Source organism: Pleuronectes platessa, chromosome 1 (genome assembly GCF_947347685.1).
Source record: "Pleuronectes platessa chromosome 1, fPlePla1.1, whole genome shotgun sequence".
Classification (NCBI taxonomy): domain Eukaryota; kingdom Metazoa; phylum Chordata; class Actinopteri; order Pleuronectiformes; family Pleuronectidae; genus Pleuronectes; species Pleuronectes platessa.
This window is the reverse complement of record NC_070626.1, coordinates 15,510,007-15,611,246: the sequence shown is the minus strand read 5'-3', so window position 1 is coordinate 15,611,246 and position 101,240 is coordinate 15,510,007. Positions and strand designations below refer to the sequence as shown.

The 101,240-nt window shown below is 40.6% G+C and overlaps 11 protein-coding genes across 14 annotated transcripts; 7 read left to right on the top strand and 4 right to left on the bottom strand.

The window, feature by feature from the left end:
* Positions 1-3,745: 3,745 nt before the first annotated feature.
* acta1b (actin alpha 1, skeletal muscle b) lies at positions 3,746-7,658 on the top strand. The gene is made up of 7 exons (XM_053428588.1): positions 3,746-3,804; positions 4,531-4,667; positions 5,232-5,556; positions 5,898-6,059; positions 6,543-6,734; positions 6,844-7,025; positions 7,156-7,658. Exons 2-7 carry the CDS (start codon positions 4,539-4,541, stop codon positions 7,297-7,299), a joined length of 1,134 nt encoding a protein of 377 aa, XP_053284563.1. The 5' UTR covers positions 3,746-3,804; positions 4,531-4,538; the 3' UTR covers positions 7,300-7,658.
* A 1,786-nt stretch (positions 7,659-9,444) lies between these two features.
* Positions 9,445-15,983, top strand: ccsapb (centriole, cilia and spindle-associated protein b). Of its 2 annotated transcripts, XM_053428574.1 has the most exons (6): positions 9,445-9,555; positions 10,173-10,202; positions 11,186-11,533; positions 11,616-11,732; positions 13,222-13,436; positions 13,536-15,983. In XM_053428574.1, the coding sequence occupies exons 3-6, from the start codon at positions 11,203-11,205 to the stop codon at positions 13,710-13,712; spliced, it is 840 nt and encodes a 279-aa protein (XP_053284549.1). In that variant the 5' UTR covers positions 9,445-9,555; positions 10,173-10,202; positions 11,186-11,202; the 3' UTR covers positions 13,713-15,983. The 2 variants fall into 2 exon arrangements, with proteins under 2 accessions (XP_053284549.1, XP_053284543.1); XM_053428568.1 differs by lacking the exon at positions 10,173-10,202 and having other exon boundaries at positions 9,458-9,555.
* A 250-nt stretch (positions 15,984-16,233) lies between these two features.
* rab4a (RAB4a, member RAS oncogene family) lies at positions 16,234-23,835 on the bottom strand. Of its 2 annotated transcripts, XR_008339500.1 has the most exons (9): positions 23,695-23,835; positions 22,558-22,638; positions 21,910-22,024; positions 20,891-20,953; positions 20,610-20,764; positions 20,226-20,321; positions 19,609-19,754; positions 18,590-18,802; positions 16,234-18,130 (listed from the first exon to the last, which is right to left on the bottom strand). XR_008339500.1 is itself a non-coding variant. In XM_053428550.1 (8 exons), the coding sequence occupies exons 1-7, from the start codon at positions 23,708-23,710 to the stop codon at positions 19,639-19,641; spliced, it is 642 nt and encodes a 213-aa protein (XP_053284525.1). In that variant the 5' UTR covers positions 23,711-23,835; the 3' UTR covers positions 16,234-18,802; positions 19,609-19,638. The 2 variants fall into 2 exon arrangements, 1 of the variants encoding a protein (XP_053284525.1); XM_053428550.1 differs by having other exon boundaries at positions 16,234-18,802.
* Positions 23,836-24,114: 279 nt separating this feature from the next.
* Positions 24,115-34,600, top strand: phf10 (PHD finger protein 10). Its single transcript, XM_053421544.1, has 12 exons — positions 24,115-24,260; positions 25,079-25,188; positions 25,424-25,554; positions 25,811-25,894; positions 26,440-26,564; positions 26,697-26,846; positions 26,968-27,077; positions 27,228-27,372; positions 27,961-28,104; positions 32,116-32,224; positions 32,651-32,839; positions 33,486-34,600. The coding sequence occupies exons 1-12, from the start codon at positions 24,189-24,191 to the stop codon at positions 33,581-33,583; spliced, it is 1,467 nt and encodes a 488-aa protein (XP_053277519.1). The 5' UTR covers positions 24,115-24,188; the 3' UTR covers positions 33,584-34,600.
* A 799-nt stretch (positions 34,601-35,399) lies between these two features.
* On the top strand, positions 35,400-37,740 carry psmb1 (proteasome 20S subunit beta 1). Its single transcript, XM_053414556.1, has 6 exons — positions 35,400-35,601; positions 35,953-36,060; positions 36,318-36,399; positions 36,606-36,735; positions 36,976-37,082; positions 37,227-37,740. The coding sequence occupies exons 1-6, from the start codon at positions 35,501-35,503 to the stop codon at positions 37,410-37,412; spliced, it is 714 nt and encodes a 237-aa protein (XP_053270531.1). The 5' UTR covers positions 35,400-35,500; the 3' UTR covers positions 37,413-37,740.
* Positions 37,741-39,538: 1,798 nt separating this feature from the next.
* psmc3 (proteasome 26S subunit, ATPase 3) lies at positions 39,539-41,369 on the bottom strand. Its single transcript, XM_053418473.1, has 2 exons — positions 40,369-41,369; positions 39,539-39,962 (listed from the first exon to the last, which is right to left on the bottom strand). Exons 1-2 carry the CDS (start codon positions 41,311-41,313, stop codon positions 39,624-39,626), a joined length of 1,284 nt encoding a protein of 427 aa, XP_053274448.1. The 5' UTR covers positions 41,314-41,369; the 3' UTR covers positions 39,539-39,623.
* tbp (TATA box binding protein) lies at positions 41,365-48,281 on the top strand. The gene is made up of 9 exons (XM_053418503.1): positions 41,365-41,542; positions 41,969-42,177; positions 44,406-44,568; positions 44,767-44,944; positions 45,154-45,241; positions 45,455-45,546; positions 45,764-45,931; positions 46,049-46,143; positions 46,811-48,281. Exons 2-9 carry the CDS (start codon positions 42,127-42,129, stop codon positions 46,888-46,890), a joined length of 915 nt encoding a protein of 304 aa, XP_053274478.1. The 5' UTR covers positions 41,365-41,542; positions 41,969-42,126; the 3' UTR covers positions 46,891-48,281.
* Positions 48,282-48,527: 246 nt separating this feature from the next.
* Positions 48,528-53,571, bottom strand: pdcd2 (programmed cell death 2). 2 transcript variants are annotated; one of them, XM_053418492.1, is made up of 8 exons: positions 53,226-53,571; positions 52,695-52,803; positions 52,130-52,186; positions 51,510-51,698; positions 50,707-50,871; positions 50,507-50,607; positions 50,279-50,392; positions 48,528-49,601 (listed from the first exon to the last, which is right to left on the bottom strand). In XM_053418492.1, exons 1-8 carry the CDS (start codon positions 53,424-53,426, stop codon positions 49,422-49,424), a joined length of 1,116 nt encoding a protein of 371 aa, XP_053274467.1. In that variant the 5' UTR covers positions 53,427-53,571; the 3' UTR covers positions 48,528-49,421. The 2 variants fall into 2 exon arrangements, with proteins under 2 accessions (XP_053274467.1, XP_053274459.1); XM_053418484.1 differs by having other exon boundaries at positions 50,707-50,874; positions 53,226-53,569.
* Positions 53,572-61,631: 8,060 nt separating this feature from the next.
* Positions 61,632-69,862, top strand: rhoua (ras homolog family member Ua). The gene is made up of 4 exons (XM_053424423.1): positions 61,632-62,232; positions 62,690-62,748; positions 63,511-63,699; positions 64,198-69,862. The coding sequence occupies exons 1-4, from the start codon at positions 61,968-61,970 to the stop codon at positions 64,480-64,482; spliced, it is 798 nt and encodes a 265-aa protein (XP_053280398.1). The 5' UTR covers positions 61,632-61,967; the 3' UTR covers positions 64,483-69,862.
* A 13,205-nt stretch (positions 69,863-83,067) lies between these two features.
* Positions 83,068-91,699, bottom strand: ppm1g (protein phosphatase, Mg2+/Mn2+ dependent, 1G). The gene is made up of 14 exons (XM_053424409.1): positions 91,507-91,699; positions 91,069-91,205; positions 89,694-89,763; positions 89,367-89,452; positions 88,666-88,795; positions 88,289-88,400; positions 87,730-87,908; positions 87,316-87,515; positions 87,110-87,232; positions 86,715-86,817; positions 86,124-86,255; positions 85,824-85,953; positions 85,317-85,416; positions 83,068-84,979 (listed from the first exon to the last, which is right to left on the bottom strand). Exons 2-14 carry the CDS (start codon positions 91,177-91,179, stop codon positions 84,791-84,793), a joined length of 1,665 nt encoding a protein of 554 aa, XP_053280384.1. The 5' UTR covers positions 91,180-91,205; positions 91,507-91,699; the 3' UTR covers positions 83,068-84,790.
* A 947-nt stretch (positions 91,700-92,646) lies between these two features.
* Positions 92,647-95,144, top strand: mis12 (MIS12 kinetochore complex component). The gene is made up of 2 exons (XM_053421869.1): positions 92,647-93,057; positions 94,065-95,144. The coding sequence occupies exons 1-2, from the start codon at positions 92,659-92,661 to the stop codon at positions 94,332-94,334; spliced, it is 669 nt and encodes a 222-aa protein (XP_053277844.1). The 5' UTR covers positions 92,647-92,658; the 3' UTR covers positions 94,335-95,144.
* Positions 95,145-101,240: the final 6,096 nt, after the last annotated feature.

Sequence of the window (101,240 nt, the reverse complement as noted above, 5' to 3'; positions counted from 1 at the left end):
CAGTCATTCATACCTAAATAAAACCTGGTTGTAATGGTGTTTATTTAGCCGGCAGCATGTTGTGTTGACTTTGCAGTGAACTTTTCTCCTGCACGGTGTCCAATCAGCTGCCACCGGATCCAGTACATGAGTGTGATCTACTGATTTATATCATATATAATGTAAATATAAATGTGGGGCAGGTTAAGAGATTCATCCAGTAAACATCAACAAGGTTTTTAAATCCGATTTTTTTAATCTTCATATGAAATCAAACAGAACACGCACACGATGCAAAGCTGTGCCGTAAAACCCCTCTGACATAAAACCTTCAAATATTTGATGAACTCTGGCCCATTTCTGTCATGTTTATGAATCTCTTTTCACTTATACAGTTGGATCTGTATGATGATCCAACTTCTCTTGCTCCTTCAGTTCCAGTCACATTCTTCCTCTAAGCTCAGCAGAGGCAGCAGTTGTGCTCCTGTCCTGCAGAGGACGACTGGTCCCAGCTGACCAGGTGCTGTCCAGCCCTGCATGGTGTTTCTAATTCCAGCTCCATGTGCTTCAGCTCCCCTCACTTTTCACTGTACCCTGGGCTATTTGGGGAACTGGAGGAAAAGTTCTCACCCTCTTTGGCCTCACAATATTCTTTGTTCATTTATCACTTGAAGACGTTACATGGAGCCTTATTTGTTCGTGTAATAGGAGCAAAAAATATTATTGCATAACATTACATATCTTTTTGCTGAAGCTTTTATCCAAAACAACTTCCACTATGTGAATTGAACCATGAGGGTACAAACACTTTAATCTTTGCAAATTCATGTTGGAGTTTGGATTGGCTCAACATGCCACATTACCATGGTTTGCTAAAAAACATGCAGAGCAACATGAGGAGAACATCTTAAACTCCTGAAATAAGACACATCCAACTTTAAGACTGATTCTGAGTGATCAGGGACCATGCTCCCAGCTCTGGCTGTCTGCCCTATGTAAACACTATCCACCTCCAGTGTTTACTACCCATTAAACCAAGGGACTTCTACGGCAAATTAAGACAAAATGCATTTGTGCTTTTCTGAGAAATTTGGTTTGTGTTCACACAGGATGGAATGTGTTCATCTTCAATCTGAGTGAGAGACAGCGGTGCACGCTGAGGATGGAACTAGAATTTGTCAGCACATCAGTTACAAAGATAAGGGAAAACAGGAATCGATTAAACAGCTGATATTCAATCGATTTGCTGAGTTTTACCTGTGCAACAACCTCCACATGATCCTCAGTCATTCTTCACTGCAACAGCACAGATAACAAACTCAGCTCAACTCAATCCTGATTGTTCTCTCTTCCAGATGCAGAACATTGACTGTCTGTGTTGCCACCACACTTTAAAAGGTTGAACACTGACCTAGAGCTAGATTATTGGTTACAGCTATGATGAATGTCCGAGCTTGTGCCATTCTTACACTTTCCCTGACACTCTCACCCTCTGTGCTGCATGAGTCCTGGACGTTCTCTCTGATAGTGCTGGCTGAAAAATTATCTATCTGAAAAGCTGCTATGCCCTGACCCAAAAAACTCCCTTCGTCTCCACCTGTCCACCTCTTCTTCTTTTCAAATCTACTGGCTGAAAGGATCTCTCTGCCTCCACCAAAACATCTATGAATCAAGAACTACCCTCTTCTATCCAGAGTCTTCAGCTGCCTTAGACACACTAAACTCATGTTGTCGACCACCTGCCGCACACGCCCTTCACCCCCCCCCCCACCAGCCTCTCCGGGAGAAGTCTCACTACTCTCCTCCCCCTCGGTCCCTCTGACCTCTCCTCACCTCCTTGCTCGTTTACCCTCCCTCTCTCGGTCCCAGCCAACGGCCAGCCCCTTTACATTTTAGGCGTTTCACACAGCCCTCGGATCCAGAATGGTTCACAACAAGTGCATAAAAGTAGCTCAACCTTGCTCTGCCGCCCCTCCCACTGACACACACACACCATTCTCAATCTGTATTTACTCTCGTCCCCCAAGTCTTCGAAGATATCCCTCCCTCCCTCTCTCTTCTTATCCCATATTTTTATGGACGTATCAATAAATGAACCCTATAGGAATTAACACCACCACCGTTAAAAGAAATTTGTGTACACTGAATTTCAGGTGCAGGGAGTCTATTGAAAACCTGCAGGACTTGCATTAATGCAACTTAGCATTTCTCCTCAATTATAGTAATGTAACCTGATTTAGGACGAGTTCCAAATATGGCTTTCCATGTATTTAACATGGACAGATAACATGCCATAATCATTCATGTGCAATCCACAGTGATACATTCTGTTGCTGCTATAAGGAGAATCCAGGTCATGACACGCCATACTGTTCATGTTAACATGTGCCTGGTCCTTTGTGAGCACGGCTTTAGTTCAGGACATGCAAGGACAATTTGGCACCGTTTGATTGATTTTTCATTAAGCTTGAGAATTCCTAACTTCTGTGCTTCTGCTCATTTAACTTCCCAAACATTTACCTGCTTTTCTTTACCTCTTCACACTTATCTGTCTGTTTCTCCACACTTCCGTCTATTCCTCCGCTTTTCCTCTCTTTTATCTAACTTTATTAGAAACCTACTCTTCCCCTCTCCTGCTGGTGTCAACACACAGCAAACATAGTGCATGGACACATGTACATTCACTGGGTTCCTTCCTCCATTTGTCCAGCCACATGCACAGCAGCTCCCCTCCACCGTTAGAGTTATTATTAATCCAACTGCTCCTGTGACAGAGCAGAGGAGGCGGGTAAGGTTTCAGCTGTTGGCTGTTTCTGCGATTCTCTCCTTATTCATTCAATCGGCTTCTGACAGAGCTGTGTGAACACATGAGGTCTGCACAGCGGCAGATTTTTAATTACTACTCTGTATGTGCAAAGAAAAGAAGAAGAATACAGAACTATTGTGTGTGCAAGTGCAGAGATACACTTCAGTGCATACACACTATTAATCTTTACGATTTATTATGATATGTCATTCATTTATGATGACAAATGCACACATGATATAGATGCAAAACCCCTTGTTTTAATCATGAATTCATATTGTGTTCATCTTTTAATCGGGTTATAACATTTAATGCAATCAACCATAGAGAACAACTTGATTTATTTTACTGAAATTAAGTATCAACACAGAGAATGTGACTGCTCAGCTTTAGTGGACTGATGTTAAGTAATATTGCACTGATCTCCATTGTGAGGATTGAACTCTTAATTGGCATTTAATGGCTGCAGCTCAGCTCCTGTGTGCCCTGTCAGTCCTGGCTCTCGCTGGGTCCTAAATCTGTTCAGATGAGAGCAGCAATTTCCCATTTTAAGGCTCGATGGAGCCGAGTAGCAGCAAATCTGTAACCCTGCTTGGGAGCAACTGTCTCCCCTAGAAACCCCAAGTGGCTCCCGCGCTCCTTTTACGGCCCTCGAGGTGGGACCGCGAGGATCGATGGGAGGTCAAAGCGACAGTTCCATATATGGCGCGCGCCCTCTCCTCGTCGGGCGCGCGCAGCGTCACTCCTCATGCCCCCTCTACCGATGCCCGATGGACGAGGGCACCCGTCCTCCCACCCTGAGGCGCGCCTCCATGCTGCTCCCCCGCCCACCCACTCCTCACCCTCGGCCTGTCAGCATCCTAATATGGCAGAGGGTCGGGATGGGGGCCAGTCCTGAGGTTTGTGAATGGTGGAGCTCGGGTATAAAAGGTGGACGAGCTGCTACAGAAGACCGTAGCTGGTTCAGCAGTAGCACTGGTTGGGTCTTTCACTCCGAAGCCGCAGACACACTCCCTAAGGTAAGACCCTGAGACCGGCCTCTTCTGAAGCCACTCATCCACACTGGGATAGCAGACTTTAGGCCTTTACCTGAGCACCACTACAGCATCTACTGGAGCAGGAGTCAGACAGGACCTGACCAAGGGCAGCTCCACTGGAAGAGAGGCTAAGAGAGGGCTGAGGACTGGGAGAGGAGGCCGAGAGGAGAAGCTTTTATCTAAAGTTCTAGAAACTTAAAAAAGATAAAGTAATAAATAGATAAAGCAGATAGAGTAGATCAATCTGATTCACCAGCTTCACAGGTGTTAACATTAAATCTGAAAAGATGCTGATGCTGCAATGCGCAATCAGACCAATTGAAAAACTGAAAGATGATGCTTGTAGATTTATTTGAATTAGAATTTGATTAATTGAATAACGAAAATGTAAATAACAAGAATGTATTTCAGTCATGAGTTATCTAAAGGAAACCCGCTTAGTTCCATATTTAAATGTGAGTGTGTAGATGTATACAGGTTTTCTAGGAACGGCTTTGTGTCGGTGCGTAATGGAGGCATTTTGCGCAAAGCACAGACCTGATCATGAACATGCTCCAGTAGATGATACAGTTGTTTTTTCGTTTTTTAGTCTGTTTTAAAAAACAATCCAGTGTGCGTTTACAAGAAACCAAGATTTAATTTGGAAGTCATTTTTGTCACATACAGTATCTCCATGTTAATCTTTCTTCTCCATATCCTCTCCAACAGAAGCCATCATGTGTGACGACGAAGAAACTACCGCCCTTGTGTGCGACAACGGCTCCGGCCTTGTCAAGGCTGGGTTCGCCGGAGACGATGCCCCCAGGGCAGTGTTCCCCTCCATCGTCGGCCGCCCCCGTCACCAGGTAAACAGCGAGGAAATGTCTCATAGGGACAGAGTGTGAGGACAGACTCATTGGAAATACTAAATATGTTATACAAAAATATATTCAAAATGAATCTACATAAAACATAAACCTATAGATAAATAAAATTTGATTTTGTCTCATTTTAAAATAATAAATGAAATATTAATTGGGGCAGTTGTTCTATATTCAGGCAGATTCATCCTATGTGATTAAAGTATTGAACTGGGATGTCATCGCTGTAGGCTGTGTAAAGTTGTGGTGCTATTATTAGTCTACAGGTGACAACAGTGGTGGAATAATAAATCTTCAGCCATGTAATTCTGGCTCCTGCTGCTATGTGGCCTTTGCTACTCAGAGACTAAATTAGTCACAGACGATTTGTCAGTCACACAATTGTTCTCTGTCTGTCTCTATGACGCGTGCTGTAACTTGGCACATTTACAGAATGTTCACCACGCATCTCCAAACCCTTTAATCTGTCCAGACGAGATAATATTTCTATATGGAGTATTTGACGTCCAGGACTGACCTTTCCACCACCTCGCTCTCTCTCCCCTTCAGGGTGTCATGGTCGGTATGGGTCAGAAGGACTCCTACGTCGGCGACGAGGCCCAGAGCAAGAGGGGTATCCTGACTCTGAAGTACCCCATTGAGCACGGTATCATCACCAACTGGGACGACATGGAGAAGATCTGGCATCACACCTTCTACAACGAGTTGAGAGTGGCACCCGAGGAGCACCCCACCCTGCTCACAGAAGCCCCCCTGAACCCCAAGGCCAACAGAGAGAAGATGACCCAGATCATGTTTGAGACCTTCAACGTCCCCGCCATGTATGTGGCCATCCAGGCTGTGCTGTCCCTGTACGCTTCCGGCCGTACCACCGGTAAGATTAACAACGACAAACAGCTGCCACTCAGACATAACACATCGAATCAGTCTCCTTTATACCAGGATGCCATATAATTGACTTATACAATTACACAACACATAACTCCACTATTTATGGGGTATTTTTCCCCACTGATTCTATTTTACGCACGACTTTTACGCACAGCACATCGGCCTTTCTGAGTCTACTTATGCCAGTTTATGGCACTTATCGATACATACATCTGAGTGTACAAGTAAATTATCATTCATACACCAGCTATAGCCCCAGACTTATTTAGAAAACATCGTGTCGCCTGTCGATCTTAATCGAACTCCCTCCTTGCCTCTCTTCAGGTATTGTGCTGGATGCTGGTGATGGTGTGACCCACAACGTCCCAGTCTATGAGGGTTACGCCCTGCCCCACGCCATCATGCGTCTGGACCTGGCTGGTCGCGACCTGACCGATTACCTGATGAAGATCCTGACTGAGCGTGGCTACTCTTTCGTGACCACCGGTAAGGAATTCCGCCTAAACTCCAAAAACAATACACCCGAAAAGGAAGAAACGAAACATTTTCTCTTTCCAGACTATCACTTTTAGCAGCACGATTTATTTCCCCCCGAAATAGCATCTGCATATTTATTATAAATTATTATTTTACCAGCAGCTTTGTTATAATAGCTAAACTAAAACTGGCATTAACATGAACTATTGATAGATGTACGCACCACGTTACGGCGGCCGTGCAAAGAGATACAGGGACATTATTTTAGAATGGACCCAATTTATGTGGCCTGTGTGCGCACTGGGCCCGACAAATTGTGATTATCAAAATAATATGTAGTTGTAAACGAGTTATTTTTTCCACTTCAGACATTTCTGTTACTTAGAGTTACTGTTCGGCACAGTGAATCGTATAATCATAACGCACACGTTATTTGTGGCGCTCGGCTCCTCGACACTCTGAGTAATGGTTCATCCACTTGCCCCCCTACAGCTGAGCGTGAGATCGTGCGCGACATCAAGGAGAAGCTTTGCTATGTGGCTCTGGACTTCGAGAACGAGATGGCCACCGCTGCCTCCTCCTCCTCCCTGGAGAAGAGCTACGAGCTTCCCGACGGTCAGGTCATCACCATCGGAAACGAGAGGTTCCGTTGTCCCGAGACCCTGTTCCAGCCTTCCTTTATCGGTACTTAAGACAAACATTTTAATCCTCTCAATCTGTCAAAGAATATGAAAATACAGCTCGATGCCAACACCTGCCGCTCTCTGACAACTTGTCCCTCTCACCTGACTAGGAATGGAGTCTGCTGGTATCCATGAGACCGCCTACAACAGCATCATGAAGTGCGACATTGACATCCGTAAGGATCTGTACGCCAACAATGTGCTCTCCGGTGGTACCACCATGTACCCTGGTATTGCTGACCGTATGCAGAAGGAGATCACTGCTCTGGCCCCCAGCACCATGAAGATCAAGGTACTTGAACCAAACTATGAGAACAAAAACTAGTTTGTACGCAAGCTGTAATGTTTTACGCAAATTGACAATGTCGCACATGAAGATGCAATCACTAATTCTCTCTCTCCTCCTCCTTCTCCTCCTTCAGATCATTGCTCCCCCAGAGAGGAAATACTCCGTCTGGATCGGTGGCTCCATCCTGGCTTCCCTGTCCACCTTCCAGCAGATGTGGATCTCCAAGCAGGAGTACGACGAGGCAGGTCCCAGCATCGTCCACAGGAAGTGCTTCTAAATCCTACATCTCCTTCTCCAGCTTCTCCGCTTTCTTCACCACTATCTCCACCAGCTATCAGGGGATCAAACCGGGTGGACGATCACCCTTTGCGACACAGCAACACTCTGCTGTCAATGGACTGGCAGTCTGCGCTGTTGACATTCATATGCATGTTTTATCACTATAAAATGTGCATATTTTGTAACTGTATGTTGTCTGTGTTGCACGGAGAAAGGCTGTGAAAAACCAACCGCTGAACCATGCAACCACCCGAAAAAACAACTTTAATAAAAAAATAACAACATGTCGCCCAACACATGTGAATGTAAGTGTATATACATATTGATATTTATTAAAGTCCATCATTTGGTATTTTAGACCTTGGCCCCAGTTTTTCTATCAGAAGGAAGATAATGAAAAACAAAAGGTTTGGGGAAATTTACAATTACTGGTATCTGTATGATAACTGGTATTTAAATAGTGACATTTAAAATTGAATATAGATGCAAATACAATCAAATATTTAAATGGTATATTCATCACAAGAACAAAACGGGAAATATTTTTTTCACTGAAATAATCAATTAATTAATCTAAGCCAAGACTTAACTGACTCAGCAACAAGCTCACCTACTGTATGGCACACACCACTGCAACATGAACCAATGAGCTGGGGTCCACAGAGGTGTTGGCAGGGCACCCTGGATAGAGCGCCCACAACGGGTGACAGATAGTGGTAGTGGTGGGGGTCTCTCACTGTCCCACCAGCCCCTGCTGTCAGCTGGGGGGAGGGCTACCAGGTGACAGACTTGTTGGAAAGCGACGCCTCCAAGCTCCGACAGTCGGGAGTTTGACTTGCCAGGAATGTGCCGAGGCAGCAGCAGCATGCAGCTCCTCTTTAGACCCGCAGGATCAGTAGCAGGGACACATGACACCCGGCTCTGAATCCTGTTGAGCTTCCTGACCTGCAGCCCCGTCCTCCCCCCAGACCATCTTTAGACATAATCCAGACCTTGTACAGGAGGGTCATCTCCGCATACAGCCCCTGCCTTATATGCAGAGAAACTCACCTATCAGGGTGTAGGTTAAAAGCACAAAGGGGTGTGTGTCTGCAGGCGAGTCTACATTATCCCACATCACCTCAGTGATCTATTGAGTGGCCTATGATTCACCACCACAGGGTGCAGGTACATGCAGCCTACAAGAGGAACATTTCGGAGACACAAGTGGTCAATGACAGCATCAGAGCGTAATGCAGGCCTCTCCCGGAGGCTCCAAACTGTTTCAGGGAAAGCTCATATGGAAGAGAATACATATGACACCTGTTTCACCAAATAAGCTACCAGAAGACATCACATATAACAAGTACAGATAGTTAAGAGATACACTAGTTTCTGGGAGATGCGCTATTTCCCCTTATACAGAAACTAGGACAGAAACGTTTACTAAAACCAAGGAGGTTATTTTTTCATCTGCATTTGTTTGTTAGTTAGCAGGATTGCTTGGGGGGGGGGGGGGGGGGGGACTGGATGAGGAATTGATCGCTGAAGAACCCATGACATTTTGGTGTGGCTCTTGATCAGGAGGTCAGATACTGGATCTTTTATTTCACTTTCTTTAACCTTTCAACATTTTCACTGATTTCCCAAGGAATTATTCTTGGACTTGATGGGGGGGTTCAAAAATCAGGCCATTACGGGAAGTGAGTGTGTGCAGTTGTCTGGCAGTTTAATTTAATTTAAGGGGACTGTTGGGCCTTGGTGGAGGTGTCTGCTTTACTGAGGAAATATATGTCAAACAGGAGTATTAGGCTTTCTCGGCTCAATTCCTCCGTGGGATTCAAATTGCATTATCATGGAGCCATCAAGGAATTGACCAAAACCTAAGCAAGTAAATTAAGAGAGAAGAAAGGGGCAACGTTCTCCCAGTTTCTTGTGAGAGGAGGCCCACTGTCCCTGAAGCATGAGCAATAAATGCAACCATTGTGTGTATTGATCCTGAGCGGGAATCAGTCTAAACACAATTAACTAATCTGTTTTATTAAGCCCCTTCTCCCTCTAATGGAAATCGCTATCAGCCCTGACTGCATTTCTGACGTCCCGGCCCCGGGCCACCTGTTGCAGGCAGAGTGTGTGTGTGGCTTTTTAAAAACGTCTTGGGTGGGCGGGGCTTCGTACTGTGCGTGGATGTGTATGTGTGTGTGTGTTGTGATTCCAGCAGCACCGTGGACGGCCATCTGTTCCGCTGCTCTCCCGTGAAACCCGACTCTCCTGTGTGAGTATATTTACCGGACACTAAATTAGCCTCATGCAGCAGCAGCAGCAGCAGCAGCAGCTCTGAATGTCCGAGGAGCTGTTTGTCCACAGACGATCTATCGTCAACGCGATCTAACGTCTGTACCGAGCTGCGTTTGAGAGACACGGCCGCAAACAGGCGATGTCAGTCCTCCATGTTACCTGATGGTTAACATCTATATCTACTGATAACATGACGAGTGATGTGCAACCACAGATGGATGATTCAACACTGTGGTTGTGTCAAACTGTAATTAGCACGTATGATATCATACAAAATGGCGATTTAATCCCAACTCGTTTTTAAATCGCGGGGGGTGAACCAGCTTGTTGAAGTTAATGCGTGAATATTATGAAAGCTGCAGTGTTTTCAGACACTGACATTTAATTTGTAGGTTTCTACAGTCGCAGATCGCAGCAGCCTATCACAGCGGGAGATGGTTGCTGCGTCATCACGTTCAGGATGTTGTCGCTGCCAGCGCAGTAACGCTCGATGAACTTCACAGCCAGAGGACATTTTACAATAAAACCCGTTTTAATGTCACTGATGAAGAGATCGTGTTTATCCAAACTAAGTGTCTCATCTTTTATCCACAGCCCACAGAGGAGACGCTTCCCCGGAAGAAGGTAGGCGGGTTCTGATATAGCTGCGCTGTCATTGGTTCAAACTGCTTCCACGTTATTGTTTAAATGGTTTAAATGTGTGCGTGTGCGGCTCAGCGGTGAAGTACGTTACTTCTTTAGAAACGTTCACAACTTTCACAGTGAAAATATAAAAAATTGTATGTTCACACAGTTTACAATTAACAAATTACACACATTATGCTGAGTACAAACCAGTACACAAGAGAGCTGATAATAACAAGGAACATTTAAATAGACTCATAAATGTAAACAAATTACTACAATTATCAACGCAAAAAAATAAATACATACAAACTGTACCTGTTACGTGAGGTACAAACCAGTACAAAATACAATTCAAACTGGATATACAAATATGTACCTTGTATATATTATATACCCAGTTATGAATGTAAATGAATAAATACAATCATGAATGTATACAAATAAATATATACAAACTGTCCACATTATGTCAGGTACAAACCATTACACAACACAAGAGAGTTGGATTTACAAGATACACAACCCAAAAGAACAAGGGGGACTATAAATAGAAATGAAATAAAGCAATACATAGAAATTGTACTCATTATGTTAGCAATAAAACTGTACACAACACAATATAAGACAGCTGACAATAACAAGGGAAATTACAAATGTAAAAAAAAACTAAACATTACAACTGTGTGGCCTGTGAAATACTGTAAATGTGTCTAAATTTACAATTCCTACATAAGAAATTAGACACCGGTTCATGTGATCTGCTATAACATATTATCACCAGGAAGTGGGTTGTGACACTGCTGAAGGTGGATAACAGTAAAGTATTGTTTAAAAAATATATACGTCTTAGTCCTGCTGTTTATTCTCATTCACTGATCCAAACACCACATCTCCTACCCTCTCGTTACATAGCACATGTTACATAACTTATATTATATAGGCCTGTTATGCATGTTTTTTAAAGCTTTATTGGTTCACAGATCACAGAGTTTAGAAGATGGTGACCAAGAGGATACGCTCGGAGTACATGAAGAAATTCAAAGACCCCAAATGGGAGACCTACACCAAGTGTTATGAGGAGATGCTGAAGTACAGGCTGACACGCCGGCTGCTGGAGCAAACACACAACCCCTGGTTCTGGAGCGGCTCAGACAGTGATTCAGACTCAGCTGGAAGAAGTCCTCCCCCTCCTCCCATTAAAAACCAGGTACAGGATGAAACCGAGCTGGAGGAGTGTCAAGGGGCGAGGACGGACAAACAGCCGGAGCTGCACGACAGCCCTGCAGGGCCTGTACCCAGACTTCACATTCACGAGCAGGAAAATGGAGGTAGCTCTGAGTTTTAAATATGACTGTATAAACATATTGCTGTGTTTGTATGTTACTCTTCAATATGCGTCTCTCTCTTCAGGCTCCCAGCTTGATGGTGTCAAACAGAGGAGAGTACCAGAGGAGGAGAGGGAGGAGCAGAGAGCCAGCAGCAGAGGCAGTAAACACTTAGCAGTTTCCCACAGAGTGCGAGACCAAGGTAATTCTGAGGATATCATATATGTCTGTTGGCCGAGAAATGTAATGGTATATCAAAATAAAGACGCAATATATAATATACTACAATATCATTTTTATATATAATTATTACCTCCACAATGGAGTGATGTTTTCATCTGCAAATGTTTGTTAGTTAGCAGGATTATGCAAAGACTACCAGACAGGACACTAGGAAACTTGATGAAAGGATGCAGTATGGGTTACAGAGGAACCAATTAAGTTTTGGTGTGAATCCAGAAATGATTTGTCTCTTTCTTTAAAGACCGTGTGAAGCAAAATCAGTCATTTATCTCTTAACATACTGTACGTGTCAGTAAGTGATTATTGAAACATGTGAAAGGAACTGCAGTCCCTGGTTCTGTTTGTCGGAGCTGAGTAGCAGCAGCAGAGAGGCGCTGATTTTCTTATGATTTTGAACCTTATTTTTATATACTTGCCAATTTTTTAGAAATCAAATTTGCTTCGGTTGTTGATAACACATTACTCTGTGGTGTGACAAACTCAGAAAATATATTTTCCGTTGCTTTAACATTGCATTTTTCAACATTCATTTCTCAGAGACTTGTGTGTTAATTTAGTTCGGATCCAAATGAAAAATCTGGATCTAGTGGAGTTAATGCGGATTCATTAAGTGTTGTTGGTTTTTTCCCCCTGTTGTATGGAAACTAATAGGGGTTGAGACCTGTAACTTCCACCAATGTGTGGCTGGGAAACATAATGTGACATTGGCTCCCCCTTTTGGAGAAAGAATGCAAAAGGATAATTATCTTCCTTCAGTCAGTATAAACAGTATCTTACTTTATGTATATGTAAACTAATGTAAAGCTTCTTTCAAACGTCCAGTATATGTAGTCCAAAAATAAAGGAACCATATTTTACCTACCAAAACATGCACAGGTACACATGAAAGCAGCAGGAACTAGTTTGTTACTTGGAATTAAATAATCAAGACAACATTCATGAGCTATGTCTCAAACATACGTTGAACTAAACTGCGGTCCCATTATTTAGTATAACTAAATGTAGAGTCTCAGGTTTTGACCATTAGACATCATTCTGTGGGTAACATGCATACAAAAATATCTTTACGCCAAATATGTCATTAGTATTATGAGTTTAGTACCACACTATACACAAACTGTGTGTAAATTTAGACCTGGGAAGGAGAGAGAACCATTTCTCTGTGACCGATATTAAGGCAGATATGACCAATCAAATTCAAAGTCCTCCCAGAGAGTTCCAACTTGTCTAGCTCATATTGTCTTTAATAAGGATCTGAGACACATTTTATTTATATCCCTCACAGTGAAAAACAAAAGTGCGATGATTTAACACTTCAACACCAGATACTCTTGCCTATTTCAATTTATATTTGTATAAACTTCTAGTTCCACAGATTTCTGCTTTGCACACATTTTTGTTTCTTCTGTTTTGGCACATCTGAACATGTAAGTCTTTTCTTTTTAAAGACGCTGGACAGCACCGATCGCAGCAGAGTAAACCTCCCAAATTCTCAAAACAAACGTGGGTCTCCCATCGCGTCAGACCTGCACCTTCACGGCAGCCAAAGGAGGAGAGTAAGGGCAGCAGACACTCTTTCGCTCTGTACGCCTCTGGAGAGAAGCATGCAGACATCGGGGCCATGAAGACGCACAACGTCGGCCCTACAGCTTCGACAACTGAGGTAACGTTCTGTCCTGTTGTACTCAATAACTGTGTGTGACAATGTATGATGTGACTGAACACCACCGAAACTGAAATGTGTATCTTATTTCGCTGGTAGATCCACGAGTCGGCTCTACGCGCTAAGACCAGGCGGGAGGTGGAGCGTCAGATCCAGACCCACAGAGCGGAGCGCCGGAAAGCCAAGTCTGTTGAGCTGGACAAGCCCAGGAAGGTGGTTCAACCTGAGTTCAACCCCTGGATCACTGAGTACATGCGCTGCTTCTCTGCTCGCTAACAATAGGACAGACACACACACACACACACACTCACTGCAGACATGTGTAAGTCAGGACGAATCTAGACAAAAAAGAAAGTGAAGCAATTATTGCCTATCATCGCTGAGGGCTGAGTACACGCTATTGTAGAATAGAGCATTTAATCGTACAAAGGCTTCTGAATGTGCATCACTCTCACATTCATCATGTAAACAGAAAGAACTGGAACATTGAATTTCACAGTGTGGCTTTTTGGACCATGAGTGTCTATTGATCCATCTGTGAATCAATTTAATATCTACATCTAGAAACATCTTACAGGTGAGTTCAGGCTCTTGAAAGATATCATTTGAAAGATGATGTTTAGTTAAGAATGTGTCAACAGGTAATTCGATGAGACAGAACATACATGCAAGTAGATATTTACAGCCATACTTCAATGCAGTCCCTTTAAACGAATACTTTAAACATGGATGTCATGTCTGTTGTGGTCTCGCACAGAGGTAGTGAAGGCACAATGTGTGTATAGATTCAGAGATTAGCTTTCTTTAAAGTCAGATCAAATGGGAACATCGGGGTTGTATGATACGGGACATATTGTGTACGCATATTAACAAAGTCAAACACACTAAAACAAGTTGGCATTCCAAAATATTTTGCGGCACACATTAAGATGGTTTAATCAATCATCGTGTGTGCTGATCAGTAGGTTGGTTGACATGCTGAGATATGTCTGTTTTAAAGTTTTAATAGTCTTCAGATCACTTAATGCTGAAGACTTATAGATTTATCTGTTTGTGTAACAGTTAATTGGTCTTTTCCCACTTGATAGATTGTACACCTCTCAGATACTGCACTGTGTGATAAATACTTTTAAAATAGTGTGCTGACAACACGTGTGTCCTTCTCTTGTGTTGTTGTGTGTGTAATCTCACAACCTGGTGCTAACACGGTCTGAAGAGCTGTGACTTTTAAAGCCACTGGGACGGCTGTGAACAGTGTGTGTGGTGTTGGGGATACTGGTCTTTCTTACAGCTTATTTAGGTTCTTTTCAATACAAAATAATGAACTAAATTATTTAAAGATAAATGATCTAACTCTAATTATTAGTGAAAATGATTCAGAGCCAGAGTTGAATCAATACAAAGTTGGATGTAAAGCCAAAGTCTAAATGACCTCATATCAGAACTGCTATTATAAATATAATAGTAATAACATGGGCACGTTACTAATGCTAACTAAAGCATGACCAAACCAAACAGCACTTTGACACTTAGTCACCTTTCTTAAATTACATTTGTACATTTTCTGAACGAGCTTCAGGTTTTCATGTAATGTCTTTTAACTCTCTGCAAATGTTTATGTGAAAGTGATGAAGATAAATGTTATTTGTATGTAAACGAGGGACTGAACAGCATTTTAACCCTTCGTGTAACAGATCAGATCTTTTCATGAATATTGAGACAATGAGAAAATCAGATCCGACAAACCGGGATCAAATCTGCTCTGTGCCAAATATAAACAATTTCTTTACAATTTACAACTCTAGTTATTTATGTTCTGATCTGACTGTTGCACAGAGGAAAAGGAAAGGAGAGAACTTGAGGCCTGTGCTTCACATTAAGAAATTTATTATTTTTCTGTTTTGTTGTTGCAGCTCTGAGTTCAGTATTACACGACCTTTTTTGCTTTGTAATCATTTAATTTCTTTGTTTTGTTGTAATATAGATGAGACGTGACTTTTCGTGCAATATTCTTCCATTTTAAAGAACTGCGAGCCAGTGTGGTTTTCAGAGGTGCACATTGACAATCTGAGGGAAATAGGTTAGTAAATAACTAGTTTACTTCATTGGTTTGTTAATTAGACCAAACTTTGTAGATGAGATCCTGTTTATACTGTAGAGGGATTTTAATACTTACCTTATTTTCCAGGGTTTACTTGGTTATCCACAAAGCATGACTATTCCTTTCAAGCAGGACATTGTCGTACATTCATAAATAGGTCATACCAAATGATTGTCCTACTGCAGAAAGTCGAATCAGAGGTCATGAAGAAGAATCGATTGAATAGATGATATAAGACACCAGAAGTCCAGTGAACAGTCTGGTTTTATCTAATTTCTAATATAATCGAATGGCAACTACAATATTGTAACCCCATAATACCCTTTCTGTTCTTTTTTTAGCTTTTTAACATAATTTACGTACATAAAGAAAATTATGTAGATGACAACTGTTGAGGTCAAATGATGATGTGATGTAAAGCTTTTAATAAATCCATTTTCTGTCAATCTGCTAAATTCTCAACTCCTTGGATTAAATCTCTTTGAAGAACGTTTAGCATCAATAATGTAAGAGAGCATCTTCACAAATGTGTCTCACTGCACAAAATCATACATTAAATATACATGATGATTAGCTTGTGTTAATCTACTAATTTTATCTGCCACTGCATCCTGTATTCAGTCCATTACAATTGTAAAAGAGTCTTTACAGAAGTCTTTCCTTTTTTGGGGTCCAAGAATTCAAGGAAAATCTGCCTTTCAAAGAAAATGCTTTATTTATAGTCTTTTTATTTTAAAAACATATGATTTTATTATACACAATAAATAAAAAATCCATGATATTCATAATGACGAGAAAAACGTACGTACGTGAATTTAGACAATGGACTTGATGACATAAACATCAGATGTCAACCTGCTGTCGAACACTCCAGGATATTCTAACCAGAAATATACTTTTATTGTTTGAAGTGAAACTCAACTAAAAGTAAAATGCATTTTTTGGGGGGGAAAAAAAAAAAATACATTAAATATATGTAACGAATGGATACAGTTATGAAAAAGACACAGGTTTTTTGTTGAGAGTTTTGTGTTGTTAAAACATTTTTTAAGTTTAAAATATGAGACAAAGTATCTTTGGAGACAAATAATATTCAAGCACACGTAAATTCACACCTCAGCTAAAATCATTCATTAACTATTTACTGACAGCTAGCAGCAACAACTCATGCATCCATGTAAACAGGCAACATGTACTGTGTCATTGTAGTAGACCAGTCATTAGTCAAAAGCAGGAATGTCCTAATACCGACACGAGGATCTGAAGTGTCTCCGATACTGTTGAGAATCAGTGAGAAAACAAATCTTTGAACCAGTCTGATACCAAGTCTTTAAAGTAGATTAATATCAACCAGATAAAACTATAATTTCCTTTTCCCAGAAATTATGACTTCTTTACGGTCCCAAAACAACAGTTACACTTTTCTGCAACTGGTAAGTACTTTAATAGAGTTGAAAAGAAGATAGGATTTCGATTAGTGCAGCCAGAGAGATATAAAATGTCAGTTGGCAGTATTTCACACTGGAAAGGCCGACAAGTAAAATGGTGATGTGTACCATATGCAAGACTTAAGTTTTAGGGGTGGTTCTACCTAAATAAGTCATTTATTTTATATAAAGTGAGGCTGCACTTTAACAGTTATTTTAAGAAAATAATTGTTATGCATTCAGTGTTTCCCCTTTAATTATATGGACTTTGGTGGCCCACCATATTCTAATCGTCCCACCACAGATTCATAATGATCCAAACTATTTTGGACACCTCTCATGAAAACATCAAAGACGTCGAACTTGGAGTGTACATTGCTATTTGCAGTGCTATACGCCTGCATTCATTTAATTTGGTTTTTAAATGCGCTGGTATCAGATCTGTTCTCAGTATTGGCCAATTTCACAAAGTCCAGCCGGCAGAATCAGTACCAGGAATGAAAAATGGTATCAGAACATTTCTAGTTAAAACTTGAGTCCTTTGGTGTTACACACGGTCATTTAACAGTTCAATACTGAATATGCCTTTGAGAATTAAGAGTGGACATTTATTTTTTACCAGTAGAAATTTTTTAAATGCAATGAAATAGATAAACAATTGCTCAGATCATTTCAGGTTGCATCTGTCTCTTTTCTTAATAAATCTATGAACTTGAAGATAAAACAGACTTTTAACACATAAACATGTTTGTCCATAGTGTTATCCACATCAACTTGGCTCAATTACATAAAAACATAAATGCTGCATACAGTAGTGTCCATGTATACTGCTCACAAGTTCCCAGGGTAATGTAGAGTAACATGATAATAATACATTGGTGCATAAACCCAATACTGGATATGATATCTAACTTCATATACATATAATATCTCTTCATAATGAAATACTCTGATATTCTGTTTGAGAAAACATGCGTCAATCTCTATTTACAGATACACTGCACAGTGTGTAAGATGCTGCAGGGAGACAGGAGGAGAGAGAGGCAGAGAGAGGTAACAGAGGGCATCATGGGTAGGAAACCAAATGGCAAGAAAGGTTGGCATGGAGGGCACGAGGATAGGTTAACTGATGACATGTATTTTGTCCTCTGAGTTGCCGAGGGGAACTAAAGTGGGAGAGAAAGTACAGAAGAAGGGAAGTGAAATGGTCATACAGGAAGTGCAAAATGTATGATCACAGGTGAGCAGGAAGTTGGCAAGCAATCAGAGCAGGCAGATGGAGAAAGAGGGAAGTAGTTGCAACAGTTCAACGGTTTTCTTAAATATGTTTTCTGAGTGTGTGAGTGTGAAGCTAAAGCCAGGAGGTGCCAACAGCTTGAAAGTTAATCACTATTTTACATATGTGCAGCTGGACACAAATTGTCTTTACTTCGAGAGAGAATGGGACGTAATGAAAAGACAACAGTGTGGTCCATTGGGAGGAGAGCAGGGGAGGGAGGATCAGTAGACAGTTAGGAAAGGGAGAAAGGTTACATGTCAGTAGTTCACATCCTGATTGGAGGGTTGGGTGAGGGGGTTTGGCCCAATAGTGGAGCAGGTTGTTGGAAGGGATGGTCTCTGGTTACCTTGGAGATGCTCAGAGGTCTTAATAGGGGCGTGGATCTCTTGCAGTTGCAGGCCATGAAAACAAAGGTTCTGAAGGTTCTCAGAGGTCCGTACGAAGGTCAAAGGTCAGAGAGGAATCACCAGCACCGCAACCTGAACCCGGGACCTTATGGTTCCTTGTGGCTGTTCTTCACCTGGTCTTCACAAACCTGTCTGAACCACTCTAAACCAGACTATAAACACACACGCACACATTCATCACATGGGCAGAGAGAAGAGAGGTTGCCACTTAATACCAGCTAATTCAAGATGCTAAGGTGGTACAGTCAGTCAGGAGAGTGAAACTGAAAACAGGCTGGCATCTACTACAGAACAATGATCCAAAGCTGACTTCAAAATCCACAAGCTGGAGCTGTTGGAACGGCCCCTGCAGCCCCCTGATCTGTACATCAATGAAGATCTGTGGGTGCGTATCCCACCTACTGTGTGTGCCCTAAAAATATCTCTTGTGAAGAGATCTGCAGGAAGAGTGGGCGATCAATTCCTAAGTCAAGTTTTTCTGTTATTTTTCCTATCTACATGAATACAAAATGTGTAGATCACAGTTTTAAAAAGCAATGTTGGGGGGAGAATAAGCAAATGAGTCAAACTGAAATGTCCAAATACACATCAATACATTTGTCTTAAAGTTGTCAGTTTAGTTAGTTCGTATCACATCGATGTATGTCTAAGTGTATTTTTCCTTTGGTGTTAGTCTTGGTTGGGGTGAAACATCACAAAGGAATTTGTAAATAATTTAAATGTATTTTTGTCCAAAGCAAAATGCTCTTAAAACCCCTCAACTCTCAATCTCAATTCAGATTGTGAACATGTGTGAGTGACGAGACGAGTGCCAAGAGTATGGACGACATTGAGTATCTGAGTGAAGAGGGCATCTGAGCACTGAGAGCAATGAGCAGAACGTCCAGTTTCATAAATTCGCATCATCATCTTATTATGCAAAGAACGCTTAAATACACTGATTCTCTGGCTCCTTTACCTTGTGTGTGTATGTTACAGGGCAGGTCCACTAGCAGCCACACTCCTGGGTGCCCTGCGGCTGAGCACGACGAGGAGAGCGGAGCTGTCGTAACGCAGCGTCACCGTACTGGATTCCTGAGCCCATCCTCTCTGGGTCCAGCTCTCCTGGAATTAAGAGACGAAATCAGTGAGGAGACAGATGATCACCAGCTCTTAATAATGGTTTATTTAAATAGTGCTCAGCTTGCCATTCAAGTTGTGGTGAATATATATATATTTATGTAATACAAAAACACTTGGACAATGTAGGTGTAAGTATAAAATACAGGTGCGCCACATTTTCCCTCCACTACATCCCTTTGTCCCACTGTAGAACTGTGAAGTGATCTGGCCCTCACTCTTCCACTCTCCTCCGCTGATCAGATTTCTATTTATCTTCAGGTTCTCCAGGAGAAATGCTCCAGCTCAGTGTCTGCTCATTGTTTAGGACTGTGAGTGTTGGAGATATAATTTGTTTAAAAAAAGATCATAACACTGCTACAGTGTCTGCAGTCATACATAAGCCCACCTTGTTGGTCCTCTTAGGATAAGGAAGGATTCAGGGTCGGGGTTATGGGCAAGGATCAGAGATCTTACCTGACTCAATCTTGTTGAGAATTTTCCGAGCACACTGGACAAAAGCCTCTTCAACGTTCTCCCCTGTTAGAGCACTGGTCTCCAGGAACATCAGCTCTGAAACACACACACACACAGATACAGTATTTTAGTAATTTGTCATCTTAGCAGTACAGCCATTTTCTTTTGACCACAAGAAAAAGGGTTTTCTAAGTAGAATGGCACTCAGTCGAGCACAAACCTCCACCAGGGGCCAACAGCCCTTAAATTCCATCCAACTGAATCACACACACTCAAAGATATCAGCTATTTCAATTTTCTTGATTCTTTTTCAATGAGATCCCTGAATTTTCCCTGGGAAAACCACTCAAACTGAACCATTTGATCACAACCTGTTGGTCCTACCGTTCTCCTGAGCAAAACGCGACGCCTCCAGGAAGGTGACCTCTCTGTCAGCGTCCAGGTCTTTCTTGTTTCCACACAGGATGATTACAATGTTCTGACTGGCCAGCATCCTGGCATCGCTCAGCCATGTGGTCAGAGCATTGTACGTCTCTCGACTTCAGTGGGGACAGAGACAGGGAGAAGACGCACAGGTTACAATTTAGAAAGGAAATCTGAAGAGACTAATACGAAATAACAAGAGACCAGATATTGAGGTGATCTGAAACCAATCATTGTTTTACCTGGTGATATCATACACCAACAGGGCTCCTGCTGCTCCTCTGTAGTAACTCCTGGTTACAGACCTGACACACACACAAAGGTCAATAGGCTAAGTCAAGACATAATATGTGATGACTTAATTTCATCTCAAGTCCATAATTTGGATTAAGTGTTTCCCAAATCTATTCAATCATTGCCTTATTGGAAGCACAAAAAAACTTATGAAACTGTTTCAGCAACTACTGCAAAACAATATACAGCAAATTAATGAAATTAGTTACACGTCTGATAAGTCAAAACTATTGAGGAATTTTTGACCATCCTCACACATTACTGTATATCCCACTATATATTATGTATATATAGGGTATTTTACAATATACCTGTACAGTATTAAGAGAAGAGTGCCTGGCTAATTCCACAGATACTCCCCTCTCTCTCTAAGCAGTACCAAAGGTCAGGTTATAGATAAAGGACCAACCAGCAGTACATTGTAGTGTCTACGCTCAGGGACTTTAATGTCTAACTCAGATACCCCAGACAGAGAGGCACCAACTTGAACTCTCATGCGTATTTCATCAGTGGCAAGACGTAAGGACACAATATGATCTACCTGTCCAATAGAATGCGAACACCTACATGTAACATAGAGAGTGACAGCATTCTAGCAATTCTTGGATGTGCTGTTGGAATGGGTGATGCAAGTAGAGGGAGAAATATTGAGAGGCTGTGGGAGACATCTTCAGACTGGGGGTGACACTTGCTCATGTTACTCTGTTAGCGTTAGTATGTTGTTGCACCTTCTGGTCTCCTTGATGCATCAAGTCTACATCAAAATATTCTGTATAAAACATCAGCTGCTGCCTGAGTTCTCCTTTCACCAGCTTCCAGAAAACTCCCATAACAACCATGTGCTCTGTGAAAACAATCTATGCACTTTAAGCTTCACTCCACTTTTTCTCCCAGGTGATGTGAAGGTAAAGGATTTCATTTTCCAGCTGGACATAGAACCTGAACATATATTTGACATTTCTCCTACCTGAACCTTTCTTGTCCTGCAGTATCCCAAATCTGCAGTTTGACCATTTTATTGACCACGCTGATGATCTTTGAACCAAATTCCACTCCGATTGTGTGGTTGGATTCATCTTTAACTGGAAAAACAAAACAAAATGGGGAATCATGTCTTTATTCAAATTTAATTGCAGGGGATAGTTTGGTGATCGTGTACTATTACAATAAAATAAGCACTGAACATTACATTAAATATAATATTGGACTTATAACATCTGTGTGTTACTTGTTTAAGTTCTATATCATGTCTATATCATCGAGTCTGACTGATTTATTGGTTTTCAATTCAGGGGTATGACTTGTTTCCATCATATCATTTATGTTTTCTGGGTTGAAAAGGTTTATATATTACATAAAAGATATGCATTTATGTTTACATTTGAAATTATAAAAATATGTGTTTACTATTTTAATTCAAGTTCTAAATTTTGGGTAAAATTGATCCTTTTTAGTTAGTCATTTATGATTAAGTTTATTAAAATTCAGAAAATTTAAATTTTCAGGATTTTGAGAATGCTAATACATATTGACAAGCTAGTACTATAGGATAACACTTATATTAGAAGTCAGAGAACCTGAATAATGAGAAACGTGTTGAATCGTTGTAACTTACACCGCTTCTCAATGAACTGGTGCAGCAGACAGGATTTGCCTGTTCCAGCATTTCCAATCACCAGGAACTTAAACAGGAAATCTGAGGAGGGAGCACAGAAACCATGATAGATATAAAGACCAAATAAAAACATATAATGTGTGTTATATCACAGCAGTCATCATTAACTGTATTGATATTAAGTAAATTGTGACAGTAAGCATTTTTACACTGTGATAATATATAATTTACACTCAGATGATATGTAGTTATACTCTGATTGTATGTAGTTTACACTGTGATTATATGTAGTTGACACTCTGATAACATGTAGTTAACATTGATCAAATATGTAGTTCTCACTCTGGTAATATGTAGTTTACAGGATGATAACATGTAGTTCTCATTCTGATTATATGTAGTTTATACTCTGATGATATGTAGTTCACACTCTGATTATATGTAGTTTACAATGTGATTATATGTAGTTTACACTGAGATAATATGTAGTTTACCCTCTGATAACATGTAGTTTACAATGATAAGATATGTAGTTCACACTCTCGTAATATGTAGTTTACAGGATGATAACATGTAGTTCACATTCTGATTATATGTAGTTTATACTCTGATAATATGTAGCTGACACTGTGATAATATGTAGTTGACACTCTGATAACATGTAGTTTACACTGATAAAATATGTAGTTCACACTCTGATTGTATGTACTTTAGACTCTGGTTGTATGTAGTTTACAGTCTGGTTATATGTCGTTTACAAGATGATAACATGAAGTTCACACTGATGATATTACGTAGTTTACACTGTGACAATATGTAGTTTACAGGATGCGCAGCTCAGTCACACATTCGCAGTAGCTCCATCTTCCCTGGTTCCAGTTTCCTGCTCATCCCGTTAACCTCCGCAGGGATTCACAATCTTATAAAGTAGTAATTACTCTGCACAGCCACTGAATCTCCTGAGTCCATTTTATCGCACTGACACGACATTTAAAGGCCATGAGCCTCCACCAGCAGCTCCATTAGCCTGATCTCTGTTGACGATGAGATAACCCCTCTCGACCCACCTGCCTCCTTCCCATCTGTGGCTAACTGGGATGCTGACGGTGGTTTGCCCGGGGGAAGCGGACCTCTTACCGTAAGACTCCGACATCGCCCCGGTGTCGGTTTGACGGTGAAAGAGAAGTAATCGAGGAATAGCAGTTGACAGATGGTTCGCTAGCTAAGTAAATGAAAATACTCTGCTGATGGTTTCCGCGGATTCCAGCAGATTTTGCCCCTCCGACTTACCGTAGGTGATTTGCCGTTTTCAAAATAAAAGCCCGAACATTGTGATGTCTCAAAACGGCCGCTGTTGAACGAGATTTAGGTCTTTAGAAACTTTATATTGCAAGACTTTCATTAATTATTTGAGACTATACTTTTTTAAAGATAATATTGAAATGACCAAAGAACATACTGAATACATTTAGAATAAACACATATCTAGACAATTCCCAACCAACACTCCAGTCCACCGGGTGGCGCCTGTGTCGCTAAACGTTTGCTACCAGCCACTTATATTCACAAGAAGAAGTGAAGGAAGAAACGGCTGTAGAGCTAGCTTGTTAGCAGCCTGTATCTAACTAAATATGGCTGCTGTACTTCCAGTCAGGCCGCCCTGCGACAGCAACCCCGCAACTCCCGGAGCACAAACCATAAAGGTGACGTTTATTCTCCGTAAACACACGAACCACACACAGCTACGTTCCCGAGGCTATGCGTGCTAACTGGCTAACAGCTAACTGGCCAACAACGGCCATGATTGACAGACGTTGTTAGCATCTCGCCTTTGTTTTCATCAGGAGTGAAGGGACACTGTTTACTGGGATGTTTTAGCTTTTTCTATTGGTTTATAATCAGAAACTCGTGTTACGTTTGAAACGTTCATGTCTGGAATAGCAGCAGGTTTTGCGAGTAGTTGGACAGTGACTGCACTTCACTGTGTCCTCCTGTCAGTCACAACTCTAACAACTGTGCAACATAAATTCATACTTGTTTTGGTTTGACACAAACGTGTAGTTCATGTTTTGCAACCAATCACAGATGCTGAATAAGAAAGTTACTTCCCACCACACCAACCTATCAACAAAAGGATTTTTAATTAATGCAAAATTTGTGAAAAATAATCAGTCTCATGCATAATAATATATAAATTTAGCCTCATTTTATTTTAAAAGAGGCCATTTTACAGATTGGACCTGAACTAACCAAATTAAATCATTCAGGGTCAATTTTACCACATGAATTAAGAATAGATGAGTGATAAATATTTTTTCCGCTGTCTCTGCAGTGGAAGATGACTTTGATGGTACAGATGTACATTCTAGAAATGTTCAATGTGTCCTGATGCAGAACCTTTATTTTTCTCAAGAAGTAATTTCATATAAGCATATGCCAATATGCCGTTAACATCAAATTATCATATAATTTATCAATATCATTTTTAAAGTTAATATCTTGTTTTTCTTTTCATCTGCAGGGGGAGGTTACAGAAGAAGAGTCCAATGATGGAAGCCAACCTCCCAAAAGACGGAGGATGGGTTCAGGGGACAGCTCCAGAAGCTGCGATACCTCCAGCCAAGACCTCGGGTAGGTTTGCCTCGGATCTTGGCAAGAAACATCACAGTGGAGGGCAAGATATTGAAACCACATATTTGTCCTGGCTGACCATATCAGTTTATAAGTGGATGATTGATTGAGAAGTGCTGTATAAATGCATGGATTAATGTTAATATATATATATATATATATATATATATATTTATGAATAAATACTTGTACTTGGTTTTAAATAAGATGTTTTTTCGCTGACCTCTCCTTCCAGCCCGACATATTTCCCAGCAGAGAATCTGACAGAGTACAAATGGCCGTCAGATGACATGGGAGAGTATTACATGCTTCAGGAGCAGGTCAGCGAATATCTGGGAGTCACCTCATTCAAGAGAAAGTATCCTGGTAAGAATTGTCAATATGAAAGTTAAAATAGTACCTTATATTTTGATTTTTTTGCTGATTCCAAACTATCAAGTTTATTTGATTTCTATAGATTACGATATTAGGGTAAAATCATAGGACAAATGTTGTAATATGTATTAGTTTAGGCACTGTGAACGGGAAGACTAGTTTTATTATTAATAGAGAAGCCAGTCTGTGGTCATGTTTGTCTACTGTCCTACTGTTGTAATGATACTGTGCTTTTATCCCTGTGCAGATATGGAGAGGAGAGACTTGTCCCATAAAGAGAAGCTTTACCTGCGTGAACAGAATGTCATCACTGAAACACAGTGTACTCTGGGTAGGAATCAAACTTCCGAACTGTAGCGAAAATGAACTAGCTGCTAGCAAAATACTAGCAGTATGTGAGGAAACCTTGTCCACGTGTTCGACTCTCAGTAGTAGCCTGAGCATGTTTGTGTTTGTATTTTATTCCTCTGCACCAGTGACAGCCAGAGGCATTATGTTTTCGGGTTGATCGTCCGTTCGTCCTATTATTCAAATTTGGTCAAAAGGATGAACTGATTACATTTTGGTGGTCCAAGATCAAAAGGTCAGAGTGACCTCACGTCCAGGTGATTTTTATGTATTAGGACTGCCTGTAGGGAATTTCATCACATCTAGTACAATCACTTCGACTCATTGATTCGATTTTGAAGGTCATTGTCATGGTGGGGCCTCAAATAACATGTATTTGGTATCTTGATGTGATATCTAAAGAGTGCTGTTTGGAATTTATTAGATTTCAAAGGTATTGTGATTATGTTTCAGTGGTCAAAGGTCACAGAGACCTTGTATGAATAAAAAAAAAATGATTGTAGAAAACTGTACTTTTGTTTTTTCCAGGTCTGACAGCTCTGCGGAGTGACGAGGTGATAGATCTGATGATAAAGGAGTATCCAGCCAAACACGGAGAGTATTCAGTCATACTACAGGAGAGAGAGAGACAAAGAATAGCTAAAGAGTACTCTGTAAGTATACAAACAAGTGAAATATCCTGTAGACCGAAGGGCAATAGATTAATGTGGTAGCCTACTTTTCATTAAAGCATTGTAAAAAATAAAACACAAACTCTTAAGTATCCATCTGTCCTCTTTTTATAGCAAATGCAGCAGCAGAATCCTCAGAAGGTGGAGGCCAGTAAGGTTCCTGAGTACATAAAGAAGGCAGCGAAAAAAGCTGCAGAGTTCAACATTAACTTCAACAGGGAGCGTATGGAAGAGAGGAGAGCTTACTTTGACCTCCAGACACATGTAAGTCCCACGGGGGATATGGATGATTTGTGGTTTTGCAGAGATTGGTCAAAGAGCCAACGATGCAGAAATGGCTGTTTTTACATGAGAGATTCATTGTGTGTAATGTGTCTTTACTCAGATCATCCAGGTGCCTCAAGGAAGGTTCAAGGTGCTGGCTCCAGAGCTGACCAAGACGGGGCCTTACCCTGTGGCTCTTATACCAGGACAGTTCCAAGACTACTACAAAAGGTACATTACACAGTTAAATGAATGCTTTTGCCTACAGTAGGCCACTTTTTTATTCAACCATCTCAAAACGAATGGCCATCTTTCCTAAGTGAAATAGGCTTGCTATTGCTTTTGCTGAAAGTTCTTCCCTCATTGTGTTTTGTATTACAGGTATTCTCCCAATGAGCTGCGATATCTGCCGCTGAACACAGCTCTGTTTGAACCTCCACTGGATCCAGACCTCCCAGCACTGGACTCTGAGCCCGACTCGGACGACGCAGAGGATGGAAAAGATGAAAAAAAGAAGAACTCATCTGTGAGACATTTGCTACTGGAACTGGGTTTCAGATCATTCATCTATCATTTACCTCAACTATAGTTACCTCCACCAAGGAGCTCATGATTTCCTATGTGTTTGTTAGTTATTAGCAGGATTAGCCAAAAACTAGTTGGAAGGATATGGGTCAGGGATGAACCCAATTTTGAATCTGAATCAGGGGTCAGATTTCATAAAAGGATTGTTGGGCCTTGGTGGAAGCATGTGCTCTACTGAGTTTCATTCTATTTGACTCCTTTTCTGCATTGAAATACTATATACTGTACTATTTGTATATACTGTCTAACAATAACATTACCATCATATCATCAGTACTTTTATTACCATCATCTTGCCACTGCACCTTATCTACCTATTTATCTTGTGTTTCTGTTTTTATTCTTTCTGCCTCAATATTTTTATTTTATTCTATTGTATTGTATTTTATTGTATTAAAATGTACCGGCTGCTATGACGACTTAATTTCCCTTCGGGGATGAATAAAGTAATCTATCTATCTATTTATCTATCATATGGTTGTGCACATGACTCTAAAACCCTTTCTCCCCCTCTTCTGCTCCCCTACAGGACAGTTCTTCAGGCAACACATCAGACGTGGAGAGCCAGGAGGGAGGCGGACACAAGGCCAAGGCCAAAGACAGGACATCCACCCCAGGCAAAGACGGCAGCCTGCGCCACTCAGCCTCCCACAAAGCCACCCCAGGGTACAAGGTAGAGGACAAAACCACCTGAACTCTTCTCCAACAACAGCAGCAGCACTTTTCTACCCCCTCCTCCTCTTTCTACTACTACTACCACCACTCCCTTACTCCATCCATCCCGCCACCCCTCCCTAGCTTTCTTCACTTTCTTTCTCCGACTTCGACAGTTTGTCAGCTTTTCAGCTGATACAACCTGGTTCACACGACACATACACAAACACATTTACAGACACACACCTGGGGTCCTGTCTTCAGTTTTTGTTTTTATGATTGCCACTTGGTGGTTTTTTTTCTCTTCGTACCAGACTGTGAGCAATAAGAACATTTTAAAGAAACAGTTGTTTCTTCTTCACTGCACTTTCACTTTTTGGGTTTTTCAGCGAAGACAAATTTGAACTTTAAAAGTTTTTCCTTTTTAAGTGTCTTCAATATACCTCTTGTCTGTCCTCACTTGTCAAAAAAAGATACTTCCAAGACAAGTGAGTGGATGTTTTGGCTGCTAGTTTTTCTTTTTCATTTTTGAAAAGTCTTTTTGTTACTCTGATATAGAAAATATAAACCACATACATTTTGTGGTTGCTTTTAAAGTAGTTGATGTTAACACTAGAGAGTTTTGACATTTATATCTAGAGTGTAGAATGCACCTAACCTTAATGTTAAAAGTGTGTATTGGTATAATAATATACTTTGTTTATACACCATATGTTGTACTGTTAATCTTTTAATAAGCATCAGACAACTGTTTGACATGGGTGTTAACTGTCCTGGAGAGATGAGGACTTACTGACTGTGTTCACACTGTTGCTGAGCTGAGCTACAAGTAGTCTGCATGCTATCTGTCTGGATCTGGAGTCCACTGGACAAGCCCCACATTAGTGTTCAACACCCAGTCATGACATATCTTTGGAAGTCATTTTAAATGAATGTCTTGAATTCTTTTCTTTTTTTCTTGAAATTTGAGGCACTATAGATGGGCAAACAGTATTATATATGAGTCTACCACTCACTTCCAACAGCCCATTGTGCTATGCACTTTGTTTTTTGTTTATTTTACAATCCTCAATCTTGGAGAAGAAAAATAACCAACACATAGAATGTGCTGGTTTATCACCATACATATTTTATTATTAATAATAATTCATAAAAAAGGGGGATTTGGATGTCCAGATGAGTTTGGCTCAGCTGTGTGGTGTGTTAATAATTGAATTAGAAATAAATAAATGCTAGTAGAGTTGGAATGTTCTAGGCCCCCTTCAGCTGTAGATTTCATTGACTTCTATGTCTCCACAAACCCTACATATGACAGAAAAGCCTGCGGTCATTGATGCTGATTAACGTTACTTCGCTCTGGTCTGGTTCCATCATCAGTATTTGCAGTGGTTCATTGGTGAAAAACCCTACTAGGCTTTTGAGTAGTGTGGTGTTTCACAAACAGTTCATGAATAATAAAAAAATTACTTAAAATGAACAAATTAGATTGACTGATTTCCTCTTCAGCAGTGTTTTTCTCCAATGTCATACATGTTGCATGTTACATATATGATAAGTCTATGTTGCACCATTACCACAATATGTTAATGATTTGAGTTGCTATTAAGCTGCGACTGTGGTCTGTCTGTAGCTTATCCACAGATAGATTTTCTTTACTGTGACACAGTTTCATACAGTAATATGAAATTAATTAAGTTACTACTGCAGCAGATTATACTGACTGGCAGTGTTTGTGCCATTGACTGCATTATTCCTACAATAATTTGTGGTGCTGGTTTGATCCTCAGAAGGAACTCAGAAATTATCTGTTACATTTTGTTGGTCCGATTGATCAGATTCAAGGACCATGATTACATACACAAGTCGTGAGGCTGAGCAGAGTTCAGTTTCAGTGGATACTGTGCGTTCAGTCCAAACAGGCCTGTAGAAGTTGTATGGCAGAGCTAACACGTTAACGTATCAACACATTTTTAGAAATCACTTGACAGCAGAGACATTAAATTGCATTGGAATCCAGCTGTGATTGAGATCACTGTGTGATCAGCCCCTAGAGTTTATACTTTATCTGCCTCGCTGTTTAATACTTCACAACTTGGTTAACATTTTCCTTTATGTGCCTATACAGTATGTCTTTCTTGTCCAAATTTAGTTACAGGGACAGTTCACTGACAAATTTAAACTCACTCATTATCTAGTCACCAAGATGCAGATGGAGGAGTGGATTAAGTGTTTGAGTCCACAAAACACTTTTGGAATTTCTAGGGGAACAAATGTTGGAGCCAAATCTAATACAATTGAAGTGCGTGTGATCAATTTCTAAAACTTGATAAAACAACAGAATAACATAACATGCCTCCATACTGCTCTTGTGGTGTCATCCAAGTGTCCGGAAGGCCCGACATTCATATTCGACTTGATACAGCTTCATTTACACAATGTTTTCAGCCTAAATGTCCTCTGATGTCCTCTGATACCACACAAGCAGTATGTTGTTTTCTGTTGTTATATTATGTTACTTCAGTTGTATTGGATTTGGCTGCAACACTGTTTACCCCTGATACTCCAAAAGTGTTTTGTGGACTCGGACAGTTCGGCCACCCCTCCATCTGCATAGTGGTGAGTAGATAATGAGTGAATTGAAATTTTTCGGTGAACTATCCCTTTAATGTAGAATAAAACTTATTCAAACTAGCTGGATTCAACCTCATGAATTGCTCATTTGGATGTTTCCACTAAGGACTGACTGTAAAGACTGTGTTCGACAGGCGTAAAGCAGACTTAATGTTGACCTGTCACTACTAGAAATGTCAACATTTAATTTGCCCATAAACACATAGTTAGAAATGTATAGATTTCAGTAACACAGCCAGGTCAAATCTATGAACAACTCTGCTTTTAGGGAGAATTAGTCCTGGAGAATACATATAAATAAATAACATGGATATGTATTAAACTCCCCATGAGCAGTTCAGGGGTCTCTGTCCTGCTTTTCCTTTTTCTTACTTCCTTTTCCTGCTGCTGTCTTTTCTCTGTTTAGTTCTTCACTTTGTTTTTTGGATTCCATCATAACTGTGTCCTGTAGTTTTGTTCTCTTGGCTGTTTGTTTGTGATCTGGGGGGATTTTAATGATGGATGTCTCACCATCTCCTGAGATGTTAGAAGTAATGGAGCGGATGCAGGCTACAACACATGATTAACCCTGGAATAACATGAAAAAAAAGTATATTTTGTTTGATGAGTTCAGAATTTGTCTCCTAATAGTAATAATGACACATTCTTATTTTGATGTTTTTCATGCTCTTCAAGTTTGAATAAACTAAGGAACACAGATTACACACATTTTGTTGACTTAAAATATAAATTTTTCCTCCTCAGTCGATAATGTTGTGCAGTTAAAATTGTCTATTCATAATTTTAGCCTTTGAACTAAGATTTCTGTGGCTTCTGTGGCTAAGACATTAAATTAGGGTGTCACACAGGTGAATAATGAAGTGTTAGAAAGTTTAGGTATCCCATAGCCTCCTCACATTTCTACTTTGGATCTTGCATTCCTGTCCTCTGTCCACACCTAAAGCTGTTTGTTTTATTAACAGCGACTCTTTCAATGTCCATATTTGTACAGCGCAGGTAAAGAAGGGAAATAAAGTTGGCAACTTCATAGAAGAGGCAGAAGTGGAGCTTGTGTTCGACAACAAATCATGTTTTTCTTGAAAAAAATTGCACTGCAGGATTCTCCATGACACCATTTGACCACAGTTAATATAAATCCTCCTTAGATTTTAGATGCTACAATATTGCAAGAAGGTCTGGGATCTATTTTTATCTGTAGATTCACTATCACCAATCTTAGTTGGACGGCAGCTTTGACTCAGTTTGTGTATAGAGTGTATAAATCAAGTTAAAGCCATTATAAAGTGGTCCTCCTGTTTTATTTTTCTAGATAGTTACCATTTGCTGAACTTCATTATTGTCCATGACTACAGGAAACGCATGTATGATTGGTTTTTATAGCATTATTCTGCCCTTGCAGCCTAAGGTCATTCCCAATGCTATATGTGGCATTTGCCAGAAGGGTAAAGAGGCCAACAGGAGAGGCAAACCAGAGGCTCTCATTCACTGCTCCCAATGTGATAACAGTGGTAAGTTCATACACTTCATTTAAAGGACACTGTTATTTTTTAAGTAATTCTATCAAATGTGTTAAACATCATTAGAATGAATTAACTGTGTTCATATTTTAGGCCATTCATGTTTAGAATCACATGTGGTGTATACTTTTTTGTGTAAATTCTGTGAAATTTCAACTCATTAATAATAATTGATATTGAGCTCTTCTCAAGCAACAAGGTGGTGTATTCATGTGTGTGTATGTGGATGGGTGGACCTGTTCACATTCCTGTTTTTTTTTGTTGTCTTTGTGTTTGTTTCCCTGTATGTCTGTGTATGTCTTTTGTATTTATGTATGTCCTTGGTTATGTGGCTGTCTCCGGCTCTTTGCATGCATGTTTGTTTCTGTGCATGCATGTTTGTTGCTGTGCACGTTTCTCTGTGTCCATAAACTTTAGGTCACCCGTCCTGCCTGGACATGAGCACGGGGCTGGTGAGTGAGATCCAGACGTACCGTTGGCAGTGTATGGAGTGTAAGACCTGCACCGTGTGCCAGCAGCCGCACCACGAGGACGAGATGATGTTCTGTGACAAATGTGATCGAGGTTACCACACGTTCTGCGTGGGCATGGACTCCATTCCCAACGGTGAGTGGAAGCAAATACAGTACATACTAGTTCATGGGGTGTGCAGGGTTCTTGGTGGGCAGACAAGATACACAACCACTTGTATGACTTGCATTACTGAACAGTCTTGGTTGACTTCCCACTTGGTGACTTGACAACAACTACAACAAAGCCAATTCTAGGCATAAACTCTGTAAAGTGTCTAGACCCAATTGTTCAGACAACAGAGTCAAACGTGTTTACAACAGAATGACCACAACACTCTGCTGAGAGGTGGCAGCTGGGCAGAGAATACTGGAGGCCGGATATAACCTATACATTTTGCAATGAAAATTACATGTTTTAGAAACGTCCTCAACACACCCACCCACTAGCTGTGAATTCTCCGGATAATATCCTGCTTTATTCTCACATGGGCATTTTACTCGGGGGGGGCTGGCAGGATAAACTCCAGAGAGTGTCCAGAGCAAACGACTGAGACCTTTGTGTGGTCACATCCACCCCCTCTGGATAATTTTAGGAGAATGTTGAAGTTAAGTTTGTGTCTGAAACCAGCACAGGAGAGATAGGAAAACAGACTTGTACTCGCATGATTAATTTAGTTACTTGTTTTTGTATTTCTCATTTTTTTTTCATGGTTATTGATTCAGTCTCTCTCCGTCCTCAGGGCTTTGGGTTTGTGAAGTGTGCAGCAAATCTATTACCACACCCAAGAAGAAGGGAGGAGCCAAAACACCTAAGAAGTCAAAGTCAGCTCAAAAATGATCTTCATCACCATGAACCACAAAAACCTTGACCAAATTCCACACAAATGAACTGTCATTATTTCAGTCATTTACAGAGGCCGGAACATTTTAAAGCCTGAATCCTCATCATTAATCTCAAAAGCTTGGAGAATTATTAAAAATAACTGTTTTTTTTCCAGAAATTAACAAAATTGTCGCCCTCCTGTCGAATACCAACAATCAAGCATAAGATCCTCACCTGCTGTTACTCTTAACTGAGAGATTCTTTAAAAAGGGGCATGAATATAGATTTGAATTCTTATTTCCCATTTTCAAGACAAAGTGAAATGTTTGTGATTATAGCTCTAAAAACCTAGATTAGGCATTAAAATAGCATGAAATGTTAGAAATTGACTGAACCTCATACAGTTATCATCCAGATGTGCTGCACTACATCATGTTAACTCCTAACCATCAACGGCATCAATGTGTCTATTAAACCAATGAATCCTGTAGTTTCTTAACATTCCTGCAGAAACAAACTCATGGGCAATTGTTTCAGTTGAGCAAATGGTGATTTTGATTCTGTACTACTGAAACGAACATGGTTATCAAGAGATTGCTGATCAATACATTTTGTGTCTCATAAACTTGAATTTAATGAGGCAGGCCAGTAAAGAGCCGTTCTATTTAAACACAGTCTTGTCTTACATATGATGACATGGTGCTTGTGAGGTGTTGTGATGAAATGTAACGGACACTGGCTGTGTGACCTCATGATGGCGGCAGCTGTTTTCAGGTATTTATATGTGAGTTTTGTTTATCAGAACAAAATATCTCAACCGTTCACTGTTGATAATGTAACCACTCATTGTGAAAACACAGCCACGGTAGAACTGGCATCTCGCAATTACAATCTTTTTTTTTTTATCATGTTTATCTTTTTTGTGTTATCCTGCAATGAGCAGGTTGTTTGAGGAATATTTGTTGCTAATATTGTCATAGTCACTGAATTGAGAAGTGTTTTTTTTTCAATAAAAGCAACTTTAAAAAGTTATTAATCTTTGAGTTATTAAGTCAAAGTTTTTTCATTTCATGGGTTTGCTAGTCTGTCTAATATTTTTGGTTACCTGGTCTTGCTCACACTACACCACTCTAGCGATGTATATTAATGAATGTAATGGTTATTATTATAATATATGGTACATAATAATAATAAATACATGACAAATAACCATTATTTATTTTTTTAATGGTGATAGCAACAGTATTATCATATTGGTTTATTACTACTATTATAATGATGTTGATATTGCATCATAAATTGACAGTATAGTATTACTCCCCAAGCTTTTCCTCTCTGCTCCATACTCCCCAAAACAGACAATAACTTGTCAAAGACCGCTAAAGAAGTACTATTAGATTTAAAGCAATAGTCTATTTGCAATCATCCATATGACTTTGCATTATTTTAAGTCATGTCCTAGCTTGATCCAATCCAATGCTTTTACGAGTTAAAGTATCAAGGTGGCTATACAACTAATAAAGTCAGTTTTCCACTGAGCTGCACCATATATAATATACATATATATTACATGTAGACAACCCATCCGGACATTTATGGCTGCTCACTGCTCTGTGTGTCCTTCACCAGATGGGTTAAAAGCAGAGGTTACATTTCCCTACCTGCATGAGTATGCCTGTGCATGTCTGTGCATGTGTTTGGGACAAATAAATGTATCTTAATCTTAATCTTAAATACATATATATAACATGTATATTATACGCCTGCCTTATCTGCAGTACATGAAAACAGCCTATGGGGGCGCTCTGGCACAGAGACTGGCTGTATAGTCGGGTTAGCGGATAGTAAAAGAAGACGGTGCCATAGTGCAGTGATACAGCGACTTTAACAGAAAGAAGCGTGAGAGAGGATTGTGTTCCTCCTGTAACAAAGATGATTTCATCACAGTCGTTTGGAGAATCGGGCAAAATGAAGGAGTATCATTACAGTGGTCCCGTAGAGCAGCGCTTCTCACCGTACTCTTTCAACGGAGGGTGAGTCTAATCTTCCACGGCTAGCTGTCTGCTAGCTAGCATGTACTGCACTGTGCTAACGAGCTAGCAGCGTAGCAAACGGAAACAAACAAAGCTGAACTAAATGAGCACTTTGTGAACAGAGCTGCATTTATCAGCACACGGGGTTAGGTGTATATTTATCTTCATGTATCCATTTATATTATAGATTACATGTTCACATTATGAAATATTATTTGACTAGTACCGCAGTTTCAGTTTCGAATCAGTAGCTTTAGCTTTAGCGTTGGAAAGTGCCATAGACAGCAGGGGATTTTCGTGTGTTGTGAGATGTTATATAAGATGAATAAACTAATCCCTTTTTATTTTCAGAACTGTACTGGCTGTTGCCGGGGAGGACTTCGCCATCGTAGCCTCAGACACTCGGCTGAGTGAAGGCTACTCAATCCACAGTCGGGACTCACCAAAATGCTACAAGCTGTAAGTGTCACCGTCTCCTCCCCGTACTGTCAATGAAGGGAATCAACCATAATAAACACCTTGTCATCTCTATTTGATCTGTAATGGCTCCTCCTCCTCCTATTTTGTAAAGTCACTGTAGCTCCAGTACTTCTGTTAGATGGGAAGTGTAGTTTTTCCTCTGACTTAAGTTGCTTCTGTGATGATGAATCCACTCAACAGTCACTTTAAGTAACTGATGCTGCTCTTTGTTTGACTGTGGGTTTCTCACGTTACAGGACCGACACAACAGTCATCGGCTGCAGCGGTTTCCATGGAGACTGCCTGACTCTGACCAAAATCATTGATGCCAGACTAAAGGTGAGCGGCGGTCATTTTTTATACTTGTTCTGCAGGGGGGTTCTTCATTGCACATGCACCTCCCACTAGTCCCCACCAATTACAATTATTCAATAGTGACTTCATCTTCGTACGTTACTTCTCCTTGAGTGTTGCTGAATTACTTTCTGTACTCCTACAAGGAGACTTGTGACTAACACCTGAACCAATGTTTTCTCTCCTCCCAGACATACAAACACTCAAACAACAAGACAATGACATCTGGAGCCATCGCAGCCATGTTGTCAACCATCCTGTATGGCAGGAGGTTCTTCCCCTACTACGTATACAACATCATTGGAGGACTGGATGAGCATGGTAGGTATTTAAATACAGCCAGTAAGACGTAAAACGTTCCGATAAATTAATTATTTTACATTCATGGGGACATACTGCCATTCTAATCTGCTGTGATTGCAGGGGACAGGAAATGTCAAGTTTGTCATTAGCTAATATTTTTTCTCATTGTATCACACATTGAATTAAATCTGTCTCTAGGTTGGACACTGCAATGCTTTCACTGTGTTCTTGTAACAACTGTTTTTATTTGTAATGTAGGTAAGGGAGCAGTGTACAGTTTTGACCCAGTGGGCTCTTATCAGAGAGACACCTACAAGGCTGGAGGATCTGCAAGTGCCATGCTACAGCCGCTGCTTGACAACCAGGTAGATAAAATACACGTATTTCTCACAATCTCAATCTTTCTGCCATTACATATGCAGAAAATCAAATGTGCAGTGTTCTGAAGTTTCTTTATAGTGGACAGAGTACATTCATGTCTCATTCGCTCTAACACAATCTTCCCCCAGATTGGTTTTAAGAACATGGAGGGTGTGGAGCATGTCCCTCTGACTCAGGACAAGGCAGTGCAGCTGGTCAAAGATGTCTTCATCTCGGCTGCGGAGAGGGATGTCTACACCGGAGACGCCCTTCGGATCTGCATCATTACTAAGGAGGGCATTAAGGAGCAGACAATACCTCTGAGGAAAGACTGAGGAGTAAAAATTATTTTTCCATCTGCCTCTGCTTTCTTCTTTAGTCTGTTCTTTCCACCATCGGTTGGTTTGGCCCCTTTTTAGATCCTGTTTCTTCGAACATGAGTTCTGATTCAAAAGTTGGTTTTGACTCTCGTGAGGCTTCATGACATCCTTGCTTTTATTAGCTTGGCAACCTGATTTTTAGATCAGCACTACTGTTCTGAGAAGCAGGTTCTTCAACCACTGTTCCCTTGACTCTGCCTCTGTCTTGATTTTTCATTAGAGTTTGGAAAGACACATACTCTGGTATTCTTTTTACATTCTTAATAAATGTAAAGAACTGAAAGTCTGCTGCTGTTTTTACTGCCATTGTTCACATCTTTATAAGCCAAAAGATCATAGGAAATGAAAATCACTCCCAACAGCGAGATAAAGCACATAAGTTTGTTATAAATTAAGGACAAGGTGTTAAGCACCAGTACTAACAACGTAAATAAAAGACCGTAGATAAGTACTTTTTGTGATTGGTAGCATTTCTGGTTTCATTTGCAGTACTCTACTTTTCATGGTCTTAACCTATGAAGTATAGATTGACATGTGTTACATTTTATAAGGCAGAACAAAATTCTTGATCAATCGATCTGATAAATCCTATAATATTTTAACTTAAACTTGTTTATCAGATGTTTGTTTTTCCTAAATTGACCCTGAGAGTTAAGACAAACACTTCCGATCACAGAAAAGTTTTGACAAGACTTACTTAATTTGTGTGGTTTTGGAAACAACCCAAGGTGCTGCAAAAGTTCAATGTCATTCCTATTCCTAGAGACAACTATCGGCTGGGTCCTTGAACAATTCTAAATAATGGAAAAGCAAAGAATGTTCAAATGATGAAATAAACTTAATATAAATTCAACGTCATTAGAGTTGAGAGGACCTGGTTTGGATACAGAGCTGTGACATCTGTTGAAAAGAAGGTGGTAATGAGAGGGTTTTGTGAAATGATGTCATGCAATGATTGTGTAACAGAGAATGTGACATTAGACACCATCCAGTGCAGTCGTCACCCTTCCCCTCATACTCTGCCTTGACTATGCCAAAAATACAGAAGTACATCAGAGAAGAAGCAGGAAATTGACTTGTCAATGTGAAAAGGAAAATCCGGTCTATAATCTGAATTTGACTGTGCAGAGACCTGGTGTGATATAACCAGAAAACATCTCCGTATGTAAATTGAACATATGAAGAATGAGTAGCAAACGTGATAACAGATGTTGAGCAGCACAGTTTAATGTGGTCCATTGAATCCCATCAAATAAAGTGATATGATCAAATATCTAATTAAATCTAATCAATTCTTAAAGTTTGTAATCAACCAATAGCACGATGGGCACTGTTGACTATAACTTCAGACTGACTTAATATTTAAGTGAGGGTAGATTTAATATTTATTAAAAGGGTCTCCAGAATTGGAAGTAGAAGAAGCTTGTGTGAGGTCAATCGATTTCACTGAGACAATGTGAGATAAAATACTTTATAATCTAAACAAATTATCACTCTCAGGTTGAACTAACTCATAAATTGTTTCAAAGTAATCAAAGGAGGGAAATATAATAATATAACCAACAAATGTATTAAGCCACAGGTAGAGAACATCATGGTGTTTTCCCACACTGAGACAGGGCAGATTGTGTTCCAGGGCAACTCTGTGCTTCTCTATGTGAAACTGCTGATCAGATTTACAACAAAGAGAAATGCAAAGGGCCAGTGCCTCTGGGGTTGTGTCTTACTTTGGGTTGACTCCATTGCAGAGTGTTTATGATCGAGACTTTCATGTCAAGAGATATTTAGACAAACAGGATGAAAAATAATCTGTTGTTAACAGGACACTGGTTTAAAATTGAGTTGACAGATAAGAAATGCAGCCAATACTTTCTCACAAACTAGTCCAGAGATAGAAATACAATGAACTGAGGAAATGTCACTAAAAATAAGAACTGTGGGATTTATTTAATTGACTTGACTAATAATAATTTATTGAGAAATAAAACCCACAGCAGCTAGGGTTAGATGTAGATGTGTCTGCTCCTCTTAAAACCAGGACCCAACCCTCCTCTTTAGCAGAAAGAAACACAACAACTCTAGACATTTTACTTCTTTTTATTAACTCAGCATATATTTGACAATCAACACTCTCTCAAAAACATAAAAATGATAAGAGCAGTGTCCTCAGGCGTAGTACTGGAGATTGGCCTTCTTCTTGGCCTGGACCTCCAGGATTCCCTCCATGTAATCCTCATGGTTCAGCTCTGTGGCTCCACGACGCAGCGCGATCATACCAGCCTCCACACACACCGCTTTGCACTGGGCTCCGTTGAAGTCGTCGGTGCAGCGAGCCAGCTCCTCGTAGTTGACGTCCGGACTGACGTTCATCTTGCGGGAGTGAATCTGCATGATGCGAGCTCTGGCCTCTTCGTTGGGCATGGGGAACTCGATCTTCCTGTCGAGACGACCTGAACGGAGCAGAGCAGGGTCCAAGATGTCCACTCTGTTGGTGGCCGCAATCACCTGGAAAATATGCACAATATTACTGTAGTAATCATACTGTGTAAATAGATTCATTTGGGGATAATTGGGATTTAGTCCTAGTTTATTTACTCTTAACAGTAAGGCAATTTTGATGTGTAGCTTGATAAAATGTGCAAATCTTTGAACAGTTTTTATTTGTACTTAACTCTACACCTATTTAATGGTTGAATAATTGATTTAGGGATATTTATTTAGTGTCCAATTAGATTAGATTAGATTTCTGAGTGATCTGTGAAATTTGATGAGAGAATTATTTGAGAGAATTCCATCTCATCATACAGAACAAGTTGGACTTCCCTGGAGTTCAGTGTGACCCACAGTCATATACAGACTGTGTATCATAATAAAAACATGTGTTTCTGAGTTTTTAAGGCAGAATCCTCACCTTGACCTGCATGTTGGGCTGAAATCCATCCAGCTGGTTGAGCAGCTCCAGCATGGTTCTCTGCACCTCTCTGTCTCCCGCCTTCTCGCTGTCAAACCTCTTGGTTCCGATGGCGTCCAGCTCGTCGATGAAGATGATGGATGGAGCCTTCTCTTTGGCCAGGGCGAAAGCGTCTCTCACCAGCTTGGCTCCATCTCCGATGAACATCTGGACCAGCTGTGGACCGGCCAGCTTCAGGAAGGTGGCCTTGGTCTGAGCGGCGCAGGCCCTGGCCAGGAGGGTCTTCCCTGTACCAGGTGGCCCATACATCAGGACCCCCTTGGGTGGCTGGATGCCCAGGTTTTCAAACTTCTCCTTGTGGTTCATGGGCAAGACTATGGCCTCCACCAGCTCCTGGATCTGCTTGTCCAGTCCTCCTATATCGCTGTACTGCTCTGTGGGGCGCTCGTCCACCTCCATGGCCTTCACCCTGGAGTCGTACTCGGTAGGTAGGGTCTCCAGGATCAGGTAGGAGTCTTTGTTGACACCCACCAGGTCTCCGGGCTTCAGCTTCTCGGCGTCCACCAGCCCGATCACCGGCAGGAAGTAGGTCTGCCGTGTCGATGTCTTTATGACGGCGCACTTTCCTTTCCTCTGGGAGTCCAGGTCCACGTTGGCCCCGTCCTCCTCCTGGTCGTTGGGGTCCACATCCAGCAGCTCGATGACGTTCGACACCAGGTACGGCAGCGTTTTGTTCACCTTTATCTTCTCCGTGTTTTCCTTGATCTTGTCCTTCATGGCCTGCAGCTCGTGGGTCACCCGCAGCACCTCGCTCTTCATGATCTTGATCTCGCTTTCCAGGAGCCGAGTTCGCTGTACGATCTCGTCCGTGGACATTTTCAGAACTTCTTCCCCGATGCCATCTTCCACCTCGTCCCAAACCGACTTGTCACTCAGCGACGCCATTTTCGCTCTGTCTGCTCTGTGTGAACTGTGACACAGCGGAAAAAAATAAGGTTTCCGCTTCCGGGAGCAGCAGCAGCCAACGAAGAAGAAGAAGAAGAGGAGTAGCGCTTTTCTTGAGCGCCGAAGAAGAAGTTAACTGAGGATGACACGAGCCAGGAGCTGAATTAAAACAGTTTCTCTGCTGAGTTCAACTGCGAGAGGGCGACTGGAAGTTTCCTCCCACCGCACTGTGAGTTATTGCAATCTGGCGTCATCTCACAACGCCGCTGCTTCTATTGAGGCCGCAGCGCGTTGGACGTACGTCTTCCATGTTAGCCGGTGTAGCTAACATTAGCAGTGCGGCTAACCCCAGCTAGCCACTGTGTTGATGTGGTGCAATTTCGAGGTGTCCAGACATCCTGCTGGGACACTGCTCAGGTTTTAGGTAGAGACGAAATCACCTTTTCGTGTTTTCACTCTAATCCTCTGCACGAGACATCATGCCGAGGGGGTCGGAACTAACATGCTAATGCAACGCAAACAGACGTTAAAGCTAAATGTGTGTTGGCGCCACAGCGGCTTCGTGTCATTTGTCAGTTACTCACTCAGCTTGCATGGTGCACGGTGATCAATACGCCTTTTTTCTTTAAACCTGTTCTTACCGGTTTGATTCCAGGCCCGTTCTCGCTGTCAGAGGACATACAACACGAGGGTGTTACAGTGGAGTCCCCCCCCCCGGTTGTTTGTGTTTACTGCGGAGCTCTGAGGCCACTGCTGTGAAGAGGTGTCCCTGCCTGCTCCTGGTGGCGGTGTCCGACGTGAGGAGCTGACAAGATGGACCAGAACAACAGTATACCAGCCTTCCCGGGTCTGGCCTCCCCTCAGGTAGGAACACACGGCCCATACAGCAACAGGTGCTCGTCCTCAGCGCGGGGTCAAGTGGGCCACCTCACCTGACTAGAAGCTGACCGGCACATGTCAAGTTTATTTATAAAGCACATTTTGAAAACAACTTGGTTGACCAAAGTAAAAGTAACAACAAGAAAACAGCAACACGCAATACATAAAATACCAATAAAATAAACTAAGATAAAAAACGAAATAGACTAAAATAAAATCTGCTGGGATGAAAAACGTTCTCAACTCGAAAATAAGGCCAAGGAGAAGAGATGTGTTTTTTTCCAATGATTTTTAGTGTAATAGTGGGGGGCAGATCTAATATTGTGTGGTAAGCTGTTGCATAAGAGGCGACTAGTGCAAAGACTGATGGCCTCTGGTTATGAGCCTTGTTTTAAGTCCAGGAGCAGCTGAGTGGCTGACCTCAGCTCTCTAACTGGAGGCTGAACATGAAGGAGTTCAGCTAGGTAAGGCTGCACCAGTCCAGTAGGAGATTTAACAGTTAACAAACAATAATAAAAATCGATCCTCTGACAAACCGGAAGCCATTGGAGGGGGCGCGATGTCAGGATGCTATCCATGTCATAGACTCCACACAGACCTGGCATCAACATCCCCCTTGAGTGATATGATCACAGGTGGTCAACATGAAGTACAAGTCTGAATTCACCCAAATGTGTCCTGAGATCTCATCACCTACACCCCATTCGGAGGTGGTGTGGAATGCATGTGACCTCATTGTTTAGCTGTGTGAACCTAAAGGTGTTCTGGGTCATGTATGAAGGACGCCTACTAAGCTGTGGTCTTCTGACCTGCTGTAGTAACAACTTATTTAATCTCACCCTCTCTCCATAAGTCATTAATTAATAATTATATTTGTATAGCGCTTTTAAAACTGACTCTAAGGCACTTAACATTGTAAAAACAGTGACAGTAAAAAAACAATAACAAGGAAACATTATAGCAGTTAAAAGACAGTTATTTTACATTAATGATCTTATGCTTAATTAGCTTCCTATATATCTATAAATATGTTGTTTTATCTGTACTCTATATTGAATAGAATATAACATATATATATATACATACATATATATGTAAATACAAACTCGTACACCTACATACCCAAAATACATTTAATAATAAATAATCAAACAACCATCCATTTGTTTGTTGCTACTACCACCATATCAACACTGAAGCATAACTATTGATACATTTCTTGGTGAAATCTGTCTTCACTGCGCAAGAAGAACAATAACATTGAACCCAACTGTAATGAAATGTGTTCTTTGTGAACACAAATTACGAATATGTTTTTGTTAAATTATGGAGTGGGAACGTTGAAACCCCAAAGCAAGTAGGCACAGGAAGCACAATAGGGACACAATTTTTATGTCGGGTGTGAACACAGCGTTCTCTGAGCTGATCACTTGTGATGGGATTTCTCAGGGTGGATGTTATTACCATATCTGAACAGGATCATGCTGAGACTTCAACGTACCAGCTTGGTCCTGATTCTACTGAGCTCTCATCCTACAGCTTCTGAATTGTGGCTTATTTCTGTAACCACGTCTCCTACATACTGTTAACATGCTGTAAGTAAATTTAGTGCCTTGGCCTTTGTAACAGAATCTATTTTTATAAGTCAAAGCCATTGGTAATTTTCTAAACAACACTTTGGCCTTTCCTACTGTGGTAAGTCAAAATGTTGGCTTTTTGAAAACGGCTTATACTGGGAGAAGTATGATGCTCATGTGGCCCAGTGAAATAGTCTTAGTGGGGTGCTTTGTGGCTGTAGATGAGGCAGTTATGTCAGATAATGTCGCATACAAGATTTATTATTTGTGTCAGGCCACATTCTGGAGCCGCATTACTGATGGATAGCTGAAGGAGGTGATCTGAACTCGCAGCTTGCAACAGGTGATTGTGCACTGCCAAACCATTTCTGCAATTAATAGTATGAAATAATAGAAAATAACAAACATATGCCTACAATGATAACGATATAAGTTGTAGTATCCTTTCAGGGCCCAAATATTTTACTGACATTACTTTCACTACGAAAATTAGTTGTACAGTTATTTTGACTTTCACGTGATTTAATGTAACGAAGAAGAAAAAATAGTGACTTGCAATATTTTTTCAGTGTCATTTGTTAATAATGTGGTTCTTCTGCTAAATCTCAACTTTATGTTGTGTGATGTGTTGTGCAGGGGGCCATGACGCCGAGCATGCCAATCTTCAGTCCCATGATGCCGTATGGCTCAGGCCTGACGCCTCAACCAGTCACGAACACCAACAGTCTGTCTATACTCGAGGAACATCAGAGGCAGCAACAACAGGCGCAACAACAACAGGCACAGCAGGCCAACACAGGTACAACACACCACTGTCAAATCCCTGTCTGTCCTCTGCCATGCTTATGATGATAGATCATAACCTCATATCCCTGGAACTGCTGTCTTTCATATTTAGTCTTAGAAATTAATCTTAACATTTATCATTTCAGTCTTCGACATAGTGAAACTTTATCACCACTTCATATTACAAGTAATAACTTAATTTGCTCTCTAGGCCTTCCGGGTACGTCAGGGCAGACGCCTCAGCTCTTCCATTCCCAGACAGTAGCTGGTACGACCACCACAGCGCTACCAGGGAACACCCCGCTCTACAACACCCCGCTGACTCCCATGACCCCCATCACACCGGCCACACCTGCCTCAGAGAGCTCTGGAATCGTACCACAGCTACAGTACGTTTAATAACCAATGAAATTGTCATGATTGACATTTTATTTTACATTTACACTTTCTGTGGGTGTCCTTGGGCAATTGCAATTTTTACAAAGTTTATATACAGATATTTTTTTATTTCCAAAATTAACGACACTGCCACACAATTGGATACTTCTGACATAGTGATTTAACGGTTCTGTACTTTTCTCACTCTTTCTACTATCAGAAACATCGTATCCACTGTAAATCTGGGCTGTAAACTCGACTTGAAGACCATCGCCCTGAGAGCCAGGAACGCAGAGTACAACCCAAAGGTGAGACTGAAACACATTCATATTTTACTCAACAGTTCCAAACTGTCATGGATTTTTTTCTAGCTTCCATCTTTGAGGCTTAAAGCCGGTTGGATGATTCCCCGATCTGCCATTATGTATATACTGGACATATAATTATACTAAACATCCCACACAACTACAATGGGAAGGAGTCTTAGTAATAGTAATATGCCATTCTGTTGCTTTCTTTAGCGTTTTGCTGCCGTCATCATGAGAATACGAGAACCTAGAACCACTGCCCTCATCTTCAGCTCTGGGAAGATGGTTTGCACTGGAGCCAAAAGGTCAGAATGTAGCTTGTTCCACATTTCATGTGCATGTTCTCAATGAAATGCCAGATGTTCACAGTAGTGTTGTAGGCACAATAAAGATTTTCACTAAGACTGCGATAGAAGACATGCAAGCCTTGCCGTTCTTCACCTCACTACTAAACTATATAATTAAGGTTTCTCCTTCATTTTTCTCTCTTATCTGTTTCATATCAACTCACCTTCTCTCCAGTGAGGAGATGTCGAGATTAGCAGCCAGAAAGTATGCTCGTGTGGTGCAGAAGCTCGGTTTTCCTGCCAAGTTCCTGGACTTCAAAATTCAGAACATGGTGGGCAGCTGCGATGTGAAGTTCCCCATCCGACTGGAGGGATTGGTCCTCACACATCAACAGTTCAGCAGGTAACTTCTAGACATTTAGTATAACGTCTACAGGCTATATACAGATGCACATGATGCCGACTTCCTGTGTTTTTTTTTTCCATGTTACAACTAAACAAAGTGACTTGTCTGTTGTAGTTACGAGCCAGAGCTGTTTCCGGGGCTGATTTACAGGATGATCAAACCCAGAATTGTCCTGCTCATCTTTGTTTCTGGGAAAGTTGTACTCACAGGTAAAGCCCGCTCCACTTCACTCATTATTAGCTGTAGATCAGAACTAGAGCTGGTCATATTAGTGCATTGCAGATATATCGTCATCAATGTACATGTTAGATAATGAATCATAATTGACATTACACTAATGTCAAACTAGGATTAAAGGGATGGGTGAGAGAAAATACTCACCACTATGCTGATGGAGGGCGGATGAAGTGTTTAAGTCCACAAAACACTTTTGGAGTTAAGGGGTAAACAGCGTTGCTGTTAAATCCAATACAATCAAAGTAACTGGTTACTCCCTTGTCAAACATACAAAAATGACAAAAAACATAAAATGCCTCCATTCTGCACCTGTGGTGTCATCCAATTTTCCGAAAGCCCAGAGATTCAAATTTGTCTCGAAGAGACGTCTTTTACACTAAGTGTTTAGCCTTCACCCACAACTCCATCGGCATAGTTGTGAGTAGATGGCTGAATTAAACAATTTAGGTGAACTTTCCCTTTTTAAGGTACAAACAATTTCTCCACCAGAGGGCGCTAAAGATTTAAGGGCGAAATGTCCAAATTGTTGCTCGAACATTTCAAGAAAATAGAACTTAAAACATGATATGAGAAGATGCATGTAACATGGTATAGTTACTTATTGCAGTTATAACATATATATTTATGTTTTTTGTTTAGGTGCCAAGGTGAGAGGAGAGATCTACGAAGCGTTTGAAAGCATCTACCCCATCCTTAAAGGTTTCCGCAAGACGACGTAGGACCTGTCGTTCTTTTCTTTTAACATCTCCCCAACCCAGTCTCTTTTACATGGATTTTTTTAAAGATGCGTAGAAGTGTCATCCAAATGTTGACCTCTACAAGTGGACTGCTCTAAGGGCTGTTGTGCAGGGATGTGAACTAGTCACCTTTAACTTTTTGTCCTTCCTCTTTCCTTTTTTTTTTTTTTTTTTAAGAAAAAGGACTTTTGGACCTTTTTTTGAAAGATTCTTTGTTCTCTGTTTTGACCCTGTTCCATTTATTTCCAGCTGTTTTCAGATTGTTGGATCACATCCCTCATTGTACATAAGACTGTAAAGAAAATGTAAAAATCGCTAAGTGGAAGAGAGGCGGTCTGACCGGGAGTATTGCTGTTCTTATTTTATGCATTTTTAAAAAGTTTTCTACATTGCATTTTTAGTACTTGTCTGCTCTATCTCCTAGTTACATAAAGTTGTTTTCAGGTCTGTCAGCCCCACATTCCTATCAAAGTATTTACTGAGATTTAAGTTCCTCAACACTGTTCATATCAATCAGTCTGGTTTTTGTGTTTGATCCAAAAAGCATGTACATTTAAATCAATCTGATCCGGCTCCAGCGTAGTCCTACATTCATAAATATTGGAAAGTGAGTTTTAATCTGTTGGATAATTTTAACATGAGACATAATAACCTATTGTGAGTCAGCTGTCACAATTTGGCTGCTCTTAAATTTTTAATCTGATCCAGGTCCTGCTGCTGTGTGGTCCTGTTTTTGAAAAAGGCCAAACCCAAAGGGAATGATGCTCCTCGACTGTTTGAGCAAACAGGACACCTTGTCCTGTTAGACAGAATTTTTGTTTTCTTTCTAGAAATTCAGACGCATTAGACCAAAATGGAAATGGGAAGAAAAGTGTCAGGTGGTACAATAGCACTAAAAGACTGATAGCAGTAACTACAATTTAATTTGCCATTTTAAAGTATTCTAAAATAAAAATGTTTTGGCATTCAAATCTATATTTAAACATGTTACTGTTTGAAATTATTATTTTTGAGCATTTGCAAATGTTAATTTGTGTTGGTTGTTCACGTTATTGTTCAATCAAAAATCTACATTTAAGAGTCTACATTTTGGGCACTGTTCTATTTGTGTGTCACACAGAGTTTCAACTGGACACATCCTTGATAACAATGTAAAAGTTAAGCCATTAAATATAACATTTTGGATTCCCAATATATTTGGTTCACCAAGCGTGTTTTCGTCTACTAATATTTGTACGGACAACTCTGACGAAAACATGGGGTTGAATATTCCTCTTCTGAGCGAGTATGAGCCCCGTCACATTTAAATGCAATTCTGCTTCTTCTGAAACTTGATGCTCTGCACTGTGCATTAATAAATGTGTAAATACTGACTGTTGTTAAAGCGGCTCCTTACAATAACATTTGGACACACTCATACTCAACAGGGCTTGTGGGTGGAGTTTTTTTTTTTCTTAGGCAATAATTCATGGATCTTTACAAATCAAGGATATCTAAGGGATTGATATTTGAGTGTGAAATTTAGCGAAGCTTGATTGAACTGAAGGTAGGAGCTCTTTTCGGTGCTGTTCTAGTTGAAAACAGAAACTTTATTGACTTAAAGAGTTTATTTCCTATACAATGAGTGCTCAGTATTTGTCACACTGCCGTGTAAACTGGACCAGATACTGCACAGCAACACTAGTTTACTGACTAACATGTCTCCTCTTTAAATTGCATTCAAATATTTGTCTCAACATTGTCAATTGTTTTGTAATTGAAAAGTTCTATAATCCCTTTTTAAAATTTTGCTTTGCTAAATGATTTACAAACTAAGATTTATTTGGGCATTGTGTATTGTTTCAGCACAATGGGAAACAAGGGCAGAGAGAAGGATATGATGTCGTCTAGCTGGGGATTGAGCCCTGGATGCTGTGGGTATGTGGCATCTGCATTTAAACCAGTTGGCCACCAGATGCCACATAAATCAGATCTCCGAAGAATACAGAGAATCAGATGAAGCGACTAAATTAAAATCTCTGTGATAAGGAACAAGCTCTTGATGGATTTCTTTCTATCAGCTCCACATCACTGATCTGTTTTAATAATATGTAGCCAAGATGAACATACACTCATAACCACATAGGTCCGAAACACCACTGAAACTGTTCTTTACAACCAGAAATTGTGTTTATTTAAGAAAATGTTTAGAACAGGAACCAGGATCCAGAATTCCTGTTTGAATATCTGAACTTTTAATGAAATACATTTTATTAATTTATTACCCTGTCTGGGTTATTATTGTTCCTCAAAACAGAAATGTAGGTCAGTGATGTGCTGTTCAAAATTCTCCTGGATACAGAAGAGTCCGATCACTCAGTCACTGGTATTTCACACATTTTTACATTTGATCTGTGTATCATCAGTAATGTAGGAAGTGCTGATGCACACGTCCAGTTCCCTACATGGGAAGTGACATCACTGCCGGTGTGATGAAACCAGTCTCCTCGTTGCTCAGTATGAGCTGTCAGATGTTATGAGTGTTCAATCTGTGCGTGTTGATCCGAGCTGAAATCCTGCTTCCAGATGAACTCAGGGAAGTACTGGTCGTCACGGTTACAGCTGGCGGAGCAGGTGTAGATGGCCACCGTACCCCAGTCGATACTGGCTCCTGTTGAGTCCACATGTAGACTGTTCAGCAGCTGGGGCATCACCTGCACACACAAGCACACAATTATTACATTTATCCAACAGATAACACTTTCCTGTGTAGAGACACAGACCTTCATATATAATAGATCCTCTTTGATTGTAGTTTTTTTATCCTTCTGGGTATTTTTATTGTATCAAGATATTTGACTATTTATGGTGTTTAATTATTTATCTATCCTATAAATGTAATACTTATTTTTATGTAATCATTTTGTATTCATAACTTGTTATTCATAACTAATAGCCTTACCTAATTTTATGAAAATATACACTACACATTCACTACGTATGATATCTTTTATATTATCTATCATTTTTCAATCACATTTTTTTTAATCTGTCTAATTTTATTAAATAATTTGTATACTTAAACATCAATTTATAATTGTATGGGCGATGTATAATGCTGTTGATCTATGTGCTGTCATGTTCTAAAAGTTTTATGACTTACAAGGGTTTTACAGATTTTAATTTTGATATCTTTTCTAAGTGTAAGTTTAAAAAGTGCTATATAAATAAAATGTATGATTACTATTATGATGATGATGATGATGAACTGCAGTCAGGAAACATGACTGAGACAATTAAAACTATGGTAAAAGTGAATAGAGGGAGAAGAAAGGAAACAACAGCAAAAAATAAAAGTCTTTAAAAGATCAGATTAATGAGCGGTGACTACCTGGAACTCGAAAGTCCTCTCGGCGCCACAGGTGCATTGTGGGATATCCTGATCGGAAGGGATGTGTTGAGAAGAGACCCACAAGGGAGAACCGCCTCGACTGTAGCGCACAACCTGAAACACAACCAGAGGAACTGATTGAGTTCAAACTGCACATCATCAGTGTGAGGAGGTTCCAGTGTTCCTTTCACTCTTTTTGACATATATATTTTGTATTTATTTTTTTACCTGGTCTGGTTCTGGTGCGATCCTTTTTTTAAACCTCTGGAACACTTTGATGTCTTTAGTCTCACACATCGCCATCTCTTCCAGGTCGGTCTCTGCCAGTGCTGAAGACACACAACAGGAAGTCAGGAGGAAAGATACACTGATGAGCATGTGAACAGACCAGTTACCTAAACCCTTCCATATTCTGTTCTGTTTCTTACTCTCTGCTAAAGACAGACAATCTTCATCTGTTTGGGTGCTGCTCCCTTCCTCTTCTCCTTCGTCCTTCTTTGTGTCTTCCTCTTTCCCATCTTTCTCCTCTTCCTCAGGCTCAGTGACCAGCTCAGTTTCAGGGAAGAGGAAGGCCGATGTTGTGACGAGGGACACTTCTATTCAGACACAGAGACAAAAGACACAGTAGAGATATTTAATCTCCAATATATCAGGATATTACAAACGCTGACTCTTAAGTTTAGATATACGACTGCTCAGGGTAAAAACGCTGATCAAGACAAATTGTGGGACATATTCTTATAAGTTATTGTGATACTGGATACTGTAAAATGTCTTTCACAAATTCTCCATTCTACAGTGCAAATCACAACACCATGTCAGAAACAAGCATAAATTCTCTTCAGGTTTCAACAACTGAATTAAAGACCACACATTGTATACAATTAAAAGCAACAGATAATGAAGGAACATCAGACTCTCAGAATTAATCAAACTTCCCCATAATTGAGGATAGGGCAAATTAGTCTAGGAGTAAATAATCCTCAAAAACGCAATGTTATCTCTCAAAATACAGCCAAAGACAGTGGGTATCCAAAGTCTTTAACACAGCAACAAATGTAATACTTTAACATATTAATACTTTTTTGAGTCATAAATTTAATTTTAGACTTTTTTTAGAGATCCTGCAGAAATGCTGTAGTTTTCATGAGCAGCAAGTGATTGTTCAGTGAATGGAGGGTAAACAAATCAGTGTCCAGTCTCTTTCAGTGCAGAAGATAGGTAAACACACCTTGGCTGCCACACTCCTTCTTGTGTGTGTGTTTCCAGTGGAGCATCTGGTGTTTTTTTCCACAGTAGGTCACAGTGTGACATCTAGAACAAGCTTTGTTCCCAGGGCAACCACACACCCAACACAGTTTAACCCCAGAGACGGGCAACACTCTCTGGTCGGATTCAGGGTCGCTGAGGGGTTCCTCCTCTGAAGGAAACAAAGATTGTATCTCAATCAATAACATTTTAACAAACAAACAAAATCTTCAGTGGTGCAACACCTACCACTCTCTTCTCAATAACTGCAATATGGAAACTAAATGTAACCAGAAATAGATGGTTACATCATCTGCTAATAAAAGAAGGTCTGCAAATATAACAATAACAAACAAAACAATATTGATAAAAGGTCATTTTTGATTATTAAGAATTCGTTGTAGTGAAATGCTTTGTAACGGCCCAATAGAGCTTAATCATAATTAATCATCTTAATCATAATTGTATAAAGTTTTATAAAAGCCCAGTTTGATTCTGATCATGTAATAGTGCATGTGTGTTCACATTTAGAAAAAAATTACTACTTGTCATTATGGGTTGATAGATCAGAATTTTTACTGACATCCTGAAAAATGCACAAACCTGGAGGAGGGTCGTAAGGGTAGAACTCATTCCTTCTGGGTAGCTGACTTCTGAAAACTGGGTGGAAATGAAGAAAAAAAAATCAGTCAGAGAACTTGACCTCAATGTATCAAGTCTTGTTTTAAAAAACGATTAAACAACAAAAATGCAGAGAACAGATGAGAAGAAGATGTGGGCTAGGGAGCAGGATAAACAACAGAAGCAATGAAAAAAAGACTGAAGAGAATCTTTCAAGCGAAGATGCTGATTAATGGTTATTTCCACCATTGATTTGCTGTGTACTTTTTTAATCAATGAGTCAATCAATCAATCAATCAATGTGTGGGCTATAAAATGTTTAAAAAAAACATACAAATCTATCTCTGTCACAATTTCAAACACAACAAGAAAAGTAGAAATATTTGCAATTGAGAAGCTGAATGTTTGGCAAAGCTGATATGATAACGTGATTATGATTTATTTATTTATTAATATAATGTTATTTCAATCAGCACTTTTGATGAGTGAGACAGGTGTGAGGACAAAGAGGACAAAGAGGACAGAATACAGAAATGGTTCCACGTACCTTTCATGCATCTGCTGTCGTTGAGTGTGTAGCACTCAGGGGTTTTGCAGCAGAACAGGAGGAGCGACCTGTGGAAACTCCGGTCCTGACCAGAGATCGGGGCGTACACCTGCAGCAGAGATGGAGACGGTCAACTACACACTTCAGTGAGACTATTGACTGAGAAGGTGGGATCACAGTTCATGCAACAGTTTTAGAACATATGAGGCTGAGGATGGCTCCATTAATGGTAACTCACAGTATATAACTCGCACTATATAAGTGAATACAGTCAGGTTGGGTGTCACCAGTTCATGAGACGAAATCACACCCTGAAAGTCAATATCTAAAGAATCTGATCATAAAGTATTAACCGTTTTGTGCCCTAACTTTAATGTGAGTATAATGAGTTGTTCAGCTGACACTTCTCAGGAGGGGGTCCACTGACAGTGGAAATGTCACCCAGTGCTCAGAAAAGTGCAGCAACATGTTGTTATATTAAAACTGAGCTCCACATTTATGGGGGCTTGTGTGTTTAAGTTATTCACTCACCTGCAGCAGAAAGGCCATGGGCAGGCGGCATCTCTCACACTCCAGCTCGGGCAGACAGGGCAGGCCTCTCCGGCTGAGCCACGCCGGCTTCCCTCCGACTTTACTGGGAAACTGTGCGGACCGGAGCCGCCAGGGCTCCGCCTCCTCCAGGAAACCCAGAACGACCTCCGCCGGAGACTCTCCTCTGTCTCTGGACATCATCTAGCGTAGGTTACGAGTCTGTCCAATAAACAGTTTCTACTCACTGGGTATTAATTTTCCAGCAGAAGAAAGTATCCTCCTGAACCTGTCACAACAAAACACATGTATCGCTGGTACAGCTCTGAAAAGCGTCCGTGAGGAAACAAACACATGTCAGACACTGCTCGGTTCCGTATTCTCCGATATTGTGATGGTGAATAAGGATCATGTAGATTTGTATTCTATATGATTCACTATCAGAAATAACACTTAACCGATCAAAATGACGGCTTGACATATTTAATTAGTGTCAAATTTCTTGATCTCTCGCTAGATGGCGCGCATGTCCTTCAAGTAATAACAATAACGAGATAAGAAATTCAGACATGCAACAATCAATAGGCGGCTCAACAATGAGTTCCCGACGTCCACACACACACACACACACACACACACACACACACACACACACACACACACACACACACACACACACACACACACACACCATCAACCGCCTCGTTGCAACAATGAACGACCCGCAGCAGTGATGCACTGAGCCACAGAAGCCACTTTAGTGGTGGGGTTTTCTGTTTCAAATTCGAAATAGTCCGGCTTTGCGCTCAGTGTGTCATAAAAAGTATAAAATTGTGGATTTATCCTTTTACAAAGACTTTTTTATCAACAGCCACAACTTTGTTCACAGTAGAATAATAATACTCAGTAGGTGTGTTTGTGTCTCTCAGCAGGGGTGACTCCACTGATATTCCAGCAACTGCAACAACAGCAGCTGAAGTAAATGAAAAATCAGATGAGAAGAGTCAAAAAGACCACATCCGTAAAGACAGTCCCCCAGTTGCCAAGACTGCCACTGAACAGCTAATCAGGAAGATACCTTATCGGATTAACATCTCTTAAAGAAACCGGTGGTAAGGTTTCACGTTGAATAGATTTGAGAAGTTAATAAGATATGTATCCTTTTATAATCTTGGACAATTGAAATTTATGGAATTTGTTTTTATGTCAATTCAAAACAAATTTGCTCAGCAAAGTTTTAATAACAAAATATTAACTTAAACTTCGATAGTGTTCTATTTTTGTCTCTCAAACACATGTTACCAGCAGATAGGCTTTTACCTCTACCTCAGCTACAACAGTAATCAAATAACCCATCATCCATATTGTGTTGTGTACGACTTTGGTGGAAGTTTTCTCCTGTTAGTACAAAACGTTTGTGTCTGTACTGTATGCAGTGGAATTAATTACAATTTTCACCCTGACACAGTATGCTTGTTGCACACAGAGTACCAAAGGAGATGTGTTGGTTGTAACATTTAAACCAGGATGCTGTGCTCTCAATGCATACTGTATGTGACTATGCAGTATTCTTTCATTAGCAAAGCTCATTCAGCTTGAGTGCAGAGGAACCCAGCAGCCAGCAGGGGGCAGCCTCAGGACATCACAGCAGACTGTGATTTTTGAAAGGCGTCAGAAGAACTACTGGGTTATTCTCTAACAATAGGTTTTTAAAGCATGTTAAATTATCCAGTATCTAAAATCCCCAAAATATAAAAGTAACTTTTAAGTAAGGCTGTCAAATAAATGTAGAAAAGTAGAAAATATCTTCTCTGAAGTGTGTATCAAAAGCAGCACAGAATGACACGGACACATAGACACACGATCATTTGTCCATCATCTTATTGTGCTTAGTTCCGGACTGGAATCAGCAGGCGGTGGGGCCTAATTGGTAAAGTGCCCGTTCTCCAATGAGAAGGTCCCGTGTTCAATCCCCACTCTCTCCAATGTACTCGCTGGCAATATACTGAACTCTTTAAATTGGCCGTGATGTCAATCTCTTATTGATAACAAAATATCTTACACTATATAAATTTAAATTAATAAAAAAATAAATAAACAGATTTTTTTTTTTATTAAATTAATAAAAAAAAATAAAAAACTGCGCGCGCAACTCCTGCGCAATGGGCTTCTGCGCAGAATGTGCGCAATGGGCTTCTGCGCAGAATGTGCGCAGTGGGCTTCTGCGCAGAATGTGCGCTATCAGTTTCTTTTTTTTTAATTTAATTTAATTTAATTTAATTTAATTTATTTAGTTACTGTGATGGACGTTTTTTTCTCTTTTTAAGACAACGGGGGTCGCTGGTTAAGTACACCGGTGTTTGTGTTTTCTAGATACCTTGGAGAGAAGTGATTTACTATTGAGGAAGTTAGATTTGACTTAATTTTTTTTAATCTGTAGAGTTATCATTAATCAAAATCTTAAATAATCTATAAATAATAATAAGTCATGAAAGACATGGAAATCAAGGTGAAAAACGTGCACGTCTGGTTCCAGTTCATGTTCAACACGTTTCTGTGCAGTCATCAAATACCAGATAGTACAGGTAGCAGTCCAGATAGTACAGGAACCAGTCCAGATAGTACAGGAACCAGTCCAAGGACGTTGTCCCATGCAGATCTTATGCAGCTCCGTGCTTTTGACTACTCCCAGACTGCTTAGGAGGGAGAATGTCTATTAAGGGGGGTCATTCTGAGACAAATTAGGCTTTTTGTGAGTGTTCTGGTTAAAAATTAAATATTGAATAATAATATATTTTGGTCTTTATGTATTTGTCTATTATTTGTGTATTCCTCCTTTGCCAATCCCAGCCCTTGCCACGCCGTCTCCAGAATCTCCTACGCCTCTCCACCAGTGGGAACAGGCAGAGAGCCGCTGCCCAGTCAGCCCAGTTTGGTTATAGACCCCTTCGCTACCATCAACTATTATTATATATTCTATACATAGCAACAATTCTCTATGTTGATTAAATATTATCAAAAAATAACATGGAGAGGAGCAGCAAAAGAAAAAAAAAAGATATCAAAGATAAATATATGTAAAGATATATACTTTTACATATGTAAACACCTATAAATATACAAGTATGCATCTGCAGTCATTCATGCGTGTGTATCCCAACACATGGATATACTTACCTAAGTTATAGAATGAAAGAAAAGAAGAAAAAAAAGGTAAAGGGATGATATCAAGTGAAAGAAAACAGAAACCATGGATGTATAGATGGGTATGTTTATATTTATGGGTGTGTGTGAGTGTTTGTACATTTCTATCTATTGTTGTGAGGGTCAATTATGGTATAATACCATCATTGTGAGGACATTTTGAGGGCATTTTGGATGGTCCTCATAAATTCAAGAGCGCTGTTTGGATGTTAATACTTGGATTTAGGGAAGGAGTTACAATGCTGGTTAGGTTAGGGTAATACATTTTGTTATGCATCCCAATGCATAACAAAATGTTAAGCATTTTGTATAACAAAATGTTAAGCATTTTGTTATGCATAACATTTTGTTATGCATAACAAAATACATTACAAAATGCATTTTGGACATTGGATATTGTATTGCAATTGTTATTTTAACATATTCAATATCTTAGTTAAGGATTTTAGCTTTTGGCAATTCGCATAAGATATGTACAACTGACATTGTGATCTGATGACGGATGGAGATTCGGGGGATTATAAAAGATTCTAGATTTCACCCTGAGGGCGTCTAATTGTAATGAGTCTTTCATTTGCATAATGATTCGATCAATACGCACAAGTAAAGTTGCTCCAGGGAAAAAATCATTACAATGTTTCCGGAGCATTGTTAGTGTTCCACCTCACTAAGATAATTTTAAAAAAGAATCCATCCGTCTTCACAGGCGCTGTAACATATCGCCTTGTCGTGCTTAACATGCAACTTCAAGCATGTGTTTACACATTAAATCAATTTTTCATGCAGTGATTGGTGTCTGAACGCTTCCAAAACACATGTGATTTACAACATGATTACCGTGCCTGAACGCATCTTCTGCAGACCGAGAGGAAGCAGCCGAGCTGGTGTGACATGCTGCTCACACTAAGCTATATTTAAATGGTAAATCTGCTGCCGCGTTCGTTGTAAACTGCATATGTGCTGTGCAGGAGTTTAAGGATCAACGGAAGTAGCCGAGCTTAGTGAGCGATAGGTGGTTAACCACAGCTGTAAAGCAAAGCCTGACAGATCAGAATCAGAATCGGAAAGTATTTATTGCCAAGTAGGTTTACACCTACAATGAATTTGCTCTGGTTATTGGTGCATACAATGAACATAGAAACATAAAAACATAAAAAACACAATAAATACAACACACATAAGAAAAGCAATAAAAAGAAACAATATATATTTACTCACTATTTAATTCTTATTTACTTTTCTAATATTATACAAAGTAACATTTATTTAGACATAAACATATCTAAATAAAAATATATAATAGATAAAAGATATAAAAAGTGAAGTAAAAAGTGAATTGCAAGATGCAAAACAGTGAATAGTGTCAGATTGCAATATGCAATGTAGTGCAGTATAATGTAATATGATATAATGTGTTAATTGAACACGTCCTTGAGGTGTGGGGGCGGAATAACGGTCAGAGTCAGGTGGGGGTCCCTGGCCTTGTTGATAAGGCCAACAGCAGACGGGAAAAAGCTGGTCTTGTGGCGGGCGGTTTTGGTCCTGATGGCCCGCAGCCTCCTGCCCGAGGGAAGAACCTCAAAGAATTTGTGACCCGGGTGGGAAGGATCAGCCACAATCTTACCTGCACGCATCAGGGTCCTCGAGGCAAACAGGTCCTGTGGAGATGGCAGATTGCAGCCGATCACCTTCTCAGCAGAACGGATGATACGCTGCAGCCTCCTTTTGTCGTTTGTGGTGTCAGCAGCGAACCAGATGGTGATGGAGGAGGTGAGGATGGACTCGATGATGCAGGTGTAGAAGTGCACCATCATTGTCTTTGGCAGGTTGAATTTCTTCAGCTGCCGCAGGAAGTACATCCTCTGTTGACCTCTTTTGGTGAGGGAGCTGATGTTCAGCTCCCATTTGAGGTCCTGATTGTTCTGATCACACCAGGTCACTAGATGGTCAATCTCCCACCTCTAGGCGGATTCATCCCCACCAGAGATGAGCCCAATGAGGGTGGTGTCATCCGCGAACTTAAGGAGTTCGACGGACTGGAGGTGCAGCTGTTGGTATACAGGGAGAAGAGAAGAGGTGAAAGAACACAGCCTTGAGGGGAACCGGTGCTAATGGATCTGAATTCAGAGACATACTTACCCAGCCTCACGCGTTGCCTCCTGTCAGACAGGAAGTCTGTGATCCACCTGCAGGTGGAGTCGGGCACACTCAGCTGGGAAAGCTTCTCCTGTAGCAGATTCGGGATGATTGTGTTGAAGGCAGAGCTGAAGTCCACAAACAGGATCCTGGTGTAGGTCCCTGAGGAGTCCAGGTGCTGGAGGATGAAGTGGAGGGCCATGTTGACTGCATCGTCTACAGACCTGTTGGCTCTGCAGGCAAACTGCATGGGGTCAAGGAAAGGGTCAGTGATGGGTTTGAGGTGGAACAGCACGAGGCGCTCAAATGCATTCATCACTACAGAGGTCAGGGCGACGGGAGTCCAGCGATCTTTGTTTTTTTGGGGACAGGGATGATGGTGGAGATGACTTTCACACTACAAAAATTGATATTTTTGACAGATTGTTGGACTGGACCAGGCACAACCTTAGATATGAGAACATGCAGTCCGACTACGAGCCGGTGTAAACATCATCTTGTGAGACCTCTCCATCGTGTCTCGCATCTTAGTACCTGCCCATCTCCTGCTTTTCGGTCTCAATTATCAGCGAGTGGTTTCAGAAAGTGTTGTCAAAATCCCCCTGTGCTGTGCTGGATGTCCATTAAACCTGAACCCCCCCCCCCCCCCCCCCCCAAAAAAAAAAAAGCTCAGCCCTTCCCTCCTGCTATCTCAGAGTTGTCTGGGGGCCTCGTGAATGTCTGGTAACAAATGATCATCCTCCCGGCTGCTCTCAGCACCTGCCTAAAAAAGTCCTCAGTGGCTGCTACTCCCGTACAGAGCTAATGGAGGGGGGAGATGGATTCCCTGTGTCATTCTCCAATTGGACATGTTTTGTCCACTTGCCATGTTGAGTCCAAAGAACAGACTTTAAAGAATTTAATCTGTAGCCTGAAGTAATTGGTTAGTCCAGAATCTTCTAGCGCTGTGTATCCATCTCTATCCTTACAGTAACTGGAGTAAATTGTGTGGTTGTCCGTTTCCGCTTTCAATCATGCCAATTCATTCTGTTTCCATATCATCAAATTAGTAATTCAACCAAACTGGCTGGAAAATAATTGGACAAAAATAATACTTGTGGTTCACACAAGCTCCAGACATTTTATTCTGCCGAAGAAAATACATCAGTAAATATACCGACAATGATGTCCTAAAAAAGACAATTGTCAACAGGAGGCTTAGGAGACGGTTATCTGGTACATTAAACATCCTCATGACAAACATCTAGACTCTGATCTACTCTCCAGTTCACCTTTACAGCTTCATTGTGTTTTGTACTCTACTAGATTTCTAGGAGGAAGGACTTGTGCAGAAGCGCTTAAGCACGACATATGGTGACGTTGAAGTCGTTCAACCGTCTTGTTTGTTTATAGGAATATTACCGATACTTATGGCAAGATGTTGAATATCCTCTGCACGTTTGAAGGTCTAGAGTCAAAAACTGAAAGAGCTTCACTGTTTTCAGCTGCAAACCACACATTTTCCTTCCTGAATGTATGTTCTTGATGTTTTCATGAGATCAAATCCTCTCTTTTTTTTTAACTCCTCACTGTTGTTTGAGAAGATGTTTCAACATTTCTCCCAGAGGCTTCGTCAGCTCCCAGGGCATTTACACTCCTTCACGTCATTGATACCACGCTATTAAGAATCTTGAAGGTCACATGCAAGTGGTTGCAACAAATGGAGTAATGTGAACTGAGGCATGAATTAATAAGAAACCTCTTGGATAATATTGTTTCAGAGCAGCGGTTGGGAGGAGAAGAATAAGATGAAGATTGAAATACGACATCTTCAGGTTGATGCTAATTAGTAGACATGTTTGCTGGTCAAATAAATTGATACTGGGTGATACTGGGAGAGGTGGGGTATGATGTGATTGTAAAAATAAAACTTGCGAGCAAAAAAAAATCAGCCAACTGGGGACGTATACAATTATTCCTCACATACAAGCTGATTTTATTTGTAAGTTAATTCAAAGGTAGAGTTTGAAACTTGTTTCTGAAAGGCTTTTATGAAATGAAAGTCCCTTCTTTTTTTTTCTATTCATGCTGAAATAAAGTGGATTCACTTGGTCTGACGTTTTCGATCACATCTTTATAAAACACCTCATTAGCTTCACACTACAAACCCTTTGGGGGGGGGGGGCTTTCTGAGAGAAGATTCCAGATTCATTCACTAGACTGGCACTTAGTACAGCTCAACAGAGCCGTATAGGTTCATCTCTGACCCATGCAGCTTCATTTTACCAAGTTTTGTGGTTATTGGTCCAGTAGTTTATTACATAAACCTGTTGACTGACAAATCAGAGGTGAAAACATAACCTCCTTTGCAGAGGTAATAAAACCTCCACACATTTATCAAGGAAATGTCACCAATATTAATAATTATTAGAAACACAACAGGAAATTAAGAGTAGAATGAAATGTTTTGAGAATATCTAAATAGTTGACGGGTAATTTTCTGTTGGTCGACTTATCAATTCATTTATTAAAAGCTAATTTTTCCCTGCTACTCAATATAAAAACTCTATAGACGTATAGTGTTTTATTTACATTGTATATATTGGTTTACTTTTGATATGCACTGATTGCTGGTTGTACATCAAATTGCCCTTGATGGATATTAAAGATTTTCTTTTATTGACAACTTTAGTTAATCAGAAGCTGCACAAACCAAGCAGGAGCAGCAGAGGAACCCAGCAGCCAGCAGGGGGCAGCCTCAGGACATAGGCGGTGTGGCCAAGGGGGTAGAGTGGGCGTTCTCCCACTTAAAGGTTGCCGGCTCAATCCCCACTCTTGCCCATCTGCATGCCGAAGTGTCCTTGGCAAGATACTGAACCCCTTAATGGCCCCCCATAAATGTTGAGTGTACTAAAAATGTAATTCGCGTTGGACAAAAGCGTCAGCTAAATGACATGTAATGTAATGTAATAATAATAAATAAACTAGTCTCACGAAATACTCTCGCGCTCACACGCACATATACACACAATCAAACACCGAGTGATGTCATTTGAAGCTCTGGACACAGGCACACATACACTCTCTCTCTCTCTCTCTCTCTCTCTCTCTCTCTAACGCTGAGGTCAGGCTCTTTCCCTCAGTCTGATGAAATGTGAGTGAACCATGACGCTGCCTCTGGTCAGTGTGTTTGGGTCAGTGTGTGTCTGTGTGTGTTTGTGTCTGTGTGTGTTTGCGTTGTGATGAAGTTTGAATCTAGTTCAGCCATGGAGACTAAAACGAAGCGGACACAAGCAACGACAAACTGTTGACAAACGGATCTGAGACGCGGCACAGAACGGACTTTAATGGACGATGTAAAAACTGGACCGTACCGGGACTGAAGCTCCTGCGTCCGGCAGTAAGTCGCCCTCCTCCCCGGGTCCGATGCCTCCGCGGGGCGACGGGAGCTTCAAGCCGGCACCGGTGTCCCCTGCTCCGCCCGTCCCGCCGAGGAGGGTCAGGAGCCGGGACAGGGGCTCCGGCAGGACGCGGCGCTCCGGGACGGAGACAGGGGCAGGGTCGGCGGAGAGGCGGGTGAAGTGTGTGCTGGTGGGGGACGGAGCTGTGGGGAAGACCAGCCTGGTGGTCAGCTACACCACCAACGGGTACCCCACCGAGTATGTGCCCACCGCCTTCGACAACTTCTCAGGTAAAGGATGGAGCTGACACCCGGTGCTCCTCACCAACAGGTCTTCAAAAACTTCCATCTGATGAGATATGGATCGTTCTCATTTCTAAAATATCTTAGTTTGCGTCTATTTCACAGCAGTAATGGACGTTTTAAATACGGACTAATACTCAATAAGGGTTTGATGAATAGATACATGTTTCAGTCTTTTAGAATAAATGTTCAAAAGATGGCTATTATTATTATTTCACATATAGAATAATGTATTTAATTGATGAAAGAATACTTGAGAAAAGTCTCTCTCTCTCTCTCTCTCTCTCTCTATATATATATATATATATATATATATATATATATATATATATGTATCATATATGTATACGACCATAAACAGTGAAAAGCTACACTACACTTGTTATTTACCTTGTGTGTGTGTGTGCGTGTGTGTGTGATTGTATGTGTGTGTCTGTGTGTGTAGCTGTGGTGTCAGTGGATGGGCAGCCAGTCAAACTACAACTGTGTGACACGGCTGGACAGGTCAGTAATCTCAGCACAGGCACACACACATACACACACACACACACACACACACACCCACACACACACACACACACACACACACACATACACACATACAAACGTGCACTCACAGACAGAACAGCATTTCCTGTTGCTTTATTTAGGTTCGAGACAATGCCTCAGGGGAAGTGATTCCTTCTTTCTGGAATAATGCTAACCCATTTTATTCTTTGTCAAAACTTAATAAACAACTGTTTTTTTGTCCTGAAAACTCAGAAGTGCTACTACCAATGTCTTTAAATGTTTAAGGTTTGCTATACTTGATGGTGACTATTTGAATGTTTACAAGAAAAGAGAATCTATTTGACCAACATAAAGAGGGCAAAGAGATAGGTGCACAGATAAAAGAAGCCTCAGACACATATAGTGTCATTCACCTATAAAAGAATAAAATTGTTAAAAATATAGTATTAAAACTGTTGCTATAAATATTGTAAAGAAATGGTTATCATCCTCTGTATCCATATGTTGTCTGGAGAGAGAACGTCACACAGGAGAAACAAACATATCTTCAAAGATTATTATCAGTATCCCTATAGCTCTCTCTCTCTCTTTCTCTCACACACACACACACACACACACACACACACACTCACACTGATCTGCACTACATTCAGATGCCTTTTGAGATGCCTACATTTTTTTGTTTGGTGAATTTCTGTATTTATCTCACTGCCTTCGACCTTCTCACGGAAACTCAGTCTCTCCCACCTTTTCCAGGAGGAGTTTGATAAGCTGCGTCCTCTGTGTTACACCAGTGCAGATGTGTTCCTGCTGTGCTTCAGTGTTGTCAGTCCCGCCTCTTTCCAAAACGTTCCAGACAAGTGGGTCCCAGAGATTCGCAGACACGCCCCGTTCGCTCCACTCGTTCTGGTTGGGACACAGTGTGACCTCCGAGAAGATGTCAAGGTGTGGAAGCATTTTAACTCCCCTGTGCGTTAATCTCCATTTGTGTAATTGTAATGTTTGTTTCTCATTCTTAGAATTTGTGACTCCATGTAGAAAAAAACTGTCAAAAGCTGTGATGAGTCTGGCTCTTGTAAGTGATGAGAAACAGATAACTTTGGCATTTACCAAAGTGACAAAATGTCTGCTTTAATTAGTATAAATAGTACATCATAATTTCAACCCAATGTGCTTGACTTAAAGGTACAAGCCACACCTCCGAGAGCACACATGGGACATATTGAGGGATGTGAACTAACTGTTCTTCTGACAGACATGCAGGCTATATCATATTTAACCTCATTGCCATCTTGCAACTGAACTTACAGTTTTAACAAAGCCTTCAAAACTTTTAAAATCATTTGCAGGATATTTACCAAATGTATAAAAGCAGTATTTAGAATTTCCAAATTTGGGATAAAAAAAGTAATACTTAATAAAAGTGTTGCCTCCTCTGTGTAGGTTCTCATCGACCTGGCGAGGTATCGGGAGCGGCCCATTGAGCCAGCGGACGCCTGGGACTGTGCCATGGAGATCGGAGCGGTGGCCTACATGGAGTGCTCCTCTTTGACCCAAAAAAACCTTAAAGAAGTGTTTGACACAGCCATACTGGCCAGTCTGCAGAACTACAGCTCCCAGAAGCTCCCGAGAGGGAAACAAAAACGACAGAAAAAGCAAAGGCAGACGCCGGACAAGATGACGAGTCTGTCCAAGTCATGGTGGAAAAGGTACTGCTGTGTGGCCTAGAGCAGACCTGTGATCAGATTTGGGTCTCGCTGACTCTGACCTTCCTTTGACTTTATCCTGGTCTGGATTCTGCTGAGTTGGGGTTCTCTGTAATGGAGCCTGATGTTGAGCAGGATCTCGACTGGAGTGTGGCTGAGAACCAAAGTAAGACTGTCATGCATCTCAAATATTTTAGTTTTTCTTTGGAGATTTTAGTATTATCATGGATGAGATTTACTAATGAGCCTGAATGGTTCTATTAGAGCCCAGATAACCAAGCAGTGCTCCTGTGTCCCTGAATGAACCTGGGGTTTGTGCTCTAATAACCTGGATTCAGCCTCAGTTTCTGAGGAGAAGCTGCTCCTCGCTCTCCTGAAATTGAACTGGAATGAAACAGAAGTTGTTATCTGTGATAATGTTGTTTAGACTGTTTCAGATTTGAGCAGGAGCAGAGATTTGGATTTTCTGTTCGGGGTTTAACACATGAATTATAATTAGTTGAAAAAACCTTCTCAAACTTGAATGGGTGTGTAATTGTTGTGTAGGTGGAAGGGACCTGGACTGTCATCAGACTACAACTGTAATTTTTGTTGACTTTAACAAAACTACATTCACACTTATCTTTATAATAGTTTCTATCTCCACAGTGGAGCAGACCTAATTGTTTCAACACTGAACATGATTTATGTTAGAACTTAGTCAACAAGTTTAGCCCATGGTTAATTTTAGAGCTTTTTTATCACTGGGCTGATTGTTTTCTAATGAAAGAAACTATTTTATTCAGCAGCTTATAATTTTATCCTGGTCACATGTGGTGCAGCCAGCAAACCTAATCTGGAACCTGCACCATGGTTAATATCTGACTCTGTTATTGGATTTATTTAACGTCCCTCCAGAGTGAAGCCAGACTAAGTTTGGTCAATGACAAACGTTCTACCCTCTTAAGAATGAAAATTATTTATTTCGCCTGGTTCAAAATCAACCCCTACATATTTTACTCAAGCAAAATAACTGGAGACAGAAACCTACACACATATCTTAGTAGTAGCAAAGGATGCTGAACAATGTCCAGACTGTCTGAATATATGATGAAAACACAAGCACCACTGTAAAGGTTTTATCTTACAGACACAATCCAGGAGTCACGGACCTACTACAGGGCTCCACTGGTTTCTGAGCCAGTTTATCATCCTGATCTGTCGGACCTTGGCACTGAAAGATTGTACAGTCTGAGAAAATTGACTGGTACAAATGTGGTTTTGTTAAACAGAACTCTTTGTTGGTCCTCTCAGCCTGAAATTTGCATCAGCAGACAACGGAAACTAAAAATGATTTTTAGGTATTTGTTCTGCGTTAGTGCATGTTTGACTTATCTTACAAGATGCTTTCAAAGCCTTAAGCATGAACACTTAGTAATAATTCAACCAAGTGCTCTCTGCATGTGTTTGAATTTACAAAATGGACTAAACACAGTTGTTTTTGCTTTTCTTAGGCCTTCAATGCAATTGTGTGTAAGACTGTGAAATTTCTACCGTGTACATTTTCAGTGAAATATTTTCTAAACTACAGTTTGATTCGTCTTGTTTGCTGCTCTGCATTTGCTCCATTTACTCTAAATCTGATCCTCTGTATTCATTAGCGTGGCAGCCATAGGTCATTTCCACCACTCTGAGTCCATGCTGTGTTCACGCCACAGAGAAACCCATTGTCCACCACGTGTCTGCTGTATGCATCTCTGCAGCCTGTTCGCCCTCAAACAGATTCACTTTAATATGTTGTTAAAGCAAAAATAAAAAGGCAAACTAAAACACTAAATGTGTAGCAACACTAAGCTGCCACACCTTCCTTTGTACATTAACACAAGTGCAGATCCCCAGCCTTTGAAACTATCTCTCCACAGTGCCTCCATGTGAATGGCTCTTTGTATCTTAGAGTCACTGCAGCAGCAGGAATGAAAGTTTAAGTCCGACTGAAGCGGATCTGCGTTGACTCATTGGTGTTATCACTGTTGAGCCCCTAGTCCCGAAATATTGTTTTTATCATGTGTGCAGAACATAATGAACCTGCATGTGCACACAGGGATTTTTTTTTTGTTGCCTTTGACGACTTTAAGGACTCTGTAGTATATATATTGATCAGACAAAAACACAAAAAAGGATGTTCACGCTTACATTTCTTAACTGCTTTAAACCTGTTTGACTAGACAAAGTTTCTGAGACTGCTGTTATGTAAAAGTCCAGGAGCAACATTGGTCTCCACCGAGCAATATTTGATGTGACAATATTCTAGTAGTTTTGTTATTAGTAAGTTCCGGACTATACCTCTTTAAAAGTCAACAATAACCCTGAGCCAGAGGGGGTTTGAGTAAATCCAGGGCTAAAGGTGACTCATATCTCATGTTTCTATGGTGAAATATACGTTAGCCCAAAGCTAAAGGACCTGTTGTACCTGAGCTACCAGTAATCTTATTTCGGGTGAGAGAAATGTGAAAGTGGAGCAGTTTTAAACCTAAAGCTAAACGTGCGCCAACTTTCAAAGTGGTTCAAAGTTAGTTTCTCTATTGATGTGAAGTGGAATGAGCTGTCCTGTGCCTTGAAATCATTATAATAATTATTTTGAACGTAACTCTACTATTGAGTATGGGTCAAGAGGTTTATTTAAATAAATTCCAACAAACTGAAGCTGAAATTTAATGACTATGGCAAGTGTTTTCAGTGAGGTTCGTAAACCCAAACTGGATTTTCACAGCTTACTCCAGATTGTTTTCACCCTCTACCAAGTCTCTAACAACTAAATCCGTATGTTGGCACCAAAATACGGTTTCAAAAAGATTATCCGCCAAAGACGTCCTTGTGTAACCCAAACTGATCTTGTAGCAGCATTGGCAGTGTTGCCCTTCAAGACCAATCTGAGTAACCAATCATTTTGGAACGTTATCCTTGCGTTGCATTCAGGAGTTCCCTGTAACACCGGGACTCCTGATTTTTGGATCGTGCTCTGTGGTTGTTTTCTGTCGAGGACGCTTCCACTGCGACTGAATGAGCTCACTGTGCCCATGTTTGACTTCATGATAGCAAATGTATTGTTTCTTACTGGGGGGGAGAGGCATAATAAGTTGCTTGTCTCTGTTTCTCTGCAGTCTTGGTTGATGGTGGATTTAATTAGGCCAAAGGTCACACAGATCTTTATGATCGCCCGCATTTCCTCTGTCATGTTTTATCTGTCTTTTTCACAGTTTTTTTTGTCATCACATTGGGTTTTGTTTGCATGCAGCACGTGGTCCAGGCGTCTATTCACTCTGAGAAGATTATAAACTGGGTCAATTAATTCCAGTTTAAATTCATCAAAACGGCATTAATGACTTCTTGGTATGTTGCTATTTAATTAATCAACAATAGCTTGCATGTGTCTGACAAGGGTTTCAGACTGAATGGGTCTTTGTTTAGGTTCATCTCTCCTTATCCAATCTACAACACCTAAACACAGAAATTAGCTTTATCTTTTATCTTGTAAAACGACTCATCCTCTTTGAACCACACACTGGCCTTGACTGACGTTTTTGGAGAAATGTTACGTGGTGAGTAGTTTACCGGTAACGCAAATAGATGAGATCCATAGATACAGCAAACTGACTCAGTAATGTTTCTAACTGAAGTAAACAAAAGCGACTGGTCGTTTCAGAGCAGCGAAACCCCTGACTGCGTTGAATTGAACAGTGATGCATGTTTCTGCTTATAGATTCATTATTTTCATGTGTAGGACTGAGGTTTTGTTATTTCTTTTTTTAAACCAGAATTTTCTGGTTGATGCTCAGCAGTGTGTGTCCTGTATGACGGATATATGGCCCTGGAATGTAGAACAGACAGGTCTCTGAAAGTGAACTATCCTGTGTTATATGGAGACATGATGGTGACTGAGAAATGTGGAGACAGAGTATTGTGCTGCAGAGCTGGTGTTTTGCTGAAAGTGAGATAGAAATGTCATTGTGTGTTTGGGACAATGTCGGTTGCTCTGATTGCCATTAAGAAATGTGTATATATAATGATGATTGCTGGCCTCAGTGCGTGTGATTTATTAGTGTTGGGGTAGGATCAATCTGCACAAAAGAAGAAATTACAAGTTTACTGATAATTAAATCAATGCTCACAATTTGATGAAAGTTGGTGCAGGTTTGCCTGTGTGCTACTTACAATAGTGCTAAAATCCTCTCAGTGTGGATCCTTGAAATACGGTTTCAGTTTTATTTGCTTCACTGTTTATAAATGTGAGTGTGCAAACTAATTGCACTTACAACTTGTCGAATATTTCCAATAGACCTCCTCCATCGGCAGCCTTGACATGGCAGCCGGGGCTACAATGTAATCTTATGGGGCAACTGCGACATTCTATGAAATGTCCTCTAAAAGGTATTTTTTCACCAATGAAAGGCTCAAATGTAATTTGCTATAGGCATAGGTTCACAGCCCTCATAACAATACCACCAGTTTCCAGAGAAAGCGGTGCAGCATCTCGTTGAGCATTTCGTCTCTCTCTCTCTCTCTCTCTCTCTCTCTCTCTCTCTCTCTCTCTCTCTCTCTCTCTCTCTCTCTCTCTCTCTTCTCATTTACTGTTCATTTTGAAGAAGCTCTTCGTCCATATACTCCGGCTCAAAGGGGATATCACACTCACTCACTCTATTTTCAATCTCTGTCACGAGACTTATTTGAGACTTCTCATTCCGCAAGACAGTTGGTGAAAATTTGGTGAACTGTCGCAGTTGCCCCATAAGATTACATTGTAGCCACTGTTGCTGTGTCACAGCTTGTTATGGTAAAGATCTACTCGACCAATTCCAAATGTTTTTCGAACGTTCTGGAAGACAGCTCATCCAGATGTTCATGATCAAATTGAGAGGTTTTCTGTTTGTGAATATTGTTTCTTTACTTACCAAATGTAAAGCCAGATTAATTGACATTGTATTGTATAAAACACAACAAAATTCAGAGTGCTGTTCCTGGTAAGTTGATTAACAGCACTAAATATCCACACCTCTTTATTGTTGATTGCACATGAACATAAATCCCAGAGTTTAATCAAGAAGAGATAACCTGGGGAGATGAACAAAATAGTTAATTCTTGAGATTTAATTATTTACTCACTGAGGTTGATAGCCCCAGAAACACAGCTGAGCTCACTCACATGGAACACCAGCTGAGAACTTCTCTAGCAAACCAACGCTATCGTTCTGTATAAACCATGGCTGAGTTTTCATTTTTTCAGCGAATGAAAACATGGTAACAAATAATACGCTGCTGCAATCTGTTCACATCGAATTCTCTGTTGAACTGAGGATGTCAGACAAAGGAAGATGTGTTTGTACAAATGTTTTATACCCTGAGTAAATAAAGAATATCTGACTTAATACATGCTGTGGTTTGTTGATTTTGAGGCCTGGTGCTCAGTGGTGGGACTGGGAATGTGTGTGTTTAAATATAACCCCTGAACGTATGTAACCTTGTACCTCAGCCGCGTCACTAGAGCACCCAGGCTGTAAATGAGAACACCTTTTTTGTTTTTAAGTATTCACACTTGTACACAGAGATTGTCTGTATAGTATTTGTATAATTATGTAGCTGTTCACCAGCACAATTCCATGGGTTTGTATAAGAAAATATGCTTTAATTAATCATCAGAATGGTGCAGGGAGAGCAGAGTCTTAAACACAGGGGTTTTCTTGGTTACATGGGCCCTGTGTTGGACATGTTTTTTCATGTTGTTGTGGCTGATTTGATGTTTTTCGCTTTGTGATAATCAAGTGCAACAGCTATGCTGCGCTCAGCTGATGCTCATCAAGAGAGAGGTGATAAGATGTGAGGACGTTTGGGGGCAAGGAGACACACTCGTAGAAAACACAAACATAGACACGGAGTGACTCACACAAACACACAGACACACACACACACAGTGCCCACAGAGAGTCATCCGACTTCAGACTGGATCATTGTAAACAGACTCTCTGCTTCCAGGCCCTCGTGGTTACGCAAGAGCTTTATTTTGAAGGCCGTCATGTGACATTTGGTAAGTAGCATGTCTCTGTTCTTGAAGGCAGATTGTTTGTGTGTGTGTGTGTGTGTGTGTGTGTGTGTGTGTGTGTGTGTGTGTGTGTGTGTGTGTGTGTGTGTGAGAGGGGAGGGGTGATGACCTGACTATAAATCTGTCTGGGAAACAAACTGCTTCACTCTACCTGACCACACAGACGTAATACTTAATAAGTTGGATCAGCTGCTCTGTGACTGATGCAGGGCCAGGTCCTGTTTGATGATGTTATTCAGTCCTTTTTCACCTTGAGTGAGGAGGACACTTAAACAAATAGTGTTTTCTCTTCCAAAATGTGATAATCTTCAAATGAACTCTTCTGGGAAAGCAACATGAGAAAGACTGTAAATGTTATGCTACAATTTTCTTTCTGTCTTCATGCAGTAAGCACATTTTTAGCTTTGAAAAAAGGTTTTTTGTTTGTGATCCAAACTTTGCGAGTAAATGAGAAAACTTTATTTATAAAGTGCCTTTTGTAACATGAGTTACAAGGTGCCGGGGGCTAAAGTAAAAACCGAGAAGAAAATACAAATAGACTGGAAAGTAAAAAAAAAACAGGTCTGTAACAACATATTATCTAATAATTAATGTTTACTTGAAAGTAAGAAAATGTTCCTCTAGATGATTTTGAATCTAACAGACCAACGAACCAAGTATCAATGCAGGCTTTTATAGAGAGAAATGTGACACTGCTGAAAACTTTATCAACTGTTGTTGCACCATAAAACTGTAGATCTTTTAAAACCGTCATTACTCAAGGCAGAGATTACAACAACTTAAATGTGCCAAAAATTCAAATATACAAAAATGTATTAATAATACATACAAAATACTTTTTACGGCTACAGGGATAACCAGTAGAACAACAGAAGGTACAATATTTATCTACAAATTTTCTTAATATTTATGGTAAGCTGTTATTAATTTGATTATTTTTTGTTTTATGAAATGTGGAATTTAATCAATGTTTTGTCTGAAGTTCCTGCTGAATATAATGACACATGGTTTCCTACCTGTGAATATATATTTTTGATAAAAGCAATAATTGTAGAAACAACGTGTCTTTTTATGTCCAATCTTCAACGAGACCATTCAGCAAAATTTTCCAAAAAGGGACAAAACCTTTGTCAATATATCAAACTATATAGAAAACTCTTCACATTGTAAAAGATTCTCGACAGAAACAACAATTTAATTCAATATCTTGCTAAAATGTGTTTTGATAGAGACTTTGTCTTGATAATGAAACTGGAGATGCTGGTAGGTTTCTGTTGCCGACATCATTATGTGAAAGTAGGCAGTAAATAAATCCGTACGTAACTTCAAAATGCTTTCCAAAAGTTATTTTAATGTTTTCATGTTTGTCATCACTTTTTAATGTTGTTCAACACTGGTTATGAATCCCATACCTGGCCATATTTATATTTCATTGTCGCTTTCAGTAATTTCTAAACTCATGATGGTGAAAAAACTTTGTTTAATATGGCTTGTCTATTTAACTATTGAATTTTGTTATGAATAAATTAAATAAATAGTAACATAGAAGATATTTAAGTTTATCTGCTTGTTGCGATATGTTACCACCATGTGTGTTCACATCATTTGGGCTCACATACATAAACAAGGGAAATCTGCTAGTACTCACTGCATTGGTTTGAGGCACAGGTCCAGATCATTTTGGAATTTTATAGCCTTTCTAGTTGTTTCAGTGTGTGTGTGTGTGTGTGTGTGTGTGTGTGTGTGTGTCGCCGTGTTACGTAACATGAAGTATGAGGGGCCAGAGTGACATCAGTGCTGACTCCTAATGAGCAGAGTTGAAATACAATCTCCACACACTCCTAACAACCACTATCAATTAGACAGCTGCTACGTGTGTGTGTGTGTCTGTGTGAGTGTGTGTGTCTGCGTGTGTGTGTGTGTGTGTGTGTTTGTTCAATAAAAGATACAGAAGTTCAGAGAATGAGAAGAAAAGAGAAGTAAAGAACATTAAACGATGGCACAGATGGGGAGGAGGAGAGAGAAAAACACTAACAGATAAATAATCAAAGTGACAGTTACAAAGAGAAACAGAAGAATTCAACATGTGAAGTTCCTTCAAACAAATGTATCTGTTGGGGAAGTGTTTTTTTTTTGTAATGTTCTGGAATTTTAAAATGCACCACATTGATTCACAGATCTGTGTGTGTGTGTGTGTGTATGTGTGTGTGTGTGTGTGTGTGTGTGTGCCAGCTGTGTGCCACATTTTGAATCTGTCACTGCTCAGACCTCATCCCCGACCATATCAGTCTTTAAGCATGAATCAGATGGATCCTCAGATTGTGACTGAACAAAATGTTCCTACCAATGCAAATAAATATACAAGTACTGTAGAGTCAAACACACTGACTCACACACTCACTGGAATCTTCACTGAACGAGTGAAGCTGCTGCCTGGATGTGCTTTATCTCTGTCTGTTCCCATGCTCTCATACAAACACAATCCTTCTTCTTTTCCTTCCTTTCCTTATCACTCTCTTCCCTTTTCTGTATTTTCCTGTCAAACACATTCTCTCCTGCTCTCTCTTGGTCTGTTCCTGTCATCTGTCGTCAGCGGTCACTGTTCATCACACCTCCTCCTCTTTTCCTCTCTTGCTCGTCATGTCTACTGGCTGTTTACTTGGACAACCTGTGTTTGCGAGTGTCTGTGTTTGCAGGTTGTGTTCAAAGTTCACCAAGTGTGTCATGTGGCATCGACACAGTTGAGAAACAGTGTGACACATGTAGACTGCTCTCCCAAAGCTCCCACTCCGTCTCCCCCTCTGCACATACATCTCTCCTGTGGACTGCGAACAACAGCTGACCACTGCGTTTACATAAGTGCAACACAGAGACCATGGTAGAGGTCAAGATGCACAGAATGTTCACAGAGCCTGATCACATCTCTGCACAGTGAAAATATGCCCCAATATGTCACAATGCTTCTGTGGAACATGTGTGATGTGCTGTTGGTACAGTTTCTACATATCTCTCTCTTTTTGTAGATTATGTGAATAACTATATTTGGCTTTGATGGTGTCATTTCACATCCTATTTTTACTTATTGTCAACAAAATATTTGATTTCATATCATTACATGTTCATGATCAGCATTTGCTTTAATAAGTTTCAGGGAAACAATCGTGACAGCAGAGCTGCGTCCACAATCAGGAGCCGCATCCTTCGGAGGACTCAGTCTGCCTCATGGGGGAAGCATTTATCATATATTTTTACATTACATGTCATTTGGCTGACTCTTTTGTCCAAAGCAACTTACAATTAGTACACTCAACATTTATGAGTGGCCATATAGGGTTTGTTCCAAGGACACTTAGGCGTGCAGATGGGGAAGAGTGGGGATTGAACCAGCAACCTTCTTGTTGGAGGGCGACCACTCTACCACCTAGGCCACACCGCCTATACATATATTATGTATTGGTCGCTTGCATAGCTAGCCAGCTCTATTAATGATAATGATTTTATATAAAGTCTATGACAGTCCACCTGGATGCATTTCTCTAGACTCATTCTGAAGGAGCCTTCAAAATTAAAAATGTCCGGTTGCTGTGGTGCAGTCTTCACATGCAGCCTTCAAAGGAGGTGACCCCTGAATTGAGACACAGCCTTCACAGCCACTTCACAGGGGTTTTCATGGTAACAGACAGCAACACCTAGGGACAAGTATTTCAATTGAAACAATCTATGACACCAACTGACCAGTGCCTCTATGGAAACTGGGATTTTGGCTTTTTCAGCGTTTTTAATGGCAGCAGTCTTTAATTCTGTCTCAATTCAGGGGCCGAATCCTTCAAAGGCCTTTGAAGACTGATTCTGTAACAGCGCCGTGAGTAGTCTCCCTCTAACGTGGCTAAAATCTGCGACATTTCATTCCAGAGTAATGAAGGATCGAATGGGTGGAAATCTTTTTCAGGTTCACCCATTCCAGGAAGAGCAGAGCTGACAGGTGTCATGTGTTTACTCTGCCAGCCATGTTTTTTTTAATCTGGAAAAAGTCGTGATTTACCCAGAATTCACTGCAAACTAATCTTGCTCTAGATAGCCATGTGCAGCAGATGACTGAAGTCTGACTTTCATTGTACTCCACAGTGTTTTTGAGAGCAACCCAGTCGACACAAACCTCCTACCCTGCAGATATGGCAGAAGAACACAGGTGTGACCAAAGTAATGGCTGCTCTGGCTCGTGTTGCAGCGAGCCATGAGGAAGCGCCTGCGAGGGTTGAAGCAGGAACCTGAAATTGAATCACCCGCATAAAATGCAGCCATCATTACATTTATTCATTAAACCTGTGTTTTTCTCTGTAGTTGTGTAATGGCATGCAGTGGTCGGAGGAAACCGTTACACAACTGCAGGGTTAGTTGTGTAATGGCTGAGATCCGAGGGCCGTCATTATTACAGGAGTTCTGCTGCCATTACCATAACCTTGAAGAAATAATCCCTGACTCCGAACCCTGTATTAACCCCCACCACATTAATCACAATTTAAAGGAAACAGAGAGCATCATGTAAAGACTGACATCTTCAAACCCCAACTAAAATCCAGACCCCCACCCATCACAATGCACGTCATATACTAACCATGCTGGTGCTCCTAAATGACAAAATCACTGCAAGGCCATCAAGAATCTGGCTCCTACCTCCCACAGTGGTGCGTGACCTCTTCCCTGTAGCTGACCCCAACCAACCTCACCTGCATGAATAATACAACCTGTTCTACCACAACAGGTGACCATGTCTGCTGTGAAAAGGCTCCACTGACCAGCCACTTTTAATGACTAAGGTGATTCATACAAGTCTGGGATTTTATGTGATAGACAGAAATAGTGGATTGTTCTCAATATAACAACCGAGGTCAGGCTCAGGGCTCACTGCAGCAAGCGTGCTCGTGCTCATGCTGGTGCTCAAATGTGATTCATTACCAGGTGTGGGGTAAGGAGGAAAAGTTGGAAGCTAAAACATTCAGATTATGAGACTCTACGAGAAGCAGAGAGCAGCTGCCACCATGACCACCATCTAATTTAATTTAACAACACAGTTCTTAAGATTTCATCATCACAAACTTTTTTAATTAAAATGTATGAATCTCACCCAGCGAGAAAATGTAGACAGAGAAGCTGATACTAAACAAACACACAAAAACACACACACACACACACACACACACACACACACAGAAAGTTGTACCTCTAAATGAGGACACTCATCAGCATATATTCCCAAATCCTTTACCCTAACATTGACCACCACAGCTGAATGCCTAGCCTTAAATGCAAGTGAGGACTGGCCAAATGTCCTCACTCCATAAGGCCTATATGGTCAAAATGGTTCTCACAAAGATGAGAGTATACAAGTACCCACACACACACACGCACGCACACACACTAAAACACACACACACACACTCTTCTGGGAAACAGGGATTAGTAACTGATATTGAAAGGTGGGAGCCGGCAGCCTCCCTCCGTGGCCTCTTAAACCAGATGTAACCAGCTGGCACACACAAACACACACACACACACACACACACAAACACACTCAGTTCCCAGTGAGTGGCTCGTGGCCAGAACTTTTGTCCTTTTCTCTACTGTGTGAACTGGCACATAATGGAAAGAGAGCGAGGGTGGGGGGGACAGTGTGTGTGTGTGTGTGTGTGTGTGTGTGTGTGTGTGTGTGTGTGTGTGTGTGTGTGTTAGTGGCTGAATTGAGGGTTGGTTGGATTAAAAGAGTTCAAAGACGCTGCTTCAATGCATCTCTGTACCCAATGAAGCTCTGCAGTAAAGGACAACAGCTCCATGAAGGTCTTAAACTGTTCGACTGTTCAGCTTGAATTACATTTGACATCAGATGCTTACATGAAACATTTGAATCTTTGTATTAGAATACCAGGAGACCGCAAACGAAGTGGGGTTTTCACAAAAACCACAAAAAACAAAAACCTGTCCGAAAAATAAACTGAAATGTGTATTATGATGAAATAACTGAGGGGAGTCAGGTTCATCAGATTGACTCTTGAAGTCATGGGAGGCTGATCCCGAAAGTAGAGGGAGGAAAATCCTCCTCCGTTTCTCCATTTCTGTGGAAAATATGCCTCATCTGGATTCATAAAGAAAAAACACTTGTGCTGTGCCCACCAGGGGCGTCAGCCGACTGTAAAACATCCGGGGCTGAGCACAGAGCCAGGGCTGGTGCAAAGTTTATCCCATGTAGATTTCAATATTTTTCCCCTATAGTTGCTTGTTATTGTATTGTATTGTATTTGTGTTGCCTAGTTAAGAGATGAACATCCTATCCATCCAGGCACATGATGGCTGGACAGTTTACACTACAGAATGTCAAAAATTCCTGTAAATCTCAAATATGTATTTTATCTCATAACATGTAAGCACTTGTTCTTTAGTAGTTCCACCTTATGCTACTTCATACTTCTCTGGTACATTTCAGGGAGAAATATCGTAACTTATACCATATTTATTGACAGTTTTATTCTCTTTTAAAATTTAGAATTCAAACAATAGATAAAATAACAACTGGAAATTATTCTGGGCTAAAGAAAAGGCCATTTTCCAACCTGACTCTTCAAGACCCACAATACAAATCAGAGCCTTTAATAGAGTGGAAACTTTCCTTGGTGGATTTTATCTGAACGATGTGGTTTTGTCTACCGTTTTGGCCCAGACCAAAATACAACAATAGTAATTTGATGAATTGATCATAAACATGTACTGACATTGATGAGCTCCAGGTTATAAATCTTATCATCTTTAGTGATTATCTCACTTTTGCTCTAGCGCCACCATGAGGTTGACACTGGAAATGCTTAGTGAAACATTTCATTTCATCAGTTTGAGGGATTGCCCTGAAATGTGACATTCATAATATTCCACATTTGATTAGAACAGATACTGACCCTTACATTTGCTCAGTGTCTTTGTGACACCGTGTGTGTTGGAGCCTGGAAGATAATTGATCTTATCAGTTAATATCACATCTCTTCTGTTTCCCTCATTAGTAGTTTACCCCTGCGGAGGCGTTATAAAGAAAATCACCAGTGATTTCAGAACAGCAGTCATGAGATGTTAGACCTCGTTGATATGATTGGGCCAAGCTGCATACATAGACCACAGAGCCTGTGTTGCTGTCACTGAGAGGGAGGGCGGTTTTCAATCCAGTCACAAGACGATACAGCTGTGGGGAGAAGACATCTTTCTCCAATCACAAGATCTTTCAAGAATGCTCTATTTAAAGCTAGAAAATGTGTCTTTTAGTTAGCAGCCAATTGTAGTAAGGTGTGTTCTTGCTGCAGTGTTTCTACCAGAGTTGAACACACGCTCGAAACTGAACAATTTACATTATTACAGCAGGAAGAAATGTCTGCAACAAGGAGGCAACAGAAGGCAGCCATGTGGGAAACAGGGAGCATGTTCTCTGTCTCTGTACAGTCAAGATATGTGCTCAGTAATGACAGCAGATGACCTCAGTGTGGAAACTCACAACAATGTTCAAACCAGGTCATGTTAAAGCTTTACTACACTGCCAGGGGTTATATTACACAAACCCATGTGTACTGTGTTATTACCTCTGCATGTACTGTATTTTGAGGACATTTACAGCAGTAGATTTTCGAGAAAAATAATATTTTCAGTGAGAGAAGTTAAAATGTTTTCTGTTTTTTATTCAATGGGAACCTAAGACCTGCCCAATAGCAGAGTAAATAAAGGAATGTGAAAGAGAAAGTTTATCACTCATTGTCTCAGCCTGTTTCATAGTTTGCAGAATCTATATCAGCCACACGGATGCTGTCTCTGTCCCCACGTATGGAGGCGTGTCTTGATTTGTGCACATTAGAGCACCTCAGATAATTTGACACTAAAAACTAGTCACTCATCTCATCTATTGTAACCGTCATGAATCTGATTGTTTCCTGAAGCATGTTGAAGCAACATTTGAATGAACATATTATACTGTGGTGGGTGGAGTATCATTATAATTGCATAAGTTCAAAACTAAAGATAAGTGTTTAAACACAACTCAACTTGTCAACACAAGTTAACTTGTTAACCCTACCCCTCTGCGTAAACCAATACTCATCAATAATAAAAAGCTTTTCTGACCCTGATTTATTTTGGTTACTACTATACTGTGGGTAGGATGGACCATCACGCACTTTCCTGTCAGGGTGGGAAAGTTGTTAAAAACTGCAAAGTGAGATAAAATCATTTTTTATGGGAATAGGCCAAAGATAAAGATGAAACACGAAGACTTTATGGACAAAGACTCAGAAGGTGAATTTTTGGCAGAGAAAGACTGAGAGTGAAATATGTGGGGTGATGTAAGAGCAGCAGTATGTCCGCTGATCAGACAGCTGGTTGTTTCCACTTCTCTCTTATCTCTGACCGCACCCTGTGTGTGCATGTGTGCGTGTGTGTGTGTGTGTTCCCACTGTACATATTGATGTATTGATATGCATGTGCATGTACCTCCAGCATGCACGTGCGGGTATGTGTGTTTGAACAGGTGTGTTTGTGGACAATCTGCTCTGTGTGAGTGTTTCAGGTCCCGGGACGTGTTGTCCTGATGAACCCTGATGTTGTTGACTGTTGTTTATATTCATTGCGTATTTGTACAAACAGACCTCGTTCTCAAGTCTTTACTCAAGTACACACAGATGTGCAGCTGCAATGAACAGTAATGGTATCTTCATGTGTGTATTACCATAAAACAGCAAACTAAATACCATCTGCTGCAGAATTGTCCATCCTGTCTCTTCCTGATCCATATTTGAGCTTTGAAGGTTTTTGTCTGAGGCTGCTTTTGTTTTCCTTGTGTGTGTAATATATGTATATAACATGTGTGATCCCCATATTACCATACATGCAAAACATTACAAATTATGATCAGTGAAAACATTGGGGGAATACAATGTGGTTTACTGGAAGAAGGATACATGGAGACATTTTAACATTTTTGGTAAATTTGATGCCTGACAAGGATCCATACCTGTCATGAAAAAATGTAAAAAACTGCGTACATGAATATGGAGAAATTCTTTGTAAGATGGAAGACGAGAGCAGAAAGTGAGAGACAAAGTGATCCCAGAGGAAGAGAACAGAAAGGAAAGTTCAGAAGACAGAGAGGAGGGAAGAAGAGAGTGAATGAAGAGGTGGAGGAAGAGGAAGTGTCAGTGGGAGGAGAAGAAAAATGGCAACAGGGGCACAAAAGAGGTGAAAAGGAAAAGAAGAAAGGATGTGGAGAGTTTTCCTGTTTTCTGTTATTCTAACATGCTTTTATCCAACATTAGCTCAGCCTAATGCAACACACACACACACAACACACACACACACACACACACACACACACACACACACACACACACACACACACACACACACACGCACACACGCACGCACGCACACAGATGTCACCATCAGCTGTTCTGCTGCAGGATGTTCCAGCATTACAGCTCCAGACACATCCTGTGTGTGTGTGTGTGTGTGTGAGTGTGTGTGTTTTTCCAGATTATGTTTTTAATTATTTTATTTTTTTCTGTGTGTGAAAGTTAGTGATTTAAAAATCTGCAACGATGAAATCTCAATAACTGTGTTGTCAAATTAAAATCAAATTCTTGGAGAAAGCTGCTCTATGCTTCTGGTTCATCTAGTTCATCCTGTGTGATACAAACTAACCTTTGCCCTGTACCTCTATCTGAGTGAGGACCAGGTTTGCAGGGGGTCAGGATGAGAGCCAGACTATGAAGTGCAACGTCTTTGGTTTGTGGACAATAGTTTCATTCATCCTCTTCCTCTGCTGCTGTCAGCTTTCTAATAGAGGCATGAAATAACACCCTTAGTCATGATCAGGTTTAGGAAAGGTTGGATTTAGTTATGATGGTTTGGGTGAGGGAAGTCATGGCAAATGTGTGTGTTTAGGGAATCTGCTTTTTGGGGTGAGAATTGAAGAAAATGTAAATTTATTTCTTAAAACGTCAAGAGATGGAATAAACGATCGCTTAAAAGTGTGTGGATTCTTCCAGGGGCAAGTTACTCAAATTCATTCCACTGAGGGTTTGAAAGATCTTTAACTATTGATTGATTTGTTCCTGCTCGCACCAACTGTTTCTGGGGGTTTCTTTTAATCGTGCTGGGAATGATAGCTATTTCCGAAAGCTTATGTTTTACTGCTCAAAATTTCCACACCAGCATGTTTTGTAGGTGAATATTCTTTCAAAGACAGGTTGATATAAACCGTCTTCAGGTCAAAAAACACAAAGTTGTTCAGTTCCTTCTTTGCATTGAGTGTACAGTAGAAAACACTTCAAGGAAAACTAAATAGAAACTATTGTAACAACTTACTAAACCTAAAATAAGATTTTAACCTACTGCTTAAATCCATGTATCTTATAATAATGTTTTGCTTTTCCACCTTTATTTAACCCGCTTTGGTGACCACTGGATTGTGTGAGTACGTATGAGTGTGTGTGTTTTGGCACATTGCAATATGCGGTTTTAAGATAGAGGGCACGAGATCCAAAAAGACGACGAAAGCCGTGATGAATGCTTTCAGTGTCCAACTACAACCTGCTATTGTGGTCTAGCCTTTTTTATATAAAACCTGTTGGCTAGAGGACACACACACACTCACACACACACTGTTCTATGTGTACAGGTCTAGTCGGACTCCTATGGTTCTCCTCCACAGCCATCAGTCAAGTTTAAGAGTGTGCCGACAGAGGAAACTCCCCCTACACATACAGCTGGACAAGGCCGCCATTGAGTTCTATAGTAGTGGCCTTTTAGAAACTTTTACAGTTGCTGCAGTAAAAAGTCGACCGAGAACAGCTGCACACACTGTCCCATAGAATATGAGAGGCATTTAGAAATCAATATATACCGTGGGTTAGGTTTGGTGTTGGCGTGGCTGGAACAGAGGATACAGCTGTGGACGGTGCAGAAAGAGACACACTTCCTACTCTGGGACAGTATTCTGACCGAAAACAGCAGTTTAATCATATACATTATAACCCCAAGGACAAAAGAGTCACATTCACCCACACGCAAAGTTTTCTTTGGTCTGTATTTCTGTCACACACACACACACACACACACACGCACCATTGAAACCACTAATCTACACCATGAGAACAAAAAACATCCTGCCTGTAAAAGAGGGGGAGAAAATGTGTGTGTTCATGTGTGTGTGTGTGTGTGTGTATGTGTGTCTGTGCAATGACATTTTTAGATTCCAAGGACAGCGTGTGTTTCCTCTCTTGCTTTCTATTGTTCCTGCAGCAGCACTGATCCTCGGGGGAGCAGAGCAACCGCCACGACTGTCGGGCAGCAGCCAATGACGGTGCAGGACAGAGAGGCCCCCAAGGCTGATGGGAACTAAACTCTTTTTTTTTCTTTGCTGTTTCCATGGAGAATTTAAAGTATAACCCACTGCGGCGTCATGAGATGGACTGTGATCATGTGCTGTTGGGGACAAACTGATTTCATTCGATTCAAAGACATCAGGAGGCTACTGTACTATCTCTAACCTGCCAGGGTACAGGTGATTGTGTGTGTGTGTGTGTGCTTGTCCTTCTATAGGATTGAGGACCAATTATGGTTCAATATCATCATGGTGAGGACACTTTGACTTTGAGAGAATTTTGTCTGGACCTTGCAAATTCAAAGGGTATTTTGTGGGTTAAGAATTGGTTTTAGGGTTAGGCATTGAGTTGGGAGGGCTAAGATAAGTGTAAGGGGCAAGGGGATACATTATGCCACTGTGTGTGTGTGTGTGTGTGTGTGTGAGAGCCCAATGAGATCAGCTCTTGAGAACAATGAGTGGGGGTGACACTCTGACTTTTTACTGACTTTCATGGCACATGGTTACAACTCTCTCCATATGGAATTGCGATCTGCTGTTTTAAAGCACCAGAGTGGCAGCTTAAAATGTCTTTGCTGCCATCTACAGGATGGTCTGTTGTCCTACAGTTTGTTAAAAGTGTAGGCAGCACACTGCTAAGTAGCACAGCTCCACCATGAGGTTAGGGTTGTGACGATTACTGGATGGATACACTTAATATACCCTACCTATCAGCTGACCCAACTGGGCTGATGGGTAGGGATGAGGGAAGGACAGTGATGGGGTGAAAGTAAGGTTGAGCAGAGGATAGAGATACAAGGGTGAACAAAAAGAAAGAAAAGGTTGGATGTTGAAAGAGTGTGATGTGTTGACCAGCTAAATGTAGGCTTGACAGGGGATGGGGGGGGGGTGTGTGTGTGAGTGATTGGCCTGCTCCTGAACCCAAGTAAACTTCACATGTAATCATTGATTTGTGTTGCAGCTGTGTCCGTTTCATTTATCTTATGTGGATTCTAAATTCTTATCACAGTATTTAAGAAGCAAACATCACATGTACGAAAATTGTTTCACAATTAAATATGTGGCTGAAATATTAGTAAATAAAGACACTGGTTGTTGTAAATTAAACACAAGACTCAATTATCGCATTATTTAAAAAAAAAAAAATGTAATTGTATGTACTTACATACTGGTGTCAAAAGAGTATGCACCAAAATGTCACATTGACTCACAATTACAAAGAAAAAGCATTTTCTTTTTCTTCAATTACAAGTATTGAAAAAACTATGTACAGAAAAAAGGGCATGGTGAAGAGATATTACACTAGAAACAAACTTAGTCACACAACATTGTTTAAATGAGGATTCTGACAATAAAGAAAATTCTTCTAACAGTTTCACTGTCTTGGTGCTCAGAAATTCAAACAGTATTTCCACTCAAAATGAACCTTGTGCATCCTCTCCGCAATCCAGCGTCAAGACACTGTGTGCTCACAAAAAGGATTGTTTTTAAAAACTGCCAAAGGATTAAATCATCAAAAAGGAAATTCATGAACATTTGAGTGGAAATACAGTTTAAATAAAAACACATGTACAAGAGAGTCTTAAAAAGTTGTAACAAGGATAACGGGGGACAGACAGAGAGGGACTGGGTGGAGAAAGGTAAGAGTCCTGGAGATGAGCTGCCGGTGGAGGGCTCGTCCCCGGCCTCTATCAACACCTCTCTCTGGAGAGACATGTAAAGGCTTGCCTCCGTTTCCATGCTAACATCTCTTACAGATGCAATTACACTCGCTCCCAAAACCATGACATCTTTACGCCGTATAGAAATTTACAGATTTTCGATCAAGACAAGATGCAGGAATCAAAAGAAAGGCAGGAAAATGGTGAAGTACCAGGATATATAATGTGACTGAAAAACTAAATAACTTGCGTTTCAATCGAAAGAAAAAAGGTGAAAATGCTGAAGTCAAGAAACTGGACTAGAACTCAAACATCCTTCAGTTCTTCTCAGTGCGATAACTACCAGAGAGGAACCTGGGGTACATCCACACTAATTTGTTTTCATCTCAGAACCAAATGATCTCGGTCGATAACATGTTCACTAAGCACGCATGTGCCAGTCCGACAGGAAGCACATCGTTTGACGAGGGATTTCTTTGCTTGGACTGATAAGGTAGAACTCTTGCAGGTATTAAACCTCCAGGTTGCCACTGGTGATTGAGGCTATTGTAAAAGATCATGAAGCGAGCGTGCTAACATCTGCGCCATCATTTGTTTAACTCCAAGTTTCTAAATGCAATCCAGTATTTTTTTTTTTTATATTATTTGGGCAAATTACATTTACCAAAGGTTTCTATTTAGGGGCTTGTAAAAACATAAGTTTGGATGTACCATGAAACAGAAAACGTTAACACATTCAGTGAAACACTATACTACCATTGGCAGTCCCATGGCAGGATGAAACCTTAAATTGGGCGACAAAGGAGAGTAAGATCCTCTGAATTGATAATGTTTTCTAATGTTTCCTTTATATTATACCAAGTGAGACAGTAATAAATTCATGGTAAGTGATGCAGTATTCAGTCCGACTGTTCCGGATTTAAGGAGTTAAAGTGAGTCCAGCTTCTTTCCAACAAAACCAAACAAAAGAAAACGACTGGATGGGTGTGAAAGTGTGAATCCACCTAAAACAGACAACAAGAACTATACTGATGATCGTAGGTCAGGGGATCTTTGAGCAAACACATAGAATTTGTGATTTCTGTCTTAGGATGAATACTTTGCTTGTGAGGTAAGGATTACATTTTGAACAGAATGTGTCTCTGGTGTAGACTGGGACCAGCTGCTCTCATTGGGACAGTTTCTCTTTCCTCTAGTCACTTTTAGCCTTTTTGCTGTCGTTTCCGTTCTTCTCCGGCTCGGTCCCTTCTGCCTCCTCCGGGTGCTTTCTCTTCTTTGTGTCATCTGACGGGTGTGGCCGGAAGGTGATGATGATGCAAGTCATGTTGTCACATCCTGTCCCATCTCCAGATGTGTCAGGGGCCAAACAGTGGTCCACCAGCTGTCAGGGGAATGCAAGGTATTTTACATTTAAGGTGTGAACTTAGGACAATGTTTTTAGTTTCAAATTAAGCTATAAGCTAGATAGCACACTGACTACATATCAGTTGCAAATTAAATATAAGTGATTGCTAGAATAATCCGCAAATTTCAGGCACGCAAACATCTTAATGCCTCACTTAGAAACGGAGGAAAGCATTTGTTAAGTACATTTCTACAGTGATTAAAACTGCAAATTGCAAATCCATTTGTTTCCATGTCTATGCTTTGATCTCTGGGCTCTGAAGCCCAGCTACAGATATGATTTGTGTAAAAGTGTGTATGGGAAACTTTCTCACCTCTTCCACAATAGATGAAAGGGGTCTGACTTTGCCACTCTGGTCTGGTTTGATCCTCTTACTGACGAAGTCCACCACCTCCTGACTGCTCAACACATTCCTGCACACACACAGAGGCATCAACAGATGAGTGGCAAATCGAAAGGAAAAACAATCTCAAGCACGTAAAGTGCTAATTATCAGCTACAGAAACACTTTCATTGTGCTTAATGACCTCATAAGATTAAGACTTTGGAACAAATATCAGGCTCACACGAGTATGCAGGACGAGGTTAGAGAATAACTTCTAGCTTGAGATGCGCTGATAGCAGTATCAGAAATGCTTCTGATACTGCCGAAAATGCCGTGTGGCATCGGCGATCAAATAAAAAAAAAATATATATATACACACACCGATCTTTTACCATGTCCTAAAAAAACATCAGTTTCACCCAGATAAAACGGAAATTCCTCTTTACAAGACATGACTTCTCTTTAATACTTGGCCTCACTTATACTGCTACTCACCAGATGCCGTCGCAGGCAATGACCATGAAGTCGTTCTCCTCATTAAGGGTCAAAACTTTGACGTCCGGCATCGAAGAAATCATCTGCTCCTCTGGAGGCAGAGTCTTGTTCCTCTTGTAGAAGTGGTCACCTGAGAACCAGAGTCCAGATAAATATTATGAAATTAATCTGTGCTTATGAATGTGATCCTATCAGAGGAGAAGAATATGATATTGTGATTTGAATTCAAAACTGAAAATGACTTGACAGAGCAGAGTTTAATTCTGAATAGTCAGAAGAAAATCACCAACTCGTCCATACCAATAGCTCTGGACAAGTTCAATCCTCCATTGACGCGCCCATCCATGGTCACTTTCCCTCCAGCGTTCTTGATGCGAGCCAGTTCCAACTCGTCCTCTGGTTTGTGGTCATAAGACATGTCGACAGCTTTGCCTACAGCAACACAGGAACAGAGCTTTTCTCTTACATACAATAAAACAGCAGAGCCTTAGATTCAAAGCTCTACCGCTGCACATTTCAGTGGCAACTTTGATCGGCTGAAGTCCAGTAACATCAAAAGATCAACTGATAATAGGTAAGAAATGTTTTCAAGATTGTTATGTTCATAACTTTTTATTTGCTGTGCTGACACTCTAGGTTATAAAGTAGAATGCCATAATAACAGAGGGAACTCCTGAATATTCTTGCGATCATATTTTTACTTTCTGGATCATTAAACATAAATAAGTGATTAGGTCACAAAATAAAATGATGCTGCACACCGATACAAATGATACTTAATGTATTTGAAATTGGCTTAATAGACACCAGAATGAAGTTGGATATTTTGGATACATTTAATATATAATGCGCATTATTGAGGTGAACTGGCTTCTTATTGTTTTGACTTACCCTGTTCAGAAACCACACAGCGGGAGTCTCCAGCGTTGGCCACGATCAGCTGCTTCCCTCGGATCAGAGCCACGACAGCTGTGGTGCCGCTGTCTGATCCAGGCTGTGAAAAATGTGATAAGACCCAATATTAAAACTAGATAACTTGTTGGTGTCTTACAATTTATATAAAATTTGAAGACTTGTTTAAACAAGGGTAAAATTAGAGTTCCAAATATTTTTTGATCAGTCATTTTGTTATAGAAGGACGATATTTATAGAGCTCACATGGCGAAAGGCAAAATCAACACCCTTGAAAATAGACTGAGACAACTTTCATTATATAAACAATTAACACTTTATAGACTGTATGTAGTTGGCAGTAGTCATACTGCTGATCAGGAGGTTGCACACACCTCCTCCTTGCCATCCATTCCAGGTAGACACATTTCCTCCTCATCTTCCTCCTCAGAGTCTTCTTCGGTATCTTCCTCTTCTTCCATCTCGCTGCTGTCACCTTCCTCCTCTTCACTACCATCCTAATAAAAAAGTTTTTAGATCCATTTCAAAGTGAGTAAGTCTTGCAGCAAAGCAAAAATATATTTTAGTCTCCTGCTCTCACCTCTTCATCACTGCCCTCCTCTTCCTCTCCCTCCTCAGACTCGTCACTGTCATCAAAGAACCTGGACTTTGAATCTCCTCCAGCCTTTGAGGTCAGAGAGGAGCAGGAAGGACCTGCATCTCCTTCGGCCTTACCGGCTTTACCAGCCTTACCGGCTGTTTCTTCTCCATTGGAGCTCCCAGAATCTCCACCGTCAGCTGCTGTTATGGTTAAGCAATGGTAACAGGGTGTTTGACAAGAGAAAAGTCGGCAATATTGACTGGAGAAAATGCACAAGACGTGTAATAAGTGCTCAAATTGAATACATATTTAAGTTTTTTTTTTTCCTATGTTCACCTACTCATTTTGATATTAAAGGTTTTTTGTTACAAATTAAACGAACACATTTTTCCATCTCTGCCATCTATTCTGTACCTGCACCACTGCCTTCACCCGCTGCTGTTCTCCGACAGGCCCGCAGCTTGGACGCACATGCCGCTCCTTCGCCTTGCTTCACCAATTGTCCGTTCACCCCCTCTTTCTTCTGTCCTTCCCCAACTTTCCCATCTCCTGAGGCTTCGGGGTGTGGGCAGGACGCCTTCTTAGCAGCCGCACTGACAATAAAACACAAAGAGAGGTAAGCAACATTAGTCTTAAAATTGTAACTGTTGTTTTACTCAACTACTAAGATAACGCTGGACTATATTACAACATCCAGGATATCTACCAACCAATGTCGCATCTTTACATTATATTAGTGACATTTTAAAGAACGGTGTTGTGAGATGATGTCATTGTGTTATTTATCTTGACATGGGGATCAGTTAAATGAGCAGAAAGGAGGAAGTGATGAAAATGTTATAGTGGACTTGCGTGAGTACCCCATTGAAGTAAGAAATTCCAGAAGGCCGAGAGCCAATTTTATTGAATGTTAAAGCCACTGTACGTAATGGCCACAAAGTCCAGTGAGATAAGAACAAGTTTGTTGGTATACCTGAGGGCAGCAGCGTGTTTGACAGCATTGCGGTTCTGGCCGTAGCGAACCAGCAGCTCCTCTATGGTCAGCGTAGCCTCCTCGTGGAGCATAGCGGCCTCCTCTGTTTCCACTGAAACAAAAAGCAGCAACCTGAACTAACTCTGGAGTTGTTCAGATCTTGCATCACTGTTTTAAATCTATTAGTGGTGTGTACAACCACACTTCAGCATGACTAGTCTTTTTTGTATTCTCAAAGTTTGCTATGTTCCATTTCAGATTTCACTTTGTGACATTTTCCTTTCCTAATTTATCAGACTGGTTGTTCCAAGTTATTTTCCTTACAACGGACATCCCCACCAAACCTTACCACATAAATGAAATAAACGTGTACTCACAATCATCCTCCTCTGACACCTTTTCAACGGGCGGCTCCTCTGTGGGCCGTCCAGCGATCTGGACCAGCTCCTTGATGACTTCCTCTGTGGTTATTCTGCTGTCGATGGCCAGGAAGGCTTCTTCCAGTGCCTGGCGACAAGCAGGAAGGTTTGTCGGTAAAAGACAAGTAGCAGTGTAACACTTGGTTTAGTTTAAATCAGCTAATATAAAGCCTATGGTAGATCACATGATTACAAATAATAGCCAGGGATGAATACATCCTGAGTGTAAAATATTCTTAACAGTATTAGCTTTTGATACCTGAAAACTAGACATGTCGTCACCAAGCAAACAGACTGACAGCTGCAGGACAATTCATAGATAATATTCTAAGATCACAACTCAAGGAAACATAACCCATTAGATGTGACTGACTGTGTATGCAGCAGTTATGTTTAATCACGGGTGACCGGTCGGGTCGCGGGACATATGTCAGCAGTCTAGACAGGTCAAGATGTGACTTTGTGGGTGCTGGTTAAAAAAAATAGACCTGTGCAGCCATCAATTCATGTTGCAGGTCTATTCAGAGGCTGCTGTGAATGTGTGGGGACTGCGGACCCAAAGAAAAAAGATGACCACACTCAAATGTAAACTGTATCTATGCCAGAGTAGAGTAATACACATCTGGCCATGAGAATCTGGGGCTTCGACAGGATCTCACCTTTTGCAGTTTGCCATCTTTGTAGGTCTTCTGCTCCTTGATGATTTCAGGAAGGTACTTTGAACAGTAAAGAGCCACCTCTTCCCCTAAATGAAAACAGCAAGTTGTATAAATTCTCAGGGTAGGTGTGTTTACACAGTGTCCAACAAGCTAGGAAGATAAAATCATGGAAACAATAAAGATGGGTGTTTTGTGATAAACAAAGGACATTGTGGTGTTCCTTACTAGAAAAGGTTTGTGTATTGTGCACCACCAACGTTATGAATATGTGTAACTGTTAAAGTTTAGCAAGAAAATACTAGAAATAGAATAATATAATTATCATACCTCCGTGTCCATCATATACTGCGAACATTGCGGTATCTTCGTCAAAATCTGTGATACAGTTGTGAGCATCCTGTGACAAAACAATGTAAAATTACAAACAAAATTCCCGTCTTGGTGTTCAAAGCAGCAATGTGTAGATTTTGGAAGTGGACGAGAGGGGATGGGACGACAAAAAGTAGATGTTCCATTCATTCCCAAAAGGGGAGGGGTGCATCTTATGTTACAGTGTAATGAGGGATGGAATGCCTTTATGACCATGAGTTCAATTTAAGACATATGTGAAGTATAATAGATATGACTATCAGAGTCCCAGTATTACTTACACTGTCATAATTGAGAATTAAATGAAGTAGCCAAGTAGAGAATAGCCCTCAAAATACCAATGTTCTCTTGTAAACTACGAACAGAAACCGCAGGTGTCCGTAGTCTATGACTGGGGTGTTTGTCAGTTATCACTTACTCATTGGTTTTGTTTGTAGATTTATTACAGTGTACTAATATCTGTATCGTTGACCTACAAACTAAGCTAAAATATTTCCCTAATAAAACCCATTTTTGATGTGCGATGGAAGACCTAGTAGGTGATATTTGTATTTATTTCAGACATTTTAAGGCTTAAAATACCGATTATTCCGTTCTGTAGTTGGTTGAAGGTAACCAACTATAATTATCTAAGTAGATTTCCGATACTTGTAATGAACTCGTGTATTTACACTCAATGCTACTTTCTACTTACACCTCACTACTTTTATGGGGGAAATGTACTTTCTACTACACTACAGTTATTTGACAGCTTTAGTTTATTTTAAGTTCAACATTTTACACAATAGCTTCTAATAAGGAGTTCGATTTCAAAAGTGCATGAGTATTATCTTCAGTCATTCAGGTAAAAATAATATGATTTAGGTTGTGTCTCAAAAGTTTGTGTTCTCTAACTGCAGATGAGCCTTGTGTTATTATCACTGCACATGTTCATACATGTATTTGGACTGATTCAATAACGTGCATGTACTCAGTAAAAAGGTTTACCCTTCTCTATTAAGTTGATAGCCGGTGTATTAAACCCAAATGGCTACCAAATGCGACACAAGGTCTTTCAATACAGCTACACACTATTGGATACTGTCAGAGAGAAATTTAATGTAACTCATATAAAAACACCCTGAGGATGAATTATGGTTTTAATCATCACTGCAGTGGATGCTGGGAGAGAAGCTGGTTTAGGGGAGTGAGAGACCAGCTGCGTTCAAACCTAGAGAAAAAAGCCTCACTAACGATCATCCCGCCGTTTACAACTGCAAACTGATCTCTCTTCGGGACACAAGGCGGCAACATGGTTGTCTTTTGATGCGGCCCCTCTTTCTTTCCGCCTTACCTCCATGGAGACACGCCAGCCCTGCATAGCAGAGTAGCCGTAGCTCATGTGGCTGTTGCCGCCATCGGAAGAGGTCTTGGTCGTGTTAGGCTGCGACAGATAAGCCCCCATGGTTATTGGATTGTATGGCTTTGCACCTGGAGAGGACGACACAACGGAAACATCACATTTCTGCTTCACATGGAAAAACGCACACATCACACAGGGCTTGTGTCGCACTTTGGTTTCGTTTGCCAGCCAGGCTAGCTATAGTTGCTAGCTAGCTAACGTTAGCAACACCATAACAAAAAAAAGTAGACGCATCGGCAGCTGCTAGCTTAAACCGCGAAGCTAGCAGTAGCCAGCCCGGCTAAACTTCCAGGGACCATAAACTCTGCTCGAGCCGGGAGAGGCAGCTGCGCAGACCCACAAACCCAAACTGGTTAACGGCTGGTTTACCTGATGTGACGGAGGAGTATGAATCTGTAGCCGAGTTCAGAGGAGAGAGATTCACATAGGAAGCACCACACGTGTGGGAGCAGGAGCCACTAACAACACAGACCGAGAAGAAGGAGCTAGTGATGCGTCCTTCCGTGTCGAGTGATCCAGGGAGGTGTATGGAGGCTTGTGTTGATGACGTATGTTCAGAGCCTCGCGGGCTATGCTCGCGAACCGGCCGTACCACGTGACTGAGTCCGGCAATGGTTCGCGGGTGTTTAGCGTGCGAATCGAAATATTAGTGGCAGCGAAAGGCAATGGACCCCCCCTCACATTTTGTGGACTTGGGACTTTATTGCGCGTTTGTTTGCAAAAAAAAGGTAACTGCCTGAAACCCAGCACTGTGGAAAAGTTGTAATTTTTTTAATAAAAATGAATAAAATGTCCATATTTTACAAGTTGTCCCGACTCCCTAGTAACACAAGCACATTCACATCAAAACCCTCTGTCCAATTTGTTTTTATTTCCCATTTTGACCCCGCCATTGTATCATAAAGACACACACTATATTAATAAGTTCATAATTTATGTATTGGCATTGCAAACATCATTCATTCATTTATTCAATTCAAAGCTTCACACACCAAAATCCATGTTGTCATTATAATCACTCTTCCTATTTTACACTTATTGTCCACCTGGTGGCGCAGTAGAGCAAACAAATGAGGCACCATGAAGCTTGGGCCCGCACATGTGCCTTTCCTCCCAGCGAGGGGGCGTGTCCGAGACCTGCGGCCTGACGTCACGAGCGAACTGTCTGAAACCAGTACAGCTCACTAAATATAAATCTAGTAAAACGATAAAACGATTTACATCACAAAATAATTCTCAATATAAATATAAACTAAAATATTATCCAGTTTTGTAGAGATCGATCAAATGTGTTGTATGAATACGATCATATGAGTTCGCTAAAAACCTAATTTTCAATCAAATTGGAAGCTAGAGACATTTTATTATAAAATGAAAATAAAAATCGGAAAGGATGTTGGCTTGAAACCAACTGACATTTTATTCTCGAGTTGGCCTCCATGCCGACTGGTGGCGGTAATGCTCCTTGTTGTCCTATGAACGTCACATGCAGAAGTAGGCAGAAGAATAAAGTGGTTTGACATGGCGCGGGAAGAGAGCAACATGGAGGTCAGCGGTGAAGCAGACATTCTCTCTCCGTCCACTTTAAAACTATACGAGGCTCAGTTTTTCGGCTTCACCCCGCAGACCTGCATGTTGCGGGTGTACAGCGTCTTCCAGGACTGCATGTACGACATCTTACCCGTGGTGGAGAAGGTGTGTGTGAGGCAGCTGAGTAAAGGCGAGTCGGACGCGGCGGAGGAGCTGCTGCGGAGCCGGGCTCGGGAGTGCAGCCGCAAACTGCAGCAGTTCCTGGAGGAGCGCTTCAAGCAGCTGTCGGAGCGGATGGAGGCGCTGCTGGTGAACCGCTGCTTCTCTGTACCGCCCAATGTGCTGCTGCCCGAAGACCAGACCCACAACAAATACCCCCAGGGGCTCCAGGTGGGTGGAGGAGTGCAAACAAGCCACTGTTTCTTGCGTGTGTAGACTGTTCAAGTTCAGTTCAGTTACACATCTTATCTTCGAGGTTCAGTGAGTTATATTAGTGAGAGTCAAACATGAAAGAAAACCTGTGGTATCCTTTAGAAATCTTCATAAATACATGGCGGCTTCCGTAGAGAGGACCCGCCCCTGATGTAAATAGTATGAGCCCATCGTTGTGTGAAGAAAAACAACAATTCGTACAATGTAAATAATAAGACAATATCGATAACACTACTAGGATTATATTATATTCAATTTCTACCAATAGATCCAGCACACCTGAATCTTACAAACTGAACCTGTAAAGGGATAGTTCAACCAAAAATGAGAATTGGGTCATTATCTACTCAACGCAATGCAGATGGAGGGTGTTTGAGTCCACAAAACACTTTGGGAGTTTTGGGGGTAAACAGAGTTTCAGCCAAAGTTTGTGCTGGGGTCTTCACATCCAGGCTGCCTGAATTATAAACTGAACTTTTTATAGGTTAAAAAGTTAGTCACTTTCAGATTTTTAACACTTCAGGTGAAAAAGGAAAGGACTACAGCTCCTGCACCTTTCACCTAATGTAGATGTTAACAGTCTCTAATGGGAGCTTTTTCTCTGCAGTGTTATAATGCATCACATTCCTGGGTTTTCATATGACATGTGTCTATTGTACTCTACACAAGGGACCAATGATAATTTTCATTCATTGTTCATTTTCTTGATTAATTGATGAAATGTTTTGTCTTTAAAGTATCAGAACACTGCGCAGAATCGGTTCTAGTTTCCTACAACCCATGGTGATGTCCTCAGATGCCATTTCCTGTGTGATCTCACAATATTAAAGAAAGTGATAATAAAAATACCTGGATCCCCTTCCTGATTGGGATCCGCACAAAAGTTTAATGGGTTCTTCCCATGACTCATTTTCAGGGTCGGTTTGTATCTGTCTGTGATTTGGCTGTGGTCCTTCTCGTTTCAGGACATGCTGAGGCTGGAGTCGTCCCTGACAGACATGCAGAGAGCCTATGAAGCAGAGGTCTGCGCCAGACAAGCGCTGCTGGCCGAGCTGGAGGAGCAGAGAGAGGTGCAGAAGCAGCTGGATGGTATCCGGGCTTGGGTCAGAGAGCTGCAGGCAGCCTGGGTGAAGGAAGGTAACGGCAACTTTAGTGAAAGTTTCCGACTGGTCATGGAGTCGGTAAAGAACCTGCAAGAGGCCATCGCAGAGGTCTACAAGAAAGCGCCTCACTGAACTGACCTCAAATTTGATCACAATATTCCTCCAGAACTTTAATAATGTTGTTTTTCATTCTATTTTTTTTTTAACAACAGCAGTGCAATGTAAATAATAAAACGCATGGAACTATTTGTGCCAGTTAAGTTGTTTCTTTTCCCTTAAAGTCAGGTACTTTTGTTATGTACCTCCTCTTTAAATTGTACATTAAACTCCACATTAAATGGTAATTGAGTTCAGCACAACTCTACCTTCTTAACAAATTGTATCTACTTAACTTTATGTGTAACTGTAAGGTGATTGTGTTTGTTTTAATTACATTTTTCAGGATTGCATAATGTTGTTGACATTGTTTTCACCACAATGAACAACAGCAGTGATGGACAGCAGAGGTCGCTCTTGGCATGTTACTACACCTGAGCCAGTCAAATCCATGAATGCTGAAGCGATCACACTTCTTGATCAATATCTGAGATAAAAATATTTAATTTAAAAAATGTAAAGTAGGAGGCATTGGTTTAATTGTACATTAGGGAAATTAGTATGTAAAGGTTGTTATTATTATTATTTTTATTATTCAACCAGTTATTTAGAATTTTTATAATGGAATTAAGTACTTTTCTACAAAAACAAGCCCATGCACTGCCGATGGTCAATTTGCGGTTCTATGTTAAACAGAAATAATTTAATAATAGATTTTGGTAGTTGTCCCTGACTCCTTTTGAGGGTTAACGACAGAGGATGTCACACCTTGTTAAGCCCAATGAGACAAATTAGGATTTGAATATGGGCTATACAAATAAAATTTGATTGATTCTGCTACAGAAATCACGTTTTTTTTTTTTTTTTTAACACCCCATAGGCTCCTATGACCACAAACTATCGACATATCCTTCGGTGTCTGTGTATGGTTCCACGGCTTCATCTGTAGATAATTGTTTTCTTTGTGTTTTTTATATTTTTGTGTCTGTCGCATGTTAGAAGCCTCATCAACCTGCCTCTGGCTCGCGGTGAATTAGATTCTCTAGACTTTCTGCAGAGAACATGTGATAGAACTCTGAGGCTGAGGCTCTCACATGGACGTTCACACATACACTTCCAATGGAGACTCCCAGAGTTGCGTGCATGTCTGAAAGCAGCTTATGTGATGCTTTTCTTTGTGGTTTATACTGTTGCACAAGACAGGATGTTGCAATAGGCTGTGGAAAACTATTACCAGCATTTAATATGGTTTCATGACAATTTTAGAGCAAATAACATTATTTTGTTATTTAAGTGAATGACTGATTTATTAAAAACGGAAATAATCATTAGTTCTAGTCCTATAAGAAACCCATGGTACATTTTATATTCATCAGAAGATAACAAATATTGAAAGTTCTTAATGTTTATCATTTTCAGCTTACTGTGTGCTATACATAAAGTGAACATGAACCAGTAGGGGGCAGCAAATGCATATTGCATAAAATATTTTATATATCCTAACTGTTACTTATTTTTACACCATAAAATGAACATTTGTGTTTAAGCATGACATGGGTCAGACTTTGGCCACCACTGCTTTTTACAATACATATTTGTCATCATATTGCCAAGTGCAATATGATGCATTTCATTTGAGAAGGTTCAGATCTATGATCAGGCTGTTCAAAATACTTGAACTGATGAGGAATCTAAGGTCCAGGTGATGTTACTGGGCCTGAAGTAGCTGCGATCATTATAATATCATTTAAGGTTGAAACTGCCATCATGATGATCTGTAGCTGGAACAGTGATCCGTATTGATGTTAGATTTAAAGCCACAACAAAAACAATTTTAATTGGAGAGAAAGTACATAAACAACAACAGGTCCCGTGTAAATAGTCAACATTTGTTTTAACATTCCTCTGTTTGTGTGTCTGTGTGTGTGCGCGCGCCACCTGCCTGTTGTGATAGACTGGAGGAATGGTCAGTCCAGATGGAGAGGCGTTAGAACAAGTCATTGTTTCTGTTTGTGTGTGTTTTAATGTGGTGATTAGTCCAAAATGAAAATAAATGATCTCACAGGCTGTGGCTGGATTTAGCTTGTAATAATGTCTTTGTAATGTTCTAATAATCATACATTTTATTTATTAACGCCCCTCGAGAAGCCAGGAACACTTAACGAACACAAAAATTCAGAAACAAACAAGATTTCAAAGAGCACAAAACAATAAGAATTTCAAACGATATATACCAACAACAATATTTAGAAATCTCGTCTAATTGATGTGCATTTCAGAACGTGTTTTGCTTTTGGATGTTTGAAATAAGCGAAAACGACAAAAACAGAATTTATTCCACTTTGAACAATGAGGCAAAGCAATTCCTTTTCTTATTTTTCTTTCTGCCTTGGCACTATTATTCAAAAACCTAATCCTGAAGGACTGCTGTGGTTTCCATGACAGAGCTGTTTTTAATAGTAGACTTCAACATGGTGAGGTCTGAATATAAAACATGAAGCAGGCTTTATATCATGACACTTTTTTGTCAGTCTGCATTTATTACTTTGCCGCAAATTGAGAACAGAAGTAAAACAATAAATAGTGGGAGAATAAATAAATAGAGGCAAACGTGCTTTGTAATACGCGCTGTACAATATACAACCATGATGACTCGTGTCATTTCTAGTCGAATCCATCTCTTCTAGAGAAGATGGTGTTTGTGTGTCTGTGTAAGATCTGTTTGTCCTTGAAACTTGTTCACTCTTGGCTGGACCAGCATTGGACATCTTTGTAAACTGCTTGTAATTTGATGTGACAAGCTCAAAAGTCAGAACAGCAGAACACCAGCAGTTTCTCTGGTGAGAGATTTCTCTCATTGTAGATATTTGGCACCTTGAAAAGTCTCAACGTGTTGTCATTTTCTGCTCAAACCCTCATACGTGTGTGACGTCGTGAACACAGCTCTCCTGAGTGTGGGCCTAGACAATAAATAAACTCTGCCCTCCAAATTTGTGTGTGTGATATCGTCTCTAGCCTAATAAAAGACGTTCTCAAACACTACGAGCACAGCTGTATGACGCTGGCTGCACACACTGTGACTGCATGTTTGCTGTCAAGGGGCAAAAATAGAATAATGCGAAGGGAGAAGAGGAGAGAGCCATACAGGTGACAGTGAGTTTGTTTGTATTTGAGGGGAGGAGCGACAAAATAGAGACAGAAGGTCGTGCAGGAAAAGTGTCTTTCGTTTTACAGCAGAGTCTCAAAGTTTCACGCTACTGTCCTAAACAGCTTTAGCACTGAGGCTGCGTCCACACTCAGCTGCTGATCTAAAACTGCTATTGACACGTGAAACCAAGATGTGTCCACAGTAAAACACCATCATGAAAGGAGAATATCTAAATATCCTCCTACTTCTCTCATTTAGCTTTGAAAGTAGTCACCGTTAGTTTAATTGTTTGATCAACAGAAAACGTATCTGCAGCTATTTTCAACAGCAGTCAATCAGTAAAGTCAATTATCAATCCGAATATAAAACAAACAAAAGCTGGAGTAGGATTTTCCGAGCTTTATAGCAAAGATATATTTATCTTGATGTTCATTTATATGTCAGGACTGTTGGTCAAATAGAAATAAGAAGACATGATCACTAATAATGGAAATGTACAAATTTGCCACAGCAGTAAAACACTGTGCTGCTGAAAACATCAATAATCAGTTCATTACTTTATGATCCAAAATTCATGAGACAAAATGAACTGTAAATCCAGGTTACTGACAACAGCTGTGCTCTACTGACATTAAAATGAGGGATCGCAGCACAGACAGCAGGAAGTTTTTCTTCTTTGCTTGAATGAAACACAGATCAGACGTGAAGGCTCAGAAAGATTAAATCAAACTTCTGATCAAACAGCACATCCAGAACTGTTAAACACTGTTCAGGGCCTTTCTCAGGAGATGACGTTTGCTCAGATGTGATCTACATCTGGATCTCAAGTCAACTTGAGAGGTAAAATGATATCTGTGGGTAGACTGTTCTGTACAGTTTGTTTGAAACATAATTAGTAAATTATAATTTTCCATTTGTTTTCATTTCCAGTGTTAAGTGTTATCTTTGGCTTCATGTGGACTGAATGTGGATCCAAATTAGAGAGAGAAAGTATTATGATTTCGTCTAGTGTTGCTAAAGTTTCATTTTTATTTATTTCTCTTTTATTTGCCTTTTGCTTTGCTGTCAAAGCATTTAGTAAACTCTGATTTTAAAGGTGCTATATAAGTCAAATGTATTATTATTTATTGCAGTTTACATCTGAGGATCAGTGGCTATGTATGTGTCAGTGTAGAATATTGAGTATACTAATTGTGTAGTTGTGAGTTCACATGTGTACCTATTGGAATTTGTGACCAACCAGTATAGTGTGTGAGCATGTGAATCTATACGTGTGTGTGTGTGTGTGTGAGTGAAGACAGCATATGGACAGTGCCCTCCCTTCCTGTTGGGAGGGGAACAACGTGGCTCTCTGTGAAACACAGCTTGACCTGTGACCTCATAGGATCACACACACACACACACACAAAGAGAGAGGGAGAGAAACACACACACATGAACCCAGATACACAAGTACGCAGATATACATCCACGCTGAGCCAGCCAGCTGTCCTGAGCGACTGACTGTCCCACACAGAGACAGAGAGGAGGTGAGAGTGACAGTGGGGCAGACAGACAGGATTGTTTTCTCAGGCTGGAATTTGCTCTGACTTTTTGAAACCCACGTGCTACCCAGCAGGGAAACCAACACGGACACAGCAGCAGCACACTGTCCTTTCCCTTTCTGACATTTCTTCCCACCGCAGACCCCTGGGACGCCAGCAAATTAGGAAGCGAGAACATGTCCTCACCTTGAACAGCTGTGAGGGGTTTGAACCTACATCGAAGCAAACAGCAACAAAACACACTCCAGAGCTCCTGTTGTTTTCTGTTGCTGAAATCCCAAAGTGGACTCCTGACATTTTGAACTTCCTCTTGTCAGTTGATGTCAGTCTGTCTGCAGTATACAACACACTTACAAAACGTTTCTAGCCGCCCTGATGTGAGTTTGTATCTGAGGGTTTGAAAACATTACGTAACAAAGAAGTAATATGTTGTGTCTTTGCAGGAAACAATAGCAACATATTGTCAATGTTTGTTTCGTTTGTCTGGACTTGATGTGATGTTAATATGTTGTGTGGCCAGAACCAAGGTATAAGAAGAACAGGAACTAAATCATATTTCTGTATCATTATCTGAAATATATCTCACCACCTCAACTGACAACTAAAGTGTTCTTTGTTGTGCCATTTTGTTGAATGTGTTTCTGATGAGTTTTCGTCTGTGGAAAAAGTGCAGACAAATGTCATCTGTTTTCACTACTATCTGTTTGTTTGGTTGTAGTTTGTAAGCAAGATTAGAAACTACTAGAAGGATAACCATGAAACTTTGTAGAAGGATGTGGTATTGGTCAGGGAAGAACCCATACAATTTGGTGTGGATCTGGATCTGGGTGCAGAGCCACTGTATTTAACATTGTGAGATGAAGTTATTTTTTTAAGAATCATGTTTCTGACAACAAGCATGTTTAGAGGACTGATGCAATCTGGTGAAGATCCAAATAGAAATCTGGATCTAGTGAATTTAAATGTGATTTCATGAGGGGACTGACAGTTGGACCGCTGCACTCTACTGAGTGACAATCTAGTTATTTATTTGTTGATTTATTTGATAGAGTACATTCATGAACATTAGTGTGAAATACCAAATGTAAATGTGCAGGAGTTTGCAAGAATGCTGATTTACATCTGTTGTCCCTAAGGGAGGGACAAAAGAATGTGTAAAAAAAAATACATGAGAAGTATATGAACACAAGACTGAGGCAGTACCAAATACAGACACCAGTATACAAATACACATTAGAAAAAAGCACTAAACACATAATGCCTAATCCCATTTAAAAGACATCACAGTTCTGGTTCACCATGAGCCATTATTGAGATGAGTTATAAATGCAATCTGTAACTCCCTTATTATCGACCTCAGATCTTTTGCCTTCGTCCTTGTTAATCTGACAACTTTTTCTTAATGTGTTTTTTTATCCTTAGGTTGCTTCAGGTTTTTTTCTTTACTGTTGTGTCTATTGTTGCTTACTAACTACTCAGTCTGTTGACTCCAAATAAGCCACAGTTAAGATTGCTTCTAATTTAAAATGCATAATTTTGCAACCTGCCAGTCACAGAGAGGGTTTGGTTATTTAGGCATGTGCAGCACGACACACCAGCCAGCAGCTCTGTGTGATTCCAGTCAAGCGGCTTTCTGTGGCTTTTGGTGGCATTGCTGCTTGTTTACAGACCGAACATGAACAAAAAAAAAAAAACTGACCGTGCCAGCGAGTCATGATTCTCCAAAAACGGATCCAATGATCACATGATCGTCAAACCTCAGCATTTTTGCACTGCTTATTTTTTTCCCTCACCACAAGAAGCAACAGACATAGTTTTCAAATTCATCCGAAAAAAAAAGAATTTTTGGTGGTTGAAAACACAGAGTTTAATCAGAACATAAAAACAGATAAAACAGTTGTGTTTATAACATTTCTGATATAATAGTGTGGAAGTGGCCTGCCTGACTGGTACTCAGATGGTATGCTGAGTAACCATTCTGCCTTCTGATGCAGCAGCCTTTATTATAAAGGAGGTAAAATACGTTATTACTCAGGTGATGGGATAGCTTAATGGTGAGGGACAGCAGGTGCCAGGTTACGCCGGCCTGCATGTCATTTTCCATCTCTCTCACCCTGTTTCCTGTCTCTCCTCTCTGTCGAATAAAGGCAAAAGGCCAAACAATATATACCCAACCTAAAAAAGCAAGCTTTGCTAAGCAGCTTTTTCAGTGGTAAGTTTACATGTTTGAAGGATCTGAGCCTGTAACCT

Coding starts and splice junctions, on each gene's coding strand:
- acta1b (XM_053428588.1), top strand. CDS start 4,539: ATGTGTGACGACGAAGAAACTACCGCCCTTGTGTGCGACAACGGCTCC. Junction 4,668..5,231: donor TCGGCCGCCCCCGTCACCAG/GTAAACAGCGAG, acceptor TCTCCCCTTCAG/GGTGTCATGGTCGGTATGGG. Junction 7,026..7,155: donor CCAGCACCATGAAGATCAAG/GTACTTGAACCA, acceptor CTCCTCCTTCAG/ATCATTGCTCCCCCAGAGAG.
- ccsapb (XM_053428574.1), top strand. CDS start 11,203: ATGGTGACCAAGAGGATACGCTCGGAGTACATGAAGAAATTCAAAGAC. Junction 11,534..11,615: donor TCACGAGCAGGAAAATGGAG/GTAGCTCTGAGT, acceptor CTCTCTCTTCAG/GCTCCCAGCTTGATGGTGTC. Junction 11,733..13,221: donor CCACAGAGTGCGAGACCAAG/GTAATTCTGAGG, acceptor TTCTTTTTAAAG/ACGCTGGACAGCACCGATCG.
- rab4a (XM_053428550.1), bottom strand. Junction 20,322..20,609: donor GCGTTTTGCTCAGGAGAACG/GTAGGACCAACA, acceptor TGTGTGTTTCAG/AGCTGATGTTCCTGGAGACC. Junction 19,755..20,225: donor TCTCAACAAGATTGAGTCAG/GTAAGATCTCTG, acceptor TCTTAATTCCAG/GAGAGCTGGACCCAGAGAGG.
- phf10 (XM_053421544.1), top strand. CDS start 24,189: ATGGCTGCTGTACTTCCAGTCAGGCCGCCCTGCGACAGCAACCCCGCA. Junction 27,078..27,227: donor TTCCAAGACTACTACAAAAG/GTACATTACACA, acceptor TTTGTATTACAG/GTATTCTCCCAATGAGCTGC. Junction 28,105..32,115: donor AAGCCACCCCAGGGTACAAG/GTAGAGGACAAA, acceptor CTGCCCTTGCAG/CCTAAGGTCATTCCCAATGC.
- psmb1 (XM_053414556.1), top strand. CDS start 35,501: ATGATTTCATCACAGTCGTTTGGAGAATCGGGCAAAATGAAGGAGTAT. Junction 35,602..35,952: donor CCGTACTCTTTCAACGGAGG/GTGAGTCTAATC, acceptor TTTTATTTTCAG/AACTGTACTGGCTGTTGCCG. Junction 37,083..37,226: donor AGCCGCTGCTTGACAACCAG/GTAGATAAAATA, acceptor ATCTTCCCCCAG/ATTGGTTTTAAGAACATGGA.
- psmc3 (XM_053418473.1), bottom strand. CDS start 41,313: ATGGCGTCGCTGAGTGACAAGTCGGTTTGGGACGAGGTGGAAGATGGC. Junction 39,963..40,368: donor AGCCCAACATGCAGGTCAAG/GTGAGGATTCTG, acceptor CATATTTTCCAG/GTGATTGCGGCCACCAACAG.
- tbp (XM_053418503.1), top strand. CDS start 42,127: ATGGACCAGAACAACAGTATACCAGCCTTCCCGGGTCTGGCCTCCCCT. Junction 44,569..44,766: donor GGCACAGCAGGCCAACACAG/GTACAACACACC, acceptor TTTGCTCTCTAG/GCCTTCCGGGTACGTCAGGG. Junction 45,547..45,763: donor GTTTGCACTGGAGCCAAAAG/GTCAGAATGTAG, acceptor CCTTCTCTCCAG/TGAGGAGATGTCGAGATTAG.
- pdcd2 (XM_053418484.1), bottom strand. CDS start 53,426: ATGATGTCCAGAGACAGAGGAGAGTCTCCGGCGGAGGTCGTTCTGGGT. Junction 52,187..52,694: donor CGACAGCAGATGCATGAAAG/GTACGTGGAACC, acceptor ATTTCCACCCAG/TTTTCAGAAGTCAGCTACCC. Junction 50,875..51,509: donor GAAGGAGTGTGGCAGCCAAG/GTGTGTTTACCT, acceptor GTGTCTGAATAG/AAGTGTCCCTCGTCACAACA.
- rhoua (XM_053424423.1), top strand. CDS start 61,968: ATGCCTCCGCGGGGCGACGGGAGCTTCAAGCCGGCACCGGTGTCCCCT. Junction 62,233..62,689: donor CGCCTTCGACAACTTCTCAG/GTAAAGGATGGA, acceptor CTGTGTGTGTAG/CTGTGGTGTCAGTGGATGGG. Junction 62,749..63,510: donor TGTGTGACACGGCTGGACAG/GTCAGTAATCTC, acceptor CACCTTTTCCAG/GAGGAGTTTGATAAGCTGCG.
- ppm1g (XM_053424409.1), bottom strand. CDS start 91,179: ATGGGGGCTTATCTGTCGCAGCCTAACACGACCAAGACCTCTTCCGAT. Junction 89,453..89,693: donor AGTATATGATGGACACGGAG/GTATGATAATTA, acceptor GTTTTCATTTAG/GGGAAGAGGTGGCTCTTTAC. Junction 87,233..87,315: donor AGGAGGGCAGTGATGAAGAG/GTGAGAGCAGGA, acceptor CTTTTTTATTAG/GATGGTAGTGAAGAGGAGGA.
- mis12 (XM_053421869.1), top strand. CDS start 92,659: ATGGCGCGGGAAGAGAGCAACATGGAGGTCAGCGGTGAAGCAGACATT. Junction 93,058..94,064: donor AATACCCCCAGGGGCTCCAG/GTGGGTGGAGGA, acceptor TTCTCGTTTCAG/GACATGCTGAGGCTGGAGTC.